At 40.7% G+C, this 135948-nt stretch overlaps 5 protein-coding genes across 5 annotated transcripts; all 5 read left to right on the top strand.

The window, feature by feature from the left end:
• Positions 1–70607: 70607 nt before the first annotated feature.
• Positions 70608–74917, top strand: gdf10b (growth differentiation factor 10b). The gene is made up of 3 exons (XM_085283919.1): positions 70608–71119; positions 72440–73350; positions 73558–74917. The coding sequence occupies exons 1-3, from the start codon at positions 70864–70866 to the stop codon at positions 73747–73749; spliced, it is 1359 nt and encodes a 452-aa protein (XP_085140045.1). The 5' UTR covers positions 70608–70863; the 3' UTR covers positions 73750–74917.
• A 2708-nt stretch (positions 74918–77625) lies between these two features.
• On the top strand, positions 77626–81096 carry gdf2 (growth differentiation factor 2). The gene is made up of 2 exons (XM_085283918.1): positions 77626–78098; positions 78847–81096. Exons 1-2 carry the CDS (start codon positions 77753–77755, stop codon positions 79764–79766), a joined length of 1266 nt encoding a protein of 421 aa, XP_085140044.1. The 5' UTR covers positions 77626–77752; the 3' UTR covers positions 79767–81096.
• Positions 81097–83335: 2239 nt separating this feature from the next.
• irbpl (interphotoreceptor retinoid-binding protein like) lies at positions 83336–86194 on the top strand. Its single transcript, XM_085283916.1, has one exon. It carries the CDS (start codon positions 83414–83416, stop codon positions 86192–86194), a length of 2781 nt encoding a protein of 926 aa, XP_085140042.1. The 5' UTR covers positions 83336–83413.
• Positions 86195–88513: 2319 nt separating this feature from the next.
• rbp3 (retinol binding protein 3) lies at positions 88514–91868 on the top strand. Its single transcript, XM_085283917.1, has 4 exons — positions 88514–89709; positions 89864–90054; positions 90327–90469; positions 91052–91868. The coding sequence occupies exons 1-4, from the start codon at positions 88516–88518 to the stop codon at positions 91384–91386; spliced, it is 1863 nt and encodes a 620-aa protein (XP_085140043.1). The 5' UTR covers positions 88514–88515; the 3' UTR covers positions 91387–91868.
• Positions 91869–94072: 2204 nt separating this feature from the next.
• antxr1c (ANTXR cell adhesion molecule 1c) lies at positions 94073–132955 on the top strand. Its single transcript, XM_085283915.1, has 18 exons — positions 94073–94896; positions 105631–105702; positions 106948–107019; positions 108689–108770; positions 108894–108924; positions 109012–109085; positions 109236–109304; positions 109736–109816; positions 112337–112397; positions 113644–113742; positions 113936–114005; positions 117360–117438; positions 119331–119426; positions 119519–119557; positions 119676–119777; positions 119884–120051; positions 121209–121289; positions 129721–132955. Exons 1-18 carry the CDS (start codon positions 94739–94741, stop codon positions 129982–129984), a joined length of 1698 nt encoding a protein of 565 aa, XP_085140041.1. The 5' UTR covers positions 94073–94738; the 3' UTR covers positions 129985–132955.
• The last annotated feature ends 2993 nt before the right edge of the window (positions 132956–135948 follow it).

Genomic DNA, 135948 nt, shown 5'->3' with positions numbered 1-135948 from the left:
TATGTAGTCTCAGGTTTGACTCAGAGAGAGATGCTTGGGTTCTCTGTAGCAGAGAAATTGCCTCTTCCTCTGTGGATGTGGAAACAAGACCATCGTCTACATAGAACTCGCGTTCCACAAAATGTCTGGTGTCTGACCCATACTGCTGTTCTCCTTCCTTTGCAGCTCTTCTGAGACAGTATATTGCCACAGCTGGAGAAGGACTGTTGCCGAATACGTGAACCCTCATCCTGTATTCAACAATGTCCTTGCTGGGATCATTATCTCTATACCACAGAAAGCGTAAGTAGTCTCGGTGGTCTTCTCTCACGACAAAACAATGAAACATCTGTTCGATGTCAGCCATGATTGCTACTCGCTCTCTCCTGAAACGAATAAGGACTCCCATTAGACTGTTATTCAAGTCTGGTCCGGTGAGTAGCACGTTGTTCAGCGAGATGCCATTGCATTGTGCGCTTGAGTCGAAAACAACTCTGATTTGGTCGGGTTTCCTGGGATGATAGACCCCAAACATCGGCAAATACCAGCACTCTTTACCTTTAGGGAGTGGAGGGGCTGGTTCTGCGTGATTGTTGTAGAAAATCTTGTGCATGAAGGCAATGAACTGGTCCTTCATCCTTGGTTTACGCTCTAGTGTGCGAAGTAATGAGAAGAGGCGGGTCATTGCTTGCTCACGATTGTTGGGCAAAGGTGGTCTGGGGGGCCTGAAGGGAAGAAGAGCCACCCAACTATTCGACTCGTCCTGAAAAACCTCATCACCCATTATCTGCAGAAACTGTTCGTCCTCTATGGAGAAGGCACGCTTGTCATCATCCGCTGTTCTTGCAAAGACTGTGTTGCCGAGTGAGTTGTCGTCCATTGTAGTGCTACAGCAACTGTGTGAGAGTCCCTTGACTTCACTGGAGTTGACAGTTTGCTTGAGATGGATGTGGCTCGTACAAGGTCTGAACAATGATGGCCTTCCGTCTTCCAGTATGTTCGTTCTATAACAGTGGACAATGGGCTTATGAACCTTTCCCAAACACACATCACCTACTAAGACCCATCCAAGGTCAAGCCTTTCAGCAAAGGGTGCATCACCAGGACCGTTGATCTGCTGCCTCACCTTGTGAACCTGGAGAATGTCTCTCCCAAGCAAAAGAAGGATCTTGGCATCATTATCAAGAGGTGGGATTTTGCTGGCAAGGCTCTTGAGGTGCGGGTGATGGAGGGCAGCTTCAGGTGTCTGTATTTCATCACGATTATCTGGTAAGTCATCACAATCGAACAGTGTGTAACTTCACCATTTACTGCTTCGATCTGATAGCCATTTGCTCTCCTGCCGGAGGTTGCGGCTAAGCCAGCACAAGTTTTCAGGATGTAGGGGTATGAGCCAACTTCTATTCCGAATAAGTTGAAGAACTCTGACCTGGCTAGAGACTTGTTGCTCTGGTCATCGAGCATAGCATACATTTTGATGGCTTGTTGTGGGCAGTCTTTAGGATAAACTTTAACAAGACATATCTTGGAACAAGATTTTGACCTAGCGCCATTGCCACAAACTTCAGTGCACAGAGCGCTTGCAACTGGTTCTGGGATAGTGTCCTCTTTTCCCGGCTCCCCGCCGTCACCTGTTCGGGAACTTGAGGCCTTGGTTGACAGTTGTGGTGGACCAGGATGAAGAGCTGTGATGTGCTTGTCACTGTTGCACTCATCACATTTCAGGACAACTTTGCAGTCTCGTGCGAGATGAGATGTGGATGCACAGCATTTGAAACAGACGCCTTGATCTTTCAAGTACGTTTTGCGTTCTTCAATGGTCTTTAGCCTGAAACCACGGCATTTCTTTAAGGGGTGGGGTTTTTTATGGATGGGGCAATGCTTGGATATATCCTCTCTAGGATCTGGATCGCTTTGTGGGCCCTCAGAAACGACTTTGGTCGTATGAACTGAGACTGGGGTTCTTAAATTTGTGTGGCGTGAGATAGGCTTTTCTGTGACAGGACTGCTTCCAGAAAGAGCAAAGCTGGGATCGTTTCTTGTTTTAGCTTGATAGCAGATGAAGGAAGTGAAAAATGAAAAGGGGGGATAACCAACCTTGTAGTCCTCTTTGTATTTTGAGCCTTGAGTGATCCATTTTTCTTGCAGGTTGTATGGCAGTTTTTCCACGATGGGTTTGATGCTACGGGCGGTATCCAGGTATGCTAAGCCAGGCAAGTAGCCATCCTCTTTTGCTGAAAGTAGTTCCATCAATAGATCTCCAAGATCCCTTAACCTGTAATTGTCCTTGTTTGTTATTTTAGGAAAGCTGTCCAACTTCCTAAAGAGAGCACTTTCGATAACTTCTGGAGCACCGTAGCATTCATCGAGCCTGTCCCAGACCATTTTGAGTGCAGTATTTGGGTTGTCGATATGAACTGCTCTTAGGCGCTTGACATACACAGAAGATTCCTTCCCGAGCCATTTTAAAAGTAAATCCAGCTGTTCGCTTGCAGTAAGGTCCAAACCCTTAATGGTATTGGAGAAGGCAGATTTCCATGCTCTGTATGACTCTGGATGATCGTCGAAGTGGGTTAAGCCAGTGCTCACAAGCTCTTTTCTTGCCAGGTACTTCGCCATGTCCATCATCACTGAAGACTCTGGAGGGTATGTATGAGAAGTGTTGAGGTACTGAGGAAAAGTTAGCTCTGGCTTAGGGTAGGGCGTATTGCTCTTTTGTTCTTGCAGGAGTCCCTCACTGTTAACTTGGAGGCGACCATCTATGTCTGGCTGAGCTGATGGGATAGAGGTGTGAGCGGTTTGGTATGCATGCGTTACCTCAGAACTTGGTTGTGGCTGGAAAGGTGTGGGCCATGAGTCTTTCACGATATACTCTTCTTTAATGATGTACTTAGCCGATGGTGGAGGGCTCTTCTCGATGGGATGCTCTGATATTGAGAGATTGACTGGTTCATTGCGTTGGTTAAGCTGCATAGTTTGGTCTCTGATATAGTCGCTTACACGTTCATGTGTACTCTGCACCATAACTGGGAGACTTTTCCAACTAGGATGTGCTTCAACCTCTATCTCTGCTGCTGCTTCCAAAACTTCTGCTTGGGCAATTGCAGCTGCAGCTTCATTTTCAAGATTTAAGGCTTCGAGATTAGCTTCTAATCTTGCTTTGTCGACTTTAATGCTGATCTCTCTCTGTGCGAAGGCAACACGTGCACGAGCAGCTTCTGCCTTGGCTCTCGCGTGTGCTGCTGCTGCACTGACATTTGATCTGCTTGAATATCTGGAAACTGAACCAGTGCTTTTAACTGATGCTCCGTCTTGAGGAGGCTTTGGTTCTTTAAGTCTTGCACCTTCGGGGTGTGCTTCGTCCATGTTTGTTGACTTAGCTTGCTGTCGTAGAGTTGTTTTGCCAGCTGCTAACCGTCTTTTTACTATCCTGCTCTCCTTGTGTGTGTACGCTACACAATTCAGCAGTAGCCTAACTCCACTTGAAATAACGCGCGAAGTCAGGATGTAGCGTCCAACTCCTTTTAATTAGTGAGTATTTCCTCATGGAGTAAAACTGAAATATAAATAACATAGCTAAAATTAACCTAGCATCATTAGCACAACAAAATTAGATTCCAATACACATCCATTAGCGTTAGCACACAGCTACTAAAGTATTCATCTACAGCAAATATTTCCACAAAATATACATAAAATACAATCCTACAATTCAATACAAATGAAACTTACAGACGGTGGTGTCGATGGCACAAACAAAAGGCAGATGTCGCTGGATCAAATTTCCCCACATGTGATCCGCTAGGAACTAAACAAACATGGCTGACATCCTGTCACTTTCTGAAACTGGTTTTCAAAATAAAACGAATTTCAAAATAAAATTAGCTCATTGCAAAGAGCGCCTATATTGCAATAAATTAAGAGCGGAACAGTATCAATGGTCAATTTTTCATACAAGACAAATGTGTAAATGGTATTAAAGCTTGCTGTGATTGCTATAATCACTGTAATAATCAGAAGACCCCCTGCAAGCAAGCACTTGGTGAGAGTGGGAAGGAAAAACTATTTTAACAGGAAAAACCCACTGCCAGGACCAGGCTCAGGAGGGGCAGCCATCTGCCATGACTGCTTGTTGTGGGTGGATTAAACGATCAATTCAGTTTGTAATTGGATTACATTTTGGTTTTGGCTGCTTAGCTCTTTTTTTCCTGCTGGTAAAGGTTAGCATCCCATTTAACAGCAGGTTAAAGATGCTGCTTTGCTAACCAACCTAGCTAGTCAGCTGACAAACCCCCCAGGCTGATGGAAAGAACCAAAACGCTAAACTGGAGACTTTGAAAGAAAAGTCCAAAAATAACAGTGACATTTCTGACACACTACCAGCGGTTTAATTCAAAATGACAATGCAAAACCAATAGTAGTGACTTCCATCTTTTATATACAGTTTTATGCTGCAGACCTGATCATATCATGAATTTTACTTAGCACAAACTATAGCATTAAAGAATTATTTTACTTTTGAATAAAGATGGGTTAAATAACTAACTAAACAATATTCCTTAAAAAAATCATTTATATTTTTACATCTTATGGTTTCTGCACACTTCTCTGTGGCAAGGTTCAGCAGCTAAGGACATTATTAGCCAATGAAGGCAGTAGAACATTTAGTAGATATTTACCCAAACCTGGTGGGGAGTAAAACAGAGCATGAATAATGGACCTAAACTGTGTGTGTTGGTGTTCATGTTTGTGTGTGGCCAGAAACTTGGCAATAAATGAATGACACCAGGAATGCTTGCTAAGAGTCAGTTTTATAATGTGGCACTTGAGGCTCCAAAAAGTATTATTGCTTTAAGGTTAAGCTCTGCTTCCTGGAAAACAAAGCTGGTCCACACTTTAACCTTCAAAGGGTGCACATTTTCACTCTCATCAGTTAGTGTCTCTTGTGGAGAGACTAACACATCTTTGAGTTCTAAAGCCCTGAAAATAACCTGATAAAAACTCCACCAAGACAAATAGGCACCGTAACGCAGGCTGGCATGCCTCAAAGACCTCTCTTGTCTATTAAAGGACATTGTGCGGGGTTCACATTTTCCACTGTAGCTACCGTGACACACAGCCTCATCTAGAGGCAGCAATGGATGCCGAGTGATTGCATGAGTTTGGCTGCTTGCCTGCGTCTTTGATGTCACCTCTCGCTCAGCTATTTCCCCAATTAAATTGATTGTGCTAATGTGTAAAGTGGGCCGCCGCGATTAAAGGTAAGCTATGTTGTTTTTGAGAAGGGTTTCAAATCCATCACCATGGCTGCGGTGCCAAGCATCCAGCGACACAAACTCTGTGCTTGGAAAAAGCCCTCCAGCCCTGCTTGAAATATAAAAGGGAAATCATCAAATTTGACTTATTACTGGCAAGTGGAAAAGGAAATCCTAATTATAATTATATCCTGACCAAAATGGGACAATATTTGAAAATGAAAACATCGGTAATTGCACATCCTAATGGAGGTGTTTGCCAAAGAAATCCACATTTCTGGGGGAGTCAAAATGGCAGAGAAGACTGAAACGGTAATGGAGGGGATGTCAGTAAAAAGGAAGCAGTCAAAAGAGAAGAAAAAACCGTTCAATATGTCAAATAGATGAATAGAGGGTGAAGGACTAAGTGGGTGCGTATTCATATGTGCACACACAGACACATTTTGAGGAAAGCATGAGAATCAAAGGAAATGGGAGAATTACTCGGCTAGTTCGTAATGTGTCAACACTGTTCGGTGTGGGAGGTCGCCCCGAACCTGTCTGGAACTCAAGGGAGAAATTCAGCAGCTCTTTCAACGGAAATCCTCATCATACATCTCTTTAAAAAAGCAAAACAGCCTAATGAGAGGACCGACAAGACCCAAGCTGGAGCCAGAGCTGCGGTTGTCGCAGTCCATGAGGCGGAAAGGATCATGAAAGATTTATTCATTTTGATGACAGGAATCCAATAGCTCATGTGTCAAAGCTAAGAAGAAAGAGATACTGCATTTAAACATTATCAAATGGCAGTTAGAAGGTTGGTTTGTCCCCCTACCACAAAAATGACCGTTTATACATCTGCTGGGCGATGATAAGCTCTCTGATTGGTGTCAAAGGGTTCAGCAGTTACTTCATTAGATGCGATTTACAGCTCTCATGTTCTCTTAGTTCCACCCAGTGGGAGTTGTCCACACACTGACGAGATCCACCTATCCTGGGAAAGGTAATGTGTCTCGTGCATGTGTTCCTTCTCAGCAACACCAATTTCACACTTGGTTACACCCATTTACATCTGGGAGCTACACACTACATCAACAGCACGCCCAATTAAATGTATTGTGGCTAAAGAGGACGTCCAGCTCGCAAGACATTTGACAAGTACAGAGCTCACCCTAAGGCCATTCTCTGAAAGCATTTAAAACTCATCATTAGCAAATTTGATATCGCAGCACATTTGCTGATTATCATGTATTTCTCTCGGTGCTAATGTTTGGTGCTAGCTAGCTAGCAGTCAGAGAAGTTACAAAGAAAGTTAGCAAGTTGTTCAAATGTTAAAAGCAAAGTAAGTAAAGGTGAAAAACAAGAGATAAATTTTTAGAAGTTGTGGTGAATGAGCATTGCTAACTGCTGGGTTCAGTTGTTTCATTGCTAATTCACTTACCATGTGCCACACTGCAGAGCTGCCAAATTTTCTTCATTATTTGTATTCGTAAATGTAAAGATGGTGAATCTGAGGTCTCAAGACAGAAAAATAAAACTCAATTATTCTCACATTCATTCCTGTTGCGTTGCTCATTGCACTGTTGGCCCCAGTGGTTCTTGGAAGAACAGCATGAACAGTCTTCAGTATTCTTGGGCTCTTTTAATGCCATAAACCAGCCTTTTCAGCTCTCACTCAACACCTTTTCCCAGAAGAAAACCATCTGTGCAAAGGATGAAGTGGCCAAAAGGAAAGAGGCTCAGTCTCTCTTGCAGGACCTTGTGTTCTTCATGCTTCAAGGCCAAACGTTCTGGTTATGAACTTACAGCGGTGGAGGAATGGTACTCGTTACAGACGTGGACAGAGGAGTGATGGGACTTTAATTTGCCTGAATCCCTTTACAGTGATGATAAGACCAGAAGGATAAGGTATTGTGTGACAAATTAACTCATTTTTCCAGAAGCTTTAATGAGACTTACGTAAGAAGAAGGAGTACAGTAGTGCCAAAAAATAGAGGAATCTGCCCCAGTTTTACATTAATAAAGGGGGAATAATATAAGAATGTAAGTTAACGTACCAATTTACAAAATTTAGATACAAACTGTATTCCAAAAGTGCAAGAGGTCAATCAAATAAAATAGTACAAAGGAAAAATGTCAAATGGTGAAACTGTGAAATTTTGTTTGATTTCTGTTCTTTTAAATTTATGCTCACTTTAAAATTAAACCTAGAAATTGAATTTAAAATAATTACCTTTGACACATGAGGTTTGTCAAGAAGGGGGGGGGATATGATTCAAATATATTATATGAAGAAGGAAATGAATTGTGATGAACAATGAATCTGTCTGGCATCTTGCTTGTCTAAGCAGCCGTTTTAAATTACTAATACTGGCAGCAGTAGCATAGGCAGTAAAAGTGTATATTTTCCAAAATAAGGTCAGCATTTGACTCTGCCTCCTTACTCCAGGAGTGACTAACTGTCTGAAATGTATCTGCCACGCTTGTTTTTTCAGCCAAATGCATGAAGCTAACCTTTCGTCGATTCAGCTGTTAATAGCTGATAACAATAAAAACATTTGTCACTTCAATGAGAAAAATTGTATGGAAGTGCTGAAAATAGGGATGGATTCTAGTCTATCCAGTAGACTCCCATGTAAAAAAAAAAAAAAAAAAAAAAAGAACTTTACAGTACTTTAACTTTACAATAAACATGAGAACCATTTTCATTCTTTATAATTTTTCCCTCATGACCACTGCTTTAAATTCACCAGTAAACAGTACTGGTGTAAACGTTAAAGTATTAATATGGAAAGATAGGTTACGCTAACTAGCTGGCTAGCTGTCAGCTAACTCGAGTGCCCAGACATCTGGCATTATAGTAGAATGAGGTCATACTGCCAATTACATGCACTTTGTGATAATATGGTGATGAATTGTTATAAACCAGCTTAAACTTCAAATCTGTTGCTGTCTGTTGCAAAGCTGTTTCCATTTACATACGAAGAAATTCACATCAAACAGAGATTTACATTAGCGACTTACATTGGGAGTCAAGCCAACCTCACAGATTTGAAACAAATTCAAAAACTCCTCGAAGAATAGTAAAATAATTGCTGCAGGAGAACAATTAAACAACAGAATGATAGCAGCCTTGTTTTTCCGTAAGAATATAACCAGTAAGTTTTACTTATTGGTGCAGACTGACTCAGATTGATTGCAGTTTGTTAGCAATCCATCTGCGTTCAGTTAAATTCAGTTTTGTTTAAACAGTGCCAAATCACGATAACAGTCACCTCAAGGCGCTTTATATTCTAAGGTAGACCCTACAACAATATATACAAAGAAAAACCCAATAATCATATGACCTTCTATGAGCAAGCACCTTGGCGATGGTGGGAAGGAAAAACTACCTTTTAACAGGAAGAAACCTCCAGCAGAACCAGGCTCAGGGAGGGGCGGGGCCATCTGCCATGACAAGCGTTAATAAATTAGAGGGTAATTATTATCAAAACCTTTGCTGATCTGTATGAAAAATACTGCACTCAGTCTGTGACTGTTTGGAGTAAGATTGCCTCTCCTCAAGCAACCTGTGCAACTGCCTTGCAATTGAAAGCGATCAATAGGGGTTGACGATGTTGCATACTCAACCTCTGGGCGTTGCTGCTCACTGGAACTACTTTCAAAAACTGTGAGATTTTACACACTGTAACTTTAAGATAAGATACAATAATAATACTGAAATATATTTAAATTAAAAGTTTAAAGCCTACACTTTTCAGTGCAGCAGTTCATATTCTTTCTGTGTAATTGATTTATTTTTATTTATCTGTAATTCTGAGAATGTTGTGGCATATGGTACTCTAGAAAACTATCAATCCTGACCAAAAAGCAATACTTCTACTATTAGTAGTAGTAGTAGTAATTCTAAAGATGTTTTAAAATTTTCTAAGACAGCCAGGCCTTCATAATTCATTTGAACATATGGTTTAAGACACTTCTAAATATGTTCTTAACGTAAAAGCGTATTCAGGTACGAGACTGTCAATGAATAACTGATTACATTAGCGTAATTGGTGCATGTGCACTGTCAGTAAATGAGGGCTATTGTGACGCCAGCAATAACTCTGTCATCCGGGTGGCATCACCACATGAATGTATAGGGTCAAATCCATAAAGTACAACTCTCACTCGTACTGTAAAGCCAGCCCATCTGCTGTGAGAGCCGTGTCTTCTAGAGCTGTCTCTTTTTCTCTTTAAGCCCCCGGCTACCTTCGTGTCCAGGAGAAACAGACTAAGCTTGGACCCTCCACCTCGCTGGGGCAGTTAACATCAGCCCCAGTGAAACAAAGCGAGACTGCATCAGCCCCAGACAAGTTTTACAAGCCCAATACGCTCTCTGTCCAGGCCTCAATCAGCCCTCCCGTCTCCCCCAAAGGCCCTTTGTCCTCTGTCAGACCACTCCTTTGGGGCACATTAGCACTCACAGCTTGAGGTTTTACTTAAAGAAAAAAAAAAAACAGATCTTAGACAGGGCAGTAGCCAAAGATTGGAAATGTTTTGATTCTAGTTCTAGTGGTGACCACATCATAAATTTGAGGTTTCTGCCTGTGATTTATAACTCCTAAATGATTTAAACTGCTAAAAAGCATTACGGTTTTTGGCTCTGTTAAGGCAAATGTGTGCATGTTTTCTTTGTTCTAGTTTTTTCTTAAACTGCTCTCAAAATTAAAATGCAACAGCTTCTATGTGGAGCCTTTTCTTTCCACATATGAAACAGTCATACAGCCAGAAATCTCTACCATCAAATGGAAAAAGAGCTGCACTGTATCTATACAGCAAGTGGTTGGCATATTGAACCTCTTACACTTTGCTTACAAGAGGTATGCAGAAAATTCAGGTAATTTTATTTTATTTTATTTATACAGCATTGAATCACAACAACAGTTACCTCAAGGTGCTTTATATTATAAGTTAGACCATACAATAATACACAGAGAGAAAGCCCCCCAAATCATATGACCCCCTATGAGTAAGCGCTTTGGCAGTGGGAAGGAAAATGTGCCATAGGCTATAAATAAAATAGATGTGACAGTCAACACGAAGAGGTTGAGACAATTCAATTAAATTTTTTATACAGCACCAAACCACAACAGCAGTCGCTTCAAGGTGCTTTATACTGTAAGTTAAAGACTACAATGATACAGAGAAACCCAACAATCAGACGGCCACCTTTGAGCAAGTACTTGGCGACAGTAGGAAGGAAAAACTCCTTTTTAACAGGAAGAAACTTCCAGCACAACCAGACTTAGGGATCAGCCATCTGCTGGGACCGGGTGGAGTAACAGAGGGTAATTCAGGGCAACAAAACAGCACATTTTCTCAGATTAAACGTTCAGAAATTTTCTAAATTTCAAAAAGACACAAATTTATTAGACATAAAACAACAGCACCACTTTAGGTGGTACCAGTCAATTATCTCATCAAATTATAGCAGACTTTGCAGTCAGGCATTGGTAATATAATCAGAAGTATGCATACTTTGAGAATAGAATACAGCTCCCTGATTCGTACGTTCCCTCTGCAAGGCAATGCGTGCGTGCAAGGGCGTTGCTGGTTGCATCATCCATGTCCTCAATAACAGCAACTGGAGGTTTATCCAACACTTGCAAAGTGAAAGGATGTGATTTTGAGACAATTTTGTTCTTATTAATTTTGTATTTTTGTGCAAATTTACCATTTTTTGCAACATTTTATTTTATTTTATTTTTTACCTGCAGTGGTTCTGATATGTTTTAGTAATAGTAATTTAGTACGGTTGTTGTTACAACCCTCATCAGCAACAGAATTTATAGTGGAAGCAAACAGCATTTTTTTAAACAAAGAGGAGAAAATAAATCCTTTTTCCTTTTTAGCAAATTTTGGTAAGTATTTAACTGCTAAAAAGGAACACGCTTTCATAAGGAGTTGGTGAAGACACAACAGGGTTTACAGATGAACATTTGCCAGGTGGCGAACTTAAAATGATAGCTTGGGTTGTTCTGTTTCTGCTAAACAAAGCGGCAACATGTTGACAGCAGTGTTTGCCAGGTGTTCCAGCCATCCTATGCCATCATTTTCATTCTGGTGCTTTTTAGATTTTTAAGCAATATTTTGGGTAATTTCAAAACTTTGTTAGTTTTTTACTCTATGAAATTCACGATTCTAGACATGGAGTTGACAAGTGTCAGTGCTGGGTCTCTGTGTCATTTAATGTTATGCCTTTGTTTCAGAGTTGTAAAATAAACTGTTGACAGCAATATTTTTTGGGTGATAACGTCCAGTCTCACACGGATGCAGGCAGAAAAGTGAATACTGACATAATGAGTGAAAATAAGGTAAAACCAGGTGACTTCAACCAGGAGTGGGACTAGCCAAGCAAGAGGCTCATTCCTTAATGAGTGGGCACCCTTCCAGCATGGATGCGGTTTGGGCTACAGAAAGCTTGACACAGACAAGAAAACTGTGCTTGCAAATCATGCCACACACCAGCAACAGGCTCAGACACCACAAACCTTTGACCACCTACACAAGAACCACATGAAAGAGTCTGGAGAGAGTTTACGAATAAAAAAAAAAGTCAACGTTAGAATCTTTGCTACCGTTTAAACTTAAAATTACAATCTTTACATTTGTATTTTAGATCACAATATTTTACGTTAGGACATCTAACCATTTGTTTGTGAAGAGTGCTTCAAATTTGATATACAGTATTCTTTTATTCAGAATTAAACATATGATGATTCACGATATACTTGAAATGTATAAAAGAAAGCTTTTTCCATGTGGTCTTTATATAATCTATTAAATGACTGAACTGACAGAAAATGTACCATGTTGTTATATATATTATTGTTATGTTATTGGGTTATACTGGGATATGAGATTTTGGTCACTGTGCTACTATATTATGGCAAACTCCATATTAAGGATAACAAAGCAGCAACTTTATCTTCTGCTGCTACTTTTTGACTTAAAATTGTGGTTCTGTGGTTGATTCTCTTGGTTCCATTCAGCCCAGCATATGCTTTTATAGCAAACTGATAGCCCAATTAGCTTCTCACTACCTCTTTAAATAGATGGGCTGTGATCACGGTGCTATTCAAATCTGTAATATAAAGTAAGGACACGGGTCAACGACTGGAAATGTGTACATAGTGAGGGTTTCAGCGCAAGATGGAATAGAGTTGTCGAACATTAGAGGGCAAATTAGCCACATGCTCGGGGTTTGGAAATAAAACACTGCAGAGGAATGTAGTGTGACCACACCTCACTGCCCTCGCTGTTCTTTTATTTGATATTAAGATAATGGCAGTGAATGAAAGGAATTCCCACAGAACTCTTTTACCCTTTTTTTCACCCTTCTAGTTCCTCCAGTTTATTTCCCGTTTCACGTCCCTTTGCAGTTTTCTCTCGCTCCTTTCTCCCTTCCATCTCTTCCTTAATGTATCCCCGTGGATGAACAGAGCCGTAAATCTCAGCCTTGTATCTGTCCATCACATCTCATAAAAGTCTTATTCGTCCCAGCAGAAACTCGGACTCCTCTCCCCGTAAATGTTTTTTGGGTGGCAAAGATCCCTGTAAATAATTTGTTGCTATGTATTTTACAAATCGTGCTCCCTGTGTGATGTCCATCTTGTTTCAATCACTCCCCGGAACGGATGATTTGATGCACAGCATGCACAGATTGTTACAAGGTGGACTGGGGTTTGAATTGAAGGATGGATGCACGCATGCAAGCGCAGAAAAAAGAGCGACTTTGCATAATGCAAAGGCATTCTTTTGACCTGCGGGGTCAAGCTATCTCCGCCTCTTATTTGTGCTCCTATGGGCAGTTCTGTTGCTTTTCCTTTTGGGAATTTATGGATACAAAGAGTCTTTTTCTGCAGGTTCTGAATCATTTATGATTTTTGACCTCATACCCAATAAATTCAACCATAGAAAGAAACCTGGATGAAAGGGTCTGTTTGCATAAAATCCTTCAGCTGGATCAGCAAAGTTAGCTTCGATTACACAATAAAGACTCTACATATGGGGGTCATTAATGCAACAAAACCAAGATTCATTTTACACATTCAAATACAGAAATGTACTTCTTTCTAATTTTAACGAGTTTCCTTATATGTATTTTCTCCTTTATGTATAAAAACATATGGTGCCTTTCAAAACCACAAATTTAAGTCTTTATTATTTTTCATATAATTTTGCAGAAAGGGTGGCAATATTAATGTAAAAAGTATGAATTAGAGGATGATCAAAATCAACAGACATGAATTGACCAAAATAAAACAATCAAAAAAAATATTAATGCTTTATTTGTTACTGTATGGTAGGACAATATATTGAAATATACAAAAAATATAAAGCCTGTGATTATTGCTTTTGCAGGAGAGAAGAATTCTAAAGTTTCCATTGATATTTGAATAATAAATGATCTGTTATTTCTCCATTTGATTCTCCAGCCCTTGCTGTTTGTCATGTTTCTCAACCAAATGTGTCCCATGAACTCATTGCCATTTATTACAATATATGCAAATCCAGAAGATGGCAGTGCAGAGCTTCAGCTGCTGTCAGTAATACAGCCTGACATTATCTTGTGCTCCAGTTTGTGCTCAGTAGCGTCTCTGGAAGTCTTGAGGACTCAAGACTGATATGAATGTAACTTTAGTGCTACCTGAAGTTGATCCTAATATAACTGTAAGTATGTATGTTTTTGTGGTTGTTGTTGTTACTTTAGTTTTCTCATTTTTTATATGTTCTATAAGTTCAACTCTGTCCATCATTACAGAGAATTGCAGGAACTATCAGTCTAACTGTCTTTGTCTGCTTGGCTATTAGCGGAGCAGACAGACCATCAGATTGGTAAAGTATATGTGTTATTAGTGTGTGCATTCCTGTCTGTTTAGTGCGCATGTGAATGCATGGATGTGCATGTGTAATTGAATACGCGTGACTCTATGTGAAATCTGTGCTCTCGTCCTAATTGGGGATCCAAAGATGGAACCAGAGTGGAATCAATTATTCTGGTTCACTAATGGTAAGTCAATATGCCTTCAGCTCACATAAAAATAAACATACTGAATTAAAAGTATGTACATGTGGCATATATGTTAGCCAAAGTAATGTTAATGATATGTAATAAACTCTAGCTGAATGAACAAATAGCTAAAATTGGTAGCTAAAATAACGCCATTTTCTGGTATTCTTTTGAAAAATATCTCCAGCCACTTTAAAACCCAAAAAACAACGTCAGGTACTATTAAGAGCAAAGCAAAATAGAGAAGTGTCTGATGTCAAAAAGGAGACCAAGTGCACACCTTTGACATTGCAATAGAGAATCTGTGTCTTTTCTTCCACACATAAACGCAGAAATAGAGTTTCTGAAAATCTTCACCCTGCAATTTTTCAAAATCTCAGTTTTCAGTGACATAAAACAGCATCTACATGCTGGCCAACATACATTTAAAAAAATCATCACAATATCCGTGTACAGTGTAGTGAAAAAGTATTTGCTCCCTTCATGATTTCTTAACTTACTGCATATTTGTCACACTTACATGTTTCAGATCATCAAACAAAATTGAATATTAGACAAAGATAAATACAAAATGCAGTTTTTAAATGATGCTTTCATTTATTAAGGTTAAATGTTTTGCAAACCTACCTGGCTGTGAGTGATAGTCATTGCCCCCTAAACCTAATAACTGGTTGTGCCATCGTTGGCAGCACGAACTACAATCATGCGTTTATGATAATTGGCCATGAGTTTTTCACATTGCTGTGGAGGAATTTTGGCCCACTCTTCTTTACAGAATTGTTGTAATTCAGTCACATGGGGGGTTTCAAGAGTGAAAAGCCTGTTTAAGGTCATGCCAATACAGCTAAATCTCATTCGAATCCAGACTTTTATTTGACCACTTTAAATTTAGTTTTTTGTTGAGACATTCAGATGTGGACTTGTTGGTTTGTTTCTTATTGTCCTGCTGCATAACCCAAGTGAGCATGAACTTCAGGGCATAAACATTTCTTTCAGGCATTTCTGTTAGAGACCATCCATTACAGGAAGTCATCCACATCCTGACCACAGCCATAGACCGTCACACTACCACCACCATGTTTGACTGTTATTATAATGTTCCTTTTTTTATTAAATCCTCTGTTAGTTCTGTCAGTTTTATGCCAATTTTAACGGGACTCAAACTTTCTGAAGGTTCACCTTTGGTCTCGTCAGTCTACGGGATATTTTTCCAGAAGTCTTGGGGATCATCAAGATGTTTTTTGACAAATATGAGATGATGTTGTTTTTTGTCAGCAGTGGTTTTCTCCTTGGATCTCTTCCATGGATGCCATTTTGTTATTGTTGAATCATGAACTCTGACCTTAACTGAGGCAAACGAGGCCTGCTGTTCTTAAGATGTTGTTCTGGGATCTTTTGTGACCTCCCGAATGAGTCGTTGATGTGCTCTTGAAGTAGTTTGGTAGGCTGGCCGCTCCTGGGAAGGTTCACCACTGTTATGGTAAATTGACTGATTCTTATATAGCGCTTTTCTACTCCCCCAGAGTACGCAAAGCGCTCAATACAACATGCCATATTCACCCATTCACACAATCGCTTTCTTCTATGATTATAAGTAACTCCATACTTTGATGATGCATCAGAAAGTGAGGCAGGATCGAACCACTAACCTTCCAATCAGTAGATGACCTGCTCTACCTCCTACAGCCACCCATACTGTTCCAAATTTTCTCGATTGGTTAGAGTCCCAGAGCCTTAGAAAGGATTTTCTACATTATACATATGTTAAAAAGCTCCATTCTTGAGTGAGGTTAACAGGCTTCTCTGCGTTTTCCCTTTTAGGACAACCTCTAGCATTCTGTTCAGAATCAGACACACTTGAAACCCAACAGTTGGTGAAAAAAAACACCTGCTGGACTTCATCTGGACAAACCTGGGAGGTTACGTCACTGATCTCGAGTTGCTGTTTCTCCCATCAAACCTCAATGGATAGCCACAGCGACCACAGCTTTTCCAGACCCTAGCGGCTGGCGGTTGGGAGCACGCTCAGTTGCTGCTGCTCTGTTTCCTGAACATTTCATGATGCTTCACAAACCTGTGAGGGGCAGTAAAAAGTGATATTTCCATTGCGACCCATGTGTGTGGACGGTGGACAGGTCTATATGTGTAAGGATGCCTATGGTGGCCCCATGATCGGAAGGTCGGGGGTTCGAATCCACTGAACGGCTACCCTGAGGTACCCCTGAGCAAGGTACCGTCCCAGTGGCTGCCCACTGCTTCACTGAGTGGGTTAAATGCAGAGTGGAATTTCCCCACGGGGATCAATAAAGTATACATTATTATTATTAGGTCTTTCCGTATGAATAGGTGTGTAGTGGGTTATTGTCTGCTTCTGTGTTTATGAATGTGTGTAGATGTGACACTGGTTGCTCCATCTGCGATGACCTCATTGTAATAATGACACCATTATTCTCTCTAACTAAGATTCCATCCTTAACTTCAGATGACAGTTGAAGCTCCTTCAGCCCCAGCGTGTGTGTGTGTGTGTGTGTGTGTGTGTGTGTGTGTGTGTGTGCCAAAGACATATGCCCCAGGACACACAGCTGAGCCGGCTGGTGGAGGCTAACGTTTCACTACATAAAATGTGTCATCCTTTCTCACTGTGATGGATATTATATCCATGCCTCTTCCAGGTGCCTGGGCTCTGTTTGACTGCGTGTGAGCATGTTTCCTGACTTACTGTACCCTCGCCATGGTTTCATTAATCACCACCCTCAGACATTCTTTTTCCTGTCAAAAGAGAAAAAGACGAGAGACAGATGATCTTTGTTTCCACAAAAAAAAATAGTTCTTTAATTTCCGCAAGTGTCTTTCCTCTCCCAAAACCACTAAGTGGGATACAAAACACGATCTCTTCAGACTGCCAATACAAAAACCCCAGTGGCACTCCAGACGGAAGCCCATCCTGTATTGTCTTTAGATATGGACTAGATCATATAGACTATGCATGTGGTTTCCCGGCTGGGTAAAAGTGCAGCAGCAAGACGAAGACGAATGTTGAACAGACATGACCAAAGCCATTTATTTTTCGTTGCTAAAGGATAACATCTTGGGCCTTTTACAGCCCATTTACTGGGCTTTACTGGCACATCCATAGTTTCATTCATTCACTCACATATTACTCATACGTCCTTTTAAAGACTTGGATTAAATTGCTGTTTTTCTTCTATTTATTTGGGCTGCTGCCTTTAGGGAAGAGCATCCCTCTCCGTAACACCAACCCTTTGCATGTCCTCCATGAACTTTCTCTGTGGTCTTTCTCTTTTCCTCCTCAGGTCCATACTCAGCATCCGTTGCCCAGTGTATCCACTCTGTCTTCTCTGCACGTGCCCAAACCATCTCAACTTTGCCTCTTTAACTTTATCTTCAGAACACCTGTCTGATACACTCATTTCTAATTTCCAGCTTGGCCTCCTGTCTTTTACTAGTGCCATTGTCTCCAAATCACACATCACAGAAAGCTATCAAATGCTTCCCATAATTAAGCAATGCTCTAACGAACATGTGCCCCTCAAAAGTACATTTCAGGGTTACAGCAGCTACTAAGACTGACACTCTGCAACTCAGTGAAGAAAAAGATGTTATTCCAAAGCAGCAGCCTTCTATTAAGTGCAATCTCACAGCAGTTTAGTAATGTGCATAGCACAGTAGAGCTCTACCACACAAAGTACACGAAACAATGCAAATACAGTTACTGTGGGGAATAAAACCAAAGCAAGAGGGTTGACGCCCTGCTGATATCAGACCCAATTTTGAAATAGAAATCAAGCCATGCTGTGTAAGCATTTACATGGGGATTGCTGTTAACTGCTTGCATCCAATTATATAACAAGGAAGTAGGTCTGCACAGCATCTGAACCAAAGCTGCTTTTCTCTGCAATAACTTGATAACATTTGCAGGTTTATGTTAAAATACAAATATGACCCCGTTGGATCCTTGACGTGCCAGGGTCTATAAAGTTGCACATTTTTGACGGAGCGTTCCCTGTAGCACTTCGGTTTCTTCCTGTGGGCATCAAATGACTGGCAGGAAGCAGAGTGTAATCTCATGATTTACTGATATGAAAACACAACTTGTGCACTTTATGGTTATTCTGTTAGATTCTGACACTCTTACATTTGTTTTCACAGTGAGCTACAGTGCAAAGGAGCACATGGATTCTTTTGAAGGTGGAAAAAACATTGTTATATCATGCTGCGCTGATCAAAAAAAAATACAGAAAGAGTATTAGATTTATAGATTGCATTCATTTATCATTCTTCAAAACACTGCACCCACAAATGCAGGACATTCCAAGCGATTTGGGGTGTGTCACCCTCTACATATTTCTGATCGTTGTATGTGTCTGGCTGAACTCCCGTGGTTTTTGATTCATGCACATTGAGAATATTCAGAGGTCGCTGAGGTCCAGCGAGAAGCGGAAAACAGCATTCCTGTTAAATGGTTTGAGCTTATCGACATGGAAGACACAAATTTCGGTTATTTATTTCCCCACTTAAGAAACAAAGTAGTGGTTGGTAAGAGTACTCCGGAGCCCCAGGAGACCAAGAATGACTGACCAGGATGGTTTCCAACAAAGATTTTCAAGTAAAAGTTGTCTCTTGCCAGAATGCGGTCTTATCACGTCGTAGAGTTCAAGGTTTGGACAACACAGAAAATCCTCTACAGTAAAGCCTTGAGTTATCCACATCCATTCTAGAGTTGGTGCATCTAATCATGCTAAATACTGTTTATATGTTCACCATGGAACTGATTTTAATGCATATTTTCTCTAAGTCTCTGGCTGTAATAGAGGTAGCAGTTGAAATTCTACTTCAAATTCAGGTTTATTTCTTCATGCCGTCATGATAGGTCTGTCCCAAATCAAAGTAACCAGCAATCAATTACAGAACAAAATGCAGCTACACGGAATGAAAAAGTCAGAATGGTAGACATAACAAGTCTTCCTAATCTCCAGAAGCCAGCCCAGGCTACCTGGCACCACCACCCACAGGTTTTTAAATGTGTTTAAGGAAAAACTGCCATGAAAACCTTCATGCATTTATTTATCCTGCATCCTTCAAAAGGCCTGGAACAAAATGTACAGTCTCCTACGAAATGCCTCTCTGCCAAAAGCCCAGCTCTTATTTAGTGTTTGGAGAGGTCATGTACGTTTTTAATCCAGTGTAAATCTACCTTATTTATTGTTTGTTTTATAAAACATGTATGCCCAAATGGTACTCCACATGTTTGGTTAAAGACAGATGTCTTTTGTTAAAAGTAATCCTACACAAATCAAAAACATGACTTCTTTTTTAAGTTCTCTTCAGGACATGGAGTTACTATTATTGATGTCTTAAAACTAAACGTAACCGCGGGTTTCTAATGCATTTTACGCAGAGATTTACGAAGTATGAAACATGAGCGTGAGCGATAAATGCTCGACTTTATTATCCAGTGCAAATGCATTTCAGAAAATGCATAATGCCAAGGTCTGGTTCACTGGGAGTGAAGAAAATGACAGCTGTGCCAGGCACAGGGATTTAAAACAATAAAGTAAAAGTAATTGTAGCTTTTCCCAGGCTTTTCTGTAATGATGTTCAGTTGTCATTGTCACTGTAGTTGAAAAGCTACAGATTGCAAATTTGGCTCCAGTTGCATCATTCATTTTTCATTTTTGATCAAAGATTTTGGATTAGACATTTACACACAATGTGATTTTGAGTCCAGTGTTAACATGCACAAAAGGACAAAATCTACACATGGCAAACTTTTCCATTAAAAAGGACACTCTCAACAGAAGATCATTATGGTGGTGGAGCCCACGGCATGATCAAAAATTATTCCAATCATGTGCAATAAACTTGCTATCCCATTGCCTCTGAAAAATGGGCTCGGTTGCTGTCTTCAAAGGGAGTTTGGTGCGTCAAGACTGCGATTAAATGGCAATAATCCAAAATCAGCCTGCCATCAGTGTGCAACTGAATGGGGTCAAGCTGTCAATTACATCCAATCTGTTTGTGATAATCCTGCAATTCACTGAGAAAAATTGGTTAAAATCACAAAACTGTTGCAGCAAATTTGTTGCTGTGTACATACAAATCATAAAATTGAATTCACATTAAACAGAAATTCACAAAAATAACTACACACATTCAGAGTTCAGCTAGTACCTCATAGACCTGAAACAGAAATTTAGGCATAGTTGCTGCATTGCAATGACACAACCAGCCATCGATTGCAACATGTTTAGCAATCTGTTTGTGTTTAGAAATCAGACTATTTTCAAACCGATCTGTCCGGGAGTGACTGCACTCAGTCTGACCCTGAATGTTTGGAGACAGGTTGCCTCCCACAAAGCAACCTGTGCAATCACCTTGTGATCAAAAGCCCGCCAATTTTTCCAAGCTGCAAAGTGCATGTCGGGGAATGACTTCTCTGCTTATGATAAGAAGCCGGATTGTTTTAAAGACTAAATAAAATGTACTCCACACTGAACAGTTTACAGTCTTGATTGCAAATTTCAACTCTGATGTGTCATCTATGATCAAGTATGATGCTGATTTAATTTCTGGTCCCATTTAGTGCTGAACAGACAGTAAAGCTGGCAATGCTTTAGGCTGTGGCGACCGTGTGAAAAATAACGAATGCTCTCACAAGTTCTCAGTCAGGTCCCTCCTGTTGTTCAGCTCAGCTAAAAAAAATCCTTCCTAGTTTTCGGTAGATTTTTATCAATGAGCGATGGTTGAACCTTGCTACCAATCTATCTTGCACGAGTTTGCGTCCTCTCATCCTACTAGTTACTTTGGTTTCAAATATCCAAGGCAATGGCCAACATGCTAAACTCTTGGCTTAAGAATGGTAGTCCACAAACCATTAAGATCCCTTTATGTTGGTTATAACTGGAATATTAGGGTCCATAAAACCATAGCAAGTGTTGAAAATGAAACGCGTGCCCAGTATTTAGGAATTCAATCTATATTTGAATAGCAGTGTAAATCACTAAAATTGAAAATTAAGTGTGGATCGGCATTATCATTTCCATCAAAGCCCTGAAGTGACGTGCTCTGAACCATTAAAAAATACTGTTTTAAATGTACATTTCTATGCTGCACTTATCCAAGTGCCATAAACACTTAACCCTGCTGGCTAGCTAGCATAACAAACAGAATTCCAAGGAGCACATCTGACTCCAGATCAGCAGTTAAATTGTGGTCAGTTTTCCCACAGAGAACATTTCTTCTATGGCCCTTCTTTATGCATTCTGCTGAATGGAGGACAGAAGTGTCAAAACAGGCTAGATGCATGAAGGCAGTCTCACACAATGGTTGCTACTGTGCTGTTTGTATTTTCAGGGCAGCACCATTAAATGGCTACTTACAGAGAAAGTCATCGGGGTTCAAGTGTGTTTTGTTTCACTGTTGCTTCAAGCTGTGTTACTCTGAGGCCCCACAGTCATCATGGGTGGCCACACTGGGCCATTGGCACAGCATGCACGCACACACACGCACACACATGCACATATAATTAAATGTTAATGTGCCCAAAGTACTTTCTTTTTTTATATCTCTCTTGCACAAACTTAGACCTACTATGCTTCTCTGCATGTATACTTATGCACGTGTGCATTAACTTTCTCTCACTTCTAGAAAATCAGCCACAAATTATCTCTCACAAACATGCGCACGCACGCACGCACGCACGCACGCACGCACGCACGCACGCACGCACACACACACACACAAACACACAGGTATATTAATATGAAGTAAGTACAGAAGCATGAGAGAAAAATGTGCTTAATGCAGGTTTATATAACAGCACAAATTTAAGGAGACATAACCACCCGCCTGCTGGGCCCTAAAAACAAACTGCACAAAATATGGCATTTGTCTTCTGATTAAACACCCCCGCATTCCAGCAATCTGCGTTTGGCCGACCCGGCAACGGCCATCATATTGACAGTCGGACGTGCGGTTTGCCTGGGTGATCTCTCATGAAGGGAAGCTTTATGGCACAGCCAGCTCCATATAATCAGCTTTAAATGGTCCCAATGCTAACGAGAAGGACAGCACCCTCCCTCCTTTCATGGCAGCCAGCCGGCCCCCATGAGTCAGGAAAGACGGAGACAACAGCTACAGTGCCCACGAAGAAATGAGGAATGCTATGGGATTCAAAGATCCCGAAGAGTCACTTTTATGTGTGTACAAGTGCGATAAGATGTCGAATGTGTCTGGAAATTGTTAAGCTGGAATGATTGGCTCCTGCGTGCTAAATTGCACGCTGGGTTATGCTAATCAGCAACAGTAAAATTGCTGAAAATATATGAGGTTCCCTCAAGTTAGATTTACCGAGAGAAACCAGCCATCTGTACATTAATTCTGTACATTAATATGAATAGTCAGATGTCTATTCATATTAATGTACAGAATTCACCTGCTTGCTGCTACTACTGCACATTCACCCAGTGTATATACTATATATATATATATATATATATATATATATATATATATATATATATATATATATATATATATATATATATATATATATATATATATATAATGTTCTTCCTCTACAAACTCTTTAGGATGCAGGATAAAGTCATGAAGGACTGTTGATGCCAGCATGCTTCGGTAGCATCCTTTAACACTTCCTTCTGCTCTTGGGTTAAACAGCTGTCCCATAAAGCTATCCTCTTCCTATCTCCATATAACGTCTTTTTTTACACCACGTTGCTCTGTCTGTGTGGCTTGGCCTTGTTAAGATCCAAGATTTCCTTTTACCAGATGCTCTCTGCCTTGTTAACTTCAGCCCATTTGTCTTTGTGCAGCTCAGCATGTTTAATGAGATTTGTATTGTCGAACATGGAGTCAACAATTTAGGAAGCTAACCGCAGGTATGTGTGGTAAGTCCTGGAGAATTTTACCCACCACAGTTCCTGCAATCATGTTTTCTTCTGTGTGAAATTGCCAAGTTTTTAATTGCTGTGATATGACCGATTACTTAACATTACAGCCAAATGTATTAGTAAAGCACAAATAACCAGAACCAACCCCCCTCCTGCACACTCACGTGTGTGAACTTTTATATTTTATATTTCTTAGAACTCCAAATCTCCAAATCTTATTTTGTTGTATTGGCTAAAAATTGTGAATTTGTAATGCATTTCTTTTCACTGATGATGTAAATGACAACGGATTGTTTTGGCAATTGTGACAAAGGAGTGTAATGAGCTCCACTGGAGGACTTTAAAATTGCAAAAATACCCAGAGAAATTCCTTTCCTCGATTCCTTTTATGTGTGTGCCAGCATTACTCCACAAGAGTGGGAATGTATGAAAAATTGAAATGATTTCTACATCTTGTCCAATTATTTTAATTCTCAAAGAAGTCAAATAGCTTTGTAAAAGATTTTTGTACTTTTGAAATGTATTCTTGAAACTGCACTATTTTTCTTAAGATAAATAAGGCTTTTCATTTGTTTTGTAAATCTTCGCTAGTGCTACAGCCTCACTAAAGAAACCGCAGTTCAAGATTACTGCCAAAACGACTGCAAGCCTGTGTGACGACTCATGGTCAGCTGCCATCAAAGTCAAAATAGCAATCAGTTTGTGATAATACATGGATAAACTGTGGTACGATGAAAACTACACCTGTGTTGTGGAAACTGTTGGTATCAACATACCAACAATTCACATAAACTTGCATTTAGAGTCTAGTTAAAAACGTGTAGATTTGTAACAGATATTCTACGACAAATATTGATGTAGTTGCCGCAGAATGGCAATTTCACTGCAAAATTATGCAGGCCTGAACTGGTTGCATATTGTGAAGTGACACATTGCACATCAGTTGCACAAAGTTCAACTGCAACTTGTCTTTAAATGATCACCAGCCAGTCTGAGTCAGACTGCAATTGTTTGGAGACAAGTTGCCTCCCACCATGCCACTCCTGCAACTTCCTTAAAATTGAAAAGTGTCCAAAAGTTGACTTGTTCATCTGGACGTAGCGTTTTCAGTGGGAGAAATGTTTCGTCACTCATCCAAGTGACTTCTTCAGAAACCTGCAGGTCAGCTGACTGATGAAGTCACTTGGATGAGTGGCGAAATGTTTCTCCCACTGAAAACGCTACGTCCAGATGAACAAGTCAGCTTTTGGAGATTTACTTACCTGGATGATTGAGCGTGCATCAAGACATTTGAACGAAAGTGGTCACACAGAGGTTAAAAGTGTTGTATGCTCAATGTCTAGTCAACCATTTGGTCACTGCAACAATCTGCTTTTGGTCATCAAATTCTTAAAAAATTCTATGCAGTCGTCGATTCACCACTGATATTTCTTGGACTTCTGGCTTGTCCATATGGCAGACATGCGGGGTTACTGAGACAAAATAGTTTGATTATTATACTGAATGTTATTATTTTTACATTTTTTTATATTTCAATATTCATAATATTTCATATTTAACATGTTCTATTTTAATTCTAATGAATGTAGTTCTCAGGAAATTTAAAAGGCACGTCTTTTGTAAGTGGAATGCGATACTGCAAATTTTGGTATTGATCCGATACCTAGAATATACAGGGTCAGCTGATACTGATGCATTGATCCTATAAAGGCAATACTATGGGTCAACGTCTTTTGCTTAAATGTGCCATAGCCTATAAATAAAATAGATGTGACAGTCAACACAAAGAGGTTCAGACATTTTTCATACGGCTTGTTATTTCCATGAAAAATTATTTAATTCAGTTCAATTTTATTTTTTTATACAGCACTAAACCACAACAGCGCCTCAAGGTGCTTTATATTGTAAGTTAAAGACTACAATGATAAAGAGAAACCCAACAATCAGACGGCCCCCTTTTTAGCAAGTACATGGCGACAGCGGGAAGGAAAAACCCCTTTTTTAACAGGAAGAAATGTCCAGCAGAACCAGACTCAGGGAGGGGCAGCCATCTGCTGTGACTAGTTAGGGGTGAGGGGAGGAAGACAAAACAAGTAATCAACATAATTTAGTGGACTGCAGACTAAATTTAGAGTAGAGTACTTAAAATATCAATCCTATCATTCTAGTATCGAGCCGATACCAATACCAACTTTTTAATTGATATTTATCGATATTTGGATCGATCTTTCCACCTCCATCATTTGTATTATATCATCATCTGCCTTGTGTTTTTATACTTCTAGCATAACGTCAATACTATCTGCTCTGGTCTCTTCTTTTATTTCCTCTTATCTTCCTTCCTCTTCATCTTATTTAAGTAAACAATGAGAGAGACTTGGTCTGACGCCTGATGTTCACCAGGATATTTTTATTTCTTTACCCACCCTCTCAGATTGCCACTACATAACTGCAAAGGCATCCTGTCTCCTCTGATAGATAAAATACGTCACTCAAGGATATGAAAGGTTTTCAGTCAGCCAGTGGAGCCGAAGCAGCACAGACTTCCTGTGTAAGCACAAGACGCTGTAACTGTATCTCCACTTATTGCTGTGCTGTCTGTTGATTTGAATGTTTCCTATGACTCAGTGCCAGATGCACAAAGTTGAAATTGAAATTAATGGAAAGAAACATCATGATATTGAAGGTCTGAACATATGTGAAGGCTCACATCACAATTGCATTTTATTGTAATCTTTGTTTGGATCTGAAATGACTTTTCCCATCACAGCTGCGCATGAGTCTTTGAAGATGAGTGGTTTTGTAAATGCAGGCTGCATTAGATATTGTTTTACAGTAACCAACCTGAACGTCAGAAGACTTTGGATAGAAGGATGTGATGGCTTACATCATCAGGATGTGTAGCTTTGTACAGGAAGTATAGAATCGGGCTTTAAATTTAAGCAATTCAGAATTTTTTCTTATTTTAAAGTTAATTGAGCAGCATAGATGTGTGTTTGTTCACAAAAATTGTGGATTATTGGGGGTTTGGATTTGTCTTAGTAAGGTGTTGGGCCACCCTGTGCTACCAGAAACACTTGATTAGCTGAGTTGCTATCAATAGTCATCACCAATTTCCACAGTTTTAACACAGTTTGCTCAGTTTTAACTCTTTGATGTCTGTGCATGCTGTTAACTGTACCACTAGTCATACTCCAGATACATTTTTTCCAATGTCAATTATGAGATAGAATGATTATTGTATTGCAAATGTATGGGAAGTGGATTAAAAAGTGTAATAAACAAGAACTATATACTGATAAGAAATAACATTATAACCACCTGTCTGATATTGTGTTGGTTACCTTTTCCTGCCAAAACAGCCCTGACCCGTCGAGGCATGGGAGTACCGCACGGACCGGCCATCGCCCGCCACGTACATCGATGAACCTTGGTCGCTCATGACCCTGGTGCTGGTTCACCACTGTTCCTTCCTTGTATGGCTTTTGATAGACACTGACCACTGCAGACTAGGAACATCTCACAAGAGCTGCAATTCTGGTGCTGTGACCCAGTCATCTAATCAACACAATTTCAAACTCTCAAATCCTTATGCTCATTTTTCCTGCTTCTAACACGTCAACTTGGAGGACAAAATATCGCCTTTACCCTAATATATCCCACCAACTAACAGGTACCACGATGAAGAGATAATCCGTGTTATTCACTTCACCTAGCATGTAGTATATGAACGCCATGATGTTATATATATGTGTAATGTTCAGATTGACAGAAAAGAAAAACAAAACATTGAGTCCACTAAAATTATCTATAGTATTTTTTTAAACTCAGCCTTTCCATGCTGGCTCAATCAGCATGATATAACATGTTGATGCTTTGTGACTGTATCTAGAGACTCCTTGAGTGTCCAAGAGTTCTTTGGCCTGATTTTAACTGACATTTTTATGTGCCCAACATTTCCAATTGAGTGTTGTGGTGAAGTTTCCAGGTTTCAGCTGCTGGATTGTTTAGGTGAACTGAACTCCACTGCCTAACAGAGAACACTGGTTGCAACTCACCTCTGCAATTGTTTTCTTAACTGGACCCCAATATAGGAGACACGGTACTCAAGCACTATCCCAGATGTACGCTATGCATCAAGCGTTTTGATTGCTGTCCATAGGAGACGGAGTCCAAATGGCCATGGATCCGATGGCTTTCCAGTGGCTTTATGACTTGAGATCTTAATAAAGTGTCTGAATGACTTTCCAGTGCTTTTCATTCAGCCTAATTCCCTTTACTGGGGGAAAGCAAGCTCACTTTAAGTGCTGTGAGGCTATTGCTTGAAGAGCTTTGCAGGTTTTAGCCTTTGAAGGATCCGTACAGCAGGGATTTTCCCAGTACAATTCATCACTGTCTCTATTTTCTGTGTGTGTATGTGTGAGTGACTGAATGTGCAGGCCCACGACAGGCCTTTGCAGCTATTAGGGGGGATTTTGCCCTCTCTTTGAGGGGGTGATTTGTTTCGTTTTAATAGGTGAGAACTTGGACTAGTCCCGAATCTCCTGCTCACCGTGTAGGATTCACTTTCCCACCGGGTGCTGCAGATCATCAGACGGTGGACCACCATTGCTCTGGACATGTGGTGCGTCTGCATGTGTGATTTTAATGAATGCCAGAGATGAGATCACACTAGGAGCATGGCAGCACAGACACCAAGAAGTTACACAGACTATCTTGTAAATGAATGGACCAGAGTCTGATGATGAAGAACCAAAGCCATGCTCATTCCTGACATCTAAATGGAACTGTTATGCCAAACCCACTGGTGTGTCTCAGTGTCCTTTGGTAGTGATATAACCTGGTGCTATGTCATCTAGAGTTAAAGGGATGTATTTTAACCCAAACAACCTTTTCCCAATCAGTTAGTGAAAGTGTCCAAACCTATGTAGTGCAAAATAACTGGAAACTGAAAAGGTCCATACAGGATGCAAACCTTGCTCACAAACCTGCAACTTTACAGCTATAATCAGTTTATGTAGCTTTAAAAAAATTCTTCTTCTTCTTCTTTTTTTAACCATGCTCATTATGAGAAAACGGGCCACTGGACATTCCCTGCAAAGCTCATTTAGGCCCCAGTATGGCCCGTTGCAGCTAGCCACTGTAACTTGGACAGATTTGTTAGCTCTTTGTATTCTTCCATCTTTTTAATATTATTTTGTCATGTTTTACGATTTACTCAATATGCCACGACTGTGTTTACCATAAATTTAAAACAAATGCTGAAAATGGAAAACGGTCTTTTTTTTAATGATAAAATTCAAGATCTGCATTTGATCAACAGCTAAATGAACAGAAACACTATACCGAGTTTACCCAGGGCCTAAACATTATTGCCCGCTGATTGATTTGTGGAAAGACATGAACCGAGTAAACATGTCTGGATGTATCAGGCAGTTTTTGACAGTGCATTCCACAAATCCTAGGTGCCATGTCTTTATATCAAAGAGAGGGTTTTCTCCCGAGATTGTTGATAATTTACAACCTCGGGGCTTGTTTTAGCTCCTGTGTGTCTTACCTAACACACATACACACACATACACACACACACACACACACACGCGTCTTTGGAGTACCTCTCCAGTGAGGTATTTTACCAGGAAGCCACAGATGCTTTCATGTACTTAAATCATGTCTGTCACATTAACCTTAATTGGCTGGGCAAGTTCAAGAAACAACAAACACATCCTGAAAGCTGCAGCAACAGCTCAGGCCTGAGAGAGAGGCAAATACTCAACAAGTAACTCTGACAGGAGAAGAACCGGGAGCAGTGAAATGCATTTAGGGTTTCAAAATATACAAACCTGAACTTGGTAGCGTTTTCTTTTTGTATTTGCTTTCCTACAGAAGCTCCAAAAGCTTTTATCTCATTTTCTCTGGATGATCAGAAACTCTTCTGCCGACTAATTATTATCATTTCAGTTCCCATAAAATGCAACCGCGCCAGAAGCTCCAGGCTACAAGCTCCTAGATGTCGACAGGTTTCACTCCAAATTTGTTTGCTTGCTTGAAAACCAGTGAATACATAATTGTGCGCTGATGTTATGCATTTGAAATTATAACGTCACGAGTCACCGCATTGTATATCAAACAGGCAAACACTCATCAGAGGGCGACTGAAAGAGGTAAACAATAAAGAAATGAGAAAAATCAACACTTTTATAAAGAATTTTTTTTCATGTCCCAAAAACCATTGTGGTAGTCCCAAGACATTATATAGCATCTGAAATATTTTTGATTATTGAACATTTTCAAAATCTGTTACTGTTCTGTGAGATCTAACAATACTGATAGTGCCATGTGAAAAAGTTCAGCCAATGATTAGATGCAACTCTCTTAATGTCCAACCACACCGTTTCAGTCGTGTTGAGGTCTAAACTTCGACCTTCATTCGTTTCTTTTTGCTTGAGATCTTTGTCCCAGTCAGCGTTGGTCAAGTTACTTGAAAAAAGTAATTAGGTACTAATTACTTATTACTTCTCCAAGAAAGTAATCCCGTTACTTTACTGATTACCTTTTTTCAAAAGTAATTTCAGCCCTTTCAGCCAAATTCTATTTTTTCTGCATAATCCATCATGTAAAATTGAATCAAATTAAAAAGTCTCTTTTAAAAACTTGTTTTATTACTTTTAATCTTTTAGTTTTATGCACATTGCATTAAGCAAAAATGTAATTATATGCAACAGTCTCTGACTTGAAGAAATTTGTTTAACATTTAAACCCATTTTCTGCATATTCGAGCTTATGAAATGAAAAAAAAATTGTGTTTACACTCACTCTTACAAATAGATGCAAGTAAAACACAGCAAAAAATAGATAAAATCAAAGATTAAGCGACGCATAGTCCTGTCGCTCTTAAGTCTGCCCATCTCAGTGACTTAAAGGTGCCAAGGCCCTGTAGCTGTGAAACAAACCCATATCGTCCACCAGTGCAGTCTCGCTTTGAGGTTTTGTGTGGTTTCTCCGAGCATTGCACAGTTTGCTGTGTTGTCAAGTACTGATTGTGGCTTTGTGCTAACACACAGTTGAGAGCTCCAGACCTGCAAGCTACCAAAACCTCTGCTTTTATATAGGTGCTCACACTTGCTGATGCTCAGTTAATGAAGTGCATCTGATGAGCAGCACCTGGCTCCTACTTACTCCAAATTTCTAGACGTGAGCATGAGCTTAGTTTCAGTATAGACTCCTGTGAAAACCTTCTCTTTCACATAACTGTAGCTTGGATTCATATAGCAGTATTGGCCTGCGCTTTGGTCAGACCGCTGCTTTGATCTAGACTCAAAAATGCCATTAAATTTCAGTCAGCTGTCTCTGGTTCCCAGACAGTGAATTCTGTATTTTCATTTTACACTTCATCATATCAAACTTTCAGTTCAGCTTGTGTCGTAATACGCAAAACTGGAGCAGCACAGCGTTGTAGGGACGAGTCCTATCGTCGCATATCAAAATCTTCTTATCATACAGTTGCAATACTTGAGACCAGCTTCAGTAATTGTCAAAGTTAGGAAGGCATAGTCTGCTAAGAAGGAAAGAGAATGAATGGGCTGGAATAAAAATAAATGCTCCAGTAGTCTTATTCTACGCTGCCCCATCATGAAATGAAAAGAGTGAATGAAATGTGCAGTAGTGCATCTACTGCAGGTTATTCTAAGCGTATGCTTAGTCGAGCACAAGCTGAGCATACTACTAAAAACTGTGGTTGGGGTGTGATGTAGTCAGGAATGGCTTCATATAGTCAGTGTACAGAAATATGACAGGCAGCCTAAGGTGTTTGTGTAAGTCCTGGGAGAGCACGAGTGGAGAAGCTTAGTTAAGTGTTTGATTCACACCTTCAAATACCCCCACCGCAATGTATATACACTCACACACACTCACACACACACACTTACACACACTCAGACACCTTCCTTTCTCCCACCATTGCTGGCGTCAGTTGAACCACTACGTGTGAGACACTCCTCATTAAGTTTGTGTGTGCGTGTGTGTGTGTGAATTGTGACTGGCCCCTCTCCCTACTTATTAAACTTTCATAGGAGGGCAACTATTCTGAGGCATAAGCTCCATTAGTTTGTATGTGTGTGTGTGTGTGTGTGTGTGAGGCCTGTGGTGATCACACAGGGAGAATGTTTCTGTCTTCTAACAAAGAACCACTGTTCAACATGCTAGCACACTGAACTGTCCAGAAAAGCGGTGGTTTCTGCTTCATGCTGCTGAACATGCGTTTACTCGTGTATCCTATAATACCACTTTTTTGGTAGTATGTGGAACTAACGTTCAGCTTTTTATGTAAAATCAAAGCTGACATCAATATTAACTATGAAATTGTTTAGCTTTGTCAAGTAGAGAATGTAGAAGAGCACAGTGAGAAGTGCAGAGGCTGGACTAGCAGCAGAGGCAGAAGAAGAGAAGAAGACAGAATAGGTGGAGGTGAAGGAGGCTGGACGTGACCAGTGAGGAAAGAAGAACCCCTAAAGGTGCCAAGCAGGAGGCTGGCAGTGAAGTGTCACGCATACACGTATCCACAGAAGGTCAGGGCACCTTTTGGTCATTAAGAGGGATGCTGGAGAGACCTGTGACAGGCGTGTTTGCACATGTTTTTCAAGGAACTTCTTAGATCCAGTCAGACACGTAACCTGACAGGAATCTCATTGCCAAATCGAGTCAAGTAGGATGAACTGTGACAGCTTGTCAGTATTATTTTCACTTTGATAAAGATTAGATCACATTGTGTGAGTTTTTATTAAAACCCAGTGGAACTGCTCAGTGTTATATTGCTGTGTGATTTATTACTATTACTGAAGCTTACTCGTCATAACAATACCAACTAGATTTTTAAATCTTAATATAAAATGAGTAAGAGTAGGGTGGACATTAGGTAAGGCTGCACTTTTTGCAGCGATCTCGTATAGAAAACTATTCCGTGCGTATATAAAACAGGTCCGCGTAGTAAAGAGACCTCTGGCTAATACGTCGGGTTCGTGTCGGGCTCGTAGCCGAAAACTAGCTTTACTTTCTTGCCTGGGTCAACTTTGCTAGCGAGAGACAGAGAGAGGCGTTGAAAGACTGCTCCTACGGAACCTATTGTTTCGGAGGAAAACACGAACACAGTGTACAGTCGAGTCTTAATAGCTTACTTACAACTGGACTACACTGCCCATGAGGCTACATTTGCTAGGGCTATGCCTGTAACAAATAGAGAGGGCACAATCTAACATATGAAACAGGAAAACACCGCCGTGTAATCCCTTTATTTCAGCAAAGTAACTGTATTCTGAATACCACCTTTTTAAACGGTAACTGTAATGGAATACAGTTACTCATATTTTGTATTTTAAATACGTAACGTATTTGGACAAAATTGTATTTTAAATACGTAACGCCGGTACATGTATTCCGTTACTCCCCAACACTGCTGTACATGCCAGTCTTCACACATTTCAAAGCTGAAAACACAGACCTCATTCTCTTTGGCCAATGTTTTTTATATATATGTTTAATACTTTTTAAAAATGATTTGTGGCACTAAAATTTTAAAAAAAAACCACCTTTTAACCTTTTAAGACCTACCATAGAACCAAGTCCGCCAGAGTTTACTTTATATTTTTACATGCTGTGGAGCCATTTCTGGGAGCATTTCAAGTTGCTATACATCAATACAACTGTTATAGCCCAAATTTTAGTAATATGTCTGCATTAAATCCATAGTAACTACATAAATTGCAAAACATTGCAATAAACTACAAAAAAATTGAAAATCCTTTTTTGTTTTTTGTTTTTTTTACATACATTTCTACTTAGAGAAATTTAAGAGGCTTATCCCTCAAAACTTTAAATACAAAAAAGTTGAAAAAATAGTTTCCAACCACAGGAAATTTATTTTGAGTGTCTTCATAGTTTTATTTTTCAGATACACCAATTTTTACATACTGCAGAAAAAATGAAAAACAATCCTATGATGCAAATTTGCAAAGAAAACAGCATGTGCATCAAAATAAACTATTTAAAGCAGTGCAATTTGAGTTCTAAGCATCCCAGAAACTATTCAGAAAAGCATAAAGTCAAACCTGACTTTTAAAAACACCAGTAGGCAGTATAGGCCTACAAGTAAAAAACTACATTTTCCGCGAAAACGACGTCACTTCCGGTTTCGGACACGCACTAAAGTCTATTTCAATGTAGGAAGTGTTTTGAACAGCTGATCGGATCGGCAAAATGTGTTTCTGGAATATTGTGTTTTTTTCCTGTATTTTTTTCCGCTTTTTGTGCAGTTTTTGCAAAGCTATATGTGAAAGGAAACTGTGACATAGGACAAGCTGATGGCATAAGATGTAAGTAGAACTCCTCCGGTTTCATATTCAAAAAAAATTATTGCGCTGGCTTACGTGGTTCCGGTTCTACGGGGATTTAAAAATAGTTACGCAAAACCGGCTTTAAAGGGTTAAAAAAGGACATTTACCATAGTCTCCAGAATGTTCCTGCTCCTTTACCACACTTTGTTTTTAACGTCGTGTATCAAAGGTTCAGGCTGCTGGTGGTGTAGCAGCACATTCTTGAATCTCTCTTTGTGACCAAAGCGTACCCTTTTAATGATGACTGCGCAGAGCAGGATAGTGTGCCATGTCACAAAGCTCATAACACCTCAAACTGGTTTCTTGAACATCACAGTGAGTTCACTGTACTCAAATGACCTCCACAGTCACCAGATCTCCAATAGAGCGTTTGTGATGTGGTGGAACGAGAGATTTGCATCGAGGATATGAAATGGACCAAATCTGCATCGATTGTGTGATGCTATCATATCAACATGGACCGAACTCCGTGAGGAATGGTTCCAGCGCCCTGCTGAATCTACGCCATTGAGAATTTAAAAAATTATACAAATTTCATAGCCTACGCCTACCGCTTGGTCCCTTATCCTCTTAATTTTGCTGATATCAGTGGCAGAGGCAAACACGGGCGTATACACATAAATGGCTATTCTGAAGTCCCAGATTTTAATTCTTTACACACCATTAGAAATGTTCAAAAGGCAAATTTGCATTAAATAGGTCATTTGACTTTAATTGTAAGACTCAGATTTGTTTCTTTTTATACGAAATTGCTCAAAAACAGCTCTTTTGATAGTAACAGTTGTTGACTGCTGCTTTAGTCACTCACAACTGGCTGTAGCTGAACTTTGCCTTCTTTTCATCAGTTGTTCTTGCTGGCCTGCAACAACCGCTAAAGACCCGTGGAGCAATTTAAAGAGGTGGGAAACTCTTAAAGCTGCTGGTGCACACATGATTCTTGTTTACCGTTCTCTTTAAATTATATATCCATCCAAATCTAAGAAAGACAAAATGTTGAAATGCAGAAAAAGGCTCTTTTCTTGCATCTTGTCTGCCTCAGCGATCGTCCTCAAGCCAGCAGTATTAGAGGTTGGATCTTTTTAATTCTCTCCCTGGGGAGCTAATCTTCCATTCCATGCTGTTAGCCAAAAAAACATTTATCCCATGTAATTATTCTGCTTTCACAATGCCTGCAACCTCATCTAAGTACCTGGCTGGCTCCCCGTGTCGGGTTATTTGCACAGCTACCAACTGCTTGTAAAAAAAAAATTCAAAAATACAAAAGCTCCTTCTGAAACAGAAAACTCATTACTTTCGTAATCAACTTCAGATTTAGGTTTATTTATTAACTGTTGTTTTTTCGTGGCGTTACGAAAACCAGGTCGTCATCTTCTTCTAATTTAGACGTTGATGGTCCTGAACTGTTTGTGTGAGTAATAGGGCACGGGCATGTGTTTATTTAATCACAGGCAATAAACTAAACAGTGACTGAGCACAGTGTTTGATATAAGAAGTAAATGGGCAAAAATAAAAAGCAAACAAAAGCACAAACTGCAAATGTTAATGCATAAACAGTTTAATTACCAATATGAACAAAGGCACACGAAACATAAACATTCACACGGACTTTCTCAGCAGTGCTCTTGTGGCTTGTGCTATGTTAATAATTGTTTCATCGCTGTATTTAAAAAGCTTTTACACAGAGTTCCTGTGAAGAATTAGGCAATCATAAGATCTCTGATTTACATTAATTTCTATTGTCGCTGGCATCCCCATCGTTAAGTTGCCTAAAAGACAGATTGTGTCAATAGGTTTTACACAAACGGGACTTCACCCCTCAGTTTCAGGGCTGCTATCGCTAAGTTTTACCCATTGCATGTCTTGATGAGATGAGACCCAGCCTTTGGTTCTTTCTTCCTTCTCTCACTCCAGCCGGTGGCGACAGATGGCCGCCCCTCCCTGAGCCTGGTTCTTCCTCTTAAAAGGGAGTTTTTCCTTCCCACTGTTGCCAAAGTGCTTGCTCAATGTTGGGTTTTTCCTCTGTATGTATTATTGTGGGGTCTGCCTTACAATATAAAGCGCGTCAAGGTGACTGCTGTTGTGATTTGGCGCTGTATAAATAAAATTGAATTGAACTGAGTTAAATATTTGGATGAGAGCTTGAAAATGATCAGCAAATTAGCCAGCTAGCTTGGGTAGAAAGCTATTATTAACTGTGGTAATATTAATAGGGGGAAAAAACTGAACATTCAGATCCTTACGGTAACTCCAAATACAACTGAACACTGAACAACTTTTTTCACTTGTGACACATGACAATAAACACTTTGAATCTTGAATATTTTGATCTAACTGAGAAACAGGACACTGTCCATATGATTTGTTACACAAAGGACACCAAATTTTACTCTGAATTGGACTCTTAATTTGTAAAATCAACTTCATGGTGTATTAAAAGAGTGCTGTATTGAAAGAAGTTTTGAAACTAGCAAATGAAACAAGCTGGGTGACTGGATCTAGGCAAGGCAAACCTAGAGATACTTTGAAAGGTGAGAGACCAGTAGCTGAAGAGCGTAAAGTTTTTTCCTCCCACCTTTAACACAAAAATTGATGGAGAACCAACGGCAACTGACGGGCTGCTTTGTCAGCACGGGCACAGGTCGAGGATGAGGATGGTAAGCCAACAAAGCAGACGGGCTTTGTTCTTAGACTGACTGCTGATTTCACATTGTTTTTATCATTTATTATCATCCTCCCAAGTCCACAGTGCTGTTGTCGCCACTGCAGAGAGATGAAAAACATGAAATTTAGCCTGTATCTCCTAACAGCCACAGCTGACTGTTGGTTATCTTATAACCAGCTGTTGTTGTTGTTTAGCCGATTTGTTGTCAGCTGTTCGGAGATGGACATGTCTAATCTGCTGGCAGTTAGCACGTGCCACGATATCTGGAATAAATACGCATTTGTGAACATTTCCATGTGCTAGAGCCCTGACGTCATTTCAGGAGATGAGGCTAAAGATAAAGAAGATGGCATTTTATCCATTGTGTTCTCTCTTTCCATCATGTTTTCAATTGTTTGGTAAAGAAATGTGATTGTGCAGAACGGTGATGTTCACCTCAGCCACTGTTTCCAAGATGATGAGATTTTTGGAATGTATGACTCAATTTTATGAGAACGCATCAGTGTTTGTTGGAAAATGTGATTAAAAAACTAACTGGTGGATATTTATGAGTGTCCAGCCTTTAAGATATCAGTTGTTCATAATATTCATATACTAAAATGTACAGTGTTATTAGCACAAACTCATACAAACTTGAAGTTTTCATTGCTGAACTCTGTTTAAGTTGTTTTCTTTGGTTAACTTGGGACTCCAGCGTTTGCAATACTGTTTTCGCAGTCCTCCTCTATCTGCCTTAAGGGTGATTTATTGTCTGAGTTGGCATCAATTTGTAGACTTTTCCACCTACACAGAAACCCCCTCCCCCCCATTATGGAATACAACCAACACAAAGATCAGAGAGACTTGAGTGTGTGTATTCCACATGTGAGCCAACATCAGCCTGTTTGTATGCTATGCTTAGGATCACTGTGGACTGGTTGCGAAGTTGGCTTGGACAGGATAAGGAATGAAAACAGTGGAGATCACCATAAAGAGCATAAACAACAGATATGAAACATTCCTGGTGTTAAAGGACAGGCAGTGACTGCAGTGGACAGTTTTAATTGTGTTTAGCACTTGGCTTTAATCCACTGTAAAGAACTCCTTTGTATATCTTGTAACATCTGTCTTCCCTGACTACACAGACATAGCAGGCTACACATTGTCCCACATATTTCTGATACTGCCCTCAAGTGGCAGCACCCAGTTACAGCATGTCGATGTGTGTCTGCGCAGCTGTGTGTAGCACTGAGCAGCAGCTTCCTGGGCTGAAAAACTGCCTCAGTTTCAGTGTGTGAAATTTGGAGAGAGCTTGCTGGCCTTAGCTGATAACTTAGCACTTCACCTCATTCAAATATTGTCACTTCTAGCTCGAAATATCCATAAACCAGAGGGTGATGTCATGATTTCTTTCCATCTTTTGTATACAGTCTAAACATAGCCCCAATGTGGCATAATGCTAAATCCATTAGCATATTAAGTGTTTCCTCAATTAGAGCAAAATTTAAAAATAAAAATTGGAACAGCATCAAGTCTGGAAATTAATAGACCAAAAATAAAATTAAACTAGAAAGTGAAACATTTTTACCAAAATGTGATTGAATGTGGTGTCAAATGCAAATGATCTCATATTTTCATATCTGTCTTTGTGGGGGAAAAGCATGCGATGGAAGTCGACACAGACCTCGGTGAATATCAATACCTTCAAAGGAAATCATGATACGAAGGTCTGGAAAAGTTTGAAATTGTACAATTTAACCCAGGAGCCCTGCTTTTCTCTTTAACGTCTCCTGTTCCCTTCTTGTTGTCATTTTTCCTCATTTTCCGCTCTTTCCTCGCACACGTGCAGTTTTGTTATCAGTTCAAAGCACAGAGAGGTCAACGAGGGAGTGTGTCAGTCAGACAAGTTGTCACCCAAATGATGACAAATTGGCCGCCTCTCCGCTCACCTCCCAATCAAGTCCAGACCTGGCTTTTAAATGGAGATCAATGGCAGTCAGGTAAAGCTCTCAGTCGCCGAGCTCAGTCACACAAAGTCAGAATTCTGTCACCGTACATCTGCTTAGCCTCCAGATATGAACTTTATCGGATTTTCAGTGTAGTGTTTGGTGATGACGTAAATGCTGCTCCTTATGCTTTTTCACCCAGAACGCAGACTGAACACATCTGCTTTTGACAGGAAAATTGTCATATTGACCATATTGAACGCAATTGCTCCCAATTTATATGGCAGAAGGTGCAGAGATAGTATGACCAGCAGAGAGTCTTCACCTGTTTTTGATCTCAGCTCTACTGCTAACCCATCCGCCTCTCCAACGGGCTCGTTTCCAGGGAGACAAACATCATGTAATGCAACACCGCGAGTCTTGCAATAACATTGTCTTTATCGTCGGCAATGGGTCGAATTTTCTCATTTTATGCCTCGAAGCTTAAAGAAAGTAGAGCGGAACTCAGAGCAAGATATTTGCTTTCTTTCATGCTACTGTGTCTCACGTTTCTGAACCATTGTTGTCTCTCTGTCATGCTTTGCATCTTTCACACAGAGTATGTTTGGATAGCGGCCTCTCATGGAGCTGTTACCATTTAGCTTTCATTCTCAAACCATACATATTCATCTACATCATGTCTAAAGAGGCTGGCATATGATAAGCAGAAATAACTGAGAAGCAAGTTTGATCTTGTTGTCCTTCCTTCAGTCACTTATGGATTAAATTAGGCTACTTATTCACCGAGCTGGCGTGCCAATCTACAGGCTTGTTGTTAGCATCTACGTTCAAAATTGTTGAACAGCCATAAATTCTGGGAGAATCGGTTTGGGATTTTTTCCTTTCTCACACAGGAGGAAACAATCAGCTTCAAATACTGCATGACTGGAAACACTTTATGGTTTAGGTAAGGGAGCTGTGAGGGTTGAACCTAGGGGCAACCTTTGTAGCTGAAGAATGAAGCCAGTGATGAAGTGACAAAAACTGAAGTTCTGCTAGGTGCCACCTGAAGCTCAAGTCCCCATAGAATCCCATGTTAAAACGTCCAGCTTTTAAAGCATGTTTGCACCCTGCTAATCTATATAAGAAGAACCTACATACACACATATTAAGTTTAGGTCATTATAGCGCTAACACTATATAGGTCAGCTGACTTATAACCAGATTTTCCATCTGATTGATCAAACTGATGGTTGAGGTTTAATCTTAATACCAAGTCATTGTATTCTATTAAAATTGTTGGGTAACACATCGACATTACCCAACAGTATGACGACAGTGATAATGTAATTAGGTCAGTTTATAACAGAGTTGATGATGATGTTGAGAAGTCATTAGGAAATTAAAGTTTTAAAATGGCCAATACCACTTTCCATCTTCCAAATACTGAAAAGTCATTGACCTGGAGATTATATTAAGAGCTATACCCAGAGTGACTGTACGAAGTTTAAAGGATATCCTTGTATAGAGGGCCAAGATAATTTTGACTCTTTACAACTGTTATTACATGTGACTTTTTATTTCTGGTTGTTAAAAAAAAAAAAATGTAAATTCTTCCCAGAGTACTAGAGTTGCCAAAGCCTGCAGGACTGTGTGCCTCCCCTGCTTTTACCTCGATCCTCCAGGAATCCATCAGCCCAACACTCATTTTACCCCAGTGTCCTTTTGTAAGGTCAAATAACCAAAACTGGTTAGAATCAAACTGGTAAACTGTAAGCTGGGTTGAGTTAAACTAAATTGCCCAATTTTAAATCCAGTGAGTTTTAGGGTTTGATGTTAAAAATGTGTCGTGCATGACTTCGCATGGCCACATTTAGTTCTGTAATTTAAGTTTGTGTAACAGTAATAATATAAATCTGAATTGAAAATGGTAAATGGCCTTTATTTGTATAGCGCTTTTCTAGTCCCTAAGGACCCCAAAGCGCTTTACATATCCAGTCATCCACCCATTCACACACTGGTGATGGCAGCTACATTGTAGCCACAGCCACCCTGGGGCGCACTGACAGAGGCGAGGCTGCCGAACACTGGCGCCACCGGGCCCTCTGACCACCACCAGTAGGCAACGGGTGAAGTGTCTTGCCCAAGGACACAACGACTGAGATTGTCCAAGCCGGGGCTCGAACCAGCAACCTTCCGATTACAAGGCGAACTCCCAACTCTTGAGCCACGATCGAAAATGATTAACAGCTAAATTAAGATATACATACATCAATAGGCGATATCATGAAATTTTAGTCAGTTTAAAAAAGTGGAGGCAGCTATTGGTTTAATAGTTTTTATTTAGAAAAATTTTTATACAGCAAAAAGGGAAAAAAATGAGGTCATGGGAAGACAAATATATGCACGTATATACATCTGCACATACATGCATACATAAAAACTATATATTGTAAGTTCTATGCATTAAAGAGTGCTGCCACAGTTTGTAAAGCCCAGCCATTTTCTCCTTCCCAAGTCCCCCTGAAGTCGCAGGGTGAAAGTCATACATTCCTTCCAACCAGAAGGTTCGTACGGCCGGACAGGACCAGAATATGTGTCCATGATCTGCCATGACTTCCCCACAGTTTCCGCACAGTGCAGTTGTAGCACTGAATTTAGACTTTTGTTTAGGTGTTATGAAAAAACGTATAATGTTTTTCCAACAAAAGTCCCGCCACGTGTTGGAATTAGTTGTGGTGAACTACGTTTCCCAAATCCTTGTCCACCCATCTTCTGTAATCTCAATCTCCATTTCTCTTTCCCCATTTCTGTTTTATGTAACTTGTTGAGTCCTTTTTAAACTTAATCATACATTTGTACAGTTTACTTATCAGGGCTTTGTTACTCCCAGAGTCATAAGCGTCAATGAAGATGTTAACAATCGAGAAGTCTCCAAGGACACAGCTGTTTATTTTTTTACCAATACAATGACGAAATTGCAAGTATTGGAAGGTCGTAAGTCTTACATAAAGTATCAAAAGCCATAATTTTAGATTTTGCGATAACTGTGCACACAGCAGTAATACCATGCCATGCCCATTGTCTAAATCTGCTGTCATGGGAGGCAGGTAAAAATTCAGGGTTGTATGCTGGCCACCTCAGAAGTTTTATCTCCTCTTGAAGTTGTGCCTGCTTGACCACTCCCCTCCATGTTTTTAATGTCAAATTGACCCATTGGCTGGTTGTCAAAATATTGCCCAACTCAGAAGCTGTGTGACCAAGCCTAGACTGGATCGGCGTCTCCGAGAGAGACATCTCAATCGCCATCCACCTTGCACAATAAGATGGGTTACACCAACACACCAAAGATCTCAACTGAGCAGACAAGTAGAAATCCCTTAAAGAAGGTAGAGCCAAGCCCCCTTTTTCCCTCAGCGACTGCAAAGTAGAGAACTTCATCCTTGGTCTTTCGTTGAGCCAAATGAATCTTGAGAGCTGTTTATTCCATTGCCTGAATTGCTTCACAGGAATCGGTATAGGTAAAGCAAGAAAGAGATACAGTAAGTTAGGAGGAATGCTCATTTTAATTATTTTAAAGTCCTCTTTGGAAGCCTCAACGTACATCGCCATCTTGTTTGCAGAAAAAAAAAACAATGAATGAAGACTGACTCTGAAACCTCAAACTTGTTGGCTGATGACTTGTGACTGACATTTAATTAACCACTGATTGTGCAGCTTCATGCCACCGATGAGTCTCCTTCTGGAAAACGATGCAATCAAGATTTAAGTCATACTTTTTTTTTTTTCCAGTATTATCATGTGATTGTGTTTCCCCAATGTCAAGACAAAAAGCCACACCTATCGCCATCTAGTGACCTGGAGGCAGAATGCAGATCTTTAGGCAATTATCATCTGATTCTTTTCTCTGACCGTTTGCAGAGATTAAGCAGAGGTTAGTGACAGCGGTTATCAACTTAGGGGGCTTAAAGAATATTAAAAGTGAGGTTCCTTCCTCTTTTGTAATGATAACTGTATCTTGGTATATTATCTTTATACTTCATGAAAGACGGAAATATGTAAAATTATTAACTTCTTCATCACAGAAAGTTGAATAATGTTAACTGAAAATTCAGACAATGTTGAGTTCAGATATTCATTTTGGCTTCTTTCAGTCAGTTTTCCCAGTTTATGATCTTCATTGCCTTGTTTTGGTACAGCAAGCAGCAAGACTTGGACAAACCCATCTGAAGTGTTAGATTAACATACCAGCCCGTACTACAGCTCGTATTAATCCAGTTAATTTAACTTAAACCGACTCTCCAACTAAAACAGCAATGCTTCCTGCTTGAAAGCCAACTCATTGCCAGGGACAGATGTAGATATGGAATATGCACATTTCACGTCTCGCTTTCACCACTCGAGTTTTCCTTCTGCGTATCTTTTTTTTCTTTGTTATTGTTGCTTCTGTGAAACCTACCAAGAGCCATAAAGTTAAATGTTCTGTGACTGCTCAAATCCTGCCTTTTACCGTACATTTGCGCCCGAGAGTTTGAATTTAAAATACACTGACTTCAGTCTGTTTTCTGGGCCTTTAAGAACAAATCATCTGGAGGACAAATGCAGGACAAAGGTTTCCACCAAGGCTTCTGTCGTGATGTGGACAAATCCCAGGATGAGCGTTCGCTCTGATTCATTGCCATCACTACATTCGTTCCCACATGGTCAAAAAAGCCGTTTTGGGCTTGGAGGGGCGCGGGCGTTAGAGGGCACAGAGGTGAAATTCAAACCTTTAAGGCTAAGCCACAAGGTTTGCATAAAAAACAACCCCGGACCTCAGATGGCAAATGTGAGGAAAATAACCCCCCTCATTTTCTTTTCTTTACCGCAAGCTTCCTCCAGGCGGGGGATCGCCAAGTTAAAAATTAACGTTGATTTAGAAACAACAGAAGCCTTTTGTTTCACAGGGCTCAGACTTTTTTTTTTCCTCTTTTCTTTCAACCATTGAGCCGCTTGGCTCCACGTCCTGTTATTTTTCCACGTATAAAACTTTCACAATGAAATAAAGCAGAGGGTGGACGACGGCGGGGACAGGCTCCTTGCTTGGTCTTTTGGCTGCTATCAGTCATGAACCTGTCTGACTGATGAGATGAAGCAAGAGCGGAAGACTTCCTTTCTCTGCCTCTGCTTGCATCTTTTTCCTTTCTGTTTCTCCATCTCTCTTCCTTCTTTCCTCTCTTTTTATGTTCTCTCGTTCTTTACCATAACTGTGTTTGACTCTGTCAGTCTCCTTCACTGAAACACAATAACCAAATATTTTATTTGGCATCTGAAACCTGAAAATAAGCCTTGCTGATGAATCAGAAACATTCCTGTAATCGCTATCACTCTCTTTCTCATCCTCACCACACACACACACACACACACACACACACACGCACACACACACACACACACACACACACACACACACACACACGCACACACGCACAGATGCTCAGTTTCCTACAGATGTTTGCTTGTGGGATTCCTCCTGGACATCTGATGAAGAGGGTGCGTCTGGGACATTTCCACGTGGATGTCGGTTTTGTCTGCCGAGTGTAGCTTCGGCGTCCATATATGATATCCATATTCTGTCATCTCCTAAACCCACCTCTACCTGTGCTCATAAATAAGGATAAGCTACAGATTTAACAGGGGGAGGCAGACGGCGATGGCTTCTAGGGGTTCCTCACACCACATTTACATTGCATATCTTGAGCGACTCGGTTTCATATTTTATGATGTGGGGGGGTTTTAACCTGTGTCCACAGGATACAAAAAATGATCCCATTTTCAAGAGAAAAACTGATTTAGAGAGCAACACCGTGGTTGAATCTGATATACTGAGCAAAAAAAATCTCCCCTAACGTCTTAATACTTTTTTGAAATTGGAGCTCCAGTGGAAAACTTAAAATTATGAGGGGGAAAAGTGGTGCTTGGCTACCTGTTAAATCCAGAATTGAATTCAAAACCCTGCTCCTCACATACAAGGTCTTAAATAATCAGGCCCCATCTTATCTTAATGACCTTGTAGTACCATATCACCCTATTAGAGCACTTCGCTCTCGCTCTGCAGGCCTACTTGTTGTTCCTAGAGTATTTAAAAGTAGAATGGGAGGGAGAGCCTTCAGTTTTCAGGCCCCTCTTCTGTGGAACCAGCTTCCAGTTTGGATTCGGGAGACAGACACTATCTCTACTTTTAAGATTAGGCTTAAAACTTTCCTTTTTACTAAAGCATATAGATAGGGCTGGACCAGGTGACCCTGAATCCTCCCTTAGTTATGCTGCAATAGACGTAGGCTGCCGGGGATTCCCATGATGCATTGAGTTTTTCCTTTCCAGTCACCTTTCTCACTCACTATGTATTAACAGACCTCTCTGCATTGAATCATATCTGTTATTAACCTCTGTCTCTCTTCCACAGCATGTCTTTATCCTGTCTTCCTTCTCTCACCCCAACCGGTCGCAGCAGATGGCCGCCCCTCCCTGAGCCTGGTTCTGCTGGAGGTTTCTTCCTGTTAAAAGGGAGTTTTTCCTTCCCACTGTCGCCAAAGTGCTTGCTCATAGGGGGTCATATGATTGTTGGGTTTTTCTCTGTATCTATGAAGCGCCTTGAGGCGACTTTTGTTGTGATTTGGCGCTATATAAATAAAATTGAATTGAATTGAAATTGAATTGGTGCAAACGGTGCATGATAGCAAACCTTTTCTGCCCTTTGCATGATTCAGTTTTGTCTTCCCTGGCTCCTTAGCTGATAATAAGCTGTTCACCACATTGGTAAGGCTTTTCTTTACCTGCTGCCTGGAAAACAAGGATAATAAAACCAAAACATTGAGCTGAAAGATGCTAAAGTGGTGTGAAGAGTGGGGTAATTCTCTGTAGGCCTGTCAGCTTTCAGGTTTTGGGGGAAAATGCGAGTGATAACTCCCAACAGAAATATTTACTTCATGCTCTGATATCCATTAAAATTGGCTTTAAATAATTTCTTGATTAACAGAAATGTAACTATATTCAGATTTTTTTAATAATCTGGCAATGGGGTTATAACAGTTTAATAAAGCATTCACTAAGGATTTATTAACCTTTTATAAAATCTCCTAGGTATGCTTTATCAACCTTCACACTGTGTTCAGACTCCTGAATACAGCTGCTGGTGCATTTTTGGAAAACCTCAAATATTTGCCCATAAAAGCCAATGAGAGAAGAAGGAGTACAACTGATCTTTGGGATCAAGTTACAGCAGCATATTTTAAGAACTTACCAGGAGGTCCTATAATTTTACTTACTGGTTCTCAAAGCCTCCCCCTGTCTTTGTTCTATCTTTTTATGAAGGTGCCGATCACGACTGCAAAAAAAGTCTTTAATTTCTGCTACTGTATGAAGTCTTTTTTTGTGTGGCAAAGCTGGAATATCTAAAACCACTGTGTGCATACAGGATATAGGGGTTGAGATTTCATGTATCATAGTAAGCTGTTGCCTTGGTTTGCTCATTTTAATGTGTTAAGTGGAAAACCTGTGATTTTCCTGTTTAGTTTAAATCAGAACACACTCTGCTGTAGTTTTTGTGCACAAATTTCTGTTTTCAACACTTGGAAGATTCTGTTTTGTGTCAAATCACATTTTATCCTAACTTTAAAAGGTAATGAAAATTGTTTTGGTGTTAGAGATAAAATCTGTTACATTTGTAGCTATTGTTAAGTTTTTTAATTGATGACAGCTAAACATCAAACGGACACTCGTGATTTTATTTGCATTCTAGCAGTTGTGTCCTTTTTACCACATCGAAGAGCTGGCAGAGTATACTATGTTACCTGGTAACACTTGTGTTTATTTTTTTAATTAATCTTATGTTTAGTGTTTTTATCATATTTGACCATTTTAGACTGAACCACACTCGTTACACATGTTAGTCTTTAATGCTTCGGATGGAATTTTCCATTCCTTCAAGCCTTCGTCTCGTGACGGGACAGACAGTGAGGTAAATTATGAAATGACACATTAAGCTAAGTCCCTCTTCACTCTCCCACAGTAATATGAGGTAGCAATATCAAATGTCTTAATTAAAGGTGTTTGGCAGAAAGCGGCAGGTTGACCTCACTTGTAAACACACACTTGACGCACAGGAAAACTGAGTGACTGACAGGAAGTGTGAAAGAAAAGAAAGAGGACGGGGGGAGAATGGAGGGAGGGAAAGTCTGCTGTGGTTTTACTGCCCCATCACACTGCATTTGGAGTATTTAGTATCAAAGGTTCAGGACGGGGTCATGTGATCATTAATGGCAACCTGAGAGAGACGGAGAGAGAAACAGAGGGAGCAGCATTGTGAAGTTGAAGTCTGATTACGAGTTTGGTTGGAACGAGAATGTCTCTCAGCTGAAGTCAGTTCTGGCTTAAGGATTAGATTATGTGTTCAGGCTCCTTTACATACTATTACATCTACGACAACAGCAACACTGGCTAATTAGTGTCAGTGAAAGTGCAGAACAGTAACTACAAAAAGAAAGTTACAGATGCAGAAGGCAACAAACAGCCCTACAGTGATATCACCTTAAATACTGTCACTCTGCTGCAGATTCAGAAAGTATTTTCTGAATGAAAGAAGAGTTGCAGTTGGTGTAGCAGTCAAACAAAGCAGCAGAGTCGCAGAAAAAGTTTTTGAAAGATGCTAAAGAGTTGAGTAGCAAGTCTTTATGTGATAAGCAAGTACCTACTTCAAATGGTACCATCTCAGATGTGTATTGTTGGTGGTTTTGAACCGTGGCTGCTCCAGTCTGCATGACAAGTATATTTTGGCACTTTGAGTGCTCAGGTAGAGTACAAAATCAAGTAGACCAGCGGTCCCCAACCCCAATCTTCCAAATTCAAATAAAGCAAGAACTAATGCTCTATTATGCCACAATAACAAAGGGTCAATCCTTGAGCTTTAACTACAGAAAATATGGAAACCTTTAATATTACCCATTAGCTGTGAATTGTAAGTAATATAATTCAAATAGTTTATAAAAATGAACATACATAGCAGTTAAAGGCAGTGTCTAAAGAGAGACAGACAGACAACAGGAACAGGAAGTCTGGAAAATCACATCAGACTTTGTGCACGTGGAGATGAACAAACTCCCCCAAAAGCTCAAAACGCTGCCAGACTTACAGTTGTTCATCCCATCTTAATATAACAGCAACTTAAATGATGTCTCTGTGGAGAGGTTCAATTGGAGTAGTCCCAGCAGGAATGTGGCTATTAAAAGTATTAAGTTACTTTTTTCCCAGCCAACAGTGGAGCTCAACAATAAAGATGACAGATGTAATGTTAGACATTTTCATGCACTGTGGCATGCTCTCCCTAAAGGAACAGCTTGTTGTTTGGTAAAAAATACACTTATTAGCTCACTTGTCCAGATTTAAAAGCTGTGCAACGAGCAGTAATTCTTTTTGACCAGCGTGTTTGTGTCGTCGATAGCTCTTCTGATTCAGATCCAGTGAATGGTGCGGTCCTGACACCATATTGCAAATGAAATGTTAGCAAACAATATATGTGAATTTTACATTTAATCAACTTGGCAAAGTTGGTCCCAAAGGTGTTGCTGACTTTCCAAGTTGTTCAGATTTGTGGTGGCGTTTACATTCATTTGCCCCTTTTGGAAATAATTTTTCTAATTATTCTACCACAACATTAAATGTGGAGTGCTTCTACTAAAACATAGCTCCCAGAAAAACTGAGAGCTTATCAGAAACACATTTTGCAACACTTATTTTTGTGTGTATTTCCATCCAATCGATCCGTTTTCACAACCTCTTATCTAATTCTGGGTTTTACAAGGTGGTAGAAGCCTGTCTCACCTAACACAGGGCAGAAGGTGGGGTACACTCTGGACAGGTTGCCAGTCTATCACAGCTCTATGTATGTTTATGGGGGAAATTCATAAAGCCCCAGAATATGTGCCAAGTTGTTGCTCAGTCGTTAGAGAAGAAAGCCGAGCTGGCTGTTTGCCCCTCTTCCTTTCTGGTGAGATAGTTCAGAATGAATGAGGGCCTGTGGGGTTAAGAAACAAATCAGATCTTAATATAATAATAATTCTTTATTTAAAAGGGACAGTGCAGTTTAATATAGTCCAAATATAAAACATGATATTGATGTACTGCACATAGCTATTGCTAATTTAATATTTAAATGTTGGCTAAAACAAGGGCTTTGTCCTGTCCTCGCTTTTCAGTCTTTGTGATCTGCAGCCTCAGGGTTGAGATGCGCCACTGGGACAAAGGGAAGGGTTACAATAGGGAGGGGACTATAAGTGACGAATAAGTGGTTTAGGGTCTCTTCCAACCGCTCCGGATCAACGCGTCCGCTCGCAGGAAAGGCTGGTTTCGGAGATCTGTGAGTAGGCATGGAGAGGGGGGGTGAGAGACAGGGGGACACACATGTTAGACGACCAAGAGGTCAATCTGGACATTTGCTTCTGTTTACATCTCAATTTCTTAAGAGTGTTTTTAAGCAAGAAGAGCAGAGGATGTACACTCAGTTCTCACTTTATTAGGTACACCTAATTTATATCAGTTGTTCCCTCATTTCTGTAAATGAGGTTAAGCTAAAAAAAGAAAAGCAAATAGGAACACCTTACTGTATAATGCAGTACATGAAAACAGCACCACAAACATTTCCTCTTTTTTACAATGAAGATGAAACTATGAAAAGTTGCCTTTATTGCAGGACTGTTGTTAGTCTGCATTAGTTTGAGCTCCCTAATAAACTGACAACTGAGTGTTTATTGTTATAATTTTCAAATCCAGAAAATCTGGAAACACTTGTGCAGTTAAAACTTTGGGTTAAAGCTGAAATTGTCCATAAGAGCTACAAAATTAGCAAATGTGGCAGGAATGCCACATTCCCATAGCCTTGTATTTCAACTGCTAGAAGTTGTGCTTCAAAACGGAGAAATTCAAGGCTTTGAGACGGTGATTTTGGCAAATCAGTAACACTAAACAATGAGGACGTTACAAAGTAACCACTCTGGTTACGATACAGTGGTCAACAAGCTCTTGAGTTTGCAGATTACCAAACAGGATGGCTGTCACAGAGGAAACAAAAGTGTGGATACAGACTGTGTTCACGTAAGTTTGATTCTGGTTTCTTCTAGAGCCTGTTGACCAAATAGCTGTTGAGCACACCGCAGGTGACATTTAGCACAGACAAACATGGCGGACGCTGCCGACTGGTGAGAGGTAAATAAACAATGGACAACATGCAACACGTAACAGGAAGGGGTGAGGATGCCATGGGTTACCGGTCCGTTGCCATGGTAACCGGTCCGTTGCCATGGGTTACCTGTCCGTTGCCATGCGTTTACATGCGTTGTTATGGGTTAACTGTCCGTTGCCATGCGTTTACATGCGTTGTTATGGGTTACCTGTCCGTTGCCATGCGTTTACATGCGTTGTTATGGGTTAACTGTCCGTTGCCATGCGTTTACATGCGTTGTTATGGGTTAACTGTCCGTTGCCATGCGTTTACATGCGTTGTTATGGGTTAACTGTCCGTTGCCATGGGTTACCGGTCCGTTGCCATGGTAACCGGTCCGTTGCCATGGGTTACCTGACCGTTGCCATGGGTTAACTGTCCGTTGCCATGCGTTAACTGTCCGTTGCCATGCGTTTACATGTGTTGTTATGGGTTAACTGTCCGTTGCCATGCGTTTACATGCGTTGTTATGGGTTAACTGTCCGTTGCCATGGGTTATATGACCGTTGCCATGGGTTAACTGTCCGTTGCCATGCGTTAACTGTCCGTTGCCATGCGTTTACATGCGTTGTTATGGGTTAACTGTCCGTTGCCATGGGTTACCGGTCCGTTGCCATGGTAACCGGTCCGTTGCCATGGGTTACCGGTCCGTTGCCATGGTAACCGGTCCGTTGCCATGGGTTACCTGACCGTTGCCATGGGTTAACTGTCCGTTGCCATGCGTTAACTGTCCGTTGCCATGCGTTTACATGTGTTGTTATGGGTTAACTGTCCGTTGCCATGCGTTTACATGCGTTGTTATGGGTTAACTGTCCGTTGCCATGCGTTAACTGTCCGTTGCCATGCGTTTACATGCGTTGTTATGTTTTAACTGTCCGTTGCCATGGGTTACCGGTCCGTTGCCATGGTAACCGGTCCGTTGCCATGGGTTACCTGACCGTTGCGATGGGTTAACTGTCCGTTGCCATGGGTTAACTGTCCGTTGCCATGCGTTTACATGTGTTGTTATGGGTTAACTGTCCGTTGCCATGCGTTTACATGCGTTGTTATGGGTTAACTGTCCGTTGCCATGGGTTAACTGTCCGTTGCCATGCGTTAACTGTCCGTTGCCATGCGTTTACATGTGTTGTTATGGGTTAACTGTCCGTTGCCATGCGTTTACATGCGTTGTTATGGGTTAACTGTCCGCTGCCATGCGTTAACTGTCCGTTGCCATGCGTTTACATGCGTTGTTATGTTTTAACTGTCCGTTGCCATGGGTTACCGGTCCGTTGCCATGGTAACCGGTCCGTTGCCATGGTAACCGGTCCGTTACCATGGGTTACCTGACCGTTGCCATGGGATAACTGTCCGTTGCCATGGGTTAACTGTCCGTTGCCATGCGTTTACATGTGTTGTTATGGGTTAACTGTCCGTTGCCATGCGTTTACATGCGTTGCCATGGGTTAACTGTCCGTTGCCATGCGTTAACTGTCCGTTGCCATGCGTTTACATGCGTTGTTATGGGTTAACTGTCCGTTGCCATGGGTTATCTGTCCGTTGCCATGCGTTTACATGCGTTGTTATGGGTTAACTGTCCGTTGCCATGCGTTTACATGCGTTGTTATGGGTTAACTGTCCGTTGCCATGGGTTATCTGTCCGTTGCCATGCGTTTACATGCGTTGTTATGGGTTAACTGTCCGTTGCCATGGGTTACCGGTCCGTTGCCATGGTAACCGGTCCGTTGCCATGGGTTACCGGTCCGTTGCCATGGGTTAACTGTCCGTTGCCATGGGTTACCTGTCCGTTGCCATGGGTTAACTGTCCGTTGCCATGCGTTAACTGTCCGTTGCCATGGGTTACCGGTCCGTTGCCATGGTAACCGGTCCGTTGCCATGGTAACCGGTCCGTTGCCATGGGTTACCTGACCGTTGCCATGGGTTAACTGTCCGTTGCCATGGGTTAACTGTCCGTTGCCATGCGTTTACATGTGTTGTTATGGGTTAACTGTCCGTTGCCATGCGTTTACATGCGTTGTTATGGGTTAACTGTCCGTTGCCATGGGTTAACTGTCCGTTGCCATGCGTTAACTGTCCGTTGCCATGCGTTTACATGCGTTGTTATGGGTTAACTGTCCGTTACCATGGGTTATCTGTCCGTTGCCATGCGTTTACATGCGTTGTTATGGGTTAACTGTCCGTTGCCATGCGTTTACATTCGTTGTTATGGGTTAACTGTCCGTTGCCATGGGTTATATGACCGTTGCCATGGGTTAACTGTCCGTTGCCATGCGTTAACTGTCCGTTGCCATGCGTTTACATGCGTTGTTATGGGTTAACTGTCCGTTGCCATGCGTTAACTGTCCGTTGCCATGCGTTTACATGCGTTGTTATGTTTTAACTGTCCGTTGCCATGGGTTACCGGTCCGTTGCCATGGTAACCGGTCCGTTGCCATGGGTTACCTGACCGTTGCGATGGGTTAACTGTCCGTTGCCATGGGTTAACTGTCCGTTGCCATGCGTTTACATGTGTTGTTATGGGTTAACTGTCCGTTGCCATGCGTTTACATGCGTTGTTATGGGTTAACTGTCCGTTGCCATGGGTTAACTGTCCGTTGCCATGCGTTAACTGTCCGTTGCCATGCGTTTACATGTGTTGTTATGGGTTAACTGTCCGTTGCCATGCGTTTACATGCGTTGTTATGGGTTAACTGTCCGCTGCCATGCGTTAACTGTCCGTTGCCATGCGTTTACATGCGTTGTTATGTTTTAACTGTCCGTTGCCATGGGTTACCGGTCCGTTGCCATGGTAACCGGTCCGTTGCCATGGTAACCGGTCCGTTACCATGGGTTACCTGACCGTTGCCATGGGATAACTGTCCGTTGCCATGGGTTAACTGTCCGTTGCCATGCGTTTACATGTGTTGTTATGGGTTAACTGTCCGTTGCCATGCGTTAACTGTCCGTTGCCATGCGTTTACATGCGTTGTTATGTTTTAACTGTCCGTTGCCATGGGTTACCGGTCCGTTGCCATGGTAACCGGTCCGTTGCCATGGTAACCGGTCCGTTACCATGGGTTACCTGACCGTTGCCATGGGATAACTGTCCGTTGCCATGGGTTAACTGTCCGTTGCCATGCGTTTACATGTGTTGTTATGGGTTAACTGTCCGTTGCCATGCGTTTACATGCGTTGCCATGGGTTAACTGTCCGTTGCCATGCGTTAACTGTCCGTTGCCATGCGTTTACATGCGTTGTTATGGGTTAACTGTCCGTTGCCATGGGTTATCTGTCCGTTGCCATGCGTTTACATGCGTTGTTATGGGTTAACTGTCCGTTGCCATGCGTTTACATGCGTTGTTATGGGTTAACTGTCCGTTGCCATGGGTTATCTGTCCGTTGCCATGCGTTTACATGCGTTGTTATGGGTTAACTGTCCGTTGCCATGGGTTACCGGTCCGTTGCCATGGTAACCGGTCCGTTGCCATGGGTTACCGGTCCGTTGCCATGGGTTAACTGTCCGTTGCCATGGGTTACCTGTCCGTTGCCATGGGTTAACTGTCCGTTGCCATGCGTTAACTGTCCGTTGCCATGCGTTTACATGTGTTGTTATGGTTTAACTGTCCGTTGCCATGCGTTTACATGCGTTGTTATGGGTTAACTGTCCGTTGCCATGCGTTTACATGCGTTGTTATGGGTTAACTGTCCGTTGCCATGGGTTAACTGTCCGTTGCCATGCGTTAACTGTCCGTTGCCATGCGTTTACATGCGTTGTTATGGGTTAACTGTCCGTTGCCATGCGTTAACTGTCCGTTGCCATGGGTTAACTGTCCGTTGCCATGCGTTTACATGTGTTGTTATGGGTTAACTGTCCGTTGCCATGCGTTTACATGCGTTGTTATGGGTTAACTGTCCGTTGCCATGCGTTAACTGTCCGTTGCCATGCGTTTACATGCGTTGTTATGTTTTAACTGTCCGTTGCCATGGCAACGGACCGGTTACCATGGCAACGGACCGGTTACCATGGCAACGGACCGGTTACCATGGCAACGGACAGTTAAAACATAACAACGCATGTAAACGCATGGCAACGGACAGTTAACGCATGGCAACGGACAGTTAACCCATAACAACGCATGTAAACGCATGGCAACGGACAGTTAACCCATAACAACACATGTAAACGCATGGCAACGGACAGTTAACCCATGGCAACGGACAGTTAACCCATGGCAACGGTCAGGTAACCCATGGCAACGGACCGGTACAGTACATTTCAACATTTTCAGCAATCACTCACAATCCTGGCACAGTGAACACATCGCACAGTGGCATGATTGTTCTTGCATTTGTGTTTGACCTGACACATGGCTCTTTTTCCAGGACTAGGTGTGGAGGGTTGTGTCCGAAGCAACTGTTCTTTTCTTGCCTTCTTCTCAGCTACATGAGAGTGAGCCAACTCTCTTGCAAGCTCCACCACATTTACATATGAATGACTAGGAATGGTTCCATCAGCCTCATTACTACATTTTCAGAAAGTCTCTCCCCAGTGGGACGATTGGGGTCCTTGCCAAGATATGGGAAGACATTGCAAATGTACTTGGATTTTAGGTCGCAAGCCACCCAAAACTTGATCCCAAACTTGTCAGGTTTACTTGCAATATACTGCAGGAAACAGCACAGAGTCTTTGATGGGAAAAGCTGTTCATCAACGGTGATATGTAGACCAGGGTTGTAGCACGTGATGCAGTTGGTGACCAATGATCCTCACACACTGGAAATTGCAGCGAACTTATCAGTCTTTGCTCGATTTGCTCCATTGTGGCATCAATCAGACCACTGGTATAATGTTTAAATGTACTCACTCACTTTTTATTATTATTTGTAAATATGTGTACAAATGGTTGGTTTTTTGTACTGTTTTTATCAATAAATCTCAGCAACAAAGGACCTACACCCATGTGTGTTGATTTCTCCCTAAGACGGCAAACTGAAACACTCCAAGTTGGTGACTTTTGGAGATTTATTTCCCTGGATGATTGAGAATGCATCAAGATGAAACACAAAAGGAAGTTCACAGCTTTTAGCAGCTCCCCCACCCCCTCATCCACACACCCCCACTCCCCTCCCTCCAGAATTCCCAGCTAACAACCTAATATACATATGAATGACTAGCCAATTTAGCTTCCACTTGGCTGAAGCTAAAGCTTAGCTAAAACCCATTTGGCTGCTCTCCGGGTTTTAAAGGTAGAAAAAGCCAAATGGCAGTCCGTGGTGATGTAAGTGTTAAAGAGTAAATCCAGCAATATGTACTGTATATATTTGAGTATGTTTTCAATGGAAAGGGTCATGAGAATAGATTCCAGTTTCGATTTATTTATAGTGCTTCAATCGTCATACTATAATGCCATGCATGGCTCTATGTTCATTCCCAAACTCCCCTTTGGGCCGGTGTCCTGCAGGTTTTAGATGTGTCCTTGATCCAACACAGCTGATTTAAATGGCTAAATTACCTCCTCAACATGTCTTGAAGTTCTCCAGAGGCCTGGGAATGAACTAATCATTTGATTCAGGTGTGTTGACCCAGGGTAATATCTAAAACCTGCAGGACTACAGCTCTTGAGGACTGGAGTTCCCCACCCCTGCCTTAGACAATGTGCTAAATGAAACTCGAAACATGTATGTGATAATTGATTAAAATATTTACTTAAGATAAAAAGATCAAGGCAGGTCGTGAAGCTACACAGTTTTTACCCACGTGAACATGGACGTTGCATGGACTTGACGAGCACATCTTAACAGTGACTAGAGGGTTTAAGTTTTAAGCAAGTAGCTAAGTTTTTATTTCCTGTCTGGTAAACCTATACTATTCTACACAATTAGCTAAGGGTGAAAGTCACAGAAGATACCAGAGAGACATTTGTATGCTACACCCAAAGAACCGTGGCCGTTTATTCCTGTGAGGTAAAGTATTTCCTTACCTTTTCATTCAATTCCCTCTTTATTTCCATGTTTAGAATTAAAAGCCCCTATAATTGATACTAATGTGTCAATTAATCTACAGGTAGATCAATGATATGTAAAAATCAACAACAATAGCTGCCAATGATATGAGAAGTCCCCCATACAGGATTGGGTCATTGCTGTTCTGTCTTTTCTTTAAAAGATGTCTTGTTATTGCATCGTTTTTACTTATTCTTTCAAATTCTCAGCTTTGATGCAGGCCTGGACAGGGGATTCTTTCTGTACGGTATTTGCAGCACTAAAAGCCATTTTATGGCCATTTTAATTTAGCATGAAACAATCAGTAACTATTGTAAGCAGCTACGGTGTTTTATATATTGATTTCCTCCTAAGGTGTGTTGCTATTCCTGTTTGGAAACAAGTATCAAAAATGTCTAGTTTTATTTTGTTGTATTTATCCGCGACACCTTAAAGGCCGGTCCGTGAAAATATTGTTGGGCATAAACCGGTCTGTGGCGCAAAAAAGGTTGGGGACCGCTGTGTTAGAGGGCAAGTGAACATTTCGTCCTCAAAGTTGATTTGATAGAAGCAGAAAAATGGACAAATGTAAGGATTTTAGTGAGTCTGACCAACGCTGGTTCTGATAGAAAGTTGTCAAAATGCAGTTTTTGAGTACAGGGCTGCATAGCCACAGATCATTCAGTGGATGTTACTTTGACATGTATTGCCTACCCAAGCATTGTTGCAGATTGTGTGCACTCTATCTTCGAACTAGTATGCCCTGATGGCTGTATCCTCCTTCAGCAGAAAGTGTTCAGGAACGCTTTGAGGAGCACAGCAACAAGTTTGAGGTGTTGACATGGCCTCCAACGTCTCCGTATCGCAATCTAATCGAGCAAACAAGCCCGATCCATGGAAGCCACCCCTCGTAACTTACAGGATTCGAAGGATCTATTGGAAAAATCTTAGTACCAGATACCACAGCACACCTTCTGGGGTCCATGGGTCTACGGGTCCACTAGAGGGTGACCAACACAACACAGCATTACCAAAATATTTTAACTAGTAGTGTAACAAGTTACTTTCTTCAGAGTAAGTAATGCACCACAGCTCTTTTTTGGTGTAAACACCTCAACAATGAATACAGTTGTAGTCGGAGAAACAATAGACTGTGGCTCATATTGTTTCAAGCCGAGGTATTTGTTTTAACGATAGGACATGTAAAGCTATTGTGTCCCTGCTATCTGTGTTCTGTGCCTCCTCCTATCTTTCACTCATCAGCTCTCTAAGACAGGAAGCAATTCACTAACTCCTCTCATCACCACTCCAGTTGTTCCTGTCTCCAGCACTTTGGCAAGCCATTTTGATAAATACCATGACAATTCATATACAGTGGGCCTGCCATACTATATTAACCTCAATATGATGGAGTGTGTGAATACCGAGCGCAAATCTAAGCCCCCTGACTGAGTACGGTGCAGTATCCTCTTAAACTGTTTCAAAAAGCAAGCATTCCCTCATGGATTCATGAAAGGAGCCCATTTATAGACATGAAAAAAAGGCCTGTTTCAACAGACTTTAAGTGCAGCGGCCAAGGAAAACAATATGCCTGGCCAGAAAAACTGAAGTCTGTAATGCACCGACTTAATTCCATTCTCTCGCATGAAAAGAGAATAAAAAGTTGAGCGCTGGCTGGAAAACTCGCTGCGTCCGAATTGTGTGCGACTGACAGAGGCACTGACATACAAAGTATCACTCGGCACGAAAATCAACTTGAGGCTAAATCACACCACAGGCTGCCTCAGTGGGGCCAGAGTATGTCACAGTGATATGACAAGTGATTTATGGACAGCAGGCCCAAAATGCTGAAAACAGGACAAAGAGAAAATGCGAGAGGGGGGGGGCAGAGAGCCATAAGCAGACTGGGAAAGAAAGAAAAAGTATACAAAGATAGAGTATTACAGTGAGTGGGGGAGAGAGGAAGATTGAGAGCTCTTGGTGCCAGTCGTCAGGTCCGTTTGGTCCATTAATGTGGAGAGTAACTGCCTCACTGACTGAGAGATGATGGGAAAATGGCCCCTTTCGGTAGGGTAGCCCTCGAAGTGATGTATAGAAGCGTGGATAGAGTGCAGCATTCCCTCTTTCTCAGCTCATCAGTTGCATAAACATCGCGGGGTCTTTGGGTAAAGACAGCACAATTTCGCAATACCGAGCCAAAGCAAACACAACAAAGTGGATGAACTGTTTTAGCCCGATAACTTTACATTTGTCTGTTAAAACTGCTGCTGCTTCAGTCCGTTTGCCCAGGATGAAAATGTCACTGCACCAATGTAAAGTTAATATAGGCTGTTGTTTCTGCCCTTGTGGATAAAACTAATGCACACTTTTGTTAGAACATGACAAGTGACCTCAAACATGTTAGTCAGCTCTCTAACCGCTGCACCATATGAGTGAGAAAGCTATACTAAACAGCAGCCTTACCCTAGCTATTGATCAAACAGGAAAAACTAAACAAAACCTCCATTTACTTCTTAAGTGGCTGAACACAGTACGTGTGTACATGCATGACTTGCTGTCTCCAAAATAAGAAAGTAGTAGAACTAAATAATATAGAGCTAGCATCCGTCATTTGTGGTCACAACCTGTGGGTCGTGACATCATGGAGACAAGTGGTGGAAACTGGCTTCCACCAAATGTTGTCTGGGCTCAGCTTTTGTGATAGGGCAAGGAGCGTGGCTGTTCAGGACTCACTCTAGAGCCACTGGTTCTCTACAAGAAGCCAGTTGAGGAGGTTTTCTGCTTTTCTGCTTTTCTGAACTGCTTTTCATAAACTTGCTAGTGAAATGAGACTAGAAAAAACTTGGAAAGGTGTGGCACAAACCGGAAACTGAAAACATTCACCTTTAAAGTAAAAGACTAACATATTTCAAAAGGTGGAATTTATACTCAAAAGGCCAATTGCCCAATCTTCATTGCACTCTTTACTGTTTCACTGTCGCTTAGTGAGTAGTTGCTATCTTCCATGCAAAATTTGAACAGCAATCGGCTAGCAACCAGGGCAATTGCATGGGTTTTTGTTTGTTTGTTTTTTGGTTTAGGACTATATATCTCTTTGCAACTCTCCCGACTCTCTTACAGCAACCTTCAGCAACTACTCAACAACCAGTCGGGGGTGCACATTTTTCCTTAACAACTGGTGCTTACAAGGAGGTCACAGGCTGGTCTCAATTGGGGCTTAGCAATCAATTGCACAGCAGCTGCTCGTGATCTGTGAGGGAATACTCATTTTCCCCTAGCAACCAGTGGTTGCCAGGTGCTTGCCATTTTGTCCTCCACCATAGTCTCTAAACTTGAGTATGGTGTTACACATTTAAGACCTGAGTAGAATGTTTCATCATGGTATGATTATGTCTAAGTATGTGAAAAAAGTAAAAGGGTTTTTATCTACTGTGGCCTTAAGCACTGGACACCAGTGTCTCCAAAGATAAATTTCAGCCATTAACTAATTCCTATATTTTCTTCCTCTGGGATGCTGTGTAAAGACCTCTTAACTGATGATTGCTGAACAAGCAGTAGCACACTTCCAATATCCTGGGTTGTTCATCATCTTACTGCAAAGAAAGAGCACACTGCCTCTAAACGAACACTTATTTAACATCCAGAGCCAGTTTAGAAGTTAAACAGCACGGGGTGAATCCAAAATAATCACAGTGCATCACAAAGGAAATGTATGTGGTTGTCCTCACTTCCAGTGCATTCAGAGGGGAAACATATAAAGTACAGCCAAATATCTCAAATGAAAACTGGTGCCTAACTAGGGTAGACAAAACAACCTGCAACTTGAGTTTCTACTGCCACAGTAACTTGAGATTGAGTCTTACCATTAATGTGATGTCAAATAAACAGCTAGAGCTGCGTGGACTTGATTTAATGTAATTGTTTTAGCAGGAAATTGATATATATGTAGTTTGGATTTTGCATGTCAAACAATTTTGGGTTGTCTTTAAAATCCATTGAATCAACATGATCACATGAATGCAAAAAAACTATATTTTGTTCTATATTTTTGCTTTTTAACTTCTTTGTTCAGATTTTCACTTGTTTCATGTTTTACGTTTCAACCACAAATCATTTGCATCACTTAATTACTAAACTGAAAACAGGAATATTTGATAGAAAGTAAACTTTATCTGACTTACACTTTTATTATTGAACTCGTTATAGGTGTTTTTCAGATTTTAACTTAACATTACAAATTGTACATACCCCATTCACTAAATAAGTATGCTTATGGTTGATTGTACCACCATTTGGGAAACACTAAATAATCTAAATTTAACTTAAAGCGTTTTTGGACTAATTATTAATTAAACAAAATTTAAAATACTCAAAAAGCATGCTTTATTCACCTGTGTGTATATTTTATTTCCACTTTTACTTCAATGATTATGCATCTTTATTTATTTTTTTCCTCTCTGTCTATGCAAAGGATGTAAAAAAATATATATCACAAACCAAATTTTGTGATAAGGCATTACTGGCTTTCACAGTGTGTAAGCTCCATCAGGATTAACCATCCCTATCTTTGTTACTGACAAAAGAACAGTTTAATATGAAGGTGGAGCCAGATTGAGATCAGCTTGATGGTACCAAACATCCCTACTGACACAGAGAGAGATGCAATCATGGCTGTTTTGTTTTGTTTTTTTATACAGCTGGTGCAGAAGTCTAAGATGTGAATAATAGGTCCAATTTGAGATTGTTGTGAATTTTTCAAATAACTGACAAACACATCTTGGATGATTGTTCTCAGACAGGGGCCTCTGAGGAGGAATTGCCAAAACAACTCCCTTCTAGAAAATTGCAGTCCTGACAACACTCAAGAAGAGTGAACATCATTTTCTAATGAGCGGTCTTCTCAGGGGAGACATTGAGTTTCGTCTGTCACGCAGTCACAGACTGAGATTAGATTTAGATAAAGTTTGTAAGGTCTGGGACTCCTTATGACATGTCTTCTTAGTGAGAGCGAGTGAATCCCAGAGACTCCTCACTGGGAATCTGCTGTTGGACGGCACATTGGACTCATTTTTCAAAACTGCATGTTGGTCTGTCTGCGAGTTTTCAAGCCTTTTTGTGCCTGTCTTTCTTTGGTTTGGAGCTCAGCACCTAGCTTAAGATCTGCTTTCTCACTTTCCTTTTGTGCAAAGGGATTTCCCCAACTCCTTATTCTGAACCATAATGAAACTTAATTTCCTCTTTAAAATCAATCCATCTTCCTCCAGCACAGGACATTTATCACCGGATCAAACAGGAAGACACAATGAGAACTTTGAGCTTTGTTAAAAAAGAGAAAAACAACCCGCAAAAGTATTTTTTTTTCTAATTGGGTCGCTTGAGGGAAAGCGTGTCAGAGCTTAAATCCATCACGCTGATTGCTGGCCTTGTCTGCGTGGAGCCACATGGCGGTGGTGCTGCATGGGGTGTGTTGGGGTTCTTGTGGTTTTGGATTCTGCACATGCTAGTTGGATCTCAGGAGGGAAGCCCTTGCGCAGCCGAGAGCTGCTCATTACTTTGGTTAGTCATCAGGCCCATTGTCTCCAGTGGGATGATGAATGAGCCTGTCTGCATGTGTAGTTCTGACAGACCCGTGGCACAGGGTTAAGCTGACACTGATCGTGGGGCGCAGGTTGAACAAGAAGCTACCACAGTTCAGAGAACCTGTGATGGGAGGACTTTCTGGGAATTCAAGCATAACTTTTAGTCAGTATAATGGACTCTTTTCTGGCAGCAGAGGTTGTTTGACTGCTTAACATCGAACTGCTCATTGGTTATCTGTGAATGAGCAGTTTGGTATTTTGATAAATGTTGAAAAAACCCATTACCCTTTACTTTATATTTACTTTATCACATTACTACTAAAAAAACTGCCAAAACAGGTCTAGATTATGTAATATGATTTGTGTAATATTCTGTAAGTGTTAGCTCATCTGGCAAAATTGCCAGATTACTTGTATAATCACAGTCCACATTGTACAAAGCCATCATTTTCCTTTAAGGTAGGCGAAGTTTGAATGAAAAATGGCCTAAATTAGTGGTAAGAACTATTTGCTAGCTTATCTAATAAACCTGGTAAGCTAAATACAGCTGTTTTGTAAATATATACCAGCAGAAGTGGTTTAAACTGGCAAAACTAGGCCACTTGCACTAGGTAGCTATTTTGGTTTAGCAACTCAAATTAAACTGGATGGCAATTTTGGTTCACTAGTGACGTCTTATAGTATTTTTAATACAGCTGAGCTAAAAAAGAAAATATGTAATGACACACATTTGTTATGCATAGCACCCGCATCACTAATTCAGCATAACTCAATTTCAGATAGATAGATAGATAGATAGATAGATAGATAGATAGATAGATAGATAGATAGATAGATAGATAGATAGATAGATAGATAGATAGATAGCTCCAAACTGATCGATCGATCGATCGATCGATCGATCGATCGATCAGTTTGGAGCTATACATAACTCTTTGTTCTCTTCCACAGTGTGGCTTTTGTCCTGGCTTCCTCCCCTCACTCTCACTGCAGATGGCCGCCCCTCCTCGAGCCTGGTTCTGCTGAAGGTTTTTTCCTGTTAAAAGGGAGTTTTTCTTTCCTAATGTTGCCAAGTGCTTGCTCACAGGGGGGTTGTCTGATCATTGGGGTTTTTTCTCTATTATTTCAGGGTCCTTACATTACCATATAAAGTGCCTTTAGGTAAGTGCTGCTGTGATTTGGTGCTATATAAATAAAACTGAATATAATTAAATTTTTCACCGTATCGCCTTTTGATTATTAGACCTTAAACTGGAAAACAGTGCCCTGTTCTTCTGGGTTTTATTCAGCTTATAGTTTATCCCTGAGTAGAGAACATGGCATAAACACCGTCGCTTGATGTTTTCTGTTTTCTCTTGACATTCAAAAGGGAGATTGTGGCATGAATAAGGCACGGCGGGACCACGGAGCGACGTTCAGAGCCAACTTTATTTGATTCACGTCACACCACACCACCACCAACCCCTGAGTCCGTGTTTTAACACGGCGGGCGTGATTGCGGATGCCGTGCAGGTGCGTCCGCACGGCCCCGCAGACCACGCCCCACCACAGAGATCTTTTGGTTAAACTGAAAGCCTTTGAACTTGTGAAGATCATGTAACTTTGCCCCATCCCATTTGTTTCCCCTCCAACTGCGCCTACTCTAAGATTTCCTTTATGTTCTCTCTGACTACACTGTAAAATACAGCAGTCAAAGAAACACAGTTAAACTGAATGTTGTGGATGCACAGTGAACATCAGACTCGCACGCAGGTTTTGTGGATTTGGTTTTCTGTCAAGATACAAGGTGGTGCAGGAATGCGCAAATGACATTTAAACCTCTTCACATGTCCGCAGTTATTTTATTTTTTTACCATAAAGTTTGGCAAAGTACCACGATCTGCAGTCGTAAATTTGTCATGGTCAAATTTCCCCTCTGACTCCAGCTGGCACTGCTGCACCTACTTGCACCACTGTGCATGAGACAACCGGATATCTCCCAGAGAGCAAGAGGTCTCTCTGTGTGTGTGTGTGTGTGTGTGTGTGTGTGTGTGTGTGTGTGTGTGTGTGTGTGTGTGTGTGTGTGTGTGTGGACCTGTCATTCTTGTCTGAGTGATGCTGATGTGAGCTGAAGTGGCATGACTCTGGCTGGCTATGAGGGAGGTATGACACAGAGCCCAGACTGGATTGGGTTATGCTGTTTGTGTGTGTGAATGCGTGTGTTTGTGTGTGGCTTGGCAGACATGAGATGAAGGGATGCCATGCCCCTCGGGCGCTCACACACTCGAACACAAACAGCCACATCCAGCATCGGTGAGCATGAATGGTCATTCAGCACCAGCCAGCAGTATGAAAACAAGTCAAGGGGAGGAAAAGGGGGAGGATGAAGGATGGGGTCTCACGCCAAAAAAAACATGGTGGGCTCGTCTGTCCTCCTCCCCATGTCCTGATGAGCACCCCAGGCAAATATTCTGTGAATGAGAGCATATTTGTGCGAGCTACACTTCAATTTCACCCTGCACAGAAGAAAGAGGAGGAGGTGGCGGAGAGGTGATTCATCGATGATGTCATACAAATGAAAAATGTTAAATTAGTCTCGGTGTGCAATAGAGGATGTGAATTTTGGCTTGCTTATTCATCTGGTAGTTATATTGCTGTACAATTATTACTTACAATATTGCTGAAAAACCTCCAAAGGCCCTTACAATGCACAGGTACATGCAAAACATTAAGGTGGCGATTATTCGAGGTCTTTCAGAGTGCTAGATAAAAGGACTGATACTGCTCTCTGTCTGCAAGCTAAAGCTGTTAGCATAATTTAGCAAGAAGATTGAAAAGAGGACAAGCTAGCCTAGCACTATTCTAAGGCTATTTAACGCATGGATAAAATGCAGACTTTGAACATGATTACATTTATACTACAGGGTATATGTAGAAGGGTATACTAAGTTAGTGCAATCCACATTTATGGATTAAGAAGGTAAATGGTCAGGACAGAAAGAAAAATAACCCACATGCTTGTAAAAAAGAAACAGAATATGCTATACTATAGTGTATAAAAGTTTAGCTGAACCACCTGCACATGTAGAACTGGATTTTTGTCAGACATGTTGAGTGACATGTCTTGGGTACCCTTAACAAATGAAGTTGGACATTTCTGCATCTCTGTTTTTACACAAATAAATTAAAAGACATATAAATTCATACTTATTGGACTTCATATAGGCTGACAGGCACAGTTTGTCAGGTTTGACAAGATGAGCTGTTACCTCACACATAACCTTTATGCTTAGCTAGGCCAGTCTAGGCTTTAGGCTAATCTAGGCTTTAGGCTTCATATTGAGTGCATAGATGTTCAACATGTTTCAGTTTAGCACAACATGATTTTTTTATTTAAACGGAAGCTATCCTTACAGACTGAAGAACTCTCCAGAGTGAACCCTACTGCTCATATGAAGCGCCTTGAGGCGACTTTTGTTGTGATTTGGCGCTATATAAATAAAATTGAATTGAATTGAATTGCTCACCCTGTGATAGGCTTTAGCCCCTATGACTCTGAACTAGCTACCTTCACCATGCATGTTAGTTCCCTTTCACGCACTTTTGTTGCAAAAAGGTTTTCATTCATGTTCCTGAAAAACACAAGCATGTTCAAGGAACCACTCTATCGATGTTAAACTAGGATCTGTGTTCTAAAATAACTGTTAGTGAGAAAGCCAATTAGCCTTTTTCCTAAAAAACTCAAGCTATTCCTCTGTTTAGCCAAAACCACAACTACAAAGAATGGAAATTACATTTTGGACATTTATTCCACTGCTTTATTCATATATCAAGTACAAATAAGTCCTTGTGGAATATAGAGTGTCAACCCATTTAATATTTCTGCTTCAACACCTAATTATTAGCGGCCTTACTGCTAATATGGATGGCGTGTGTGGGACACTGGGCCTTTGACGTCTGGCAGCAAATCCACAATAACGAGGCGACTTTATAATCACTGAGAATTTATGCTCATTGGATAGAACAGTTTGAAATACAGAAAATGACGAGGTATGTCTTCTCTAAGATTTTCTTAATTCTCCTATGGCAGTAAAGTGTTGAATGAGGGTTCTTACAGACTTTGCTGGAGGTGTCTCAAATACTGGCGGGGGTTTAAATTACCTTTAAACATGTGGCTAATGACTGTGCTGAAGCAGTCCTGGCTCAGTGCACAGGCATCAATATAGAGCTTAAAGTTTCATAGTCAAAAACTGTCAAAACATCAACTGTAAATTCTCCTCAGAAGAAATGACTCACTTTCTGTGTTCAGCGTTCACCAGAAATAAAAAGAGGAGCACAATGAGCACCTTGTATTCAGTGTAAGAAGGCACAAATCATGACGTGAAAGACAGCAGATAGAGAAAGATTCTGTAATAACACAGGTGAGTATTAAACACAATTTACCGAGCTTCTATGACAGTGTGGAGTTTTCTCTCTTTGTATTATTGTACCTGAAAGGACCATGAGTTGACAAAAGCATAAAGTTAAATAGAATATCAGTTATGTAGTAGCTCATCCAGCTCACAATACATAAAATGTGTAGTACAGAAAGAAAGAAGGCTTTTTTGTCATGCACAGGGTACATCGCCCGTAGAAACCATGGCCATAAAAGGAAAGGAAGGAAAATATGTCATATGGCTGTCACTATTGGTCACAAAGATAATGCTTCTAGTGATTGATGTGGTCACTACTAAATTGCCAGAGTCACGTATTTTGCATGGAAGATGCAAACTACTCTGCAAACAGTTGCCTTTTAATCTCCAAGCTGTAGTAAAACTTGATAAAAGTGCAACGCAAACAGGAAACAGAGAACATTTGCGTCAAAGTAAAAGTTATGCCTTTTAAAAAGTGTTGGTTCCAGCAGTGAGGCACAATTTTTACTTTGAAGGTAAACAAGAGTTTCCACATATAAACTAAAAGGACTGGTGCTTGTATAAAATCTGCTCTATTGCAAGGAGGTTTACTGGTGCAGCATTGTACACCTCTTTACAACCTGGCAGATGCAGAACACTTTTCCCAAGCAACCGGTTATCAAAGTGTCAATTGCTGATCTCTTGGCCTGGGATCAGGGCTTTATCGATCAATTTTACAGCAATTGCTAGAAACCCTGAGAAACCACTTGCATCTGGTTGTAGACTTTTCCCCTAGTGCTTCTCTAGTGTATAGTCATCAATTGTTCTGTAGGCTGTAGGCATGTTCTGTAGTATGTGGCAATTGATATTTCAAGTATTATATGATTTTATATTTTATGAAGTTTTTTCTTTATCATTTGTGTAGGAAAAATGTATCAACATTGACAATCTTATGTAAATCATATCACAGCCCTGTTTTTGGGCAGCCTTAACCGAGTTTAAGACATTATTTATACCAAAAAGAAATCATCTGACACTGACCCTGAGCAGGGTTTATATGAAAACCCATTATTAGGTTATCATTGTGTGCAAGTTTCACTGAAATCTGATCAGCACTGAAGGAGGGGTAGTGACAAGTGACTGGAGTAGTGAATTTTGGGCAGGTGAATGATGGTGCCTGTCCATGGTGCAAACTCGTCGGTTCTTTGGCCAGGTGAAAGAAAACTGATGACACTGCTGGAGTTTGTGAAAAAATATTGGACGATAAATGACTATCGACCAGATCCCTGAGCCAATGATCATGACGCATGAAATAAATAAACACCATTATCCTAAAGCAAGAATTTTCTAGATATATTGTTATCAGAATAGGGAAAGTTTCCGCTGTAGAATAAAGTGTTATTATGAAGTTCCATTAACTTAAAAAAACAAAAACCAACCAACTCTTTTCCATTTTTGGAAATGGGTTATATTTTATATTATTCATTAATCTAAGTTAAAAGCAGCAGCCAGGAGCATCTGACAAGTTTTAGCAAAAAGGGATTTATTCCCACCAATCACATCCCCCAAAAAGCAAACCTCAGGCAAACCTTTAGATGGCCTTGTAAGAAGTTCAACAGGCAACCTCACGGTGAGAAAACACGTAAAGGTTGGGGCCACCCAAAAACCACCTGATGGAAAACAGCCCTTGAACGACCAAGACTATGAGGCCAAAAGTCGGAAACGACTGTAGTCATTTTTCAAAGAAACCACAGGTCCGCTGTTTCTTTCTAACAGATTAAATGTGAATGGTGGTCTCGAATATCAGCAGCATGCACTTTGTGCCCCCATTCATCTTAACTGATCTGCTTCTTCATCAGTTTTGTGGCACTGTAACAACTTCCAGATAATACCAGGGCTACAAATCCCAGAGGGGGCAGATAGTAATCCAGCCAAGGCAACAAAAAAAAAATTTCACCTTAAGGGTTTTGATAAGTGTTTGGTCAAATTATTAATGTTTTTACCTTTTTTTTCTGATGAGGACAAACACAACTGTGCTGATCGTTTTCACAGTCACATATGCCTACTTTGAAATGGGGCACAAAAACCACAACACCACAAAAAGAAGACTCACAAGAGCAATGTTACTTTTCCAAACCCTATTATAACCAATTAGACTGCCCCACGCTGAGTGATAACATCTTTTGATTACTCTCTGGGAGGAGGCTGATACTATCTGGCTCTTTCCTTGAAGCAGCACGACCTTTTAACACGCCACTGTTTTACTGAAGGGGATCCCAGTCCCAGCAGAGTCCTTTATCTCTGATGTAGGACACAGTGGTGTCAAAGAGTGCCTTGTGATCCCTCTCAAGGACCAGCAGGAGGTATTTTAATGGATGTCTGACCCGTGGTGGTGAGAGCACGTCTCTTACAGGGAAACCATTGTGCTACAGCAGAAACACACAAAGCAGCTCTCCTTTTTTTCTGCTACTCGCTGCCTAAAAGAAACTGTCAGGCAACAAAATGACACGTGTTTCACCTTGAGACTCGGCCATCAGTCAGTGAAGCTCCTGTCTGAACACTCATCATGGTTCAGCTTTTCTAAGCTTGGAAGATCTAGCTTTAGTAATAAAGCTTCCAGAGGTATAAAAATAACATTTTTCTGATCACCCAGGGCTAACTGACTGCAGCTGAAGCGAACATATACCCACATAGCAAAATTGGTATGGCCTGGATCTGGCCCACACAATGTGCTTACACATGGCCACATACCGCAAAGAATGAAGGCCCTTTGGTGGCCCAGACCTGGTTTGCCAGAGGTGGCCCACACATGGGCCAGACACAAGGCCAGTTGCAGACACGCTAGTGGTCCTGTGCTGGCCCATGTGTGGATTACCTCTGGCAAACCTGATCTGGGCCACAGAAGGGCCGTCATTCTTTGCAGTATGTGGGCCATGTGTAAGTGGTGTGCAGCCACGGCCCAGTTGTAGACACACTGCTGGCCCTGTGCTGGCCCCAGATGTCAGCCTAATGTGTACCTTAATCAAGCCATGCAATAACAACATGTGCCAAAACATGCAAAACAGTGCAAAAGTTACATGACAAAACTCTGTTCAGACAGTGAATGGACTAATTCTTATATAGCACTTTTCTACTCTCCCGGATTACTCAAAGTGCTCTATACAACATGCCACATTCTCCCAACCAAAAACTTTCTCTTAACTGAGTGCTTCCTAACTACATACACACTCTTGACAAATGTGACTGGAGGATCCAGGGATCGAACCACTAACCTTCTGATCAATAGGTGACCTGCTCTACCTCCTGAGCTACAGCCACCCACTGGCAAAGATGAGCAAACCGTTACTAGGTTTTGGAAGTGTACACTCACAAACCTGTCAAACCTGCATTTGAAACGTTGGCTACCACAGCAGTATAGTATTGCAAATGGCATTTGGGTCTTCTAACTAAAATAGAAAAATAGGAACATAAATAGCGCCATCATTGCCAGACCTGGCCCACATCTGGTTGACATACACCCTGCCATGACACCAGTCCGTCAGAAAGTGCCAGCTTGATGCCGGATCCAGGGAAGACCTGTTTTCTATGGGCCTGGGCCACATACACCAAACCACAATCGGGCCAGACATGGCATGCCATTGCATAGACAGTGCCATTTATGCCAGGCCTGACCCATATCTGGATGACATACGTCTTATCATGCCAGAAGTCAGCCAGCAGATCCGGCTTGAAACCAGATCTGGGCCAGACCTGTTTGCTATGTGGGTAAACACTAAGACAGTAGTAATATCTAATTCTGTGTTACAAGATTGTTGTTTCAAATATGTGTTTTTCATGGTTGAACAAGCAACCTGCAGTATATTAGCAACAGTGCAAGTGTTGTTTTAAAATGCAGTTTTGCTAGGATAGCTCCAACACAAGTCTTCTAGGGCACTTTATATAGTAAGGTCGAGTCCCTACAGTATTAAACAGGAAAACTCCAATACCTCTCTTTGTGAAAGCACTTGGCACCTTCTCCCTTTCGACAGATAGAAATCTGCAGCAGATCCACAGTCTTGAGGGGTGATCATCTGCCTCAAGCAGTTGTTGTTTGAAGCAAGCAAAAATCCCAAGAGGTCTTGGGGTTTTGACCCTTTTCAAGACTTTTTACCTTTTCTGTGCTGTAATGGTGGAGTCATCCAAGAAATTCCTTCAGGCAAACTTCAAAGGGAAGGAGAAATGAAGAAGGTGTTGTTGCAGCATCTTTTATTGCCTCTCCTTTGTTTGAGTATAAACTGCTTGCAAAATGGGTGATGGCTTGCAGATAGTTAGAGTACAGAAGTTAATTACATGGTCATTATTGAATTGTAATAATGGGCAATGTTTAAAGAGTGACATGGACGATATATGAATATGTTGGGATGACTTGTAAGCCAGGATCAGTGTGCGTTTGGCTTGACTGTAGAGTGCAGATGAAAACATGGACATGTATTCACGGTCTGCGCAATACAGCTGAAGGAAGTGCCTTAAAGCTGCATTCTCGCTAATGACCACCAGACCTCTAATTGCAGAAAAAGTCCAGGTTTATTTAAATCTCTGACAAAACATCCCTGCTTCTCGGTTTATTTATGACCACAGTAAACATTTTCCTGATGAGTTTATAGTTTTGATCACTAGTTCTAAGTCCCACTTAATACAGCATGATGATCATTTTTGTAAACTATTGTTTGATGGGGGTATTTTGCTTTCTTCGGTTTGTCAGTCAGATTGAGGCTGATGATGTCAGTTGTTTTTTTCAAGTTAAAGCATCAGAACTTGAGAAATCTGTCTGATGTCACAGTAACAACATGTATATGTTTTATTTACATTTTAAAGGCTTAACCAGTCCTAATGGTGACACCACAAAAGGTGTAGACCTGCAGTATACTGGTAATTCGTCCAGGGTGTGCATCACCTTTTGCCCTGTCACAGGTGGGATAGGTTCCTGATTTGGTTAAGTGGTAAAGAAAATTGATGGATGGATGAGTTTTAGTTGGATTTTCAAAGTAGTCTTCCAGTGCAGCATGATAAAACAAAATTATTATTATACTCCATCATAATTATTTTTTAAACGCCCTCATAAAACTCTCAGTGATAGCGCAGAATGGTGTTCAGCATGTAGTCCTTAGTGTTGATGCATTTTCTGTCAGAGGTCACTGTCTTAAGAAGTTTTGGATTGTGAAGCCTGTCAGTGCTCATGAGCACTTCACATAATGGGCTGCATGGCTCTCGTTGGCTGCGCGCTCTGAGGCGTCACCATCTGTCATCCTGCAGCAGCAGCGTCTGCGCGGATTTCCTCCCATTGTAGAAACAGCTGTAGACCATGAACCGTGGAGTTCGGATCTGACACGGATAACCTGGGCATTGATTTGAAGTCTGGGTGGGCAGCAAACTGGCAGGACCAGAAAGAGATTTTTACAACAAAAAAAAACCAACTAAAAATTAATTAATTATTAAAAATAGACAAATAAAAAATTTTATTGATTGAAGATAATTTTAATAGAATCTGCTTCCACATCAGCTACGATGGAGAACCGGATTTTTTACACCCTGTGTTTACTGGCGGTCCTGGAGTCCAGCTGGAGTTACTTTCAATCTGAAGGTCTGGAAAGAGCCGTGCGTCAAGGTGCCGAAGTCTCTGCAGAGCAGCGCGTCTTTGCGCAAGAAAGCGCGAACCGGGACATGGTCACCATCAACATGTTCAAAGTGTACGAGAAATACAGTAAAGAGCCGCAGAGCCAGAAGGAAGGAAACACCGTGAGAAGTTTTAAAGCTCTTCCGAGTGAGTGACAACACCTATATTTGTTTAAATTCACCGATAAATATGTCAGAGCAGAGCCGCGCGTGGTTTTGTTTAACAAGATTTTCATGTGTAAAACTACAAAGTAAATATTCAGTTATACATTTTTATTGGATGACGTTAATTATTTGGTAAACATGTTAAAATGTTTTAGCACAAATTGAAGCAGGTTTGTTGTTGCTGATATCATAATTACTGTAGTCGAACACTAAGTCAGCGTATTAATGCAATTGGTCGATTTGCAAAAAAGGGGGGAAATTACAGAAGCAACAAAACTAATAATGTGTGGATCTGGATACCAACATGTATGTATTTATCTTTATAAAAGTGCAGTTCTCTCACTGTACGGTTAATTTCATTTTTGTTTCACCAAATATTAACTTAAAAAAAATACAGGAGGAAAAAAATGTCCAAATTAAACTTTAGTAGATAAGATAAGAGACTAAAAGATCTGAATTACTTTTAATCTTTCAAATTTTAACTTTTCATTTCTTTATCCTTAGCATCCTCAGCACAGGTGTTTTGTCAATCGCCCAGCAGACCTCGATTCCCTTTGTGCCAAACGTCTTCACCTCTGTCTATGCTGTGATTTACTGAACTGAGAAAACTTTATGTCTCAAACACTGTTGTTTCCCCAGTAGCTGTAACAGCCTAGGTGTCAGACAAGAGCCCATTATCACACTCACACACCGCATAAAGCCTCAGAGGAGCTTTCTGCTATAAGCATTTCCATATGTCAATGATAGACCTGCTGGTCCGACCCAATGTTTGTCTTTCAGGCTGCGGTGGAAGTGCAGGAGACAAGATTTGAACTTCAATAGTGTAGCTTTCGAGGGTGAGGTTTTTTGGTCATGCACGAGGCAGGCATTTAACCGTGCCGTGCTTAATGTTTTCCATGCTGCTGGTGCTGCTGCTTATGTCCATCAGATGTGTTGAGCAACATTTTGCGAGTGATATATTGACATTGTTACTGAGTTGAATCAAACGTGCCAGCGTGACATGATAAAGGAGTTGCAAAGAAGAGAAGGGGAAAGGGTCAAGGCAGCAGTGCGATCACTTCACTCGTCTTTATTGTTCATTTCAGAGAGAGGTGCTCCCTCAGGGCTGTAGCATCTGTTCAGCAAAAGATCTGTATAGCTGAGCTCATCACATCACTGTTTATGTGTGTATTTCCTGTATTCGGATCATAAAAAGCACTGTGCGCGGGATGAAAATGTTTTTCTCTCAGACATTTTGTAACCTGAAGAACTTTTTCTTGCCAAGCTTTTCATTTGTCTCCTGATTCCTTTTCATATTCCCCAGGAGTCTCACAGGGCAGAGACATGTTCCAGTTCAACCTGTCCTCAATCCAAAACGCCGAGCTCATCCTCTCCGCCTCTTTTCACTTCCTCTACAAGAGGCCCCGCCACCACCAGAGACCGGCGTGGCGTTTCCGAACGCCTCGCCACCCGTCTGGAGGCATCCAGCATCCCGATCCTGCTCATTCGCGGCTCCTCTTCTATGGGTCGTCCCTAAACTCGGCTTTTCTGACGCCTCTGGGAAACGTAACTCTGTCTCCTTTCAAGAAAAGCTCTTGGCAAACGCAGGACGTAACTGTAGTGCTGAAACATGCCAGAGATGTCAAAGAGCTTGTGGTCATGGTGGAGTTTGATATGGGATTTGGGGGGGCTCGGGTACAGCAGAGGAGCCCTCATGGCCAAGAACGCCTCTCACCAGCCAACCTGCCGTATATCTTGGTGTATGCCGACGATCGAGTTATAGATGAACCAAACAGCGTGGCCATGTCACTACAGAGGTATGGGCCTTTTCCAGCAGGGGATGACTCATCCGCCTCAACGTCAGCCTCGAGGATTCGGAGGGAGCTTCATCTACAGATCCAAACCAACGACATACCGGAGGCGCACTTCAATAACCTGAAGAACCACGAACTGTGGCAGAGCACATATTTCCCAGCAAAAGCAAAAACTGTGGTCAAAACGGGAAGAAAGCATGGCCTGGTAAGCAGCGAGGGCCTGAGCAAGCCACAAGTGCTGAGCTTTGATGAGAGGACGATGAAGAAGGCCAGGAGGAGACAGTGGAGTGAGCCCAGGGTTTGCTCCAGGCGCTACCTCAGGGTAGACTTTGCAGACATCGGCTGGAGCGAGTGGGTGTTGGCACCAAAGGCTTTTGATGCCTACTACTGCGCCGGGACCTGTGGATTCCCCATACCTAAAGTAAGACATGAAAACCTTCTTATTGTCACTCCAACCATTAGCTGATTTTTTTTAATTCAGTCAGTAGAATACTTCATTATTTTACCAAATCCACAAGTAGAAAAACTATTAAAACTATTATAAAAACATGACTTTATTTTAAGGGTTAGGAAAGTTCTCTTGTTATTTTACTAATAATCAGTCCTTTACAACTCCTTACTTCCTCAGGTGGCACGTCCTTCCAATCACGCCACTATCCAGAGCATTGTCAGAGCTGTGGGAATTGTCCCTGGTGTGCCTGAGCCATGTTGTGTTCCAGACAAAATGAGCCCCCTCAGCGTCCTTTACCTGGATCCAAGCAGGAACATGGTGCTAAAGGTTTACCCAAACATGTCTGTGGATACATGCGCCTGCCGGTAGGGCCACTGCATGAGCCGCTGGAAACTGTGATCAATGAAGATAGGAGACAATGAATACAAAGAAAGTGTAGCTTCAGCGCCTAACAGGAAGCTCGTGTCAGATGGAAGAACAGTTGTAGAGAGAAACAGTGAGAATAACTGATACATACAGAATTTTCTTCCGAGATCATGGCCTTGTTTCGTGTCTGCCAGGATTGGACATTGCCTTAAGTATTTTTCTGCTTGTCTAACAGTGTTCATAGATGCCTTTCATCCAAGTTTATTTTCTGAAAATGCTTGGGTGCCCTTAAAGAAACACGTGTTTGTATTACTTTTAATCTACAAGTTCCTGCAAGTAGATCAAGTTCCCACTGATCCTTAAAAAGCTTTTTTATTTATTTATTTGGAGCAGTTTATCAAGTTTTTTCTCTGTTTCAGTTTTTAGAAGGATGTTGTTTTACCATCACCTTGGACTCAGACTTAACTGGACTTGGTTTGGGAATCTGCTCAGACTCCTCAAAAGAGCTCAAAAAAGGCTAATCAAATGTTCTGAACTGTGGTCAAACTGATAAGAAGAACTTTGGACACAGATGCTACATGGCAGCATATTCATATTCTCTGTTACTCAGCATTTGTCATGGAAATCATTACACACGAACATTAAGTGGTACTTAGTGAGTTTAGCCCTTTATCATGCATGAGAGGTCATATCTTCTTCAAACTATATCTCAGCAACTATTTGTTTATATCTTGTATATAATGAGTGTATTTTGCCATATGGTGACTGTTAATGCATTGAAAGCAGGGTTAAGCCCGTTCACCAATCACACATAACCAATGCACTGCTGCCACCTGCTGTGCATTTTGTTCAGTTGAAAGGATGTCAAACTTGGATGACTTTCTGTACTTCCTGTGTTTATTCACCACTTCCTTTAAACACTAAAACATTATTTATCCATAAAGACATGTACAGTTTTTAATGTGTACAGTAATGAAAGTAGATTTCCACAGTAACTAAAGGAGATATTGCTAAACTGTAATCAAATATTAATGGGATGTGCTGATGTGTGCTTTAATAGACCACAGACTTGGTGTATGCTTGGTGTAAAAATAAACTGAATTGTACATACTGTCAAAAACACTTGTTAACGTAGGTTTTTATGTATTAAAGTATGTATACCTAACCATAACATGCAGTACTTTATACACACTGTACCTCTTGTCATGTAACATTAAATTTCATATATAAAGATGGAGGGAAAACATTTAAATTCCACTTTAGAGGAAGTGCAAAATTGTTCACCTTCATTTTATAAATACTTATTTCCTGAGGATGATAATGCTTGAATCATATACCTTAATAATCAGCAGATGTCAGTCCAGTTTAAAACCTACTACAGACTTTGGATGAATATGCTCTCAACACTACTAACATCATCAAATGAGGAAATATATTTTGAGGTCATGGTTTCCATGTCTCCAGTAGATTTCCAGACACTTAAAGAACCAGTGCCAAAGGGTATTTGTGCTGACCTCAGACACTTTTGTGAACTTTTCCTTTAATTTCCAACTTTGCTGATGTTTTATTCAGCAAATTGGGACATTAGGTCTGATCTGTAGGTTTACTGATTTTATTTAATTTATTTAGAAAGAGGGACAATACATATTAATGAACATTTTAACATGTGTAAATATGCCAGATTATAGCCTTGGCTAATGTCCATCTGCAGACCCTCTGGCAGGTTACAGGTTTTTGCGTTTTTTTAAATAGTGGCAGGTTAGTGCTTTTTAGTTATGAATGCTAGTCTACATGACCTGTAAATACATTTGATTAAAAAAAGTTTTGTTTTTGTTTGGTACTTTATATAAATCGATGTGATATGTGAGTCACTATTGATGATAACCACAATCCCAGCTCCAAATCCCAACCCTGCTGTCTGGAGACAAGAAAAAAGTATTTAAAAATACATTTTATTTTATTTTATCCCCTAATTGCCAATAATTGGGAGAATAATTTTTTTTTTAAAAAGCACTTTTTGATAGCATAGTGTTACGATTAGGCTCATCACCAGTGACGACTTAAACTTCAAATTGTTAATGTAATGTATGTTTTGAAGATTCAGAGTAGCTGTCACAGGGCAGGAGTCGCTTGTATGAAGCTACAGAGAATATCACCACATAACAGAAACAAACGTAGACCTCATGGAGACTATTAAGGTCTTTAATCTAACTGTTTTTATTGCCTAAAAATGTTTTTATTCAGGTTGGAGACTGATTTGCTACCTGATGAGAAAAGAATCTGGAACAAACATGCAGCATACTGACAAATGCCTTGAAAACAAAGCTTGGGCCAAAACATATTGCTGGTATGACACATGATCAAGTCCTCACTACCCTAAAACATTTTTATTATTTCTCTTTTCTTTTCACAAGTTCATCCAACTGATCAGGTTTAGATCATATTAAAGTTTTCTCATCGTGTTTGTTTTCCTTCTGCGTGCCTACACTGTTTGCTGTACCCATGCCAGTACATTTGCTCCTCGTCTTTCATCACTGATGGACTCCATAGAGCAGACCTCTTTAGACCATGAAAGGGCCACAGCGAAACCATTTTATGAAACCCAGTGTGAACCAAGTAATAAGAGACTGAATAATTGAGAAGAAGAAGAAGAAAGAAATTCCACTATAGGTCGGATGTAAGCCAACGTCCCCAGACTCACTGGCTTGTGGTTTGGGCTCAACCAGTTCGTCAACATTCTTCCATATGCTGCTTTGCGTCTGGTTCTTCTTCGCACAGAAGAAGTGCACAACAAGAGATACAGTCACACACTTTTTTAAGATTAGTCCACAACATATAGAACTTGCCTGATATGCAATCTCTTATTTTATTTTTGTATTATCTGTACTTTTACAGTAATGCATTACTGCTATTAAATTGCTCCAAAACTTCACATAGGGTCACATCTCATTGTTAGTTTCTTTCATTTTATGGAAGAGTTTCCATTGAGACAAGAAACTCAACATAAATACATTTTGAAATCAAACACAGATTATATTATTAATATTTTATCAGTATAAATATGATTGTAGCATATATGTCTACATACTCTATCACCTCCTTAATGTTGGGACAATCTGAATGAAACAAACACAATCACACATACAGTGATTATTAATATCTATATGTTTAAAAAGAAACATCAATCCAAATTCTTTGGCTTTTCGTGTATATTATGTTAATTTCATCATCCCCCTGTGAATAGGATGTTATGCTCTCCATTGTGTTGCCTGTACATAACTTAATCACCAAAATGTGTATCCTCAGTGGACTCTGTGGGACTAGCAAAAGTTTAACATGAGTATAATGGTTGTAAATAATGGGATTATTAGGTCATTGTAAAGAACTTTTGCATTTGCAAAAACAAGTAGTGTTTGAGCAATGGGCTAGAAAACTGATGCCAGAGATGTGAAATGTGAAATATGCACACTGATAGGATTGGTTGGATCCTGCTGTCTAATTAGAAATTTCTTGACATTTTGACCACAGCACTGAAACCACGAGAGCTACAATGCTAATCTAGCTACAGATTTTAACAAGCAAGGCTGTTACGCCTTCAAGCTGACATTTTATCACTTTTTCTTTCTTTTCTTTTTCTTTTGGCTGGTTTCGTTATGAAGCCACATCCGAGTTGGGGAAAGTAATTTTATAAATGTCTGTTTTTCAGTAACCTCGCAATTTCCAGCACCCCCTTCATTATCCCTGTCAACTGTTTACAGTGTCTTCATTAGCAGACACCCCTCTAATGATAACAAAGCTTTAAAGAAGGCATCGGCTGCAGTGATAAGCATGGCCAAGCTACTATTTTAGTTGACACAAGTCCCCCTGTTTACTCTGGGAGCATGGGAGCGGACACCAGGAGTCTGATGTGTGTACTGAGAATTGCCATTTTCAAAATTTGCCACAGCAAAGTCTGTTTTCGAGCAGGGGAGACGGTGAAGTTCTCACCAGTTTAGTCACATTCAAAATGCAGCTCTCCAGAAGCTCCCTGTTCCAGGTGTGTTTAAGTCTGGTGGCTACCATTGGTTCCTGCCACTGTAAACCTATCAACAATGACATCAGAAGGAACATGGAGGAACTCTACTCTCAGCTCTCAGAGGACCTTCTGGAAGAGGAAGAGACAGATTCGAGGATGGAGAACCTCCTGGGAACCATGAAGGAGGGTTTTCTGAGACAGCTCAACTTGTCAGATGTTCCTCAGGAGCACAGCAAGATCATCCCCCCTCAGTTCATGATGGAACTGTACAACAAGTATGCCTCGGACACCTCGGCAGCCCCTCAGTCTGATGTCATACGAAGCTTCACTGTGCAAGGTATCTGAATTGGATTTAACTGGACACAGCAAAAGTACACTCTGAGTTACATGTAGCTGATGGCAGAGGGACATTCATGGATCATGAAAATGAGTCTTGTTTATTCCAGTATTCCAAATCAAGAACCATATCTGGAAAAGCCACCTTGAGAAATGCACATTTGTGTTATATCTGGTTTAGATCTTTGCAGCTAACACAGGTAATACAGGTTTCCCTCTTCAGAGCTACAACTAGCTGATAAACCCACATTGCTATTTTTTTTGTTGTTTCTTGAAATGTTCAGCTGGGGTAATATTAACATTTCCTAGCATATATGAGCTGAAACTTCTTAGAAATAGAGAAATATTTACTTCTAAGCCCTCATCAGTGGCTTTTCCTTTGCTATTACATGATTTTATATATTCTGGTGAAGATGCAGGATGTAAAGTACCAACGAAAGTATCCCCAGATGATTTCCTTTGATTGATTAGCCAATGAGAACTACACATCAGTTTCTGTATTATGGTTACTGCCTGTGTGGTCTTTGGATCTCTAGTGGTCGTGAACTGTTTTTGGTCTCGACAGACAGATATCGAATCTATCAAATAACATAATATTGTCAATGTTAGGGTACTATTTCGGCAGAAAATGAAATAAGACTCGGATTTCACTTCTGACTGTAATAGGTACACAGTCTGTGGCCGACCATGACAATCCCTGCTGCTGTTTCAGATGTATCAGTGATCAGGGTGTTTTTTCTCTTTGACAGATTTTACTCTCTCTATGACGAATGGGACAAAGTCAAAGTACAGGCTGCAGTTCAACATCAGCATCCCCAGCCATGAAAAGATCACAACTGCTGAGCTGCAGCTTTTCTTCTTCCCAAACTTCAGGCCAAGAGTCACCTCCCACAGTTTCAAGATCATGGTTAAAGTCTACGAAGTCGATACGAACAATTTCACATCCTCGGCCCAACTGCTGGTGGGCAAAGAGGTGGCAGGCTCTCAGAGCACATGGACAACGTTTGATGTGACCACGGCTATTCAGAGCTGGATCAAGTCAGGCCCTGCACCAACTGTTTTTGACGTAGCGGTGGATATGAAAGATTGTGGGGATTCTAGAAGCGGGGCGGCAGGGGCCAGCTGTTTAAACATGAGCGTGTCCGTCGGCGATAATACCTCTGCGGCTTTGATTGTCTTCTCAAATGACCTCAGTAACAGGAGGAGGGAGATGAAGAAGGAACTAAGAGAGATGATCCTTCATGAAGAAGAAACCATCCTACATTCAGGGGCTGACTGGAACAGAGGATATCAGCTACCAAACGAGATCCCTGATTCTCAGCACCCACAGAGAACAAAAAGACGAGCACCGAGGGAATACTGCCGGCGGACCTCGCTCAAGGTCAACTTTAAAGACATTGGCTGGGACAGCTGGATCGTGGCGCCTCGGGAATATGATGCCTTTGAATGTCGCGGCCAGTGTTACCATCCACTGACGGATGAGTCATCTCCATCAAAACACGCCCTTATCCAGACGCTGATGAACATCAGGGACCCCAAGAAGGCCAACATGGCATGCTGCGTCCCAATCCAACTTGACCCCATCACAGTCATGTATCAGGAGAATGGGCGCATCACTATAAGATATCTGTATGAAGAGATGAAGGTAGCAGAGTGTGGCTGCAGGTAGTTTGCCCTTACCCTAGCAAAGGTAATGATCATCCTAAATTTAAATTTTATTCCATTTAGTTCAATGTTCAAGGATAACAGGTCATATGGCAACTTTCATGCCCTGTATTGGTCCAAAAGGTTGTAAAATATTCCAGAGTTTTTTGTTTTGTTTTGTTTTTTAAAGTCTTTTCTATTAATTCTACTGATTTTTTTTAATTGATCTGTTGATTCAACTGATATATGCACATGACTTATATGTAGAAAAAAGTTCAGTAGCAAACTATGGCTTCATGTGGGAGTTAAACGCCACCCTCCCTCGTGAAAGTTCATAATAAACGCGCACCACCTGTATTTAGCTTTAAGTTCTCCATATTATTTTATTTTTACTGTGAAAAAAGCTGTGATTAGCTCTTCTAGACTAGAAGGGGTATTTCTAATCTATCATTGTGGACTAGAATTCTCTACAGCGTGAAAAGAGATGTCATACAAGATGTTGATTGTGCTAAAAATATCTCCCATCCCTAGGTTCAATTTTAGGTGAAGCTAGGAAGAAGCTAAACTTCAAGATAAGAACTTTTCTAGCAAATATTCTAAATAAATGAATACTAAGGAATAAAGAATTGCTCTAAACTATGCACCTATTTTTTTGTCAGAAGTAAGGTACTATGCATAATTGATGAAAAAAAAAACTGGCAATCACTTAAATTAATACCCCAATGCTAACAGCATGACAGACTTGCTGCTTTTGAGAGTTCATTGTAAGATATGCGTGACGGTTTGTCAGACCAACAGAATAGTGGAAGAGCAAAGGAAAGGGACACATTTTGCATTTATTGTATTTAATTCTCATTATGTGTACAGTAAAGGTTTTCCCTGTATGTGTGGAGTACATAATAAAAAGCATGTAAAAAGCAAAGTTAAACGAGTTTACTATTACAGGTAAAATAGGTATAATTATTGTTTGTAATAAGCTGGTGAAACATAAATTCACATATAATCACTGCTCATTTGCTGATATAACACATCTGTATATTGATATTGTAAGTATAAATTATTTATATTGATATATATCTGGTATTAGTCTGTAAATTATTAACATTACATTCATTGACAGCATAAACATGCCCACCATGGGCTACTACAGAGGGGCAGAAGTCAAAAATTGATAGGTGTGTATCTGTACTTATGATCCCCGAGAGAAAGAAATTACAGAAAAATGTATATTTAAAAGAAATAATAATTATTAGAATATTTGCTCTCAGTGTGCAGATTTTTACTCTCCTATATGTAGCATGATGTCATCATTTTGTTTCTAAGGCATTCCAACCCTGAAATTAATAAAAAATTCTTGGGCTCTTCTCAGCCAGAAGTCTCCTTTTTGACTTACTCACCTCCTCACCTGTTATTGATATTTATGGCCAATAAATGAAATGCTGTGAGTGTCAACAGGGCACAGTTTGTCCACTAGAGGGCACTCTGCCACTTCCCTTTTGGCAACATCCGTGAGTCTGGAAAACCACAAGCACATTAACCAGCTGACCTGACCATAGCTGTCCAGAGCATGAATTAATTAATATGTTCCTAAAACAACTGTAAACAAATACATATAACAAATCAGGGAAATCTGTCTTTTACATGCATATGAAAGGAAAAAACAGCCAAAATATCAGATTTTTAATCATTAAATATCACCGTTGCTCCTAAAAATCCGATATCAATTGGACTCAAAACACAAGATACAGTTGGGGAGACTGGCTGATCCACAAAGACAATTATTCATTAGGTACTGAAACAGCTGCTATACAGTGGAAGACTAATAAGATGATTAGAGGCAGGTGATGAAATAAGAAATATCACAGTTATTCACATTGTGCAATGCTGACTTTTTATTGCACAGAGTAATAGCGTTACAAAAAAGCCTGTATAACGTCTCCATGAATGCTATTTTCCAAAAGTCCACAAATTATAGAAAACAACAAAGAGAAAGAGAAAGTGAGGTTCTACATTTTAATGTAATCGTGGAAAAATGACTGTATAAACTAATGACTATGTGGAAAAAACAATTAGTTATCCCCCTTACACACACTCATCATACAGTAATCTATACTGTCAGCTGTGTAAATATTAAATGTCAGTGACATAGTCTTATCTGAGTTTGACCCACCATGTTGAAATCAATGAGGGGACAAGTTTGTGCAAACACTTCCATGTCCTGTAGCACTAAACTGATCTTGTTTTAAAATAACATCAGTGTCGGGGTCAGAATTCCTGTTTCCTGAGAACCAAGGAAAAAGCTCCATTAGTTTTTTGCTTCATAACAGTGTGTTCCTTCAATCACCAACAGCATGGGACAACAGAGCCTTTAAGTCTCTGCTTCTACTGTTTAATATTATCATTTAAAAACAGCGATTAGAACAGCCACGAAAGGCAACATGAAATGGACACTGATGATTCTTGTGTTTGTTCATTCCTGAATGTGTGTTGGGAACTCAGCTCTAAATCTTGCTGACATTAATACGTTTTGTTGCGTGACTATCACAGCTAACATCTTAACTCTTACGCCACTTCATTTCTACAGTCTACTTTCTGAATCAGTTCTGAATCAATGTTAACCCTTAGGTATTTTATTATCAGCGAAAATGATATAATCTGTTCTTTTATTTGACACAAAGTGACAACATCAGGAAGTATTCAGTGTTTCGAAGTTCTCAATAAGCACCCTGGGAATTGGATGAGACTGGAATTTGTTATGTAAGGTATGAGGCCGTAATAAAGGCTAAGACGTTAAGATTAGCAAGTCTAGTATTTGGAATAAGCTCATGTCTGGCACTATTAGTTGTGAGCTGGTCTTATGATGTCTTGCTGTTTAAATCTGAGTAAACGATGGAAAGTTACCAGCTATCAATTTTCTATTATATCCAAACTTGTCCTTGTTGTGAAAATAAGGCATTCAATAGACATAAAAACTTTCCACTCAACTGTTTGTTCCTTAATTCAAAGTGTGGGTGTTACACACACTTTGAATTAAGGAACTTGTTACCCAGTTCTTATCCTGGATGTGTTTTAAGAAGGCTTTGTCTGTAAACTGTGTAATCATGTCACCAGTGAAATGACCCAGACATGACCCACTAAAGCTACCAACAGCACCAAAATACACCACCATCAGCTTTCGTAACAGGCAAGGAAGGAAGAGGTAAAAAGGAGTGGGAGTGTTTCAGTTGGGGCTTTGGCACAAATCAGTGCAGCCTCATTTATCACCTTTTTAGTACTGAGTATTCCACGGGGAGAATTTGGTAAATGATGCAGACTGTAATAGAAAAATAAGTAGAAAAATAATAAACAGTAAACTGTCTTTCAGTTACAAGTGTTAAAACTAGAGGTACCAGAACCCAAACCTCTATTACATTTGTGTCAAAAACAGTGAGAAACTGTACCTCCCATTTATCATTTTTCATTCTGTCTGCTATCGTCTGCAGGCTGAAGCACTACATATAATGCGATTAAAGGTTTATTGTAGACAAAAGCCTCTTATGTTGATGTTGCTGCCCGAAAAACCTTTGACAATGACATATTCCTTCCAGTGAAATCCACAGTCTCTGAACACAAATCAACTAACACAACCCAGAAAAAGCAAAGACGGAGGTGGTTCTCTTTCTATCAGCGTTGATGAAGATATTAGAGATGGCGCATACGACAGTGCCACTTCTGTTGATGTTTTTTCTATCTACTCTATCCAGCAACTCGTCATTCCAGCCTGCTCTAGTATTAGAAATGGCCAAGATTCTTTTGGAAAACTACTGCTTCCCTGAGAACCTGGTTGGGATGCAAGAGGCCATCCAACAAGCTATCAACAGTGGAGAAATCCTGCAGATTTCAGATAGGAAGACCCTGGCAACTGTGCTCACAGCTGGAGTACAAGGAGCATTGAATGATCCTCGGTTGACCATTTCCTATGAGCCTAATTTTGTCCCAGTGATGCCACCAACTCTGTCATCTCTTCCAAAAGAACAGCTGATCCGGCTGGTGAAAAGCTCTGTCAAGGCGGATATCTTGGAAAACAATGTTGGCTATCTACGGATAGATCGGATCATTGGGGAGGAAACAGCAGTAAAGTTTGGCTCGCAGCTCATGGGAAATATCTGGGATAATATTGCTCACACATCCTCACTAATCTTTGACCTAAGGTACAGCACAGCTGGAGAGCTCTCTGGAGTTCCTTTTATTATCTCCTATTTCTCAGACCCTGAATCCGTTATTCATATTGACACTGTATATGACAGGCCTTCAAATTCAACCAGGGAACTATGGACCATCCCATCTATAGTGGGGAAAAGGTATGGAAAGAAAAAAGATGTCATTATTTTGACCAGTAGATCCACAACGGGGGCTGCTGAGGCAGTGGCGTATGCTCTAAAAAACCTAAGGAGGGCCACCACAGTTGGAGAAAAGTCTGCTGGTGGGTCGGTGAAAGTCCAAAAAATAAGGATTGCTCAGTCGAAGTTCTACATAACAGTTCCTGTGGCAAGATCTGTCAGTCCAATTACAGGTCAGAGCTGGGAGGTCACTGGTGTTTCTCCAAATGTCCACATCATTGCCAAGGACGCTGTTGCAAAAGCCAAATCACTTCTGGCTATAAGGAATTCTATTCCAAAAGTTGTCCAAAGAATCTCTGACAAAATCGACCGGTTCTACACGTTTACTGAAAGAGTTCCAGCTCTTCTTCAATTCTTGGAATCTACAGACTTCGTGTCTGTCATATCTGAAGAGGGTCTAGCAATCAGACTCAACCAAGTGCTCCAGACTGTGTCTGAAGATCCCAGACTGACAATCAAATACATGCCAGAATATGCAGCCAATGTAGAGGAAGGCCATGAACATGAGAAAGTTCCAGACGAACCTGGACTATTAACGGAATACATTGATACATTGCTCAAAGTGGAAATTCTCCCAGGCAACACTGGTTATGTCCGCTTTGACAGGTTTGTCAAGTCATCTGCTGAATTAGAAGAGGTCATGGCTAAAAAGGTATGGGTACCCCTCAAAGATACTGCTAACTTGATTATTGATTTGCGCTATAACACCGGTGGATCCTCTACCTCTCTAGCCATTATTTTGTCTTATCTACAGGACACATCACAGAAGCAACACTTTTTTACAATATATGACCGAACTCAGAATAGTACAACAGAACACAACACTTTGCCTAAAATTACAGGACCAGCGTATGGCTCAAAGCGGGAGATTTACGTGTTAACCAGTTATTACACAGCAAGTGTTGGCGAAGAGTTTGCTTATCTGATACAGTCATTACATCGTGGCACAGTCATTGGGGAAATAACATCTGGTACCCTGATGCACTCAAAGACCTTTAAAATAGAGGGGACCAATATTGCCATCACTGTTCCTTTCATAAACTTTATCGACAACAACGGAGAATTCTGGCTGGGAGGTGGGGTGGTACCTGATGCCATTGTGCTTGCTGAAGAAGCAGTGGACCATGTTCATGAGATTGCTGAATTTCACAAAGGACTAAATTCCCTCATACAAGGAGCTGGAGATTTGTTAGAAGATCACTACGCAATCCATGAAGTCGCGCTAAAGGTTAGCAAGGTGCTGGTAAGTAAATGGGCTGACGGATTATACCGCTCGGTGGTTGACTTTGAGTCTTTGGCATCACAGCTGACAGCAGATCTCCAAGAGACTTCAGGTGATCACCGACTGCATGTTTTCCACTGTGAGGTTGAGCCTGAGTCACTTCATGAACTCTCAAAGATTCCTACAGCAGAGGAAGTGGGCTATATAATTGATGCTCTTTTTAAAATTGAGCTTCTACCAGGTAACATTGGCTATTTAAGGTTTGATATGATGGCAGACATAGAAGTGGTAAAAGCCATCGGGCAGCATCTCATAAAATCTGTTTGGAGCAAGATAATAAATACAGATGCCCTCATAATTGATATGAGGTACAACAGTGGTGGTTATTCAACCGCGATTCCACTTTTGTGTAGTTATTTCTTTGATGCAGAACCTCTACACCATCTTTACTCTGTTTTTGACCGAACAACAACCACAATGACAGAAGTCATGACAATTCCACAGGTGAGAGGTCAAAGATACGGATCCTCCAAGGAACTATTCATCTTGACCAGTCATATGACTGGGTCAGCAGCCGAAGTATTCACTTGCACAATGAAGGACCTAAATCGGGCCACAATTGTTGGCGAGCCAACAACTGGTGGGTCTTTATCAAGTAGAACCTATCAGATCAGAGACACTGTCCTGTATGCCTCCATTCCTAACCAAGCTGTTTTTAGTGCCATCACTGGAAAAATGTGGAGCTTTTCGGGGGTTGAGCCCCATATTGCTGTCCAGGCAAATGAGGCTCTATCTGTAGCTCAGAAAATCCTAGAGTCAAGGTTGCTGAAGAGAGTGCAAGGTAAACAATAAAAATGCGACTAAAATGACTAGTTAATTAGTTTTTCTGCTTAGGCACCACTTCAATGTAAATGTGTGTGTTGTTGTGTTCCATGTGTAGCATGTGTGGCCTTGTAATTAGATGTTTTGTTTTTTATTTAATTTCTTTGGCTCTGACAGCAAAGTGCAGGGATGGCTCAATAGGTAGAGTGTTTGCCCCATGCACGCAAGGTTGCAGGTTCAAATCCACCAAATGGTCTCCACACACTCCTCCTCGGTTGCTAGATTGGTAGCTACCCACTGAATGAATGGGCATGCTCGCTCACTGAGCTAAACTGGCACCTAAAGTAATTTTATTTTAAGTCATGGGTGTCAAACTCATTTTAGTCAATGGGTACTTTCCTCAGATTGATTTTAGATCCAAAATTGTGGGTCAACTCAATGAAGACAGTGGTTTTAGAGAATCTTGAAACTCATGGGGACCTTGATACTTTCAAAAGAACTGTCTGTGTTTCCAGCACTTTTCCCTATGTTCCCACAGATGCAGGCACCTGTTGGTCTTTAAAACAGTCAATAAGTAAAATAGCATAGGAGTGATCTTATATGCAGCACAAAAGGATCAGAGATCATTCAGAGGTCAGATCTTGCAAGAACAAGCAACTGCAATATAACAGAACAGTCTAAAGATCAAAAAGGGGTAAAGAAACAAGTATATGCTGGAAAGCTTCACATTTAGCACACTGTTCATTTACAAAACTGATGAACAGATTTGTCTCAGTTTCTCAACATTTCTTCAGCTCACTTTTATTACATGCATTGAAAATCACTGGATTTTTAAAGATCCAGCCCTCAAATAATATTACAGTACACTACAATAAAACTATAATAAAATTAAACTTTTTCCATACATTTTCACTCCTGTTCAGTTAAGCTTGCTTAATCACAAGAAGATTTTATTTAAAAATTAGAAACTTTAATTAATTCTCTGCTGTTTTCACAATTGATATTGCAAAGATATTCAGTGTGACAGAGTTGACCAAATGGTATGTTTGACACCCTGATTTAAAGGCAGTGTTTTTTAGTAGTTTAACAAAGAAGGTCTTCTATTATACCAAACTGTCATCAGTTGTTGGTTTGTTTTATATTTTTTTGGCATTAGGCTTCACGTAATCTAGTCTTTTTACTTTTTTCGAAGGCCTTTCTACAGGAACTCAACTTCACTTCAATATGAAATTTTAAGCTCCAAGAGCACTTGCTTGTTATTCCATTTAGAGAGACTTTGAGTAACTAAGTAGCATGAATTAGTATTTGATCTTATTACAGAAGGGAATGTATAAGCTGTGGACATTTTAACTGTGAAAAGCATGTGATAGTTGATGATTCCTTTACAATACATTTGCCCCATTTAAGTGTGAATATTGTGTAAGTAAAACAACTTCCAGTTATTCATAATATAGGAAAGGTTTTCGTATTTTTTCTTTCTTCTTTACTTGTTTTCTCTGTGTTACTCTTTAAAATTATCACATTTTAAATTATATGTAAAATAATGTGGATATTCTTTCGACCCTGTCACGTGAAATCCCTTTTTGTTTTTTGTTTGAGTTTGCCTACTTGTTTTAGTGTACTTTTGCTTAGTTTACTGTAATAATGCTCTATTTTTTATTTTTATTTTTTTGTTTTGGTCTTTAACAAAAGAACAGTCCAGCAGAGGGAGCAAGTACCAAGCAAACAAACCTAAACCAGATCTCCCTCTTTAGTTTTCATTTGTGATGCTTTGCTGTTAAATGTGTATAATTTCTAAAAATAATAAAGACTTAGGTGTTTCTCAGTTATTGATGGAACATTATTGATGGTGTATTCGGCATTTGCTGGGTTTTTAATGTTTTTACAGTTATTCTCCATTTCCATTGTTTTCCTTCTTCAAATATTATGTAAGATTTAAGATATAATGTTGACCCCCATTTGTATATTGTATTTGCAGGTAGTGACTTCCCCAGGTCATATCTTCACTACCCTTAATGCCTTTCTTGACCTTTATCAATTATAAAACTGACCTTATTTGACACAGGAACCTTTCACTCCAGGATACATTGCGTAACTCTAGCACCAGTATCTTTAGCAGCACCTTGTATTACTACATCTACTTAGCTAGGTTGTTATTACCTTGCAGAAGCACTCAGGATAATGCGATTAGAGGTTTAATGTGGGATAAATCCTCTTATGAGTGTACTAACCAGAAACCTTGCAGCCAAAACAGTGCCATTTGACAGAAGACCTCTTTGGGGAAAGAGGTTTGGTTCAACAACGTGCGTTTTGTGTCTGCTCGCTTTTTTGTCAGGCTGAACTGGCAAAAAATGGCAAAGACTCTCGTTCTGGTTGCATCTCTGCTAATTTTGGGAAATGTTTTCTTTAGCCATGCCTCCTTTTCCCCCAGTGTCATCGTAGACATAGCAACAATCATCTTGAACAATTACTGCTCACCAGAGAAGCTGGTGGGGATGAAGGAGGCAATCGAAGCAGCCAGCAGCAACACGGGTATTCTCAACATGCCAGATGCCGAAACTCTGGCGAATGTCCTCAGCAGTGGGGTTCAGCACACAGTCAGTGACCCACGCCTGAAGGTCTCCTATGAGCCAAACTACGCTCCTGCAGTTCCCCCAAAGTTGCCTCCCCTGCCCCCTGAGCAGCTCATCGCAGTCATCCAGAACTCCATGAAGCTTGATATCCTGGAGGGCAACATTGGCTATCTGAGGATTGATCACATCCTTGGAGAAGAGGCAGCTGAAAAGGTTGGTCCTTTGCTTCTAGACCTTGTCTGGAGTAAAATCTTGCCTACATCTGCCCTGATCTTTGACTTGCGCTACACTGGCAGTGGGGAAGTCACTGGGATCCCCTACATTGTGTCTTACTTCACCGAAGCTGAGCCTCTGATTCACATCGACAGCATTTATGACCGTCCCTCGAACACCACCACTCCATTTTTTACTATGCCGGATCTGCTTGGGCAGAGATATGGTGCAACTAAAGCCATCATTGTCCTAACCAGCAAAAACACCAAGGGCATTGCCGAAGATGTTGCCTACTGTCTTCAGAATCTGAAAAGGGCCACCATTGTTGGTGAGAAGACAGCGGGAGGCTCGGTGAAAACTGATAAATTTAAAGCTGGTGATTCTGACTTCTATGTCACTGTACCAACTGCTAAGTCTATCAACCCCGTTACTGGCTCCACTTGGGAGGTCACAGGTGTCACCCCAGATGTGGAGGTAAATGCTGAGGATGCCCTTGCTACCGCTATCAAGATCATCAACCTCCGTGCCCAAGTTCCAGCAATCATTGAGGGATCAGCAACCCTGATCGCTGACAACTATGCCTTTGAAAATATTGGGTCAGATGTTGCAGCAAAGCTCAAAGAGCAGCTGGAAAGTGGCACGTACAATATGGTTGTCTCCAAGCAGAGTTTGGAATCGAAGTTGTCTGCTGATCTGCAGACCCTTTCTGGGGACAAGAGCCTGAAGACCACCAGCAACACTCCAGCCCTACCACCTATGGTAAGACACTCAGACTTGAGGTTGTTATTTTGTTTCAGTTTGATGGACAAAAGTTCCTGTTAAGCAAATGAACTGGTGAGCTATTTAAAATATAATGCAAAATATTGGTCACAATTATGATACATGTTAAGTTGGTGCCTGTTGATTTCCACAGGATTATACCCCAGAAATGTACATTGAACTGATCAAAGTCTCCTTCCATACTGACGTATTTGAAAACAACATCGGCTATCTGCGTTTTGACATGTTTGGAGACTTTGAGGAGGTGAAGCCTATTGCCCAGGTTATTGTTGAACATGTCTGGAACAAAGTTCTCAACACTAATGCTTTGATCGTTGACCTCAGGTGAGTAATATTACTCGACATGACAGTCCAAGTTTCTATTAAAAACGTTCCTTGTGTCTACATCAGTCATTAAAGCTGCTATAGCTCAACAGTCTAGCTCTTAATAAAGTGCATTTGATCATTATTGAAGAATGTAGAATGCTTTTTCCTCAAATCGTCAGGTTGATGTCCAGAGATAGCCTAATGTGGGTTGACATCCATCAATAAAAAGAAATCACAAATGACCATTAAATTTAACTAAGAATCAAACCTTTCCATGAATGAATTTGCAGGAACAATCTTGGGGGGCCAACAACAGCTATCGCAGGCTTCTGTTCCTACTTTTTTGATGCGGACAAGCAGATTGTGTTGGACAAGCTTTACGACAGATCATCTGGAACCATCACAGAGCTCCAAACTCTGCAGGAACTCACCGGTAGTTAAAAAAAAATCCAGTCTGTGTATTTTTTTGAATATGTGCAATAGATTTCAGTAGAAGACAGATGTTTCAATAAGAATCTGGTAAAGATTCAAAACCAGAGCTGAAACGAGACGTTCATCTGGTATCCAGAAACTTGTCTCCAAATTGTTCCCATTGCTTCATATATATATATTATTTATATATTCATTTATTTATATATATATTTATATTTGCAAGTCTGATGAAACAGTGATACGCAGATTTATGAACAGACAAAAAGGCACCTTTGCTTTTTAATACGAACAGACCAGCTGGCCCTGTGCTGGAGGTTGTAATGCTTTCTGAATTTAATACCAGTCTTTCAAAGTTATCTGCAGGGCAGCTGTGGTTAGAATATATCAAACTATTTTCTCATCTGTACCCTCACCTGGAACCCCACGATATAATCCAGCCTCTCTGGCATACAGTTATCCATATCCCTTTTCTACCAGCTTGTTATCATGCTCAAACTTAATCCTTTCCATTATTCAGAAATAACTTACTTCCCTTGTTTACTTGACTTTCAGCCATATCTCTATCTACCTTTCTCCTATTCAGGTGTACGGTATGGCTCCAAGAAAAGCGTAATCATCCTGACCAGTGGAGCTACTGCTGGTGCTGCAGAAGAGTTTGTTTACATCATGAAGAAGCTGGGCCGCGCCATGATCATTGGCGAAACTACAGCTGGGGCGTCCCACCCACCCAAGACCTTCCAGGTCGGCGAGACCGATATCTTCCTCAGCATCCCCACTGTTCACTCCGACAATTCTGCAGGGCCAGCCTGGGAGGGAGCCGGCATTGCACCTCACATTCCCGTCCCAGCTGATGCTGCCCTCGACACCGCCAAAGGCATATTCAACAAGCACCTCGCAGTTAAAGAAACCAAGTCCTGAACAAAGTCATGGGGGACACAATCACCTCTTTGTTTTGGCAGCCAAATAATCTCAAGAGTCTAGACTTGTTTAAGAAGTGAACAACGTAGGTTTTATGTAAAAAATAAAGTATAATCTGTTGCTCATAACTAAGCCTTTTTAGTCTGTTCTTAAAGTAGAGGAAAGTTTTCTGTAGTTTTCATTTCTGTCAAATATTACTGTGCTGAGGTGGTTGAGAATGAATGGCTCTCAAAAGCCTATGCAGTTCTTTGTGAAGTTAGTGTTTGTCAAAGACGTCTGGAAAAAACATCAACAAAACTTTGCAAAATTATAATTAGGAGCTCTGTATAATAATCAATTTGTTACTCTGATGAAGAAACTATCACATGTGATGTTCTTACTGTGGATACAACATGCATCGTTTTTCCACTATGTAGTGAACTTCGTGCCATGTGAACATTTCTGGGTTTTATCAGATACAATAAAAAACAAACTGAAATATATGACGGAGAGTGTTGTGCTCATTTTTTAAAGCATGGTAAAATGGTAAATGGCCTGTATTTATATAGCGCTTTTCTAGTCCCTAAGGACCCCAAAGCGCTTTACATATCCAGTCATCCACCCATTCACACACTGGTGATAGCAAGCTACATTGTAGCCACAGCCACCCTGGGGCGCACTGACAGAGGCGAGGCTGCCGGACACTGGCGCCACCAGGCCCTCTGACCACCACCAGTAGGCAAACATGGGGTGAAGTGTCTTGCCCAAGGACACAACGACCGAGACTGTCCAAGCTGGGGCTCGAACCGGCAACCTTCCGATTACAAGGCGAACTCCCAACTCTTGAGCCACGATCGCCCCTTGGATAGCATGACATAAGATAAAATGTTTTTTCATCACTACAAAAGTTATTTCATTATTTTAACAGTATATTTGGTTTATTTTTGTATAAAATGCAAGATTTACAGATTAAGGGAGAAAGAAGACTTTACTTGATGTGCAGATGGTGTTCAGTAGGTAGAGTGGTGGCTCCATGATCGGAAGGTCGGGGGTTCGAATCCAGTGAACGGCTACCCCGAGGTACCCCTGAGCAAGGTACCGTCCCTACACACTGCTCCCGGGCGCTTGATTGGTGGCTGCCCACTGCTTCACTGAGTGAATGGGTTAACTGCAGAGAGGAATTTCCCCACGGGGATCAATAAAGTATACATTACATGATGTTTAGCTCTGCAGAGCAATGCACATTTAGTTCAAGGGATGATGTGCAGTTTTTCAGATGGTGTGTTTTTTTTCTTCAGTGATATTTCAGTTGGGAAGATTACACCATGTTATGTGAGAAACTGAAGAACTATGTTTGCCTTGGATAGATAAGTGAGCACATGTTTTGAGCCTGGGGCCACGGGATTAATGGAAAAAAGGGAGAGTGTCCAAGTGATGCAACAAGGCTGCTGTTTACTTTTCAGGAATCTATTTTTCTGCCTGGTTTTTGTACAAGTGACAGCATAATAGATCACAGCAAATATGGCTTTGGAAGAGGAAATATGAAAAGAGACAGAAAACTAGGACTTTTTCCTGGCAATTACTACAAAAATCAGTGTAGAAAGTAAGCTGAAAGAACAAAACAACTAGATTCGATTTTGTCTGATTTTGTTAGCTGCACTCAGCCTGAGCTGTCCTTCTGATGTACTCATTTCGAACTCTGTCCATTCTGGTCATTCTTAGCATCTCCAGCTTGGCCTCGTGTATTTTGGACAGCACCACCATCATCAAACCAGACATCATAGCAGGTGTACCATCCATCTTGTAAATCTTGCCGTCCACTCTTACTGCTATCCTCCTGACGCAAATCACTCCTGACACTTGTTTTGACCCACTCCACCCTGCCTGCATGCTCTTCTTCACTTCTCTCATGCACTGTCAGTTGATTTGGATAGTTGATCCCAGGTATTTCCACTCATCTACCTTCACTAACTCTACTCCTTTCAGCTTCACAGTTACATCTCTCTTCCTGTTTTCTGTCCTGTTTCTATTAACTGTCATTTCTCATTTCTTTCAGATGTTATTTGTTCAAGATGTTATCAGGGTAGCAGCTGATTTTGTCAGTCTTTCCTGGCATACACTTTTGTGTGTCAAAAACCCTTTGGTCATATTGGTATTTTGGAGCAACAAATGACCATATTTGATCATAGAGTGAATGATTACCTATTAGCTAATGAAAGCTCAGATGACAAGATGCATTCAAGCTCCAAAACTCAAAGAAAAGCTAAACAGGTTATTTATTCAAAACAAACCAAACCAAAGCAAAACACACATTTAAAAATAGGACGCCATAATTTCTAATTAAGTCATCATTTAAGTGTATTCATGGCTGTTCAAAATAATCGTACACCTATTTCTAAAAACATATTTTAGAAGAAAGAGATTACCTCATGTGATTGATGTATGGCAGCACTCACACTTCATGTGAGGGTTTGCTTTACTCTTTAAATGTGCCCTTCACCATATCTGCCACACTCATTACAGTCTTTGCTTCACTGAGTTGTAATTACAGTGGATATTGCTGCTTATAGTTAACCATCAGCAGCATGCTGAAAGTAAACGAACAAATGAGGACAAAGTGCTAAAATGCTAGGCTCGATAAATAAACGCGCTGGTGTGGCTTGAGGACGCAGTGCCACAGTGAAGTTCATATACCTTGTATAATTGTAATGATATAAATTGTTGTCACCCATGCGCCGGTCTGCCACGTGAGGGAGGCGCAAAATGGGATCTTGAGCCATTTTTTTCTTCTTTTTTTTCTTTTTGCCTCCCTTCCTCTCTCCTCCTCAAGATGAAATTTGAAACCTGGGCCATTTCAGCCAAGTCTGTCCCCCGGGCTCTCAGTTCCTCCGGCTTCAAACACAGCTCTGCATCACCCAGCTCCATTTGGCTTCTTTAGAACTAAATCACTTTTGACACACTGACAGGAAAATATTATCCGTTTTTACGAACCACCCATTCAATTAACTTTTTATTTTTTGCAGGGTTTTTTTTCTTTTCTCTTTCTTTTTTTTGCCTGTCAGTTGCATGTGGATTCAAAACTATCCGAAAAAGAGCCTGAAGACCACCAGCATTAAAAAAAAAAATAAACCTCTCTGAGTCAAAACACTTCTCCTGCTGCAATCAGGCCGGGATGCGGGTGGTCCTGATTGTACACTGATCTCAAAATAGTTGAATCATCACCGGCATCCTTTCTTTTGTCTCGGTAGCATCCCTGTCTCTCCACTTATATTGTTTGTGGGATGTAAAGACCCGCTGAAGTACTTTGGCTTGTTTTGGCATTTTTTCCCCCTCTCCATAAAGGAATTACGCTGTTTCGCCGGGAGGAGAGATTATGGCAAGATTTTTGTTGAACATAAGTCTCGTTTTGGTTTTGTTCGGATTATTTTTGCTCTCTTTTCCATCTGCAAGAGCCGAGCCGGGGTTGCTGGATGAAGAGGAGGAGGAGAGCTCCTGCCAGGGTGCTTTTGACCTGTACTTCGTGCTTGATAAGTAAGTGGAGGTTGTTAGCAATACACCACAAATAAGCTAACTTTTTGTTGTTGTCAGAGGTTTTTTATTATTATTATTATATTTTAATATTCTTTTGAAGCATGTCATTCTCAAAGTGTGAACAAACTAGCCGCCGCTGTTTTAAGGAAAGGGGAATGATAGAAAAGTTTAACTTTTGACATAAAAAAAAGACTGAAAAAAGAAAAAAAAAGTCGGGCTCGAGAGCTTGCAGCCGATTAGCATCTGCGCGTGTGTGCGCGCGCGTGATGACGTTGGAGAGGAGGCTGACTGTCAGAGTTCAGGCTGCTGAATAAGCGAAAACACCGAGTGGGGTTTTGGAAGCAAATCCCGCGATATATGTTGGCTTAAATTGTTTAACCCTCGTCTTCTATATCTGGCAATTCGTTTTTATAAAGAAATACAACTTTTTAAGCAGTTTCCTTTATTCCCATCCATTCCGAAGGGATTTTTTTTTAATGTGACTGCTCACCGTTCGCTCTTTCATTTCCACTCTGTACGCCCACATAGGAAAAATGTTGTGGTTAAGTGACATCTTTGAACTGGACTTCAACAGCTGGAGAGAAAATAAAATGTCAGAGAAACTTCTGGAGTGCCTGCCCTCTCTCCTGCTCGCTATTTTCTAACATGTCATTTTTTCTGCATTTACTTTGAAGACATGAACATGACTGTGATTCAGTTATATTCAGTTTATTTTAGAGCACAAATGGTACAAATGTTGTGGAGAATCTGTTTAAAGCAGTGATGCTGCTCTCATGTTTTGACTGCCAGCAGTTATCTTGAGATAATCTTACTATGATTAAAAAACATTTAACCAGCAGCACCTACAATCTAATTTGCGAACATGAACCAGTGCCAGAAATGGGAGGGGAAAGAAGAGGAGACAGGAAACAACAACATTTATGGATAATGTGGTATTAATTTGGTGAAGGAAATGTTGCACACAGCACCTTTTTTTTTTTTGGTGGGGAGGGGGGGCTTCATGGGGTATTTAAAGCATCTCCGTTGCCATTGGCTTTTTCCAGAGGGGAAAAAAAGACTCCATATGTAAAGACGGTAAAAGGGTCTTCCTATGTCCATTGAAGTTTACAGAATCTTAGTAAGGCTTAGTTTTTTCCTGGAACTCAGTCCCAAGAAAACACATGCAAAGACACACACATACACACACACGCAAAACACAGGACTGCTTCCCAGATGTGGACGGCTGTGTTCGTCTTGTGCTGTGAGGTAAACACTGACACATGCTGCAAATAAAGAATCTGCTCATTTTTTCTGTGTGTCTGATGCTATTGTTAGCACTCTTGCGTGCTGCGGTGCCCACTCCAAGGTTGACTAACAAGTCATCATTTGCGGACTTCAAACGAGAGGAAGCTCATTAGAGACCGGTGTCGGCCTCCTACAGCCGTCGCTCACCACCGATCCCTGAGGCCTCAGCTGGCTTTATGAGACACAGTCTCAACCCTGTGCCCTGGTTTATCTTAATGAAAGGTGAAATCATTTAGCTTATTAATACATAAGCGCTGTAGTCATTCTCGTTTTTTTAAATATGTGAGGCAACACTGGGTGCAAAGTTGTGTGTTTCATTCTTTTTGAAGTGTTAAGTTGCTTTATAGTAAGATCAAGCCAGATTCACAGATTTCAACTCTGTTGTTTTTCACTTTTTAAAGATCAGTTTTAAAGCTTAAAGCTGTGCTAGTGGAGCTCTGAGGCTCTAGTTAAGCAGAGCCATACTTTGAGTTAAATCCTCACAAAGACATTGCTAACATGTTGGTGTTTAGCAAGTAAATGTTAGTGTTTATACCCTAAACACACAGTACAGTTTAGGTTCTTCTGTTTCAGTCCTCACCATCGTGATGGACAGACTAACCACCTGATCGATCGACTGCAGATCAAATTGGTAGTTTGTAGAAAATTCGATGGATCAGTTTAAATGTAGAAAAAGGGATGCATGCTGTAAGTGGAGTTTATTGCAGCCTTGAGCATATGATGTCATGTGATGGCTCAAAGTTGTGAGACGCTACTTGTTTAGACATCTGGGTAGCTGCACTCTGATGACAAGGTGGCTAATGGCTGCATGGCAGTCTGCTGAATTTGAAACATCTGGGACAGTGTTTGGAAAAAGTGGTTGCTGTAGCAATATACGTTATTTTAAAATGGTATGTGCCATGAAGATCTGTATGTGAAATTCTCTAGGAGCGTCCAGTCACAGCCTGAAATCCAGTAAATATAGATGTTGGGTCTCATTTTAAGCCCCCAAACCACACACATCTAAGTTCTACTTTAATACACAGGCCATTACATCTAATATAATACAGATGGTTGTGTAAATGGATGCCTTCCAACACATATGGTGGTAAGATTTACAGTATACATATGTAGAAAACAAAGGGTGTCCAGATAAAATGTTATGAAAGAAGAGTACTCGCTGACAAAAACTAAAAATTGTGTTAGTAAATAAAAGTTAATAAAAAAAGGGTTTTAGGCACAGTAACCATCCATAGTTAATAATGTGACATCATATGCCTTTGTTGTGGTGTATTGTTTATGGTCCTCAAGTTAACACAGTAACAAGACTAAGAAGTGTACGAGCAGCTCTGCGAGGCTGTGCTGTAAGCATGCTGACATGCTGCCAAAACGCAACATGTTTTTATCAGCTATTAGCAAAAAAAAAGAAGAAGTTTAGTGAAATAAAGGTCAGCGATATGGCATCATCAAACTCGTGCTAATTCCACAGAAGTCAGTGTATTAATCTTCGTTCGTCTCTATACTGGGCCCCTGGCTGTGGACAGCCAACCCTGGGCTGTTCGTGGCACAGTCATTTTCTAAGTAAACTGCGCATGTACACTACCAGTCAAAAGTTTGGGCACACCTTCTCATTTTATGGTTTTTCTTTATTTTCAAGACTATTTACATTGCAGATTCTCACTGAAGGCATCAAAACTATGAATTAATACATATGGAATTATGTAGTAAACAGAAAAGTGAAATAACCCAAAATATGTTTTATATATGGTAAATGGCCTGCATTTGTATAGCGCTTTTCTAGTCCATAGGACCCCAAAGCGCTTTACACTACATTCAGTCATTCACCCATTCACACACTGGCGATAGCAAGCTACATTGTAGCCACAGCTGCCCTGGGGCGCACTGACAGAGGCGAGGCTGCCGGACACAGGCGCCACCGGGCCCTCTGACCACCACCAGTAGGCAAACATGGGGTTAGTATCTTGCCCAAGGATATTTGGCATGCAGCCAGGATGCAGCCTGGGATCAAACCACCGACCTTCTGATTAGTGGCTGACCTGCTCTGCCACCTGAGCTACAGCCACCCCAATATTAGATTCTTCAAAGTAGCTACCCTCTTTGCAAACTCTTGGCATTCCCTTGATGAACTTCATGAGGTCGTCACCTTAAATGGTTTTCCAACAGTCTTCAAGAGTTCCCAGAGATGCTGAGCACTTGTTGGTGCTTTTGCCTTCACTCTGTGGTCCATCTCATCCCAAACCATCTCGATTGGGTTTAGGTCAGGTGACTCTGGAGGCCAGGCCACCTGGCACAGCACTCCAGGACTCTCCTTCTTGGTCAAATAGCCCTTAAACTGCCTTGGATAATAATAAAGGATTTAGATTTAGGCTTTTGAATAGCAATAAATCTCATAGGATGATAGGGTCCCAAGACCAATACTAACATGCCCTGACCTACAGACTTAGGCTTACAAACAGCGTGCAAACTAAACTAAACCAGCCAACAGATGATGTCCCGACTTTCCAAACAGGACGTTATGAATTTATCATTTAAGTTAGCTTGGTGCACTGTGCATGATGTTCCTAAAATCATGAAGCCTTTTAACCTCTGTGATAATATGTTGCATATCTTTAAGTCCTATATAGCTGCGGGTTTGCATACTTTTTGCATTTGCTGATTCAGACCGGGTGGGTCGCAGCTTGCTGTTTTATATGGAACACATTGCCTGAGGAATGGTTTTGGGTGTGTTCATAGCAGATAAAGGAATTCACATATAGGGTACATGTTAATGTTCAACCTCAAAATGAAGTTTGCATTTCTTTTGATGGGTGGGTGCAGATTCAAATATGGTAAATCAACAGTATCCGGTGATTGAATTTATGCAAAAATGCATTACAACAGTGTTATGCAGTACTAGTCCTTTTTTCCACATCCTCTTTACATTTTACAGTATTACTTTTATTGACTACAGATGGGGAAACACATTATTCAGTTTATTAATTGTGTTAAAAAAATAACAGTTTATCTGTTATTTTCTCATCAAGTCTTGTCGTTGTTTTTGCAAAATGTTTCTCTTGTCTTTTAATGTAGTCACAAGTTAGCGCTCCGGCTGGGCGTTGGGTCATGCTTCCGGAATCCAGACGAGTCAGTGGAAAACCTTAAGTGCAGCTGCAGTCTGTGAATACATTTCAAATGTCTGAATACGTTCTCGCTGTGGAATGACACCCACTCTGTGTTTTGCTGTCTGGGGCTTTTTACAAAATGTTGCTGTGACGTTTACAGCAAGGACAAATGCCTGTTGACATGATATTGTGTTATCTGTCATTCAAGAATTTGGGTTGCAAAAACAAGACTGGGGGAATAAAAAGTAGATATACTGTATCTCATTCTAGCTCTAATATTTGATGCAGAAAGAAGAGCATGCTTTGAAGAATACATAATGTTCATCAGCTTGTTACTTAGTATCAAACCTAACGATTCCTCTCGGTTTTGGAATAGACACGCAGCGTTAGCTCAGCAATCACGCAGTAAAGACTCTGACTTCTGCAGTGGCTGTAAAAGTAGGTTAGTGATTTTAAACAAACAAATCCTTGTTCCCACTCAGTTAAGTTGGTGCGGCATCATTGGCTGCAGGCTGGGGTGGTGTGGGTAGGCCCAGTTGGAATGGTAGATGGACTCCTTAGTGGAGTTTTTTTGTTGTTTGTTTTTTGGGGGGATTGTTTTTTCATCTTCAACACTTTGAACCACGAGAAGAATGTCGCACCACTAAGCTTTAAGGTGTAGGGAGCTTTTTCCCACATGCATGCTGCCCCCTGGTGATTGCATTTAATTTTTATTTGTCTATTTTTTGCATTTGGCAACTGATTGCAAGTTGTTGCAGCAGCCAGCTGGTTGCCCAGAGATGCATGTGTGCAACACTTTCAACCTCTGGGCGACCACTTTCCATCACTAGGCACAGACCAGCTGATTGGAGCCAACCTATTTACAAATTAATCACAGTTCATATCAGACTGACTGCAACCACACTCAAGCAGATTGGAGGTTTATATAATTGCCAATTAATTACTAAACATGGAGAGATTGCCAAAAACTGTGGGAGTAAGCCAGAGAACCCACACTAGACAGTGAAAATATGCAAACTCCACACAGAAAAGTCCCATTCTGGTTTTAAATTCAGGACCTTCTTGCCATGAGGCAACGATGCTAACCACCACACAGCTGTACTTCCCATTCCAGCTGGTTGTATCCAGAATACTTCAGTAGCTGCGTCAATGTTTGCAATGGAATTTGTGTTTTAGAGTTACTTCTTGGAATTTGAGTGTAAATAGTTAATGTGAATGTTCTGTTTAATTTGAATTTCTGTCGAAGCAGATGGCAACATATTTGCAACAGACAGGAACAGATTTGTGGTTTTCTCCAATTTCACATTATTATCACAAAAAATTCCGTACTCGACCCCATTCATTAGCAAACTGATAGAAGACGAGATTGCAAGTTTATTGCACATGGTCTTAACAATTTTGGTGATACTGTGGTCGGCAACCACTGTTTTCTCCACTGTGACTGCAACGTTGAGCAATTTTATTATTACCTAGCCAACTGGAGGTAATAGAGCAACCAATGGATGCAACAATAAAATAATTTTTACTTTTTTCCCCTTAATTTAATTTGTTGTTAGGAAATGAAAGCCTTTTCTAGATCATGTATGTTAATGGTCAAATAGCTGTTAAGGTCTGTTTCGGTTTCCACCAGCTCCAAAGCTAATCGTCAAACCCGTCACTAAATTTGTGTGTCAACTGGTGCTATATAGGTACTTTACATCAGGCTTATTGCTTTCTTCGCATGGCTGATGAGAGCAGTGAAGCAAAATAGCCATACACCCAGAGAGGTGAGCTGAGAGATGCTACAACACTTAATAAACTTAATAAAGTGCAGAGCTGTGTGTTAATTATCTGGGTTTGGTGAAAACCTGAAATATTCTCCAAAGCAGCTTTAGACTGGTATTTTCTTACATAATGCTAATCGTGTTGCAGTGTGTCATTTATCCCACTTAACCATTGAAAGCTCTGAGCTTTTCAGCTCATTATACTAATTAGCAAATATTAGCAGTCTATCACTCTAAACTGAAATGGCAAGTATCTCTTACAAAGAGATGACTGAAAAGTAAAAAATCATACGTGTGTCAAGACTGTTCAGTGGATGGAAATAAAAAGAAAGCCAATGAACATAGAAGGTCATAAACGCTTCAAGTTCTTTGTGCTGTTGATGCCGTACCCTGCTTGTTCTGTCTCCTCTACAATGTTTTTCTTCTTGTCTTTCTTCTGCCCTTCCCCTCCTGCTGAACTTTGTGCTTTCGAGATATACACACAGTCTCTGAGTAATTTTCTGCAGGTCCACTCACTGCGAAATCTATCCAGTCAGCAGAAAAAGACATTACTGAGAATGATTAAAGATTTTTTATTCTTCAGGGCTACTCAAACCCATGGGGGACTTCAACCCACAAGTCACAGTGTGTTTAGCATCAGTGACTAGTAATGATGCATAGTACCTCCCTTTGTGCTTTTAGCAATTTTGGAAACTCAAGGTTGCTACAAATAATCATACATATGCATAATGTTGCAGAAGATACGATGTTCCCAATACTGTATAATGCACAATAGCTTGGTCTAAGGGCTGAATGTAAACCTGAATGTAGCACGTATGATGTGACTCAGCTGCAGAGACAAAAGAAAGCAAGACCACCCGATTGTAAATTCAGCAATCTAACCTGAAACTATGCGTCTTAAAACTTTAGAAAAATAGATATTATCTAAATACATATTGTCACATTTGATCTTCTGTATTAACAAGGAAATTGAGTTTACTTCTACTGAAAATCAGATGGAATTGCACCACAAGTAATTTGGATGTTCAAATGCTTCATTCTAGCGTGTCTGAAGCGCTGCTCCCTGAGATCTCACTTTAGTTTGGACAAAGAGCTTAAATGTGTCTCTTACCCGACATTCTTCTTCTTCATTTCCTGTCCTTGCATCTAAAATTATTAGACAAACAATTCAAGAAAACCCCTACAGGTTCCCTACAGGACAACGTAAAAGCAACCATTGCTGCACTTGAGAGCAAAACTGCAAAAGCCACTGTGAAACGGCAGAGGCCCTGTAGCTGTATTTTCATTATAAACCTACACAAAACCTACATTAAACACCTTTTCCTCCATCTGATTTATCTGCAATATGTTCATCAGATCAGTACATTCAATGTTCTTTTAATGTCAAATTATACAGTGTTATGTAATTGGCTGCCACAGTATTTTTCATGTTAAGCTAAGCGTGCTTACTCTTTTTTTTAATGGATTACAGTGTTTTTCCAGGAGTGGTCTTAAATCTGGCAAAACAACTGAAAACTAGCTATTTAGCAACACAGATCTCCAGTCTCTGTAAAACAGAGAACTGCACAGTGACTAAACAGACTGTTTACTTGCTGCTTCGGTCTTCTAGTGGCCATGCTGGCTCAGACAGACCAAAGCAGGTCAGAAACTTGGCCTTGGAGTTGAACTAAATCACTGAACCACTGGCATGTTTTCTTGCACTTTGATATGAGCCAACAGGTTTTTCCCATTATCTCACTCCCACAGTGGAATTGACTGATAAAGCTCTTCATCTTTCCCTTGCTCTGTCCTTCCTTTTCTTTTGCTTCTTTGTTTCTCGGCTCTCAGATGGCTTACAACAAGACACATGGTTTTCATCTCATTAGTACAGAGAAAACGCTGTCACTCGGCTATGACAAGTTGCTATGACACAACTTCACACCGCCGTTGGGCGTCATCACTTAGTCGGCAATCTGTGGCCGGCCCTCACCTTTCTGAACTTTTGCTTTCTGAGTCCAGACCGCACACTGCTAAACTTCGGTGTTCAACTCAGGTCATTAAAATTAGATCAAGGGATTGTGGTGGGAATAAGACACCGTATAAAATGGTGTCATCAAGAATCAGAGAATGAAAAGGACCACTTCCTCTCCCAGCACTGTTTGGACAGGTGAGTGAAACTGCAAGCTAGGCCTCAATCCCACGACTGTAGCCACCTCAGACAATCACAACTGCTCCAAGGCAAACATGAGCCACAGTGGTCCAGAAGCACAGATAAGCAGCTAAAAACCAAACGTGGATGTCCTCAGATTCACCCTCGTGTTAAGTAAATACTCAAGAATGATCCCCACACTTCGTCACAAGTATTAGCTGCAAATTTCACCAGACTTTTTATTCTTTCTCCCCTCCTCTGTTGCTATAATGGAACAATTTGCACAAGAACCTGGCTGCTGCCTTTCCTTCAGGTTTGAACCCGTCTGCATGTGTATGTGGGACTCTTTCTGTTTGCGCTGCACTTTTTATTGAACTAAATGCTACAGTCTACCTCAGACCTTTTTTTTCTTCTTATTTTGGGAGAATTTTGTTTAGCTTGTAGGTCTTGTCCTCTTTCTCTGCTCAGTCAGCCTCCCAGGAATGTAAGCCTTGATGTGGGGGGAGCAAGTCATGTCATCAGAACTGCAAAAACACAGAGAAAACGCTTAGAAGAGGCTTTTTTCCCCAGTTGACCGGCGTTTGTAACCATTCTGAATTAAAGGATAAAACCACTAAGAGTTACATAATACATAGATATAATAGTGCAGAGGCGTTTTGGCTTCATTTGAGCAATCAATTGGTTTGTTTTTTTAGCATTTGCTCTTGATAAGGTTTTTGTATGAGTCAAAGAAGTTCTGATAAACCACGCTTGAAATTTCTGTGCAGTAGCTGTAAAATAAGTCTTGAGCTTTGTAAGTCAGACATGTCAGCGTTGCTCGTGGGCAGCTGTACTGACCTCTTGGATATATTAAATGAGCAGTGGAAGTATTATTTCCTACTTTAAACAAAAATTATATGAAACAAATACATCTAACAAAGCATTTAATGAAGGCTTAGAGTCTGGTTTGGCACGATAAAAAGTCTTGAATGACTGAGGCATGATGGGAAACTCCCTGGTATTCCCTGGCTCTATCCTCCCCAAATCCTGGCCAAATTCAATAATTACCCCTCTGCTTCCAAGCAATAACACAAAAACACCAGGGGTTAAAACCTCTTTGACATGCTATTGCAGGAAAATAACATTAGTCACAATTCATTTCCATTTCAAGCCAGGCCATGCAACTGGCGCTGTTTTCCAAAACACCCAACTCCTATAAGAAAGGCTAAGTTGGTTCCTGCAAGTTTAGCTATCCATTTAATACAAATACAAATACACATGACTATTATCAGCTTAAAGCATGAGAAACCTGCTTGCAAGGAATGGTTGATTCACCTTGTTGTGTCTAGAGGTGTCAGACAGCTATATGGACCATTAGTGTGCAAGGAACTCATTCAGCTAGAAAGTAGGATAACAGAGTGGATGTTTAGTCTGTTTCCCATTTTCTCCCATCACAAGGATATGAACTTCCACTTTAAGCATATGACATGCCTTTGTGTTTCGTCTCTTTCTTAGAGAACTGCATAGATGAATGCAGGTGAATAAGTTGAATTAAGATTGAAACAAACAAACAAACAAAACGTACTCATATCAGTACTGAAAATAACACTAAATAATTCCTGCTTCATCCTCTTCCAATTTTACCACCATCAGTTGGCTCATTTACACGTTGTTATCTCTCTGGCTTCTTCCCTAGCTGGTTACTTTATGCCCAAAACTCTCTCCCCTAATGATCGCTCTTAATAAAATCGCCCCACAGCACACATGGTGTCTGGCTAGAGGAAATGAAGGCAGCTCCACAGGGTATCATTTTATGATAGTTCACTTTTATGGAGGATCATCTAGGGAGACCGCGGTCTGTTTCCTCATCCTCAAGGGCCACGTTAATGATACAGGAGTTTGCTAAATCATACTCCCGTTCCTGCCACAAATGACTATTACACACATATTTTCGTTACAAAATAATCCATATTCATAACAAAATTAAGTTTTACATTTATCCCTCTGAGGATCACTAACAAATGGCGTATTAGATTAACTATTTCTTGCTAATGAGTATGATAGCATGTTTGTTATGTTTGGCAGCTCAGGAATGAAAGTCAAATTACTTTAATTAAATAAATTAAAACAGTACTTTTATTGCAAGTAAATGACACGCAGTAAAGGCACTGCTAACAGGTTGAGCAGTTGTGTTTTGCCTGGCATATATACAGCTTGTTCTTCATGTTGTGGAGCTAATGACTAGACCCCCTGTCATTTTTGGCTAACGAAGCTCTTATCCTCTTGTATGAGTACTCTAGCATATGAAGGTTAGAGTCTAACTGATACAGTAGATAACTTATGAAGTTGTTTTTTATGTTTTCATTTTCTTATTTTTATTTGAACTGCTACAATCACTTACTATGATATCAAGCAGAGTCATATTTCTCACATTTTTCTTGATATAACCTTTTTTTTAAATGTGCCATCCGTTTTCTAGATCTGGCAGTGTGAAGGATCACTGGAATGAAATCTATGAGTTTGTGAAGAACTTAGCAGAAAAATTTAAAAGGTAAGAGACACTTAATGAGCGTGTGTGAACAGACACAATTAAGCCAACAGATTTGCATAGATAAATGTGGTAATATAGGTGATATACACTGTATAGTGCAAGATCAACATTTGGAACCAACATTGTCAGTCTCCAAACAGCATGTTGCCTCGTATTCGACTTCCTGGAGCCCAGAGATATAAATTACTGAAGAGAAAAGCACATTTTACAGAGTAGTCACTCTGGTAAAGTGAAAAAATCTGTCCTTACAGCTACAGCTTGCCATATGCTAAGTCACTCAGTATCCGGGCTGATGATTCACTCAGTCTCCAGTAGTTGTGTCAGTGACTACAGGCAAAAATGTCTTTATGTATGTGAGCTGGCTTGGTTTGATGGACTGTCTTTAGTTTAAAGTTCTTTTCCTCCAAATGTCTCTAAGATCTCTCTCATCTCTCTAAGATGCAGATATTGCATCTATAATTTCAAAATTGAAATATCATTCTTAAAATATGGCATATATTTAAAAGCAAGAAGTTTCAATAAATAGCCAGCTGTCAGCCAGACTGAAAGGCTTTTTCCCCACACGGTTTGAAGGCCACAACACCTGGAGCTTTGTGGCCTAGTCATAGCAAAGAACAGCTCCTCCTCAAAGCTGTAGTTTTTTAACAACTATGCAAAAAGTTTTAAACAATCCAAATCTGTGCTAACTTACTGTCTCAAACAAGAAACACACATTCTTGCTTCAAATAATTGAAGTGTGAGTAATTCCTTTCACCAGTAAACAGAACTTTTCCACATCTGAAGATTCAGCAATGCAGCCTCAATATCAACATTTATGTCACTGTCACGCAACAAAGGGTTCAAATCCTGCACACTGGAACAACTTCATGTCACATGGCTTCTTTGTGTGCTCTAAACAAATAATCGATCTCAAGCTAGAAACACAGATTGCTGGAGTGAATCAGTTAAGTCGTTTGTCTCCAGCAAGATATCTGTTGAAGAAAAGAGAAGAAAGAAAAGTCATGAATACGAAGAGTTATTTTATGTTTTCTAGGAAAATTGTTATATTGTTTGTGTTTTATTGTTATTACTTAGAATAACTGTTTCTGATCAATCTCAGATGACATAGAAATGTTTGTATTGCTCACACATGGTGTTGTCCTTAGTGGACGAATACTAATATCTGTACTTCCTGGTCATTCTTTTGGGTGAACCGTTAATAATACGTGTGATGCTTTATTTGCTCTTTCTTTTTACCTTTTATAGTCCTATGCTGAGGATGTCTTTCATAACATTTTCCTCAAGAGCGTCCATCATTTTGAAACTGACGGAAAACAGGTGAATTCATTTCTCTTATATAACCTTACAATGAATACAACCTTTTAATGTCAGTATTTAGACACAGCTAACATTAGCTGAGTGTTTTCGTGTGCAAATTTTTGTAGCATGAAGTGATCTCACGCGACAGTAAACTTAATCCACTGCATCAGAATCAATGCAGATAAAACTGAAAATTGGCCCATGTCACTGTGGAACTGTCACAGAATAACATTTGTTGAATAAGAGACAAGAATGAGAATGAGAGCACTGATAATTGCTATTGTGTAAACAAGTTTCATTTCTAACAGAAGTGGCTATAGCTTAGAATAGAATAATCCTTAAGTAGTGAAAGTATTCAGATATTTTGCTGGTCAAGCCCCCAAATATGTCATTGTCAATAAATTCACAGCTCAAAGGAACACAACACATAAGAAGCAACGATTTTAATGCAGTTAAAAAAAATCTTAAATGCAAATATTGAATACATGTAAGCAAGATGGGATCCCCCAGAAGCTAATAGTAGTAAATTAAACTAATAAAGACAAAACTGAAAACAGGAGTGCTAGGAAGTCCCAAGTGAGTCAGTAATTAATAAGCAAAAATGTAAACAGCAACTGATGCAAAATACTGGTGCTCTGAGAATCCCCAGAGCACTATTTCCTTTGGCTTGGTGTGCAAGTGTCTTGTTGTGTTTTAAAAGTATTTTTGAGAAAAAGTTCTGAACCAGTTTTGTGTCTACACGTAACTTTTAAGCTGTATCTATAGGCACTTTGTTATTAGCATCTTATTATTTGTTCTCATTTCCTTAGTTGAATCTACAAGAAATTGGCAAAGATAACATAGTTTAGTGGATAAATAGAATATAAAATAGTATTTTTGCACCAAGAGTGGGATACCCACTAATCAGCTGAATCACCTTGGCATACTCTGCAGAGATATGCCAAGGTGATTCAGCTGATTGCTGGGAATCACATTGCTCTACATACATACAAAGGCATAGGTATGCCAAATTATACAAGAACTGGACTGAAAATTAGTGGCAACAGGTCTTTGTGGAATGATGAAATTTCAAATTTTTGGTGCAAATAATCACCCTACATATATATGAAGGAGGTCAGCTGAGAAGTATAACAATGAGCATCTAGAGCCATCCATAAAATATGGTGAATGATCTGTCATGGTTTGGGGCTGTATTTCAGTCAGTGGTAGGAATCTTGTAAAAATTGATGGAATTATGAATGCAGAAAAGTAGTTTCAGAGTTCAGTCCACCATGCAGTATCAGGAAAGCATCTGACTGGCAGCAGCTTCATTCTTCGGCTTGACAATGATCCCAAATGCACTGCCAATGGAGTAAAAGCATAACTGGATAGAAAAATACACAATGAAACACTGTCAGTCATGGATTGGCCTCCCCAGAGCCCAAACTTCAGCATTATTGAATGACACTGGAGAACTATTCCTGAATACTTAAAAAAATTATAAGAAAGCTTGAATATAAGAGTTGAGTTTGTGTTGAAGAATAATGGTGATCATACCAAATATTGACTTTCAAGCTCATTAGAATTGTACAAACTCTGTATTTGCTTTATATATAATAACCAAAAAAGTTTAATCAGTACCGTAGGTTAGCTTCCAGAAATGCACAGGCAGGACAGGAATCCAATTGTGCTTTGTTACTTTCTGCAGAGTCGACATCACGAAGGGTTTGAACGCACTGAACAGAGAGGTTCCCGGTGGAGATACCTTCATGCACCTCGGATTACAGCTTGTGAGTGTGTGCTGTAATGTGTAACATTTTTACACTGCAAAATCAGTCTGTTAAGAACAGAGCTACTCAAGGCTCCTTCTATTACCTGTTTAAATCTGAAATGTGCTATGACTTTATTTAAAGGCAAATCAGCAGATAAGGAAAGAGAACTTTGGTAAGCATTAATAAACATAATTATCTCATTTTTTGGGCAACAATGGAGCACATGGTGAAGTTACAACACAGCGTATATGATTTGCAGGTACTGCCAGCGTGATTATTGCTCTGACTGATGGAGAGCTACATGAGCATCAGCTTAGAGATGCACAACATCAGGTAACAAATTCACACTAACACTGATTTTCCAGGGGACTCTGGTTAGAGCTCAGTAACAGGGCTAAACTGGATGCAGAATTGCTCTCATTAGCTTCATGACTGACAGTTTTCTGGAGTTTGCTCAACTTTTTGCCTTTGTTGTTCAAACAGGCGAATGAAGCCAGATCTCTGGGAGCTATTGTGTACTGTGTTGGTGTCAAAGACTTCAACGAGACACAGGTAATTCAGATGTAACAAATTTGTGCAGTATATGGAAGTTTATTCCCTTTAATCCCCCAAATATAAGACATTTGATTAGAGAAAAAAGCAAAAATTCACCACAGGACATGTACTCTACCACATGTGCTCATTATTCTGGAAAAGAAGAAATCTTACAAATTGGGTAACCCATCATTTTCCCTGTGAACCAACTCCAGTGATTTTTAACTCTGATCTCTTCAAATGTTCTCTTACTGTACAGTTCTTTACCTCTAAAACATCTGAAATTGCTTCAAATGAGTATGAGTGCATTTGAGGCAGCTTTCCCCCTGTCATGGCCTCATCTTTCATTGTTGAAGTTTATTTAGCCTCCTTTGATTATTTAGTTTGTTAATCCTTCCTCTGTTCTCTTCTGTTTGTGTACCTCTGTCTGAACTTCTTTCCCACTGTAGCTGGCCACCATTGCAGACACCATTGAACATGTGTTTCCTGTGTTGGGAGGCTTCCACGCCCTGCGGGGTGTCATTGATTCGGTAAATAAACACTTTTCCTTGCAGAGAAACTAGCCCATACAGGCTCCGTTCAGACATCTGTATTTACATATTCAACACAAGATCCCTTTTCACTGCAATGTCATTTTAAACAGTTGTTTATTTGAAAGCAAAACCTGACTTTTGAAAACACTATTGTACAATTTCATAATGACTGAATATCTCTTTAAGATTTTAGATTTTATTTTCTCTCAGACCAGTTAATACAGTGCTCCTTTTAAGCTTTTAAAAGGAGCACTGACTTGTCTAGGTTTCAACTCTCTGCTCAGTATTCTGTCATGCAACACGCAGAACTGTAACTCTTTGTGTATACTGGCTGAAACACACACAGTCAGAGTTCAGTTCAAGCAGGGTAAGCTACTTCAACTTGCGTTCTCTCCTACAGCTAGCATGGTGAAAAAAAAGCTTTTTATCAGCTCACTGAGCAATATTTTGCTTTTTCAGTTTTGGATCTGTGACAATCACAGTGACAGTGTAGGATCAAGTGAATCAAGGACCAGTCGCGCAGGTTTGAGACTTGTTCACGAACATCTGGCAACCACCGGTCATGGGGGTCAAATTAGTATTCATCAACTGGTAGAGAGTGGTTGTTTGAGGTTTATGGCAGTCATTGGGAAAATGACTGATAAATCTCGAGTCACATGGTCTTGTTGACTGATCAGTGACCCCCATTTTCCCCTAGCAACCTACCTGTCAGTTGGGAAAAATGTGTGTTCCTCAGCTGGTCGGCAGAAACATTCTTTGTGATTGCTTTGGTTGTTAGGATATTGTTGCGGTCTCCCGTGGTTTGCATGGAAGTGATGGACTTGTCTACAAACACTGGCCAGCTGCTCTCTGAGCTGAAGTGAAAATGTAAGAACTGCAATACAAACCGGAATTGGAGACCTTCATTGTGAAAGTTGTTTCTTTTGAAACATGTTGGCTGAAGCTCTGAGGCAAACCTCCATTTCTGTTTAATACCACTCAGCTAGTAGTTGGAAGTGTTTGCAGACAGACGTGAATCTACAGGCAAAGCTGTCACAAGGAGATTTTTGGTTTATTACCCTCTTCTTTCTCACCCACCAACAGCCAGCAACCTCCAGGAACGGCTGCCAATCAGTCTGGGAAAATGTAATTTTCCCTTGAAATCTGTGGCTGTATCACATCCAAATTTTAGGCAATGACATCACATGAGAAATCTCAATATACTCAGCTAAATCACAATTTTCTAAAGCCTAATATTCTCAGCTGCAGTCGTCCTTTCGGCGAATAATAAACAAAGGTAGGCTCATAGTCGTTAGCCAGTGACCAGATCATTTCCAGCTGAAATGATTGTCATTTGAACATTTAATCCGTTGTAGCTCCAAGAGTTTGATAATGGTCAAATAGCTAAAAACATTATCTTATGTAATTACCAAATCATTTTTCCTTGACCTTAATGGAATGCATTGTGTGTCTCACTGTTTTATTACGCAGAGTATATAAAAAAGAAAAAAACCCTGAAAAATATCTAAGGCTGGAATTTCTTTTAAAAGATTTTCACTTCCTATTTAAAGGATCGGTCATTTTTAAGTCTTGCTTTTATTAATGCTTTAAACATCTCTAATGTAAAAGTATTAAGATTGGAGAACATAACCATCGGAAAGTAAGTTACACTAGTCCCTTCACTTTGATAATTTAAGATAAAGTTGTCACAATGAGATGTGCAGAGTGTAGAGTCAGAGTCATAAAAGGCAGGATTCAGAACTCGGAGGATCCAACAGCTAAAAGCTTTAATTGCTAAAAGGTAGGATAAAAGGTATATCAATGTAAAATAAATCCATAAAGAGAACTGAAGATCTCAAAGGGTTGAAAAGAGGGGAATGAATCGCAAGCATTACAAATCATGTGACAAAAATCAAACAGGATTATTTATATGCACATGACTAACTGGGGATTGGAAACAGAATGGGGAACTAGAGGCTGATGGAGGTAATCAAGACATAAGATCTTTCAAAGCAGGAAATAACAGGAAATAACTAAAAGAGCACTAGTGCTTACATAAATACTTACACTTAGCAAGATCTCAGACAGGGGAACAAAGAGGAACCAACACAAAAACAGAGAAATGAGACAAAGGGTGCGAACTGCAACTGTCATAGATAAAAATCAAGACATTAACCACGACACATGATCGCAAAACTGAAACTCAGAACAAATCAGTCGTCAAGAAAAGACAGAAATTAGAGACTCAATAATAATATCACCAGGGAGAAAAACTCATCATTGTACTAAAATAATAAGGAAATCAAAACATGAAAGTATTCAGCTGTATTTGCAAAGCAGGGAGAGTTTTGAGTATTCTGGGAAGAGGTTTAACCCAAACTTGTTTTTTAGACACACACTGATAAGTATTATTAAGGATTATTTTACATCAGATGACTCCCAAATATACTCAAAACATATTAATTGAGCTCTTGGCTCATGAACAAGGCTAGTATCAAAATAAATGTGGAAAAATCACTGCTGTCTTTTCTCCCCCAGATCATCAAGAAATCCTGCATTGAAATTTTGGCAGCTGAGCCTTCCAGTGTTTGTGCAGGAGGTGAGGAGCTATAAAACTCACACATTCACAATTACAGCCTGAACTCGGTCCCTCCTGAGTCATCGACACATATGCCAGCAAACCATTGCTCCTTCCACTGTGTCATTTTCATTAGTGGGTGCCTGGTCTCGGCTTCTTTGAATTATGACAATCCCAGACTGAAAGAAATGACCATTTATGGCCATCCAGGTTACTTACAGGAAATCTGCTGGGATGGGGTAACACGGAGGGAATAATATTACAGTCTCATTAAAAGGAGGGACCGTGAGACGGGGGGCAGGGGTGAGATTTCCTGCGGATATGATGTAAAGTAGACACCATTCTTTACTCTCCTGCCAAGAGAAAGATTATGACAGTTAAAGCAACAATAAATGGACATTAAAAGCCACAAATGAACAGATAAAAGCAGGGTTGGATTAAAAGTTTCTGGCAATAGCAGAAGGACTTTGACTGTTTTTCACATCTGCCTTTTATGAAGCAATGAATTACTTTCACCCATAAAGAGGGAAATTATTTAACTTCACACTGAATATTATACCATGGCCTGCTGCTAGAGCAAGCTGCCTCACAGATTTAACCTTATTATATACGTATACAGCTGATATATAACAGTAGTTTCAATTTTTGACAGGCAACATTGTAACTATTTAAGGTCCAGCAGAGACATTAGTTCTATTTATTTTATATTATTCATTTTTATTGTATTTTAAAGCAATGTAAGGAGACTAAGGCCCATGCTATTTTCTCTACATGACAATGGTGGAAAAATAAGCTCAGTTTCACTCAGGTCCACTACAGTCAAGATATTGTTATTTTCTCATCCACCTTATGACATGGATAAGATGGAGAAAACCCTTGTATTTGCAAAGGTGCATAAGTGCAAGCCAGGGAGGACATTAATAACAGGAGTTGTGGCACTGATTTAGTCAGAAACAGCAAGAAAAGCAGGAGCTGCAATAAGGGTGGGTTGCAAGGCAGCTTGCAGACGCGCAGCAACTGTGGAGAGGCTTAAATAGAACGACCTGTGTGAGACTGATAAGCTAAGCTGAGCTGAGCTGGAGGCTTCTTGGCTTTTCTGAAATAATACTACATCATTAGAGAGACATCACACCATGCTGGTGTGCAACTGTGCCACATTAAACAGGAAAGTGAGCTTTGTTTAGGATAAAGTAATAAAGTGTCAGATTTTTCTTAGCAAAGACTGTCTGCCAAGTGTCTAAAATGTAAAATTACCTTGTGTAACCAGAGTCTTTTCAAGTGGTGGTGAAAGGGAATGGGTTTCTCCATGCAAGAAACATCGACCAGGTGCTCTGCAGCTTCAAAATCAATGACACCATCACCATCAGTGAGTACACCTATGCTTTGTTTCCTTAATATAAATCAAGCTGAATTGTGACAGATGCATGTGTTATTAGTATACAGTTTCTATGAGGAAAAAGTAGAAACCCTCACAAAGAAACAAAATTCACTTTTCACTCGTGTATGTTGTCTGTACATGCTACATATATGCCACATAGCTCAGTTCTTTTTTCTTGTAGATGAAAAGCCAGCTGATGTAGAAGACACATTCTTATTGTGTCCAGCTCCTGTTATCGATGAAGTTGGAAAGTAAGTCCCTCTTCTTTATAACTTCATGATTTCATTTAGTTATGCAGATCCACTTTCATCACCCTTTCAAGCAAAAGTGCTCATACTTCAGTGCCGTCCATGTGCATCTTAGACCACATAAATATATTCGCATGTATATGTGCACAGACCATAAGACGCCTGCTGTACATTAGCTGTTTATGATCCCCATCCGAGGCCAGATTCCTCCGTTCTCGATCCCAGTAGAGCTTACCAAAATAAAAGAGGCTCTCTCACTGTGGCAGCATATTCAGTGGTAAACCCTTCATAAATACGTCTTAGTTCTATCGTAAATTAGAACAGAGCAGTGAAAACTAAAGCAAATTCTTGGTAGACATAGATAGAAAGTACTGCCTCAAGAAGAAAAACGTAATAAAAGCTAACACTGTTCCACATCTGCATGTAAATTGATACCACATCAATAGTTTGTTTAAAATTTGCTCTGAAGTGTCCAAAAATGAATCAGTTCTGGTATAATGACTTTCAAATTATTGTAGTCCAAGTTTAGATGAGATTCAAATCAGGGATCTGTGCTTGTTGAGGTTCATGAAGCTGATTAACAGTACAATAGAAAAAATGAGTTCAGGATCACAGGGCATTAAAAAGAAGTGTTTCTGTCAGTGTTCAAAGGGGCAATGAAGGGCTCTGAAAACTAAGACAACTGAGGTTGGCCTACTCGAACTTTGACCACATGACTGTCACACAAGTTCTCGGTGTAACCTAAGAAGGGGCCAGAATTGCTTCTCATCAGCTAGCTGTGTTCTCCTTTTAGAGCCCAACTATGCTCCAACATCAACAATCCACAAACCTCTCTAACCTAAGTCTTTATGGGAAGAAAAGTACACTGGGCCACAGAATACAAGGTTGAGTGGATGGTGGTAAAGACTTTAAACACACAAAGTAGGCAGGCGAGACCTTGTCAGCTAATACCAGAGGTTCTCTTCTCACGCTTTCTTTCTTGACTTTTTTAGGGTACTTCTTGTATTTCTATAATTGTTTACAAATTCCTTTATTTAACACTAGAGGTAATATTTGTGCTGGCTGTGGTACGGTAGCAGAGAGAAGTTGATTTGCGTCCTTGGAGAAAGATTTAGGAAACCTGGAGTGATGGCTCCGATGCTGAAACTTCAGTCAAAGGTGGAAGGACTGTAAAGCAGATGTGGTGGCATTACAACCCCACAACTTCCCGCTGATTAGATTCATTTGGATCTTTGTTTGTTGTTCTGATCTTACCTTAGCACTTGTAAACTTTCAAGTTCTTTCAAATCTAAACACCACCTCCAGACTCTCTCTTTTACTCCACTTCTGCAGCTTTTAGTGCCAGGCTGGCTCTTTTTGACCTATTTGCTAGTTTCTGTGGAACCTCACCACAGCTCCTGCCTGCCCATCTGTTTATTTTTCTCTCTCTTTTCTGTCTTTTATCATTACCTCCTTATTTGATCCCATCATCACTCCTCTGCGCTGTCTGCTTCTGCAGCTTCGGCTGATCAAAGCTATGTAGCGCCTACCCTGGCCTTGCCATGTGTGTTTATGTATGATTCTCAGCAAAGTGTAAAAACTTCTTAGTGAGGTTTTGAAACTCTTCTGAAACTCAGACTAATAAAGTAGGTTCTTGACCAATTAATCAGTGTATCGTTTCTATACTGCACATCTAAAAGTGTGAGTGGGTGTTTATCTCTCCTGTCTGTTTCACTTCCTTACTTAATAGCTGTCTATTACACCAGCCTACATTTCCTCCCCAGGTTTTCTTGTAATAGTTTCCTTTTATGAGACACTACATTATACTACAGACCACTATGATCAGTGATGGTCATTGGCCTTTTACTCCCATTGGCATTTTTTGCTGCAGTAAACTTGATGACATGGCTACATATCAAAAGGACTTAATCTCTATTTAGCCCTTAACAGATGCGCTAGTTAGCATTAGGATTTGGTGCTATATAAATGACATTTTTATTGGTTTTATTGGTAATATGGAAACTAAAATGCCGTCAGTCAGCCACTGAGATCAGCTAGGATGCATACGTGGACTGATGCTATTAATACCACACTCTGTCTACAGATGTCCAGACCTGAACTAAGGAGACGGAGTCGGCATCCATGCTGAAGTGATCAAACGCATGCTCGGGTCTAGGCTATCTTTAGGTTTCGATCCACTCGTGTCCAGATGTCTGTCGTCGGCACGATCCGTATGATGTTGATCATGAACTTCACCCACTAACCCAGCTCACCTCTCTGTCCGCACCCACCTTCTTTCCATCTGTTATACCTCTTTCACATCCAGGCATGCCTTTCATCCATGTTTTTATGAAGTGAATAACAACAGGCTTCGGAGAGGTCTCTGGGGGTCACTTGAATTGTTTTTCACCTCTCAAAGGGAGAAGGGATTCAGGCCTTCAGGAAAACCTACATGGTTTCCACTGGAACAGAGACACAAATCTGTACTCTGTACTCTTTTTGGCAAGTTTATACATTTTTGAAGTGAGAAAAATATTTACTTGAGATCTGTTGAACAAATTATTTTGTAGTTCCAAGTAGATATGATGAACTGCCTTTAAAGAGGAGAAGTGGTTGTTGTTGTTATTCCTCGTGATGCTTTTAGCATGTTGTCATTTCTTGGAAAAAAACAAAAAAACACACACAACCTGTCCAGAACCATAAAAAATAGCCTGAACTAGCAGGTTGTGTTTTCAGTTCTTCCCTGGATTGGCTGCCGTGCCTGCTGTGTTGCACAATCAGTCACATGAAAACACTCTAAACTTTCTGTCTTTGTTTATTAACCGTTGCCGATTATTTTCTTTTTTTTTAAAAAAGGTTTGGTTTATTTGGAGTCAGATTGCACAATTTGCAAGTGATACGGGGCTCGTAAACAAGAGTCACACGACTCAGCGCATACCTCATCTATTAGGAAGAGTTTTTAATAACATTTCCTCCTGCTGGGTTGAGATTTTCGCAGCTGGAAACAGTCAAAAGCAACCTCTTTCGAGTTACTGCAGAAAAGAAATTGCTCAGATTTCAGTTTTCTCCTAAGCTAAAAATCTGTCACTTTCAGCTCATAATCCTCCGCTCTTGTGGTCGTTCCCTGTTAGTTCAGATTTCGTTCTCACATGTAACGAACCACCTCGCCTTTCGCAGACAGTTCGGTGACGTTATTTGGCACGAACCCAAGTTTAAATGACATCATTCCCATCAAACAAAGTCGAGCTTGAGCTGGAAAAACTTCAGACAGACTAAATAAACCGATCTAAATTCGCTTAGCGTGGATTGATAATGTTATACCCAAACACTGATCTACTCTCCTTTCCTTCATCCGTGTGCGTGTGTGTGTTGTTTCAGGGTGATTTATCTCCAAGTGAGCATGAACGACGGTCTGTCCTTCATCAGCAGCAACGTTCACATCACCACCACAGAGTGTGTAAGTGGAAGCTTCATGTATCCACGCAGGGACACTGCAAAGATTTTAATTGTGCAAAAAATAGAAAGAAAAAACATTTGTGTAGTTTGTACTCTTCTTCTGCTTCTTCTTCTGCTTTCTCCAACATTTCTCTCTTTTCTTAGTTGTCTCACTTTCTCCACTCTCAGTTTTGTTTTTCTCCTTTTTTTTTTTGGTAGCCAAACCACAGAGGTTGGTAGCAGTGAGCCACCCAACAAAGACCTTATGAACCTCCGTGTGTTGGGCACAAAAAAAGGTTAAAGAAGCTGCTTGGTGACCTTGGAGTTCCCGGTTTAATATTTTAGTTTTGTGGGTGAAACATCTGTGACAGATGCACTCTTGGTACTGCTATTTAGAGGTGGTGCATGTGTGAAACGGAGCAGCTTTTCAGTCCATGAAAACAAGTTAACAAATGCAATTTAAAGCAGTTTAACTAAATGAAGTTGGTATGTTGGAACATATTAAATAGGCCCAAAAAACAAAAAGATATGCAGTCTTTGAAGCTGCACCGCCTCCATCCACGCAGCATCATATCCACGAAGACGCTGCAAATTTAAACAACTGTGTTGTGGTTCACGATAAAGAGACCTCAATTAGACATACCATTGCAATTAGCTGCCTCATGGCACTAAACTAAAACATATAGACTGAAGTCACACCAGGCTCGAGAAGGCACGGAAAGTTGTCAGCTGGAGATTGGAGGGCCTGGTGCAATAAACAACGTGCAAGTTGGAGTCTCTGAATCAAAGCTGAAAGCAAAAGCCACAAACCCACTGAGCCCCTGCATCCTTTCCCCAGAATCTGTCAAAGTGTCACACTGAGGGGTTTCAGCCTTTGTACTTAGCCCACAAAAAACACCCATATTGCATGGGAGAAAATGCACACTTCACATGTGAAAAAGCAGCAAAATGCAGATGTGGCCACTATTAAAATTTTCAGCATTGTTTGCTAGCAGTAACCCTGCCCCATCACCCCCACCCCACCATCTATTGTTTTAACTTTTCTGCAAATTAAGTTGTTGTCACAGGAAATCATAATCCGGGTGATTTTTAATAAATAATCATTTGGCACCGCTGACGTGCTTTCTGCAGCGGGCCCCACTGCTGAGTTCAGATAAATCCTCCACAGCTTTGCCACAAGATAGATAGATAGGGGAAAGTCTAACCACATGTGATCCTCATCTGTGGTCTCTAATGAGAACCATGTTTGGCCAGCGGACGTCTGCCTAGCTTAAAGCGAGAAATGTCAACATAAGGATTCAGTCAGGGATGGCAAAAGCTCACATTAACCACTGTCCTCGAGAAAGGAAAACATGAATATTAGAGCCTATATGCTTTTACTATTTTCCTTCAAATCAGTCATACCACAGCTATGATTAATCTGTTGTCGCTACTGCTATTAGTGCTGAAAATACTGTCCTACTTCTTCTTGTCAGCACTACCACTGTGGATAATACGAGCATTCAGTCACTACATCACCGTTTTTATTATATATGTGTTGTCTATCTCACTACACAACAAGTAAGTCAAGATTTCTATGCGCATACATGGAAGGCTAGCACCTTATGCATGAGTGAAGAAGGGCAGCGAGGTCCCAGATCAGAGCTATGGATGTATACATGCCACAAATTTGGTAGTTGAGGTACTTTTAAAATAATTTACAAGTATCTTAAAATTGTCAGCGTTACTTTCCCTTTTTACTTGTACTACTACTTTTATCAGGTGTTGTGCCAGTTGCCATCTTCCTTCTATCTCCTGGAGATACGGCGCCTGCATGTTTTTTTAGCTAGCATCTATGTCCAGCCTGTGAAACATGATGTGCACGGTGCACTTGTCGTAATGTTCTAGCATCGTGTGTTTGTGTCTGCCCTCCAGTTCGATGGCACCATTCTCCTGATCACCTTGCTGGCGTTGTTCCTCCTCCTTGCTCTGCTCTTCCTGTGGTGGTTCTGGCCGCTCTGCTGCACTGTGGTAAGAAACACCGACTAGTTTCACAAATAATAAACACTTGCATTGATGTTATGTTATTTTAAAATCATGGCATGTCTGTTATTTGTCTAAAGGTGATCAAAGAGCCTCCTCCTCCACCTCCTCCTGAGCCTGTGAGTCAAAACACACACACACGCACATAAATACAGCCTAACTAAGTAATACCCCAAGACTTTCCTGCACCTTTATTTCATCTGTGAAAGACAAACTCTTTTGTGTACCGGTGTTTAGGAGTCAGATGACGACGACGACGGTCTTCCCAAAAAGAAGTGGCCCACTGTGGATGCCTCATATTATGGAGGAAGAGGAATTGGGGGAATCAAGAGGATGGAGGTGTCAAAACGATGCATTTACGCTGCTGAAATAAAGTCACGATTAAATCTGTAGACAACAGATTACAGTGACCTTTTCTGTTTTTGTATGGTCTACCGTCTTGTAGGTGCGCTGGGGAGGGAAGGGTTCAACTGAGGAGGGGGCTAAGCTGGAAAAGCCAAAGAACGCTGTGGTGAAAATGCCAGAGCAGGAGTACGAACCCTATGAGCCAAAACCTAAGAAACCTCAGAACAAGAAGCCACCTCAGAGCCGGAAGTGGTACACGCCCATCCGGGTAAACACAGCCTCACAGAATCAGCACACAATGGGACACTGTAATGTAAAATATACCCACACACTCTGTTATCCCGTATAGACGCTCGTACTGTTTGCATTTAGTTCAGGAATTCACGCTCACCACTCTTACATAAAAACCCTCCTTTTTTAGAAAGTCAAAAATGTGCTTTGTTTACACTCAGACCACTTTGCATTTTTGAATTTTCACCCACCGACTTTTTTTAAAGGCATGAGGGCAGCAGAAGCACACAGCACACATGTATATACATGCTATATACATGTAATTAGTTGATAGTGCCATAGCACCAACACATGCCCATAGTGAGACTGCCAGCACAGCATAAATATTACTCCTAAAATAAAACCACTCTGTGTGACGCTTTTCATACAGTAAGCGCACTGTTATCTGTACACACTGCTGCATTCATAATTCATTCACAGCAGCCTAACAGCATGTACAGAAGGTGAATGTGAACACTGAACTGTGGGGTAAATACTGTAAATTGATCACTGAATGTGGAAATTGGGCTGTGGCTGGCCCCATCTTTCTAAAACTTTTTGATGTGTGAGTGCACTTCTGTTTAGGATCCATGCCACCACTGCTTATTTGTCCAAGCAAATGCAACATCTTTTAGCATTTTTTTATTCGGTTAATCCAGAAGATTTTATCTCAAAACATTTGCCCTTCAGCTCTGTCAAATGTTAAATACTGTCTACAGTAAAATACACGCTGGATTCCTACAGTTGTTTTAGCTGGGATCAGCTCTTTCCTGTCTCTGAGAAGTAAGCCCACGCTCTGATTCTTGGCAGATCGTGTGTTTTATCATGCTTTATTAATTGCTTTATGTTGCTAAAGGTTAAAGCGTTCATGACCGGAGTTAACTAAAATATATCCAGCAGTCTTTGTGACTAATCAGTGATTCAGCAGCTTTATCCAGAGGGGAAGGAACTAATCAGTCAAATCAGCTGCCGTGGTGTTTGTTTGGGATTAAAACCTGGTCTCAGCCTTGAAAAAGAACCACAGACCAAATGTTTGCTGATATAGAAAAGTCAGTATGAGCAGTCTTTTATTAGGTGATAGATTGCAGTGTGGAGAAGTGTGCAATTCACATCTGGCCAGCTGTTTATCTTCTTGCTCCTCTGCTTCTTTTTCAGGGGAAACTGGACGCCATCTGGGCTCTGTTCCGCCGTGGGTATGACCAGGTCTCTCTAATGAGACCCCAGCCCGGTGATCATGTAAGTATCTCTGTTTCATCAGATGTCTAAGAATTCATCTGCAAGGTCATCCCTCCTTCACTGCATTCTCTCCATCTTAAATTATATGTCATGTTTTTATATGTTCGTTTCATATGTGCCATCTTGTTGATTTTTTTTTTTCACTGGACAGCGAGAATTCAAAAGTAAGAAAGATTTATTTTTCATCCAATAGTAATACGAGTGGCACATAAATCAAGGGAGTTTTTCAGGAATAATGAACCCCTGATTTCAAAGCCTTGGTTTTCAAGCGTCTCAATTCAAAACTATAAATCAACTGAAACACTTGCTGATAGATTTAATCATCACTAGTTACCAAGGCAACTAAACACACATGCAAAGCCAGAGGTGGAAGAGCAACACCCTAACACAGAGAGCAGGCGTCAATGACAACAGCTACACTGTTCATTAAGTCACATTCAGCATAAAAGGAGGAGCTATGGTCAAGTTGGGTTGCAAAGTTGCTTGCAGATCAGTGGGCAGTCAGAAGTAGCCTAATTTAGCCGCTCTCATGTGAAGTTTGCCTGTTAAATTTGTATTCCATCACCCCCACCCGGTCATGGCAGATGGCTGCCCCTCCCTGAGCGTCATTCTGCTGGAAGTTTCTTCCTGTTAAAAATGAGTTTTTCCTTCCCACTGTTGCCAAGTATTTTCTCTCTGTTATTGTAGGGTCTTTATCTTACAATGTGAAGCACCTTGAAGCAATTGTTGTTGTCTTGTTATTTGGTACTATATAAAGAAACTGGAATTGATTGTTGCAAAATTATGACATCACAACATTGTGACTGGTCAGCTGCAATAAAAGTGCATCAATTAGTAGGAACAAATCTAACTCACTAATAATGGATGTATCCATTTACTTGCACAGTTTTGACCAAGTGATCCACTATAGGCTGAGAAGTGGTGCAGTTTTAAAAGTGTCCAGCTCATCTGTGCTGTTTGCTCACCCTGCCCTCCCTTCCACCGTCTGGGAGCGCACTTCATTCACTCCTGGTGTGGCTGTGCTGGCTGACACCTCAGCTAGCCCATTCCATGCTGTTGAGCTAGCCTCGATCTCACACCTGCTTCACATTATACGCCATAAATCGGATGTTAAGCCAAACCGCAGCTCACATCCTTGTAGCTCAACGGGAGAGTTTTGTGATGTGTTCGTGCGCGTAAGCTGGTAAAAAGTCTCTCTTCTTCAGAGCAGATAAGCCACATGGTTTAGTTTTAACGCCTGAGGCCTTTCTATCAAAAAGCCTTAGATAAGAGTTTGGGCTGAATGTTGGGAGAGGAAGCTCTCTAGGGATGCTTTAAATCCCGCCGACAATCTTAGCAAAGACCGTTTTAATGTTTAAATGTGTTGCATATTATTTTCATCTCTGTTGGTCTTAAAGGCAACTTTGTAATTCAATGATAGATCATAACTGTGTTGCACTACCCTCAAATTCTCTATGGTTTGACTCAAAGCCATTTTGGTGACATATACAGTTGTTAGCATTTCCTTTTTCCCCTCCCTTGATTCTTCTCCACCTTTTTCCTTTTGCCAGTTGTTTCCTCCCTGTTTCTTTTCTTTCCTCTCCATAGCTCACTCTCCTGCTGATCGGGACCCATCCAAAGCACTAGTTAAAATCCGGCCTTATTAGCAGAAAATTTCCAGTGATCTTCTTTAGCAGGAATTCCACATTTAAGACTGTTTTCTGGGCACAACGAACATGTACAGCGATAGAATTTGCAGCCACATAATAAACATTCAGATTCCCCAAGACCTAAAAAAGTCACCCTCAGCTTCGAATTCCATCTTCACCAAAGACAACCTGGCACACAGATAAAAAGAGATTTCCTTAATGACAAATTTCTCTTACTCAGAAAAGCTTTTTTTAATGATGATTGCTCGGGCAAGCTCAACATGACGCAATGCCTATTTTGTTGAAGAAATCCTCTCTTTCCAACGATGTCGCCTCCACCAGTCATTTGTGGTTTGTAACAAAAGAAGCAGGCCTACAGGCCAGCGTGCCGGCTCGTTTCCAGGCAGAATAATATGTTTTTATTAAAGAGGAAACAGCAGAAACAAGAGTCAGACACCTCATTCCCTTTTATGTTACCTGAAAAGCTGGTGGTTTTCAATTTCATCCTGAGGTTTTCAGATCTACAGTCTCACACTGCAAAGCTGGCACACATTCAAATCCATAAGAAAACTCTCTAAATTAGTTCCATCTGCATTCCCGCATGCATGTTTCTTTATGCTAATTGCAACAGCATGACTGTCACCCTGGGGACTGACTTCAGCTGCAGTCCTGTAACAGTGAACTCATTTTGTGGTAATGCAACTTCCTGTTTTTTTTAATGATGGTAAAAACCCCAAAATATTTTAATAATCAAGCAGTACACAAGCTGTTTCCTATTGTTGTCAGAAAACTCACAGTTTGCTTGGTTGCTCATTGGTTTATTTTCTGTCATTAAGACACAAAGTCTAAACCTGTACGCTGTAGACTGCACAGACAGATGTTTACAGTCCTCACACAGCAGTGGACCAATCAAAAACTCTGACCAAGAAAGAACTATTTATTATATCAAAACAAATAAGAAAGCAAATGTGTATGTCTGGGGTTTTTTTTATCCAAAAGTATCTGATTGACGGTTAATTTGGTAACGAAATGATTGTGATCACTCTACTAGAAACACTGGTATTATCAGACACCCACGCAGTTGCTCAGTAGGATCAGATACAGTCTCAATCTTTTTTGGCTGTTCCATTTTCTTTTCACTGATAACACGATTATACACTGAACAAAAATATAAACGCAACACCTTAGTTACTGCTCCCATTCCCCATGGGATGGACGTAGAGACCTAAAATTCATTCCAGATACACAATATAACCATCCCTCCCAAACAGTGGTCACAAATCAGTCCAAATGTGTGGTAGTGGGCACATCTGCTATATTGAGATAATCCATCCCACCTCACAGGTGTGCCACATCAGGATGCTGATCTGACATCATGAGTAGTGCACAGGTGTACCTCAGACTGCCCACAACAAAAGGCCACCCTGGAATGTGCAGTTTTGTCTCACAGCAAAATGCCACAGATGCCACAAGCAATGAGGGAGCGTGCAATTGGCATGCTGACAGCAGGAATGTCAACCAGATCTGTCGCCCGTGCATTGAATGTTCATTTCTCAACCATAAGCAGTCTCCACAGGCGTTTCAGAGAATATGGCAGCACATCCAACCGGCCTCACAACCGCAGACCTCGTGTAACCACACCAGCCCAGGACCTCCACATCCAGCAGGTTCACCTCCAAGATCGTCTGAGACCAGCCACCCAGACAGCTGCTGGAACAATTGGTGTGCACAACCAAACAATTTCTGCACAAACTGTCAGAAACCGTCTCAGGGACGCTCAACTGCATGCCCGTCGTCCTCATCGGGGTCTTGACCTGACTCCAGCTCGTCGCCGTAACAGACTTGTGTGGGCAAATGCTCACATTCGATGGCGTCTGGCACGTTGGAGAGGTGTGCGCTTCACGGATGAATCATGGTTCACATTGTTCAGGGCAGATGGCAGCTGAGAATGTCCCAGTTCTTGCATGGCCAGCATACTCACCGGATATGTCACCCATTGAGCATGTTCGGGATGTGCTTGACCGGCGTATACGACAGCGTGTACCAGTTCCCACGAATATCCAACAACCTCGCACAGCCATTGAAGTGGAGTGGACCAACATTCCACAGGCCACAATTGACAATCTGATAGACTCCATGCGACGATGTGTTGCACTGCATGAGGCAAATGGTGGTCACACCAGATACTGACCGGTTCTGGGTCCCCAGACCCCCAATAGCGCAAAAAACTGCACATTCCAGGGTGGCCTTTTGTTGTGGGCAGTCTGAGGTACACCTGTGCACTACTCATGATGTCAGATCAGCATCCTGATGTGGCACACCTGTGAGGTGGGATGGATTATCTCAATATAGCAGATGTGCCCACTACCACACATTTGGACTGATTTGTGACCACTGTTTGGGAGGGATGGTTATATTGTGTATCTGGAATGAATTTTAGGTCTCTACGTCCATCCCATGGGGAATGGGAGCAAAAACAAAAGTGTTGCGTTTATATTTTTGTTCAGTGTATAAAAAAGATAGAACTAAAACTTTCCCTTGCTAAAACAAAAGTCAGAGGACATTCAGTGATGATCAAGTATGACGATTCGGTTCAATTCAATTTTATTTATACAGCACAAAATCAGAACAAGAGTCGCCTTAAAGCGCTTTATATTGTAAATTAAACCCTTCAATAATACATACAGAGAAAAAAAATCAACAATCATATGACCCCCTATGAGCAAGCACTTTGGTGACAGTGGAAAGGAAAAACCTCCAGCAGAACCAGGCTGAGGGAGGGGCGGCTATCGGCCACGACTGAATGAGATAACAGCACCAAACATGATTGTGCTTTTTTAATATAGGATGATGGATTCATGGTAATGAATGCAAAAGACTTGGATTGACTGACTTGACTAAAATTAGGTCATTTGGTGAGGAACGACCTTCTGCCAAAAAAATACCCAAACCAGCATCTGTTCTGTTAGTGGGACAGCTGGTCCTGAAAGAAGATGCCATTTAAATTAGCAAGTGGGCGATACCAGAGCCACATTTGTGATTCAGATGAGCTGTCCAGGGTTAAAGAGAGGAAGTGTGTTTGTGCTCCTGAGCGTCAGGTAAATTTACTTAAGGATCCTGTAGTGCTTAAAAATATGTAGTGTTCTATAGAGCAATGACTACACTGTTTCTCGCTCAGCAATGAACCTACTAACATCTCTGCTTCTTTAAATTGTTCATCAAAGGGATGTTTGAGGAATTTTTGGTGCTCCCAAAGAGGTTTCAGCCAGAGACAGCAGCATAGCTAAATCTCCAGCGTGACAATAAATCACTCTGTTTTTAAGCATTTTATTCAGCTGGTATTTGATTTTTTTGTTTCAACTATAACAGACATTTATGTTTGTCGAATAATCAGAAATAACACAAATTTGACTTGCTGTCGAATGCAGTAGCATTGACTCTTTGCCATATGTGAGTTTTCATCCCTAAAAGCCTGTTTTTAACCGTGGAAAAATACTGCAGCAGCAGTGTGTGAGAATGTGTGTGTGTACTTGAAGAGTTACAGTAAAAGTTTCTAAACTGGAGAACGGAGTTAGCCATTATGCGAATGTGTGTCACCAAACCACATCCATTACACTGACGTCAGAGTGTACAGTATGAAGCAGAGCTAGTGCCTCCCCTCTTTGTCTTTCACTGACATAAACACGGAGCTCTACAGGGAGCCATTTAGCTGGCTGAAGGACACGAGGTAATGCCTTTGGCAGATGTCTGCCAGGCCCGTCTTCAGAAGCCAACTGAACAAAACTCTCTCACACATACACACACATACATTTTGCGTTGTCCTAGACAATTTAATGACCTTGGTAAGACTGTAGACAGTGGTGGAGGTCAGTGAAAAAGACCAAGCGAGTGTGGCTTTCTTTAATCCAGGAAAATGTCGAGAGGTTCAAACCACAGCTGGGTGCTAACAGAGTGACGTTCAAGAAGCAAAGATGGATTAAGGATGAAGAAATTGAAACAAAATTCACATACAATTAATGTCAACATTTCTTAGTTAAATACTTATCTCAGCCCCCCACAGTGTAATTAGTTTAATGATTTTTGTTATTCTTCAAACACCTTTTTTGAAAAAGTTTTCGAGGCTTCTTGAAAGACGCTCTTCTTTGGATGTTGGCTGCGTTTTTCTGTTCTCTGTTAAAATGATGCCAGATTGATTCATTGAGGTGTGGGCTCTGGGGAGGCCAATCCACGACTGATAGTTCTTCATTGCGTTTTCTTTTGTCCGTCCAGGTGTGCTTTCATTATTGGTGGAGTATTTGAGATCATTGTCATGCTGAAAAATAAATCCATTGCAAATCAAACACTTTCTTGGTATTGCATGGTGGATCAAACCCTACTTGTAGTCTTGACCATGTCTGCACTGAGTTGTTGCAATGAGAGTGGCTGATTAGATATTTGCGAGCTGAGCAGGTGCACCTAACAAAGTGGCTGATGAGTGTATGTATGTGTTGCTGAAAAAGACACTGCTTAATCTGCATCATGCATTTTTTATATATTTACCTTATTTTTAACATCTAAAGTATCTCTTAGCTTTAAGTTACTCTGATGAACGTCAACATCAGTGCCAGAGTGGAGTCTGTTGTAGATCCAGAGATGTTCTTGCTAAATGGAAGAAGACAGGAGAGGTTGGTTGGCTTGAATAAAGGGAAAAACTTAAGAATGGGAAATTCTCTCAGTTCAGTTTGGATTATTCTGTCTTTCATTTCTTCTCTGGCTATTTTTCTCTGTGTCTCACTTTTACTCACTGTCGTGCTTTATCTGCAACACTGTCACATTATATTAACATTAAAGATCAAAATCTATCTTCCCTTGTGCCTAAGGTCTTTTTCATTAGAGTTTTACAAGTGACATCATTTCCCATTCCTTCGTTTTCCACTATGTAAAACCAGGGACCTGCGGCTCAAGTCGCTGATACTGCTTATTAGCAGATTAACATTACTTCATTCCACCCTGACTGCCAACCGCATGCAGCTATGCAGCGGGTAGAGTTTCATTGGTAACAGTGACCTCTGTGAACTCGCTGAAACCAGTGGTTGGTGTAACATTTTATGAGTAACTAAAATGTGATTTCTGTCTAAATAAATTTGTTGCTTTTACGCCCTGATAAGTCAACCTGTTAAAGTATTCCAGCTTCACTGCTAACTTTTACCACCTCTGGCACAGTTCAGCCCCAGCCTCTAACCCTAATCTTCTCTCTCCATATGGACCGTCGGCATTCGGACCTACAGTTCTCGGTACAGAACATTGGACTAGCAGGGATAATTTGGAGTGGGGGCGTAAAAGCGGGGATTTAAGCATAATCTGGAACACCAGCTGGCCACACACACAGACTGGCACACACAAGCATACAAAGAGCAGTGACTGTACCATGACCTGAGCTCGGATGCCTTCTTAGCCCAGATGTAGCCTACTTTAGATTAGACACTTTTTTCCTCCAGATTCTTTTTAATCTAAAACAACTCGCATGTATAGATTATGTATTATATATTGCATCAGATGCTTTTTATCTGTAGTATTTTCCATGTTATCTTAAAAAAATACCACGTTTAACAACACATACTCTGTGTCTCAATTCAGATGTTTCATTCAGTACTTTTCCATGTAATACTCTATTAATTTATTTGTGCAATGCTTGAATTTTGGCAAGGTAGTGTGATGACTGGAAATGGGTACAGCAGCATTGGATCACAAATGCCATGCAGCTGCTGCATTTGCTGAACATAAGTAATATTATATTTATCTATCCTGAAGATGAGAACGTAACATGCATAAACACACAAAAAAACCCCACCTCACGTACCATCACTGACTGAAAACTACTGTTGTTGCTATGCTACAGTGATCCTATGGATGGAAACTGCTCCAAGATCATATTTACCCTAAATTAACAGCAAAATGACACAGGTCCTTTGTGACCAGTTGCAAAGAGATGCAGATGAGTTGAGCTCATTGGTACAGACAGACTGACAGAGATTGATTGTAACCATGTTGGTAGTATGTCTGAGAATGATTGCAGTGAATCTGAGTTTAACTGTGATTGTTTGGAGAAGGATTATCTACTCAAGGTAACCTGATCAGTTGCCTTGTAATCAAAATGACTCAGAAGTTTAGGGCGTTCCATCCCTAACCTCTGTGCGATCTGTTGGTCACCACAACAACCTGAACATTCGGGAGTTAAAAATGCGCTGGAGAGCAGGGTGAAATTTTGTTTTATAGGTTGCTGTCCTATTTTTACTCTTTATTTCATGCAGCTGTGCTTTTTAGTGTGAACGCATAGAAGGGTAAATTATAAAATTTGTGTTATTTTAGGAAGGGGTCGGAGTCTGCAGCAAAAGGCTCTGTGAGGATGGTCATATGGTGGTTTTAGTTAGCATGGTAATATGCTGACTGTGCAGATTTGTGGCTGTGTGGTTTACATTCAAAGCCCTGTTAGCATGCTAGCCGGTAGGAAAAAAATTACATGTATTCTCTGCATGACTCTATTTACAAGATTTCTTTGTATCAGACAAAGAGATCATTTCAAGATGAGCCTTATTACAGCTGGTTAGATATTTCATTGTAAACATTAGCATCGTGGTTGCTAATGCTAGGCGCCATTAGATATCATTCATCACCGTGACTATCTGCTAATACTTCAGTCTGGACTAAGTTTGGGGTCCAACCAACATGAAAGACCTGAAAACAGGATTATATAATTATTTTATGTTTATTTTAAAAATTATTTTAAAGCTTTTTTAATCCCACTTTTCTTTCTTTTCCTTTAGGGTCGATGCATAAACTTCACAAGAGTGAAAGAGGAGTCAGCGGCAGCCAAGGCCCCACCTCGTACCCCTATCCACACCCCTTCGCCACCACCACCAGACTACCGCCCCATAACTCGCACCACTCCACCATCTACCACTGCCACCAGCCCCCCTGCCAGATCTCCACCATCAGGCCAGGTGCCCCCAGGACCACCGCCATCACGCACTCCCCCAGGGCTTCCCTGTGCACCGCCATCGCGTCCTCCCCCAAGCCTTCGACCCTAAATCACACAGACAAACTCCTCCCACCTTACCAATGCACCTGCTTTGATATCACATTGATATTACCGTCCTGTTGACTAGTTCTTTCACTTTGAAGGTTGTGGGCCTCACTGCCAAAGGTACTCCTACTATAAGCCAAAGATCAGCAGTATATTGAATCCCAGTTGTTCTGTGTGCCACATCTGGTATGGGATAGCATATCAAGTGAAACTGTTAGCTGACAATTAAGCCTTTTTAATACAGGATATCTAACTGTGCTCTGTATGTAGTTTTTTATGTGGCAATTTAAGATTGAACCTCCAAAAAAATAAAATATAGTCACATGAAAAAGTTTTCACAGGCCTCTGTGCAGTTCTGTGAAAAACAAAGTGCAACCCAGGATTGTAGAACCACCATTAGCAGCAATAACGTGAAAAGATGGATGGATGGATATTTATGGCATTGCTTAAGTTCACTTGACTCAGTGACTACAAGCTGTCCAGGTCCTTTAACTACAAAACAAGTTGAAATCATCACCCCTCCACCACAGTGCTTGACAGTTGGTATTAGGAAGTTTATGTTTATATGCTTTATATACGCCACTTTGGTTTTATCTGTCCAAAGGACATTGTTCTTCCAGAATACTTGTGATTTGTTCAGATGCAACGTTACAAACCTAAGCCCTGCTTTCGTGCTGTCATGTCAAGCCATACTGGTTCAGTCTTTTTGTTACTTTACTGTCGTGAATTTTAGTACTTAACATATTAACCGAGGCCTGTTGAGTCTGAGATGTAGCTCTTGAGATTTTTGCTGTTTCTCTGAGCATTGCATGGTCTGGCATTAGCGTGACTTTGCTGTGATGATGCGACTTGCTTCTACTTACTTTATGAACTCCAGTAAGGATGTAAGGAGTTTTTAACAGAGCTGATTAGAGTCCTGGTAAACCTTTCTTTTTCATATGGCTGTGAAAAAGACTATGTGACTATTTGCTGATAAGCAAAAAAATTATTTTGCATAGCAGTTCAACTTAATATTCTGTCTCATATAAAGTGAATGGGGCTATTTGGGAAAGTATTTTACTTTGCATTTGTGAAATCAGGGAGGATTGTTGCTGGACAGCAAAGCATGTGGGAACGGAAAAGTCCAAAAAGAAAGATTACTGCAATGGATGAAAGTTCTTTGTTGTCTCTATCAACTACTGAGTTAGGCCTTTGTTAAGTTAAAAGAGAGAGAGGTAGAATCAATTGGCTTATTTCTCCATTGCTGTGTGACCAATGAAGGGTTTTTCAGAACTGGATTTCCAAGTAATCTTAGCTGATCATATTTTTAATGGTGTTACGTAACTGATAAGAAACATATGTTTTTCTAAATTTCTTCAAAAAGATTTGCAATTTGGTGCTGTTTTGTTACCCAACAACAACGTGCCAAAGTAACAAATCCCGACTATATAGTCCAGAGATGATCCAGTTATATAATTTGTGGTCAGGTTTTTGTACCTTTTGTGACAGGGAAGTGTACGGAGGTTATGTGGAAGGTGTGTTTTTACAGTATATGTTTGAGATGTGTTTTAAATACTTTGTTGGTTGATATCTTGAGGCTTTGGAATTTGTCCTTAACCGCATTTTCATGTAGTTGATTTTAGGTTACAGCAATTTATGTTTTTTGGTTTGTTTTGATTTTGGGTTTTTTTGTAACTGCGCACATAGACTGCTGGGAAATTACAATGTGTATTTGCTTTTTTTAGCAGTGAAGCTGATGAAATCAATCTTCAAAAATCAGGTTCATGTCTCTCCTCACATTTTTATACACAATGCTGATACTGTACTTTAATACCATTATTATGTGTATTGTATGTCTTCAGTTATATCATCACCGGTCACGTTGCAACTGCAGGGCAGTTCAAAGCGCATCTAATTTATTTTACTCCCCGACAGAAATATAGGAGAGTACTTGAATATTGACAAGGTGTCCAATCACCGAGATGAACACTGTGTGAACAGTTAGGAAACACAACAGATAACCATTTAAAGGTCATTTTAGGCTTACCAGCATTTATCAGCCCCTTAGCTACACTAAAAATGAGCATTTTGGTAAATCTGAAAAAGATTTTGTCTACATTAGAAAATCGTTCTAGCTAGCAGATAAAAAGACAATTTTTTAGCCTAGCATTAACTCATCGTAATTGAGATCAAACCTGCCAGAAATTAGCAAAAACATTTAGATTTCTTGGTTTAGGAAAGAGGTTGAAACTGCTGGTATTCCTCCTATATCCGATGCCCTTTCAAGTTTTCTTCTTCATCATCTTTTTTTTTATAATTACAATTTCAATGTACGTCATTCACTTGTGTCCTGTACCGTTGTGTTGCTACATGCATTGGTAACAGCTGAAAAACTCCAATTAGCTCATTGTAGTTCATACCTTTGATGTCAACGTGCTAAATCAAACCAGTTGGTTTGTTGTAATGTCCATAAACAAAATGTAACATTAGCAAGACAAACACATGCTTTGCTAGCAGTTTCTAGCATCGTATTTGGCTGCATTGCCTGTTGCTTGGAGGTGTTGTATGGCCCTACAAGGTGTCAGTATATACATCAGGGAAGAGGATGAAAATGGAGATTATACCACCAGACACCCTGTTTTCTATGGCTCCGTTTGATATCCTGCTATGGATTACTGTTACCTTTTTGTTTTTATGTGCCACTGCAAAAAATAAGATTCTGCCTTAGAAATGTTAATTGTTTTCAGACTCCCAAACATTGTGCTTTATGGAGCTGGAGCATCAATAAATTACAGATTTTTGTATGTCTTGCAGACTGGGTATATTTTTTTATATTCTGCTAATTGAGTTCAACTGTAATAAGAAATAAGAAATGCAGCATACGAGTATAAACAGCAGTACTGAAGCAAATATGAAAGACGTATATAATTTTCTGTTGTTTGATGTGACTTTTTGAACAGTATCAATAAAGGTTGACTCCTAAGCTTCTAAAGAAAGTTTCATCTTTGTGATCTTTGTTAGATTCATATAAATGCCTGCGTTACTGATTTGGACAGTTTCATACTCTCCCAGCTGACTCCCCATATACATTTTGACTTCACTCATAGGCCCAAGATGTATGTACTATTTCCAGTCACTAGTGAAAAATGTTTATTTGCTGATCAGTTGGCATGTGGTCGCTGGCTATTCCTTTTGATTGCTTTGGTCATTTGCAGATGGACGAGTTCACCTGTAATTTGCGCCTCTCTGTAAACAGAATGCCACCAAAATAAAAACTAATGCATTACCACTGAAACCAACATGTAAAAGGCACAAGTTCGTTAGAAGGCAAACATTAACTGTTTATTCTTTCTTGCACTTTTCGAACAGTTTCTTTATCATTTGGTCAGCAGTTGGAAAGTGTTTGCAGACAGATCAGCATCTATCATGAGAACTACTGGCAAACTGTCATCCAAAGCAGTGGGGGGGTGGCTTACTGGGCTTAAGCCCGGGTTGTTTTGTCAGAAGCCCGGGGTCTTTTGGAGTGTAATTTTTTCATAGTTAGATGCCTGGCTGACAACTGTATAAAACAAAAACTTCACACAATATTCGAAGCACATAGCGCACACTGTGGGAATTTACGACTGTGCGTAAATCCCCCCTAATATTGGTACGATCCGAGCTCAGACACTAAGCGACTGAGCGGGTGGAGCTGCTGCCTGCGAGTGCGCTGTTGGAGAAGCGCAGCCAGGCAGACAGAGGAGAACTGAAGTTTGAGCAGGTACCAAAGCAAATCATTCGTACTGTACAAATAATGTAAATATGACGGTGCATCACGAAAGATTGATGTCAAACTGATCACTTGACCCATATTACATTACTTGCTCTTCAAGTGAATCAACAAATTGCGAAATGAAAAGCCGAACAACAACAACAACAATGCTGTTTCTTTAGAGAGTCTTAGCTTACATGTGTTTATTTCATATTTTCAGTTGTTTCCCCCCACGGCTAAATAAATCGGTTTCAGTTATGTACTGAAATATAAGAATGGACATTAGAGGGTTCTTTCAAAGAAAAAACTCAGGTAAATGTTATTTTATATATTATGTTTTGTATGTTGTTCAGTATATTTCTATGCAAAACAAGAGGAATTTCAATACACAACAGTATATTCACAGTTGAAACCAGATATTTACATACACTTTATGGAAAACACAAGAACATTTTTTTTACTGTAAACTTGTTTTGTTTTGGATAAATAAATATTGAAAATATCTTTTGAATTAGTTAAATGTCAGAATAAAGAGAGACAGAGCTGTCTATTTTTTATCACTTTCATCAAATTTAGGAGTACATGTACACTAAGTTTGTTAATTAATAAGAAACTCCAGACGTTTCTGTTCTGAGCTGAAGAAGCTTCTGATAGGTTAGTAGAGTCCATGTGAGTAAATTGGTGGCACACCTGTGGATGCATATAAGGTAAACACAGAGCCTGTTTCTGTGACATGGGAAAAATCAAGAGATGTCAACCAAAACACCAGGAAAAGAATCGTGGAGCTCCATAAGTGTGGCTCAATTATGAATACAATTTGGTGCCATTTACAATTAAGAAATACAGATAGTTTCTCTCTTTACTCTTGAAGTTAACAAATATGTTTTTATATTTACTTATCTAAAAAAATAAACATTTAGTCTGATTTGATGTTACAATTTAAAAAGTGTTTTTACCTGAAGAGTAAATATCTGGTTTCCACTGTATATTTGATGATGTTGGTGTTTGGCTTGATTGTCAGCACAAAGAGGGAGAGAGAGGAACAGAGAGGGAGAGAGAGGAACGGAGAGGGAGAGAGAGAGGGAGAGAGGAACAGAGAGGGAGAGAGAGGAACAGAGAGGGAGAGAGAGGAACAGAGAGGGAGAGAGAGGAACGGAGAGGGAGAGAGAGAGGGAGAGAGGAACAGAGAGGGAGAGAGAGGAACGGAGAGGGAGAAAGAGAGGGAGAGAGAGAGGGAGAGAGGAACAGAGAGGGAGAGAGAGGAACGGAGAGGGAGAGAGAGAGGGAGAGAGAGGAACAGAGAGGGACAGAGAGAGGAACAGAGAGGGAGAGAGAGAGAGAGGAACAGAGAGGGAAAGAGAGAGGGAGAGAGAGGAACAGAGAGGGAGGAACAGAGAGGGAAAGAGAGAGGAACAGAGAGGGAGAGAGAGGAACAGAGAGAGGGAGAGAGAGGAACAGAGAGAGGGAGAGAGAGGAACAGAGAGAGAGAGAGAGGGAGAGAGAGGAACGGAGAGGGAGAGAGAGGGAGAGAGAGGAACAGAGAGGGAGAGAGAGGAACAGAGAGGGAGAGAGAGGAACAGAGAGAGAGGAACAGAGAGGGAGAGAGAGAGGGAGAGAGAGGAACAGAGAGGGAGAGAGAGGAACAGAGAGGGGGAGAGAGAGAGGAACAGAGAGAGAGGAACAGAGAGGGAGAGAGAGAGGGAGAGAGAGGAACAAAGAGGGAGAGAGAGGAACGGAGAGAGAGAGGGAGAGAGAGGAACGGAGAGGGAGAGAGAGAGGGAGAGAGGAACAGAGAGGGAGAGAGAGGAACAGAGAGGGAGAGAGAGAGGGAGAGAGGAACAGAGAGGGAGAGAGAGGAACGGAGAGGGAGAGAGAGAGGGAGAGAGGAACAGAGAGGGAGAGAGAGGAACGGAGAGGGAGAGAGAGAGGGAGAGAGGAACAGAGAGGGAGAGAGAGGAACAGAGAGGGAGAGAGAGAGGGCGAGGGGAAAAGAGAGGGAGAGAGAGGGAGAGAGAGGAACAGAGAGAGAGGAACAGAGAGGGAAAAAGAGAGGAAAAGAGAGAGAGGAAAAGAGAGAGAGGAACAGAGAGGGAGAGAGAGAGGGAGAGAGAGGGAGAGAGAGGAACAGAGAGAGAGGAACAGAGAGGGAGAGAGAGAGGGAGAGAGAGGAACAGAGAGGGAGAGAGAGAGGGAGAGAGAGGAACAGAGAGGGAGGAACAGAGAGGGAGAGAGAGAGGA

The sequence above is a fragment of the Mchenga conophoros genome, linkage group LG8, assembly GCF_057382185.1.
Source record: "Mchenga conophoros isolate Kocher_MC1m ecotype Shallow Benthic linkage group LG8, M_conophoros_male_GT1.1, whole genome shotgun sequence".
Taxonomy (NCBI): Eukaryota; Metazoa; Chordata; class Actinopteri; order Cichliformes; family Cichlidae; genus Mchenga; species Mchenga conophoros.
This window is presented reverse-complemented; position numbering and strand designations above follow the sequence as displayed.

Excerpts from the sequence above, each read along its gene's own strand:
- gdf2 (XM_085283918.1), top strand. The coding sequence starts at position 77,753 with ATGCAGCTCTCCAGAAGCTCCCTGTTCCAGGTGTGTTTAAGTCTGGTG. Across the intron at positions 78,099-78,846 it reads ACGAAGCTTCACTGTGCAAG|ATTTTACTCTCTCTATGACG; the intron begins GTATCTGAATTG and ends TCTCTTTGACAG.
- antxr1c (XM_085283915.1), top strand. The coding sequence starts at position 94,739 with ATGGCAAGATTTTTGTTGAACATAAGTCTCGTTTTGGTTTTGTTCGGA. Across the intron at positions 113,743-113,935 it reads CAATGACACCATCACCATCA|ATGAAAAGCCAGCTGATGTA; the intron begins GTGAGTACACCT and ends TTTTTCTTGTAG. Across the intron at positions 119,427-119,518 it reads GGCCGCTCTGCTGCACTGTG|GTGATCAAAGAGCCTCCTCC; the intron begins GTAAGAAACACC and ends ATTTGTCTAAAG.
- irbpl (XM_085283916.1), top strand. The coding sequence starts at position 83,414 with ATGAAGATATTAGAGATGGCGCATACGACAGTGCCACTTCTGTTGATG.
- rbp3 (XM_085283917.1), top strand. The coding sequence starts at position 88,516 with ATGGCAAAGACTCTCGTTCTGGTTGCATCTCTGCTAATTTTGGGAAAT. Across the intron at positions 90,055-90,326 it reads GCTTTGATCGTTGACCTCAG|GAACAATCTTGGGGGGCCAA; the intron begins GTGAGTAATATT and ends ATGAATTTGCAG. Across the intron at positions 90,470-91,051 it reads AACTCTGCAGGAACTCACCG|GTGTACGGTATGGCTCCAAG; the intron begins GTAGTTAAAAAA and ends TCTCCTATTCAG.
- gdf10b (XM_085283919.1), top strand. The coding sequence starts at position 70,864 with ATGGAGAACCGGATTTTTTACACCCTGTGTTTACTGGCGGTCCTGGAG. Across the intron at positions 71,120-72,439 it reads AAGTTTTAAAGCTCTTCCGA|GAGTCTCACAGGGCAGAGAC; the intron begins GTGAGTGACAAC and ends CATATTCCCCAG. Across the intron at positions 73,351-73,557 it reads GTGGATTCCCCATACCTAAA|GTGGCACGTCCTTCCAATCA; the intron begins GTAAGACATGAA and ends TTACTTCCTCAG.